This window comes from Pelobates fuscus, chromosome 6 (genome assembly GCF_036172605.1).
Source record: "Pelobates fuscus isolate aPelFus1 chromosome 6, aPelFus1.pri, whole genome shotgun sequence".
Classification (NCBI taxonomy): domain Eukaryota; kingdom Metazoa; phylum Chordata; class Amphibia; order Anura; family Pelobatidae; genus Pelobates; species Pelobates fuscus.
Window position 1 is genome coordinate 298937552 of NC_086322.1, and position 128014 is coordinate 299065565.

Below are 128014 nucleotides of genomic sequence, written 5' to 3' on the forward strand. Positions count from 1 at the left end.
TCTATTTCCCTCTTTTCAAGGAGCTCCATATTGTTGGTGTGTATAACAGAGCTCCACAGCAATAATACTCCCAGTAATGTGTCTGGGTGTATAACAGAGCTCCACAGCAATAATACTCCCAATAATGTGTCTGTGTATAACAGAGCTCCACAGCAATAATACTCCCAGTAATGTGTCTGAATGTAAAACAGAGCTCCACAGCAATAATACTCCCAATAATGTGTCTGGGTGTATAACAGAGCTCCACAGCAATAATACTCCCAGTAATGTGTCTGAGTGTATAACAGAGCTCCACAGCAATAATACTCCCAATAATGTGTCTGGGTGTATAACAGAGCTCCACAGCAATAATACTCCCAGTAATGTGTCTGAGTGTATAACAGAGCTCCACAGTAATAATACTCCCAGTAATGTGTCTGACTGTATAACAGAGCTCCACAGCAATAATACTCCCAGTAATGTGTCTGAGTGTATAACAGAGCTCCACAGTAATAATACTCCCAGTAATGTGTCTGAGTGTATAACAGAGCTCCACAGTAATAATACTCCCAGTAATGTGTCTGAGTGTATAACAGAGCTCCACAGCAATAATACTCCCAGTAATGTGTCTGAGTGTATAACAGAGCTCCACAGCAATAATACTCCCAATAATGTGTCTGACTGTATAACAGAGCCCCACAGCAATAATACTCCCAGTAATGTGTCTGAATGTAAAACAGAGCTCCACAGCAATAATACTCCCAATAATGTGTCTGAGTGTATAACAGAGCCCCACAGCAATAATACTCCCAGTAATGTGTCTGAGTGTATAACAGAGCTCCACAGTAATAATACTCCCAGTAATGTGTCTGAGTGTATAACAGAGCTCCACAGCAATAATACTCCCTGCAACGACTATAAACTACAATAAATGTGTTTAGAAATCAGTCTGTGTGAATAAGATACATTGCTCTTGTTACATTTTAATTTATAAATTATTAGCAAGTCACCTAACATTTCTCAGGACAGCCCCACTCCTGTCCACACCCCCACCCAGAACAGCCATGCCCTCACCACACCCACTCAAAACAGCCACACCCTTGGTCACACCCCACTCGAGCTCAGAACAGCCCCGCCCTGGACAGTAACACCACCAAAATGAGTGTCCCCCTTTGTACATGTGAAATGTTGGGGGTTATGTTGTCTGTAAAGAAGCATTCCTAGAAAAGGGAAATCAATGTTTCAATTAACACAGTGGTCCTTCCCTGATTAATGAAGCAATAGGCCTCCTGCAGCATATGAATTCTACATACCACCAGGCAGGACCTTCGCTTCCCTTGGTAGATAGGAGACTATAAAAACATGGTGGATCAGAAAAACCGTAACTGGATCTTTTCATTGCTCTCTTTATGAGCTAATATATCACATACAGTGTATAGGATATTAAGCATCCCCCCGCTCCCCAACATTTCATATATCCAAAGGTGGACACAGGGTTTGTCTTGGGTGGGGCGGTTTGTACTAATAATTTAAAGAACTAAAATGTAATTGAGACCAAGAACAATGTATCTTATTTACACGGACTGATTTCTAAACACGTTTATTGTAGTTTAAAGACACATTACCAGAAGTATTATTGCTGTAGAGCTCTGTTATACACTCAGACACATTACTGGGAGTATTATTGCTGTGGAGCTCTGTTATACCCTCAGACACATTACTGGGAGTATTATTGCTGTGGAGCTCTGTTATACACTCAGACACATTACTGTGAGTATTATTCCTGTGGAGCTCTGTTATACACTCAGACACATTACTGGGAGTATTGCTGTGGAGCTCTGTTATACACTCACACATTACTGGGAGTATTATTGCTGTGGAGCTCTGTTATATACTCAGACACATTACTGGGAGTATGATTGCTGTGGAGCTCTGTTATACACTCAGGCACATTACTGGGAGTATTATTGCTGTGGAGCTCTGTTATACACTCAGACACATTACTGGGAGTATTATTGCTGTGGAGCTCTGTTATACACTCAGACACATTACTGGGAGTATTATTGCTGTGGAGCTCTGTTATATACTCAGACACATTACTGGGAGTATTATTGCTGTGGAGCTCTGTTATACACTCAGTCACATTACTGGGAGTATTATTGCTGTGTAGGGCCTCTTGGGAGGTATACATTCATACACATATGTTCTTATTCACTAAGCACTAAATAGTAATGAATTGAAATCCAATGGCAAAGATTAGAAGAAAATATCTCACATTGACACACAGCTTGGCTGTTTAAGATAAACTTCACAATTTGGATTTTCATTTGCTACAATAATACGTCAATAAACTAGACTGGATGTATTTTAATAGTTGAGAGTTCAAAGTGAGTTTAAAATGTTAGGTTAAAATAACTGAATTGTAAGAGGAAAAAGCGAAGGCCCTGTATTCCTGCAACAATGTCCGCAATACTGTGCCAGGAGACTCGCCACTCTTCTACTGCATCCACCTCCCATTCTCTAATACTAATACAATCCTAAAATAAAATGAACCCACGCGCATGTCCTTGGCGCGCTCTGGCTTGTGTTCACCCATCTATTTTGTAAATTTCCTGATTATTTTGATTCCGAATGGTCCTTTAACCCCTTAAGGACACATAACATGTGTGACATGTCATGATTCCCTTTTATTCCAGACGTTTGGTCCTTAAGGGGTTAATAATTGGAGAATGTGGCTGGTATAAGATGTTCTGGGTCATCCTGAAAACGTTACTTGGCAGACATGGGGTGAGCCTGCATGCTTCTCCCGTGATCCGCCCTTGATTTCCTCTACCTGCCGAGCTCGCTACCCTTCTCCCCCACGACGCTGCGCCCTGCTCATTCCCAGCCAGCAGGCCAGTGATGTCATGTGTACAGCATGCCAGCGATCTTTGCGCCAGAATGGCAGCTGTGTCCCAGCTGGTAGGGTTAATCCCGAATCGTTAACAGCTTCACTGCAAGAGAAAAGTACAGTATCAGCGCTGGCAGGGAATATTTACAAAACGGCACGCTGACACTCACTGGGCACGGACATGTAATGGCGCGGCCTGAGAACAATGCTGCGTTAATAAAAATCCACCATCAATGCCAAGGCTGAGAGTGATAGGAATTATAGTCAGCAGCAGCCCAGGGTTATGGGGTACATTGTGGTTGATGTATAAAGAGGGTTGTGTATCTATTTACACCTTATTTTCTGCTTTTGTTGCACCTTTTGCGCTAGTCCAAACTTCTTGCAATTTAAACTTTTTTTTTTTCCCACAGGAGTAGCAGCACTGTCTATATGTGAAAACGAGGAGCAAGTCTATGCCCATTTATTCTGATATTTTAGTAATCCATAAACGGAATGTAATTGGAAAAAAAGTTCAGCAAAGTATAAAGAGGGATATTAAACCAGCATAATATTAACATTCCTGGAAAGTCAAAGTTTCCCTTTAAATCTCCGTTAATCATCTTCCTCCGTGGGTTTCTTCACCCCAGAAACATTACACCCCAAGAGATTTTACTCCGCATTGCTGCTGGATAATTATTCCAAGGATTTTACGGGAGAACGCCCTTCCTGTGACCCACCCGCGTCTTCGCTTGTTCTATTAACAAGTTCACATCCTCACCCTCGTATCGCACATCCTGGTCTCCGCGTACTTACTACAGATTATTCACTGAGCTGCACTCACATAGAAAGAGCATTGAAACAACCAAATAGAGAAAATACCGGACTTGGAGAATATTTCCCAGATTTGGCCTTAAAATTTGCAGTTCTGTCCGTTCCCCACAATTCGAGTTAGTGAATAAGCTGTCTCCAGTTACTGCCCGCACAAGTAGTGATTAAAACACCAATAATCTCAGCCACTTTAAAAGGTATAATAGTTTTTATAGCCCTGCCTGATACTCGCTAGCTACTAGCGATCTATACAATATATGTGTTTATAAGGTTTGAAAAATAAAATTTGATGTAGCAATACACACTGCTATCCTGTACCTGGGCATCTCCATCTTAGCTCTCTGTCAGTCATTGTTATAAGCTCCGCCCTTTACACCTGGCAGTCAGTATAGAGAGAGCCACCTCCATCTTAGCTCCCTGTCAATCATTGTTATAAGCTCCGCCCTTTACACCTGGCAGTCAGCATAGAGAGAGCCACCTCCATCTTAGCTCCCTGTCAGTCATTGTTATAAGCTCCGCCCTTTACACCTGGCAGTCAGCATAGAGAGAGCCACCTCCATCTTAGCTCCCTGTCAGTCATTGTTATAAGCTCCGCCCTTTACACCTGGCAGTCAGTATAGAGAGAGCCACCTCCATCTTAGCTCCCTGTCAATCATTGTTATAAGCTCCGCCCTTTACACCTGGCAGTCAGTATAGAGAGAGCCACCTCCATCTTAGCTCTCTGTCAGTCATTGTTATAAGCTCTATCCGTGGCGTCAATGGAAAACACAACATTTTAAGGTGGAAACAGCGGAATTGCTTGTTAAAATTTGCTCACGATGTTTCTAATATTCCTCCTAAAATGAGAGATTCTCATAATGGCCTGGATCCCCTAACGGTCACAGTATCACCCAGCTGATTTAAATCGCAGGAGAAGGAGATGTCTATTTCTCGTGTTTGTATCAGCTGGAGAGATGAGCTGCTGAATGGATACAGCTAATTCATTCATTTACTTTCTATAACCTGCAGGTGGGATCAGAGAGACATTAACTGCACAGAATGAAGCAGGGAATATCATTCAATTAAAGTGTTCATTTATCCCCCCCCTCTCAAGCATATTGGGTTTCCAATCTGCGGAAACCTTTATCCATCACAATACACAAGGATATTTATTAACATGTGAAATCTCAAGGATTCAAAAATTAATTTCACATTTCCGTTGAAAAAAGTATATGGCGACACTCTGTGTGTAATAATATGAGCTGCCCTCGGTATATGGCAACACACTGTGAGTGATAATGTGAGCCGCACTCGGTATATGGCGACACTCTGTGTGTGATAATATGAGCTGCCCTCGGTATATGGCAACACACTGTGAGTGATAATGTTAGCCGCACTCGGTATATGGCAACACACTGTGAGTGATAATGTTAGCCGCACTCGGTATATGGCGACACTCTGTGTGTGATAATATGAGCCGCAAAATCCAAGGCAAGGTATCCGAAGAAGGGTCAGGCAGAAATCATAATCAGACAGTCCAGAGGTCAGGGCAGGTGGCAATCGGCAAAATCCAGAGAGCAGGCAACGCCAGGAAACCAGCCAGGACAGGACACACAGGGAAACAAATGTTAGGAGTTCTGAGGCTGGCAACAAAACAACCAAGCACTGACTGGAATGGGTGCTCTGCTTATAAAGGAGTGGCTCAATCACATAACCTGGTCTCACAAACACTATGACTGCTGCAGACCGGCCTCCAGGGTGTCACGGGCGCCCTGGTACGGATGAGTACTATCGGCGAATATTAAAACTGTCTGGTGTCAGTGGAGTGTTGCTATGATGGTCCTCCTTCCACGTTTTCCCCATCTCCACACATGAACTCTGGAGCTCTCCCAGAGGGACCACCGGGTTCTTGGTCACCTCTTTTACCAAGACCTTGAACACCAATTGCTCAGTTTGGTTGGACTGCCAGCTCTGGGACGAGTACTCATTGTTCCATCACTCACAATGTTTCACATTGACATAAGGGGACACTTCACTTTTATGAGTGTGAGTGGGTGTGGCCACGGTATTGTACAACACAGGTACAACACCGGTATTGTAGTTTAAAGACTCATTACTGGGAGTGTTATTGCAACCTTCTTCAGATCTATGCCTCAACTCAGTCCTGTCTCCGACCTCTGCAGGTAGTCCCTTAGACCTCATAGTTTGGTTTTTGATCTGATATGTATTTAAAGCTGTAACAGCTTATATAGACAGGTGTGCGCCTTTCCAAGTCATGTCCAATCATTGTGTGTGTCACAGGTGGACTCAATCAACGTGTAGAAACATCTCAAACATGATCCAGAGAAATGGCATGTATCTGAGCTAAATTTAAAGTGTCATCGTAAAGGGACTGAAAACGTATGTCAAAATGATATTCAGGTTTGTTTGTTTTTTAAATAAGTTTTAAAAAAAAATCTGTTTTTGCTTTGCCGTTGTAGGATAATAAGTGCTGATTGTTGAGAAAAAAAAAAAACAATTGTAGAATAAAATGTAAAAAACTGAAGTGGTCTGAATACTTGAATTTGAATGCATTGTATGAGTAATAATATGAGCCGCACAGTACTGTGTGTATAATGCTAAATTAATATTATAATAACAGATCTCTGTCTGCGTGAGGCAGATCTTTGGTCTATGAGCAGGTCCCTGGTTTGGTATTTGGTCTATGAGCAGCTCTCTTGGCTGGTATTTGGTCTGTGAGCAGGTCCCTGGGTTGGTATTTAGTCTATGAGCAGGTCTCTGAGTTGGTATTTGGTCTATAAGCAGGTCTCTGTGCTCTGTGGTGGTATTTAATCTATGAGCAGGTCTCTTGGCTGGTATTTGGTCTGTGAGCAGGTCTCTGGTCTCTAGCCTGTGAGCAGGTCTCTGAGCTGATATTTGGTCTCTGGGCCGGTCTTTGGTTTGAGCAGATCTCTGGGCTGATATTCGGTCTATGGGCTGGTCTTTAGTCTGAGCAGGTCTCTGGGCTGGACTTTGGTCTATGGGCTCATATTTGGTCTATGAGCAGGTCTCTGGTCTACGGGTTGGTATATTGTCTATGAGTTGGTATTTGGTCCATGAGCGGGTCTTTGGTCTGAGTAGGTCTCTGGGCTGGTCTTTGGTCTGAGCAGGTCTCTGGGCTGGTCTTTGGTCTGAGCAGGTTTCTGGTCTGGTCTTTGATCTATGGGCTGGTCTTTGGTCTGAGAAAGTCTCTGCGCCGGTCTTTGGTCTGAGCAGGTTTCTGGGCTGGTCTTTGGTCTTTAGCAGGTCTTTGGTCTTTAGCAGGTCTTTGGTCTGTAGGCTGTTCCCTGGGCTGGTCTTTGGTCTTATGGCAGATATTTTAGAAGGTCTCAGGTCTATGAGCTGGTCTTTGACCAGGTTCCTGGTCTCTGGGCTGGTTTTTGGTCCGTGAGCAGGTCTCAGATCTTTGGTATGTTCTTTATGCTGGTTTTTGGTCTCAGGGCAGTTCTTTGAAAATGTCTCAGGTCCATGAGCTGGTCTTTGGTCTGTTAGCAGCTCTCTGGTCTTTGGTCTGAGCAGGTCTCTGGGCTGGTCTTTGGTCTGAGCTGGTCTCTGGGCTGGTCTTTGTTCTATGGGCTGGTCTTTGGTCTGAGATTCTCTGGGCCGGTCTTTGGTCTGAGCAGGTCTCTGGGCTGGTCTTTGGTCTGAGCTGGTCTCTGGGCTGGTCTTTGTTCTATGGGCTGGTCTTTGGTCTGAGATTCTCTGGGCCGGTCTTTGGTCTGAGCAGGTCTCTGGGCTGGTCTTTATTCTGAGAAGGTCTCTGGGCTAGTATTTTTAGTATTTGATTTCTGGTCTGGTCTTTGGCAGATCTCTTTTAGGATTACAGAATGATCCAGAACGTAGAATTGTGTAACACAGAGGACTGATAGGTAACGTATACTGGACCTTAGAATGGAAGGACAAACATACCAAAGAATAGTCAGGAATAGCCGAGGTCAAGGGAAACAGAAAGAGACACAACGATAAGGAAAAGCCAGGAGTCAGGGATTCCAGAAAACAGGGAAGTCAAAAACAATGCCAAAGTCAAATAACCAGAATTTCCAGAATCAATAATGCGCTCTCGGACAACCACAAGGGAAACCACGACAGGGCACTGAGCAGGATGAGAACTGGGCCTAAATACCCCTCCTCTAAATCTGATAGGCTGTAACCGGCCTTTGACCCCAAAGGCAGCTACCAGGTTTCCATTTGCATAATTGCTGCTCAGCATTAACCCTTCTGTGGATTTGGTTGCTGCTCGGCACAACTTTTCCTGTGTGGACAGTAAATGTCATTAACCACATTTTTATAAGTGGATGAATACGTGACAGTCTCTGGTCTGTAGGCTGTTCCCTGGGCTGGTTTTTGGTCTTATGGCAGTTCTTTTTGAAGGTCTCAGCTCTATAAGCTGGTCTTTGGTCAGGTTCCTGGTCTCTGGGCTGTTTTTTGGTCTGTGAGCAGGTCTCAGGTCTTTGGTCTGTTCCCTATGCTGTTTTTTGGTCTCAGGGCAGTTCTTTGAGAAGGTCTCAGGTCCATGAGGTCGTCTTTGGTCTGTAAGCAGCTCTCTGGTCTGAGCAGGTTTCTAGGTTGGTTTTTGGTCTATGAGCAGGTTTCTGAGCTGGTTTTTGGTCTTTGGGCTGGTTTTTGGTTGGTGAGCAGGTCTTTGGGCTGGTTTTTGGTCTATAAGCAGGTCTCTGGGCTGGTTTTTGGTCTCTGGGCTGGCTTTTGGTCTCTGGGCTGGCTTTTGGTCTCTGGGCTGGCTTTTGGTCTCTGGTCTGTAGGCTGTTTTTTGGTCTCTGGTCTGTGGGCTGGTTTATGGTCAATGAGCAGCTCTCTGGTCTGGTTTTTGGTCTATGAGCAGGTTTTTGGTCTCTGGGCTGGTTTTTGGTCACTGAACAGCTCTATGGGCTGGTTTTTGGTCTCTGGTCTGTTCTCTGGGCTGGTTTTTGGTCTATGAGCAGCTCTCATCTTTGGGCTGTGGTCTCTGGGCTGGTTTTTGGTTTCTGGGCTGGTTTTTGGTCAATGAGCTGGTCTGTGGGTTGGTTTTTGGTCAATTAGCAGGTCTTTGGGCTGTTTTTTGGTCTCTGGGCTGGTGTTTGGTCTATGAGCAGGTCTCTGGGCTGGTTTTTAGTCTGTGAGCAGGACTCTGGGCTGGTTTTTGGTCTGTGAGCAGGTCTCTGGGCTGGTTTTTGGTCTGTGAGCAGGTCTCTGGGCTGGTTTTTGGTCTGTGAGCAGGTCTCTGGGCTGGTTTTTGGTCTGTGAGCAGGTCTCTGGGCTGGTTTTTGGTCTGTGAGCAGGTCTCTGGGCTGGTTTTTGGTCTGTGAGCAGGTCTCTGGGCTGGTTTTTGGTCTGTGAGCAGGTCTCTGGGCTGGTTTTTGGTCTGTGAGCAGGTCTCTGGGCTGGTTTTTGGTATGTGAGCAGGTCTTTGGGCTGGCTTTTGGTCAATGAGCAGTTCCCTGGTCTCTGGTCTGTTCTCTGGTCTCTGGGTTGGTCTGTGGGCTGGTTTTTGGTCTATGAGCAGGTTTCTGGGCTGGTTTCTGGTCTATGAGCAGGTCTTTGGGCTGGTTTTTGGTCTATGAGCAGGTCTTTGGGCTGGTTTTTGGTCTATGAGCAGGTTTCTGGGCTGGTTTTTGGTCTATGAGCAGGTCTCTGGGATGGTTTTTGGTCTATGAGCAGGTCTCTGGGCTGGTTTTTGGTCTGTGAGCAGGTCTTTGGGCTGGCTTTTGGTCTCTGGGCTGGTTTTTGGTCAATGAGCAGTTCCCTGGTCTCTGGTCTGTTCTCTGGTCTCTGGGTTGGTCGGTGGGCTGGTTTTTGGTCTATGAGCAGGTCTCTGGGCTGGTTTTTGGTCTATGAGCAGGTCTTTGGGCTGGTTTTTGGTCTTTGAGCAGGTATCTGGGCCGGTTTTTGGTATCTGGTCTCTGGGCTGGTTTTTGGTATCTGGTCTCTGGGCTGGTTTTTGGTATCTGGTCTCTGGGCTGGTTTTTGGTATCTGGTCTCTGGGCTGGTTTTTGGTATCTGGTCTCTGGGCTGGTTTTTGGTATCTGGTCTCTGGGCTGGTTTTTGGTATCTGGTATCTGGTCTCTGGGCTGGTTTTTGGTCTGTGGGCAGTTCTCTGGTCTTTGGGATGGTTTTTGGTCTGTGAGCAGGTTTCTGGGCTGGTTTTTGGTCTGTGAGCAGGTTTCTGGGCTGGTTTTTGGTCTGTGGGCTGTGGGCTGGTTTTTGGTCAATGAGCTGGTCTCTGGGCTGTAGGCTGTTCTCTGGTCTCTGGTCTGTGGGCTGTTCTCTGGGCTGGTCCGTGGGCTGTTCTCTGGGCTGTTCCCAGGAGGATTCTCCGCCCCCCGAGCCGCTGCTGCCGCTGGAGATTCCTGTATTGTGATAGAGCGAGCGGAGCTCAGACAGAGAGCAGCCTGTACAGCGCTGTACCGGGGGAGAGACTGCCTGTACCGGGGGGAGAGTCTGGCAGAGCCAGGGATGATGAGACTGGCAGAGCCCGGTATGATGAGACTGGCAGTGCCTAGGATGGAGACACTGGCAAAGCCCGGGATGATGAGGATGTCGGTGCCCTGGAGGCTGGCATTATTGGTGTTGGTGCTCTGGCCAGGCACAGTCTGTGCCCAGGAGCTGCCCACTAATGGAGTGAATGGGTACAGCCTGCACCCTCCATACTTCAACCTGGCAGAGGGCACCAAGATCTCGGCCACTGCCACCTGCGGAGAGGGCGAGGCTGGCAAAGCCATGGAGGAACTTTACTGCAAGCTGGTGGGGGGACCAGTGTCAGGGGACCCCAGCCAGACGATCCAGGTACCCAGACTAGGGCGAGGGGAGGGGAGGGGGGGCCACAACGTATTGGTGGGCACTACCTAAATCTGGGGTCACACTAACAAAATCTGTGGTCACATTTCCTAAACCTTGGGTCAATGGAGGGTCATACTACCTAAATATGGGGTCACACTAACAAAATCTGGGGTCAATGGAGGGTCATACTACCTAAATCTGGGGTCACACTAACAAAATCTGGGGTCACACTTACTAAACCTTGGGTCAATGTAGAGTCATACTACCTAAATCTGGGGTCACACTTCCTAAACCTTGGGTCAATGGAGGGTCATACTACCTAAATCTGGGGTCACACTTTCTAAACCTTGGGTCAATGGAGGGTCATACTACCTAAATCTGGGGTCACACTTCCTAAACCTTTTGGTCACAGGATGGTTACACTACCTAAATCTTGAGTCACACTAACAAAATCTGTGGTCACACTTCCTAAACTTTGGGTCAATGGAGGGTCATACTACCTAAATCTGGGGTCACACTACTTAAACCCGGGGTCACAGGATGGTTACCCTAGCAAAATCTGGGGTCACACTACCTAAGCCAGGGGTCACTGGAGGGTCACACTGCATCAATTTTCGGTCACACTACCTAAACCTAGGGTCACTGGAGAGTCACACTACCCACATCTGGGTTCATACTAGCAAAATCTGGGGTCACACTAACACAAGCTGATGTTACACTAACAAAAATGGGGGTCGCTTTACCTAAATCCAGGGTCACTGGAGGGTCTCACTGCCTAAATCTTTGGTGACATTACTTAAAGCAGTGGTCACTGAAGGGTCACACTACCCAAACCTGGGGTCACATTATCTAAATCTGGGTTCTCTGGAGGATCACTCTACCTGAACCCAGGAACACAGGTGATGGCACTACCTAACCATGGGGTCACTGGAGGCTTCTATTAACTAAAACTGGGGTCACACTATCTGAATCAGTGGTTATTCAGGGGGGGACAAGGATTTACACTACGTAATGACGTCTCCATACCTGAACCTAGAGTTACACAACCTAATTCTGGGTTCACTGCGGGGTCCACACTACCTAAGCCTAGAGTCACTAGGAGAATTACAACATGTAAAACTGGGGTCACAGGGGGGTCACAGTACCTAATACTGGGGTGGGGGGGCATACTACCTAAACATTGGTGTTTACAAAACAACTATAAATTTGGGGTAGCCAGGCTATTTAGAATTATGGGTGTGCAGAACGTGATATTCCTGTGTGTGGTATTACATGGTTGCATTTTCTTGGATATCTTGGGGTGCATGGCTGTGATAATGGTGGCATTGGCTGGTGGTTAATGTTTTGATTTCCTACTTGAAGTATTTAGATATTACGTAGCGTGGGCATCACTATTCTGGCGCTGCATAACAGTTATATAACACAAATGGTGTACATGGGAACATGGGGGTTCTGGAAACTACCTGAGCCAACCACTAACCATATGTACCCCAATATAATCCCACTTGGTATAGTTTAGAATTGGGAGTTTTTAGTTACACGCCTGTTGTTTCTCTATTTTAGACACACAGGGCTATTCGCTAGAGAATTGTCAGGAATTCAAAGAGTATTTAACATTTTTAAAGCAAAATACTCAAATTGGAAGGATGTAAATATTCCCAGTTCTAATTTGGATTTAAATGTGATTTTCACTTTGAGTTCCAAACAATTCCTTCTATAGTGAGCATCTCTGTCAGGTTCAAGATTGCTTTAATGCAGGTGAATAGGATTTGTAACCAATTTAAGATTGCCTCATCAAGCCCTGCTTTATAATAGGTGTGTTACTTATAAAGCACCATCACTGGAGAGCGGCCGATCTAGGGATTTTAAGCACTATAAAATTCACAAAATAGGACAAATGATTAATATTGCCAAAAGAAAACAAAACCTATATATTTGAATGATTTGTTTAATTAAAAAAAAATTGTGAAAACGCTTTAATTACACTGCAAAACGTCATTCTGACGGTGGCGTAAATAATTGTCAGTCACGCTACACCCTGTCACAGGTGTATTTAGGGTTTCTATTACTCGAGTCCTTAAAGGTGATGGGGTTGTGGTAACGAGAATGATTTTAATCTCATTTTATGTCTCACTTTTACAGACTATTCATTACCAGTAGATGAGGAAGGGTGGATGGAGTCAGGTCGAGTCCTGAAAACAATCAATATACTGATAAACATTTAACATGTTCACTAGCCCTTGGACACATTTTTTTTTTATCTGTGTTGGGCAGGGAATGAAAAAAAGCTGCCCCAGGGCATGTAATCTGCTGGAGGGTGGGAATGGGTTTATCTAGAAGGGATCAAACAGAACAGAATATGAATCCTACATACTACAGGGCATCAAGCTAAGCTGGATCTGGTAACCCTGCATGCCAACCCTGAACAAAACATATCGGGAAACTTTTGGGCCAAAATAGCCAATACAGACACGATCAGCCCTAAATTCAGCCTCGTTCAGTTGACCCTTATTCAGGGTTTATGAATAAGTCAGACGTCTCCCCTATTCTGTGTGGTCAGGAGCTGTTTGAATGACAGGCGTAGTGATGGGAGGCGGTCGCCCCTGTTTGGGTTTCCCCTGCAGGCCCTGGGGTCGGAGATTTTGCTAATTACCTCTTTGAATTGTTATCTGCGCTCCCTTTGAAGTCTGAGAGGGAAGTGGGTACCTTTAAAGCTGCAGTATCTAATCATGGTGTGGGTGCGGGCATCTAATGGATATTTTGTGATGTTTTTTTAATTAGTGGGGGATCTCACCGCAGCATGCTTGAGTTACAGTATACGAGCTAGGATAATATGTAGATAACAAAAGATTACATAGGCATGCTTTCCTGGACAGAGATCACTTGTACATGAAAAGTGATGCCTTGTGATTTGGGGAGATTCCGACGCTGCGATATTTGTAAACTTTATAAATGCAATATTCAATTTCTACGTACAGTGCGTCCTTGCTGCCTATAATACTCTCATTACGTATAACTCCTCCCAGAACGCCATATAACCGCTCCCTATAACTTCTCCTAGTACTCCATGTAACAGCTCCCTATAACTCCTCCTAGTACTCCATGTAACAGCTCCCTATAACTCCTCCTAGTACTCCATGTAACAGCTCCCTATAACTCCTCCTAGTACTCCATGTAACAGCTCCCCATAACTCCTCCTAGTACTCCATGTAACAGCTCCCCATAACTCCTCCTAGTACTCCATGTAACAGCTCCCTATAACTCCTCCTAGTACCCCATGTAACAGCTCCCTATAACTCCTAGTACGCCATGTAACAGCTCCCTATAACTCCTCCTAGTACGCCATGTAATAGCTCCCTATAACTCCTCCTAGTACGCCATGTAACCGCTCCCTATAACTCCTCCTAGTACGCCATGTAACAGCTCCCTATAACTCCTCCTAGTACGCCATGTAACAGCTCCCTATAACTCCTAGTACGCCATGTAACAGCTCCCCATAACTCCTCCTAGTACGCCATGTAACAGCTCCCTATAACTCCTCCTAGTACGCCATGTAACAGCTCCCTATAACTCCTCCTAGTACCCCATGTAACAGCTCCCTATAACTCCTCCTAGTACGCCATGTAACAGCTCCCTATAACTCCTAGTACGCCATGTAACAGCTCCCTATAACTCCTCCTAGTACGCCATGTAACAGCTCCCCATAACTCCTCCTAGTACTCCATGTAACAGCTCCCCATAACTCCTCCTAGTACTCCATGTAACAGCTCCCCATAACTCCTCCTAGTACTCCATGTAACAGCTCCCCATAACTCCTCCTAGTACTCCATGTAACAGCTCCCTATAACTCCTCCTAGTACGCCATGTAACAGCTCCCTATAACTCCTCCTAGTACCCCATGTAACAGCTCCCCATAACTCCTCCTAGTACGCCATGTAACAGCTCCCTATAACTCCTCCTAGTACCCTATGTAACAGCTCCCTATAACTCCTCCTAGTACCCCATGTAACAGCTCCCTATAACTCCTCCTAGTACCCCATGTAACAGCTCCCTATAACTCCTCCTAGTACGCCATGTAACAGCTCCCCATAACTCCTCCTAGTACTCCATGTAACAGCTCCCCATAACTCCTCCTAGTACGCCATGTAACAGCTCCCTATAACTCCTCCTAGTACGCCATGTAACAGCTCCCTATAACTCCTCCTAGTACCCCATGTAACAGCTCCCTATAACTCCTAGTACGCCATGTAACAGCTCCCTATAACTCCTCCTAGTACGCCATGTAACAGCTCCCCATAACTCCTCCTAGTACTCCATGTAACAGCTCCCCATAACTCCTCCTAGTACTCCATGTAACAGCTCCCTATAACTCCTCCTAGTACGCCATGTAACAGCTCCCTATAACTCCTAGTACGCCATGTAACAGCTCCCTATAACTCCTCCTAGTACGCCATGTAACAGCTCCCTATAACTCCTAGTACGCCATGTAACAGCTCCCTATAACTCCTCCTAGTACTCCATGTAACAGCTCCCCATAACTCCTCCTAGTACTCCATGTAACAGCTCCCCATAACTCCTCCTAGTACTCCATGTAACAGCTCCCCATAACTCCTCCTAGTACTCCATGTAACAGCTCCCTATAACTCCTCCTAGTACCCCATGTAACAGCTCCCTATAACTCCTCCTAGTACCCCATGTAACAGCTCCCTATAACTCCTCCTAGTACGCCATGTAACAGCTCCCTATAACTCCTAGTACGCCATGTAACAGCTCCCTATAACTCCTCCTAGTACGCCATGTAACAGCTCCCCATAACTCCTCCTAGTACTCCATGTAACAGCTCCCCATAACTCCTCCTAGTACTCCATGTAACAGCTCCCCATAACTCCTCCTAGTACTCCATGTAACAGCTCCCTATAACTCCTCCTAGTACCCCATGTAACAGCTCCCTATAACTCCTAGTACGCCATGTAACAGCTCCCTATAACTCCTCCTAGTACGCCATGTAATAGCTCCCTATAACTCCTCCTAGTACGCCATGTAACCGCTCCCTATAACTCCTCCTAGTACGCCATGTAACAGCTCCCTATAACTCCTCCTAGTACGCCATGTAACAGCTCCCTATAACTCCTAGTACGCCATGTAACAGCTCCCTATAACTCCTCCTAGTACGCCATGTAATAGCTCCCTATAACTCCTCCTAGTACGCCATGTAACAGCTCCCCATAACTCCTCCTAGTACCCTATGTAACAGCTCCCTATAACTCCTCCTAGTACTCCATGTAACAGCTTCCTACAACTTCTCCCAGTACTCCATGTAACAGCTCCCTATAACTCCTCCCACAGCATCATGTAACAGATCCATATATCTCCACTAGTACACCTTGTGAGCCCCCCATAACTCCTCCCAGAGCGCTGTGTAGCCCTATTTCTGTATGTTGTGTTAACTGACTTTTCTGATTCTGGTTTTCTAGGGGCAATACTGTGACGTTTGCATGGCCAGCAATAGAGAAAAAGCACACCCAATTACCAACGCCATCGATGGGACAGAACGCTGGTGGCAGAGCCCCCCACTATCCCGAGGATTGGAGTTAAATGAAGTCAATGTCACTCTGGATCTCGGCCAGGTTTGTGTCCCTTTTAATTCAATTTGTACCATGCGTCCCCTGTGGTTTTATTCCGCCTGGATCCCCCATGATGTTATTTCAGGGTCTCCTCAATCATATGATGTTCTAATCAGCTGATTACTTTACCTGTCAGACATGTCTTCCTCCGGGGTTAATGGGGGTCCCTACACCTGTTTTGGGGTTCCTGTGGATTTATATTATCTCCTATTTCTGGGGTGCATTAAAGTGTCATTTTGCTGTGTTCCATGTGACATTGCGGGGAGGGAGATGTCACCTTTCACGTAGCGAGAGCCTCACCCAGGGATAATGGCGGTGACAGTCTGCCTCGGGGTAGTGTGAGTAGAAGGTTATAGTTCATGGGGTGACGGAATGAACCTTACAAAGTTTGTTACATTATACGAGGCGATAACAAGATATTTGTGGTGCAGATATCAAGCCTTCGTATAAAAGACACGAATAGGAAGGTTTTGGGGGTAACATGGAGAGAGACAGCCATTTTTGGAGGGGAGGAATGGGAACAAGCTGCTCTCAGCTTGACTAACATTGCTGACTGTTTGTCTTTGGCTGCAGTGGAGGAGGAGGAGAGACGGGCATTTAATTGTGTTTTATTGTCCGCTCAGAGCCCCCTCCCCCAACACACGTTCAGGACATTAAAAGCCAGTTAAGTTCCCAGGCTCCAACTCTGCCACTCAGGGCTGGCTCAGGCCTGGCGCTCTCCGAGAGGTGACCCGTGTGCCCGCTGTGTCGCTCGGCTGGGCATCGGCTCTCTCTGCAGACACCCACTCACAACCTGCTCCTTGATTTACTTATTCTTTATAGTTAATGTTATTTTTGTGTGCGTGACAACTGTGATTAAACCTGGATGGACATTATAAAACAATCCAAATCTGACAGCTACTGGTTTTTGTTTTCCTCATAATTTAAGAAACAGAGTTGGAGATACGTTATTCTCATTCTGTGTACTCTCCCCCCCTCACCCCCCCTAAAAAAACCAAAGGGGAGATTGCACCCCAAAACTCTTTAAAATCAGTGTTAATCTCTAAAGTGAGAATTTCAACTGAATTCAAAGTGAATTTCACGTTTAAGGTCAAAGTAGCCGTATTGAAAGCACAGTTTACTGAATGTCTAGTTTGTATAGTTTGAACTTAAATGTAAAATTCACTTTGAGTCACCGTGAATTCTCTCTTTAGTACATAAGACTGTTAGATCTCACATACTGTCTGCCAGCGACTTAAAATAACGGAAAAAACTCTCAAAACCTGCGTCTCTCGGTGCGTGTAAATGGTTTCTATAATATGTATATTCCCTTTAAATGTGTGCTATGTTAGAATATATACATAGCCCGGGGATTTTAACGCCGCCCTGTAGAATGCATTTTATTTGTGTTTCTCCACCGTGCAGTTATAACTAGACCTAACCCCTTATGGAATTTCATGTTTAAGACCAGAGTAGCCAATATAAGAGCATAGCTGATTTAGAGAATTTTACCAGTTTGACTATTTTGTCCTTAGATTGTAGATCCACTTTGAGATCTCATATTTGGGTGAATAACCCTGAGTTTCTCTGAGGCTCTGTATCGACGTGCGGGTGCGGAGCTAGTGCAAAGGACTCCAATCCGTGGACTACCTCTCCCAGAACTCTCTGCCAGCCAGTATACATGCAGGCAGACGTTATCCGGTTCTGGAGTGTTTTTGTCCTGAATTTATTTGTGCGCTTGCTCCGTTCGTATTTAGTTTTTGAAAGGATGGAAAAAGAATATATAGCCTCCTAGCTCTTTGAAAACTACAATTCCCATGATCCTTTGCAAAGCTCAAGGCTGGTAACAATCAAGGCTGGTATCAATGGAATTGTAAATCTATAAATATAAAACAAGCTTTGATCTACCATTAAAGCACTCCTGTTCGACTGGCGTCCACTGTGTGTGTTGCTGTCTCTTTAAATCCAGACTGTTTAATAATTACTCACCTGTTAATGTGATGCAGTACTCCCCTGGCAGTAAGAGGGTGTTACACCATCTAAGCACGTACTCCCACCGCTAGCCGTTACTGTACGAGTTATCTCTAGGTCATACTGACCCCAATGGGCTGGAATTCAGGGAATGCCAGCTCGCTCAGCAACTATGTATTTCTTTGTCTAACTTGTGATTTTTAGGAAAATCCCTGAATTTACACTAATTGCACTGTTTAGAAAGGCCGTGCAATGTTTGTCCTCGCAAGCCTTGTCTATGATAATAAAGCGTGTTGTGTGCGTATTGCTGGTTACAGTTAATACTGACTTTATTCAGTTTTGTACAAACCAGGACATTCCCATTTTAATCCGGACGTCTGGTGTAGCACCTGCACAGGATCCGCCGTATCTTTGTATAGACATGATTACCGTCCATAAAACCACATGGCGTGGCTCAGGCTTCATAGGAGACACTCAGATTATACTTTATAATCTATTAACCTCTCTGTGACAGTCTGAAGGAATCAACTGAGCCCTGCCTTTCCATTTCTACCTCTGTGTGTGGTGTCTGTTTTTGTGTCTGTCTCCCTATCTGTCTGTGCACTGTCTCTGCGTGTGTCTGTCTCCCTATCTCTCTGTGCAGTGTCTCTGCGTGTGTCTGTCTCCCTGTATGTTTGTGTACTGTCTCTGCGTGTGTCTGTCTCCTTGTATGTCTGTGCACTGTCTCTGCGTGTGTCTGTCTCCTTGTATGTCTGTGCACTGTCTCTGCGTGTGTCTGTCTCCCTGTCTGTTTGAGCACTGTCTCTTTGTGTGTCTGTTTCCCTATCTGTCTGTGCGCTGTCTCTCTATCAATGTTTAATTCTGTCTCTTTTTCTCTGTCTGTCTTTCTTAGTGACTGTCTCACTGTCTGTCTTCCTGTCTTTTTGCCTGTCTCTGTCTTTTGAACTCTGTCTTCTTGTGTTCTGTATCTCTGTCTGTCTACCTGTCTGTCTCTGTGTGCTGTCTGTCTTTGTCTGTCTCCCAGTCTGTGATTCTCTTTCTCTGTCCATCTGTCTCCTTGTCTGTCCAGCAGCTTGTCCTGTTTTATAATGTCTGTCTCCCTGTCTGTCCGTCAGTGTGTCCCGTGTTATAATCTGTCTGTCTCCCTGTCTGTCCGTCAGTGTGTCCCGTGTTATAATCTGTCTGTCTCCCTGTCTGTCCGTCAGTGTGTCCCGTGTTATAATCTGTCTGTCCGTCTCCCTGTCTGTCCGTCAGTGTGTCCCGTGTTATAATCTGTCTGTCCGTCTCCCTGTCTGTCCGTCAGTGTGTCCCGTGTTATAATCTGTCTGTCCGTCTCCCTGTCTGTCCGTCAGTGTGTCCCGTGTTATAATCTGTCTGTCTCCCTGTCTGTCCGTCAGTGTGTCCCGTGTTATAATCTGTCTGTCTCCCTGTCTGTCCGGCAGTGTGTCCCGTGTTATAATCTGTCTGTCTCCCTGTCTGTCCGTCAGTGTGTCCCGTGTTATAATCTGTCTGTCTCCCTGTCTGTCCGTCAGTGTGTCCCATGTTATAATCTGTCTGTCCGTCTCCCTGTCTGTCCGTCAGTGTGTCCCGTGTTATAATCTGTCTGTCTCCCTGTCTGTCCGTCAGTGTGTCCCGTGTTATAATCTGTCTGTCTCCCTGTCTGTCCGTCAGTGTGTCCCGTGTTATAATCTGTCTGTCTGTCTCCCTGTCTGTCCGGCAGTGTGTCCCGTGTTATAATCTGTCTGTCTGTCCGGCAGTGTGTCCCGCGTTATAATCTGTCTCCATGTATGTCCCGCAGTGTTTCCCGTGTTATAATCTGTCTGTCTGTCTCCCTGTCTGTCCGGCAGTGTGTCCCGTGTTATAATCTGTCTGTCTCTCTGTCTGTCCGGCAGCAAAACCCGTGTTATAATGTCTGTCTGTCCGTCAGTGTGTCCCGTGTTATAATCTGTCTGTCTCTCTGTCTGTCCGGCAGCGAATCCCGTGTTATAATCTGTCTGTCTGTCCGTCAGTGTGTCCCGTGCTATAATCCAGGTATCCTGCCGTTAGGAATACTTTGTTTGTGTCCTGGAATATGTGTGGAATTTCACTTATCCTGGGATCAGTCTGTACCTGTACCGTCTTCCTGTCCACCATTTCTTACAATAAGAGGCCTCTACCTCGCTTTCATTAACAAACCCAGCATTGTTATACTCCCCCGCATTAACCCTTTCATTGAAACTTTTCCTAAAATAACATGCAAGCTTCACAATCACATTGTTTTGTGTTGATTTAATTTGTACGAACCTATAATTAGTGAGTGTTTATAACTGCCAGCGCATGTTGTATCCTCATACATTATATTGCAGAGCACTTTGCTTTATGCTAAATCGATTGTTTGCAGAGCACTTTGCATTATGGTAAATCGATTGTTTGCAGAGCACTTTGCATTGTTATAATAGTAGGTTGCAGAGCACTTTGCATTATGTTGCAGAAGACTTTTATTATATCAGTAGGTTGCAGACCATTTTGCATTGTTAAATCAATAGGTTGCAGAGCACTTTGCATTATGTGAAACTGGGAGCCTGCAGAGCATTTTGCATTATGTTATATTGGGAGGTTGCAGAGCACTTTGCATTATGTTATATCAATAGGTTGCAGAGCATTTTGCATTATGTTATACTGGGAGGCTGCAGAGCATTTTGCATTATGTTATATTGGGAGGTTGCAGAGCACTTTGCATTATGTTATATCAATAGGTTGCAGAGCATTTTGCATTATGTTATACTGGGAGGCTGCAGAGCATTTTGCATTATGTTATATTGGGAGGTTGCAGAGCACTTTGCATTATGTTATATCAATAGGTTGCAGAGCATTTTGCATTATGTTATACTGGGAGGCTGCAGAGCATTTTGCATTATGTTATATTGGGATGTTGCAGGCACCAAGCACCGACTACATGATGTATTTACGTTACTCACTTATTTTTGTGCGACAGATCTGTTTGTGCGTTATTAATAAATTAAAATAAATATTGATGCAAGCAGAGATGTGATGATCAGGTATAATATTGTGGAATCAACTTGCCGTTGCTGTGTATACATCATGTACGCCCCGATCTCTCCTGCATACCATCACTGTGTATACAACATGTATCCCCAATCTCTCCTGTGTACCATTACTGTGTATACAACATGTACCCCCAATCTCTCCTGCATACCATCACTGTGTATACAACATGTATCCCCAATCTCTCCTGCATGCCATCACTGTGTATACAACATGTATCCCCAATCTCTCCTGCATGCCATCATTGTGTATACAACATGTATCCCCAATCTCTCCTGCATGCCATCATTGTGTATACAACATGTACCCCCAATCTCTCCTGCATACCATCACTGTGTATACAACATGTATCCCCAATCTCTCCTGCATACCATCACTGTGTATATAACATGTATCCCCAATCTCTCCTGCGTACCATCACTGTGTACACAACATGTATCCCCAATCTCTCCTGCATGCCATCACTGTGTATATAACATGTATCCCCAATCTCTCCTGCGTACCATCACTGTGTACACAACATGTATCCCCAATCTCTCCTGCATGCCATCACTGTGTATACAACATGTACCCCCAATCTCTCCTGCGTACCATCGCTGTGTATACATTTTTTTTTTGTAAATCTCTTTTTTATTGAGGCATAAAAACTTGTGGGTACAGAATGTAAGAAGGGAGACGATAAAGTTTCATACAGGTCGGGAGTAATACAATGCAGTGCATATCATCTCTAAAGAATGGCTAGCCTCATTTTATGTTACGAATACGTAGTAAGGTTACGTCAGGCGGTTATTCAGTTGCAGATTATTTAAATACAGGCTAGGACTAGGCTATGGCGTAAGAGTATGATTAAATAAAATGAAATGAAATAATAAGGCTGGTTGCTTAGAACTGCTAGGTCATCCATACTAGTGTAGGTATGGTGTGGTAGCTCGTTGTGTGGGATAACAGAAGTTGGTTACTCTATAAGGCTAGGTACAAAGTAATGCCTAGATACGATATGTTGTGAGAGTTTAGGCTATCAAGCATTATATAATAGACGACATTGCTGAAACTAGCCTATATTGCCTAATAACATCGCTTTTCACTCTAAACATGGGTGACTTGGGGTATAACAAAACATTACTTAGGGTCAACGGCAGGGTAGGTGGAGAAAGGACAGAATTGACAGTTACACCATAACATGCAGAGCAATTGCCCCAATTTTACAATTAAGGTGTTTTAGTAGGCAAGCGGGGTGTAGTAAAATAGACCCATTACAAGCCTAAAAGCATACCATCTAACTTGTATTGAGTGGATATTAGGTTATTCTAGCAGTTTAGCATGTTAGTTACTTGTGGGAAAACATCATACAGGAGTGTTTCTGCTGGTAGCTGTCAGGATATTTGGCTCAAGTCCTAGGTGCGTGTCGTTAAGTTTGTAGGGCAACAGCTAGCGAGTCCGTTACCATCCCTTGGTCTCGGTTCTTTGCTGGGATGCAGATCTGCCCCAGTTCGCCGCGGTCCCGATGTCGCGATGATACTGCTTCCATGAGCCGCCCATCTTCGGCCCAAGGCTTTAGTAGGTGCTCGTGTCTGTTTGCCATTGATCCCATCAACAGGATCGTGGGCCCAAGGTTCTGCCGGATCTCGGATCGGTTTTCTCCCTGGGGGTATGGCTGGCTATGGAGGGGTTCCTCCTGTTGAGCACCCAGCTCAGATGAATGATGAGCGGTCTCCTCTGCAGCGCCATCCACGTGGGCGATGTGTGTTAGGATAATGGCGCCGTGTGTCCGGTGTATCTCCGGACTTGGGTGTTGCTTGTTAGTATGCATCTTTTGTTGCTTGTTGCCCTGCGCATTGAGCCAGCAGGTGTCTGCGGTTTGCTTTGGTCTCTACAGTTCGGGTCTTACACGCTTGGCCTCCGCCATCTTAGCCTCAGGCCGCGGCCTGCATGCTGGTTTGGCAATGCCTCCGGGTGTGGCTGTGGGGCATGGACCGGGATCAGCCCCCCGGTCCAGAGGGGGGGGGGATCAGGACCGGGTCCGCCAAGGTTCCATACGCTTGTCGGGCCCCGTTGGGCAGGATAGTGGAGCGGCGGCCGTCCACTCCACTCACCGCCAGGTGGGCGCTGTGTATAAATTGTGTACATCTTGGCTCTCCTGCATACCATCGCTGTGTATACATTGTGTACATCTTGGCTCTCCTGCATACCATCGCTGTGTATACAGTGTGTACATCTTGGCTCTCCTGCATACCATCGCTGTGTATACAATGTGTACATCTTGGCTCTCCTGCATACCATCGCTGTGTATACAGTGTGTACATCTTAGCTCTCCTGCGTACCATCGCTGTGTATACATTGTGTACATCTTAGCTCTCCTTTGTACCATGGCTGTGTATACATTGTGTACATCTTGGCTCTCCTGTGTACCATCTTAGCTCTCCTGCGTACCATCGCTGTGTATAAATTGTGTACATCTTAGCTCTCCTGCGTACCATCGCTGTGTATACATTGTGTACATCTTAGCTCTCCTTTGTACCATCACTGTGTATACATTTCGTACATCTTAGCTCTCCTGTGTACCATCACTGTGTATACAACACATACACCCAGATCTCTCCAGTGTACCATGTGTGCAGCCAGTTTGTGTTAATCTCTCCCTAACGCTTTGCACGGTGCAGACTCCAGGATGTACCTTGCTCTGTGATGTGAGTCCGCAAGTTAATGGGGCTTCTCTCCTGTCTCCTGCCTTGTGACAAGCCAGATGTAACTCACAGGATGTACTCACACAAAGCTGCCATCGCTAACCCCTGTCTGCGTGCAGCTACAGGCTCGGACTCGCCTGACTTCCATTAACTGACATCATTCATTGAACGGCTATAATCCCGTGTCAGGAGAGAGATGTTCTCCCCTGTATGATGGATGGGTCACGGACACTGAGTTTGGGGAAATAATAAGCCATTCTGTTTGGTTATATCAGCTAAAAGTTAAAAGAATTTAAGGGTGAAGTCATCGATACCTGTAAAAGGATACGTCAGCATGTGCGCGCATTGCGCTGTTCTATCACTGAGATAAATGTTAAGCGGTTTTACAGGTGAGTGGATGGATTCTGACTACCCCTGTGTGCCACGTAATATACAGTAATTCATAACATTCATTATACAGCTCTGAATAATTACAATTATTAATAAAGCGTTTTACAAACTAAATTCGACAAACAGATACTGTCTAAAACATTCTGGAGGACGCTGCGTCTGCGAGTTTAGAAAACGCCAGTAATGATTGTTAAACATGAGTTGTGATTTTTTTTAATGACAGTTGGTAGGTCTTTCGTCGCCACAAATATAGCTCAGTAACATATCGAGTGCCAGAACTATCTATCGTGATCTGAACCCGCGGGGACCAGGAAGACAGTGGGTGAAATTCTTACCAGCCACTAATGTGACCCTTGGAATCAGCATTACATTTGGCGTTACAGAGAGCAGAGCGCTGCCATCCAATTGGTCTGCATGAATTCCTGTGAAGTGCATCTTTAACCTAGCGTGGGGGTGACATGTTAATTAGTATATAAACTATCTTCCTTTAAAAGTTGTGTTTTTTGTTTATGCTTATAATTGTGCAAACAATGACTGAATCAGACAGCTCCGGGTTTATATGAAAATCACAGATTGTGTAGGACAATCCACCACTTTCCTAAAACTTAAATGTGCGCTAATATGGTAAAAGTGCAACAATACGGAAAACGTGCCCTAATATAGCGCTAAATTGTGTGACCGTGATGCGCAGGGAGAACGCTGGAGTTGATTTGTGCAGTGTGTGGGGTCCCTGGACAGAGTGTGGATGGCTGGTGGCAGGCAATTAGAGCAGGTGGGGGTGTAAGTGGTTTGGGAGACCCCCTGCTGATCAGATTTAAAGTCCAGGCCCCCTTTATGAGTGCCATGTTTTGCTGTTTATTACCTTTCCCTTGTTAAACCTTTCAACAGACACATTTAACAAGCTGCAAGCTTCCTGGGGCCATCCGGAAGGCCCTAATTTATGTGTTGCTGGCCCATGGTTAGTCCCAAGAAGGGACATCATGGCTGCAGTGTGCTCTGCTCTGTGTCACACTGTCAGCCAAGCCAGGGACGTGGCCCTGAGGACACCATGTCACCCAGACGCAGAGCAGGGATCGCTGATGGCGATTTAGCAGATTTATCAGGCGCCTCATGGGAGCTGCTGGGCCTGGGAATCCTTCATTTACCAGCGTTCTCCCTTCTGTTTAGATTCATTTTACTGAGTAACAGAGTCCAAATTCCTGCGGATTGATAATTAAAATGGGGGGGCGGGGGGGGGGGAGGGGAGTGAATGGGGGGGGGCGCAGGGCGGATGTCAGATCAAATGATGGTTGACTGACAGGTCGAAACGCCTTAAACCTTCTTCTTACAGTTTACATGAATTGTACAGCAGTGTTTACCCCTCTGGCAAGGAAAGGATTAATAATCTCAGCTGGAGGGGGGGGTCTTTTCCTGTCCTCAACTACCCCCAGCCGCGCATGTTTACTAATCAGATGCTAAATTCTTGTGATCTTTCGTATGAAAACGAGTTGCTGTAAATATACTTTATTTTAAACTTTCCTATGAGTATAAATAGCAATCAATAAATACTAAATATAATAAATACTATTACAGTTTGCTATATAGCACCAGCATATGTAGTTTTTTTTTTTCACAAAGATCACCCCTCTGATTCCTATAGTTCCAACATGTTCCTTAGTGTTGTACAAGCAGGGGTTAAGCATAACTGGACTTTACCCTCCCAGGCCAGCGATACTAAAACTACTGTAAAATGGTTTAATATGTGAAAACGAGCGAAATCTCAATGTATCCCTCCTGGTAAAATATTTTATAAAAGAATAATGTATGTTTTATGGTTGTTATAGGAATCACGTGCCCTGGAGTTTGTGTTTTAATGAAACAAACACAGTTTAATAATCTGTTTCCCCCCGGATACGAGATTTCGGCGTCTGGGAATGAGCCTGGATGGGTGGGTGGAATTCACGGATGGTCGGTGGGGAGGAGGTTTCATAGATAGCAATTATCCACCAAACTATGGATTGGCTTTTCGTATTACAAAGAAACTCCACAAGAAAGCTGAGCGCTTGGCTTTCATGTGCAGCCGCCATCGTCTGCGATTTCTCGCCCCTTCAGAGGCCTTTGCTAGGTGTACAATACATTGATGCCACTGAACGCCTCGTTACGCTCCGGGAAACTGGGACATTAACCCTTATCGCCCCTGAGCCAGCGACTAGTCCCAGTGGAGTCCACGGGCTGAGCGCTGCGTTACTGGTGATGAAGGGGTGCCCAGCAGGTGTAGGCGTGGAGGGATTCAGAGCTGGGTAATTAAACTGCGGTGCTATTGTGCTGCAGGGGATTTGCTTTCTGCTCAATCTGCCGAGGAATGATCCTCGCTGGGGCCTCCTTCACCACGAAGTGACCAGCGCAGCCCGTCTGACCCATATCTGGCCCTGGAATTAAACATGATTTGTTTTTAGGGTTAAGGAAGGGGGAGACCCCAGATTTCATTTTACGGACCATGTGAATCTACCTACCTTTCTCTGGAGTTTTTATTGTTGTCCTAAAATAGATGTACTGTGTTTGTCAGTATTCCAACTACTGTCAGTATTCCCTCCTACATCATTCTGTCCATGTGCCCACCTACCTGCCCACCGTGGTATTATATCCCCATTAGTGCGTCTCCGCTTAGGGTGAACTTCCCCGGCGCAGGTTATGGTTTGGTTTCCCTGTTACTGAGATCTCCTTTTTGGGGTAATAATCAGTCTGTTAGCTGAATATGGGCCTCACACCTGCGTTTTGGGAGATAAGAGTCCGTTTAATGGGAGGGAGGGACGGTACGAAAACGTATTGCATTCTTTCTTTCTTTGGAAACATGGACCTTAAAGTATTCAAACTCCCCCTTTCCTCCCCAGCAGCACCTGGCACACACAGCTCCCCTTGCCTTTCATCTGTCTATTCCTGCTTCTCTTCCCTAACTCCTACACCCGTCACCCATAGCTTCCCTCGCCCATGTCTGTATGTTGATGCCCATATCCTCTGGGCATACGTCACCCATAGCTCCCCTCACCCCTGTCTGTCTGTTAATGCCCCATATCCTCTGGGCATACGTCACCCATAGCTCCCCTTACCCCTGTCTGTCTGTTAATGCCCCATATCCTCTGGGCATACGTCACCCATAGCTCCCCTTACCCCTGTCTGTCTGTTAATGCCCCATATCCTCTGGGCATACGTCACCCATAGCTCCCCTTACCCCTGTCTGTCTGTTAATGCCCCATATCCTCTGGGCATACGTCACCCATAGCTCCCCTTACCCCTGTCTGTCTGTTAATGCCCCATATCCTCTGGGCATACGTCACCCATAGCTCCCCTTACCCCTGTCTGTCTGTTAATGCCCCATATCCTCTGGGCATACGTCACCCATAGCTCCCCTTACCTCTGTCTGTCTGTTAATGCCCCATATCCTCTGGGCATACGTCACCCATAGCTCCCCTTACCCCTGTCTGTCTGTTAATGCCCCATATCCTCTGGGCATACGTCACCCATAGCTCCCCTTACCCCTGTCTGTATGTTAATGCCCCATATCCTCTGGGCATACGTCACCCATAGCTCCCCTTGCCTCTGTCTGTCTGTTAATGCCCTATATCCTCTGGGCATACGTCACCCATAGCTCCCCTTACCTCTGTCTGTCTGTTAATGCCCCATATCCTCTGGGCATACGTCACCCATAGCTCCCCTTACCCCTGTCTGTCTGTTACCCGTATCTCCTACACCTGTTACACACAGCACCCCTCACTGGTGGCTTTCATCTTTCTCAGTCTGTGTCCAGACATTGTAATCAGCCACTTTCATCTCCTCACGTTACCTTGTGGTAGAAAACAAATCGTTCTTTTGTGGAAAGCAAATACTTCAAAACCGAGTGTGAGGCCCCCCATCACCCATTCCAGGAACCAGTTTTACAGCTCCCTACCCATGGGTTATATATATATATATATATATGGAGGTTAAAGGGTTAATAAGAAGGTACTCAACCTCAGTGAGACAGTAACCCTTTATGGCAAGGAAAGGGTTAATGCATTCCTGGTTCATTTTGTGAATAGGTGCCTCCTTGCACCAGCTTTGTGGGGGGAGGGAGGGGGTATTGACTCCTGTGTAGGAGGTTATTTAGAAGGTCAGGAATCTGAATGAGATCTGACTGGCACTCCTCCAAAAATGCTTTTAATGAATTATTTCAAGTTAAGAAATGTTTTTTTTTTCTTTCTTTAAGTTCTGTCTTCTTAACCTCTCACCCGCCCATCCCCAGTGTGAGTTAAACAAGACGGTGTAGATATTATTTGTGGTAATTACCGTGAAAGAGAGGGCAGATATTTTCCTTTTCTCTCCATCGTTAATATTATTAGACAGAACCGATTTCCGCACCACTGGATCGATGAGCTAGCAATCTAATTTAATGGCTGATTTTCAAGCCAGAATTGACGGTTTAGAGATTGCTCTGTAATACAAAATACGGCGTGTAGTGCGGATTGTTTGTGACCCATTAAGAGATGTTAGAAGGTCCAGGACGGACTCCCAGACAATATAAATATCAGGATTCTATATAGGGGTATCCTGTTTGGGCTCTCACCGGCAGCCCCAAACATTGCCCAAGACATAATAATCCCATAGTTTGCCTTTCATTCTGTGTTGGGAGTTCTGTCTCTGACGCCATCTGCCAGCACCTTGTACTCATTGCTGTGCCTACACATTCGGGAGTTCTCTCGACGAGGAAACCCTTGGTTGAGTAGATGTTACCTTAATCTGGGCGTTTAGGCTGATCTTCTGCAAGGATGCTACAAATGTCAGTTATTTTGAGCTTGGAAAAGTTTTTTTTCCATTTGGCTGGGAGGAATGGTTCTGGAGTTTAGTTTCCAATATTCTCCGTCTCCGTCACCCTTAATCTAATCAGCCCCCTTTATCAGGAACGTGGGGTGGGGACTGCAGGCTCTTTCATAGGAGAGCTGCTGATAAATCTCATGGCCTACAGAACAACCAGTTTGTTATACTTTTTAAATCTCTGAATAAATGTGGCTGGAGCGATTTCTTAGCTTAATGAATTGCCCCAAGGTGTTTATGTGTCTCTCTCAAAGGGAAGGGTTAATAGATTGCCCCTGGGGTGTTTATATGTCTCTCTCTGGAAGGGAAGGGTTAATAGATTGCCCCTGGAGTGTTTATATGTCTCTCTGGAAGGGAAGGGTTAATAGATTGCCCCTGGAGTGTTTATGTCTCTCTGGAAGGGAAGGGTTAATAGATTGCCCCTGGAGTGTTTATATGTCTCTCTGGAAGGGAAGGGTTAATAGATTGCCCCTGGAGTGTTTATATGTTTCTCTCTGAAAGGGAAGGGTTAATAGATTGCACCTGGAGTGTTTATGTCTCTCTGGAAGGGAAGGGTTAATAGATTGCCCCTGGAGTGTTTATATGTCTCTCTGGAAGGGAAGGGTTAATAGATTGCCCCTGGAGTGTTTATATGTTTCTCTCTGAAAGGGAAGGGTTAATAGATTGCACCTGGAGTGTTTTTTATGACTATCTGGAAGGGTTAATAGATTGCCCCTGGGGTGTTTATATGTCTAACTGGAAGGGAAGGGTTAATAGATTGCCCCTGGGGTGTTTATATGTCTCTCTCTGGAAGGGAAGGGTTAATAGATTGCCCCCGGGGTGTTTATATGTCTCTCTCTGGAAGGGAAGGGTTAATAGATTGCCCCCGGGGTGTTTATATGTCTCTCTGGAAGGGAAGGGTTAATAGATTGCCTCTGGGGTGTTTATATGTCTCTCTGAAAGGGAAGGGTTAATATCCCCTGGGTGCATTATGTCTCTCTGGAAGGGAAGGGTTAATTAATATCCCCTGGGTGCATTATATAGCTCTCTGGAAGGGAAGGGTTAATTAATATCCCCATGTGCCTTATATAGCTCTCTGGAAGGGAAGGGTTAATGATCATTTTTGCTTTTAACAAGTCAAACAATTGAGAGGTGGAGGGGGCCATGCTAGCCCTGGGATCTATTTATCAGCATGGAGAGAGGTGGGGGGAGGCAGGGGCTGACTTCACATTCCTCAGACACTTACAGGCCTGCTAATTAACAAAATAAAATGTCCTAATCCTCCAATTCCCCTGATATTACTTCCTGCCAGGAGTGCTGGGTGCATGGAACAGCCTCTCTGCAGAGGTGAACACTGGGATCTCAGCACTATGTAAAACGCATTTATAGAGTCGATTTTTAGCCATAGATCTGGTGCTGTTTAAATGTGACATGACCAAATGACGCAATCCGTCAGCAAATTCATTAACTGCGGGATTAATCTCTAAACCCAGAGAAAGTTTAACCCAGTTTGATTACTTTGGCCTGTAATCTGCAAATTCTCCACAATTCCCTGTTCAGTAAATATACTAAGGATTCGATAATGTATGGAGGGAGTATATTGCCGATATCTGGGTGTAAATTGGGCAAAAGTCGCTGTTAAGTGTATAAACCTGGTAAAGTAACAGGAAGCCGGTCGGTTTAATAAATTACACTAAAATCCGAAATGTCTAAAACAAGAATGAGGAGATTTTCCTAGTTCTGCATTTTAATGAGTGGTTTAAAGGGATTCCTTTGAGGGAGCTGTAAAACGGAGGAATTGTTCTGTGTGGAGATAATGGCAGAGAGGTTGGTATACTCCGTACTGCCATTTAAAGGTGCCCTGCTCCTGTCACCGTGCCAGTTTAAGCATGGCGGCCATTGGATGGGGCCCCTATAGAGGGATAACTTTGGTCTATATTCCGGGACCGTCCCCCGTCTTTGAGCGAGGATGGCAGATCTAAAAGTCTATTTATTCCCCCAATCTGCCCTCTCAGCTTAGTGAATTGGTAAATACCACCCCACTAAGCCTTTCTTTATGGTCACCATGGAGACCAACCCTCCATTGACTTTAGTGCTGCCCAGACAGTAACAGCCGATGACAGAGTCACAGTGTGCGGCTGCCGCCACCTGCCTGTCCTTAACCCTGTCCTTACTGTTTGATTTTACTAATTACAAATGCAATAAGTACAACTGCATCCCAGCCATGGGTAAAAGCATCTGCTCACATTATCACTAATATGTCACCAACACAATCCAAGGCGCTGTACAATTAACAGGCTTAACAGGTCCAAGTCACAAGATCCCCCTGCCAAGAAATGGAGGAATTTGTGCATCTTGACAAATAAATGTGCAGATTGGGGGCTTACAGTCTAGAAGGAGGTTTGGATCCAAGAGCTTACAGTCTAGAAGGAGGTTTGGATCCAAGAGCTTACAGTCTAGAAGGAGGTTTGGATCAAGGAGCTTACAGTCTGGGGGGAGGTTTGGATCCAGGAGCTTACAGTCTAGAAGGAGGTTTGGATCCAGGAGCTTACAGTCTGGGGAGGGGGTTTGGATCCAGGAGCTTACAGTCGAGGGGGAGGTTTGGGTCCAGGAGCTTACAGTCTAGGGGGAGGTTTGGGTCCAGGAGCTTGTAGTATGAGAGGGGAAGCTTTGGATCCAGCAGCTTACCTTGGAGGGGAGGGGGGATGTTGGATCCAGGAGCTTACAGTCTGGGGGGGGGGGGGGGGTCTGTATCTAGGAGCGTACGGTCTGGGGGGAGACTGTACTGTTCTCTCCAGATGATGCTGCTGAGTATTTGATGTGGTTAGTAATGAGCTATAATTAACGCACTATGACTCGTATGCAGCCTGTCTAGCTTTGTACATAAACCCACCCGGAAAATGACAGGGTTAATACAAGAGGTGCCAGACATGTCTGGTGGAATGGGGTGTTTGGATGGTGTTATCTCCTGTCCAGCTGTGTGAAAAAACCCTAATGAAGACACAAAGCAGAAACGTGTGTCAGGAGATTAAAGTGCAGGGAACCCAGAATCAAAATAATTCCGCTCACAGAACAATATAATAGCTCGCCCTCGGAACCACTCCTGTCAATCAAAGCATGTTTATTTATTGGCATTTATATAGCTCCAACCTATTCCGCAGCGCTACACAGTTTTATAAAAGGGGTACATTTAATGATAAATGAGATAATTACAAAATGTTACAGGATCAATAGGGGGATAAGGACCATGGCATCCTTAAAGGGGCAGCTCTCTGTCACGATGTTCTCTGCAAAATCTGATCGTTATTAACTCTTGTGTTTCCAGTGCGCTGCTCTCGGAGCATTACCATGCAAAACCGCCAGCCGCGTCACAAGCTCCGAGACTCCATTTAAGACAATTTGTTTCAGGCAGACAGATTCTATGTGGATTCCAGGAATCGGTGAACGCTGCCCACAGGACGGGAAATTGCTGCCCACAGAGCTTACAATCTAGGCAGCGAAAAACAAATAATTGCAGTGCTGATTGCTCACACAACTTTAACACCTTCTGTACCAGAGCCGTGTGGGAGGTACGGGGTTAATTACTGCTGCTGTTTTCTGTTGACTCAAGACGTGTTAAATCCACTCCCTTTCCTTCCCTCTCAGCCTAAAAATGTCACCTTCTAAGAAATAAAACGTCATTAATCCCAGCCTGGTTCCCATTGGAAGCACACAGTCTAATTAATTTCCAAAGGCAGCATCATTCATGTACATGCCAACAGCAGGTTTTACCTCTGGGCATTGGGGAAAGTCACATCCATAGTTTGTCCTGAAAGAGTCGGTGTAAGCACCATAACCACAACAGCTTATTGTAATATTTACAGGTCATTGTCCTTATTATGGTGATTTGTGTCTGGTTTAAGTCAAACTGTTTAATAATATATATTATTATTATTATTTTATTATTTATATAGCGCCATCAGATTCCCTAGCGCTGTACAATGGGTGTGTATAAATATATATATATACCGTTGATAATGGTGTCAAATCGGATCCTGGTGCAGTATTAGAAGCTGGTGCAGGTTAAAGGGTCCTATCACCTCCTGTCCCCATGACCCAAACCTGTCACAGTTAAAATATGCTTTGTTGTTCCATTTTGCTGCGCCGCTGAATGTGTTGGCGCCTTTAAGTAATAATTATAATCAATTAGATTTCTTTATAGAGATATAGTGTAGGGAATTACTTTTATGGTACTGCCATGATTTCTAGGAAACTGGTGTTTTATTAGAAGCAAGAACATAAAAAAAAAAATAATCTTATAATTTGTTACATCCCCCCTCTCAAAATATTGTAAAGCGCTACGGAATCTGTTGGCGCTATATAAATGGCAATAATAATAATAATAATAATCTGGCTAATACAGAGTGGGTTCAGCTCCTCGTGGATGGCCCAGTAATTGTTAAACTGAAAGTTTCATGGAGTCCGGATGACTGCGTGGAATCTGCGTCCTCGCTGGAGAACGCCGTCTGCTCGCGGATTAAGAAAGAGGGAGAAAATGAAATGGAAGCTTGCCGAGTTGTCATAAAATTCCAATTCATTTCAACTTTATTTACTTTTCTTCCAACTTACTCCGAGCAAATAGTCGTTTCTTTAGATAAAAAGGCTGAAAGGCTCCTTGTGTAAACCACGGAGAAGGATGGAGGCGCAGTGTGGCGGCCGCTCCCTGTCTGACCTTGTCCTACCTGCTTCAACGCTTACATGGTCTCTTTGATCCATACCTTATCTTTCTTTCATATCATAAAACGCACACAACTCTCTGCTCGCCACATGCCATTCTGGACTAACATTAGCCATTAAATTGTAAGCTCAAATACAAAAAGAGAAGTCCTGCGCTTAGTCCCATTACTGCTGGGCCAGCAGCAAGGACTACAATACACATCAGCCCCAATATATAGTAAAAACCAAAGAAAAGAAAATGTTACCTGCGCTTTCTCCTTAATCCCTATGTATATTTAGACAAATGGAGGTCATTTAGTCGCTCCAATGGCCATTGGAGGGAATGCCCGCCTGCCAACGTCAAGGCAGACCCCCCTAAGCGGGTCCTAACACTGACCCTTCAGCCTGCTTCCTTGAGCTTCTGGCAAAGATATCTCCACTGAGACAGAGAGGGGTATTTTTTATATACACCCCTATACTTATTAACCCTTAATAGGGAACACATGGGATGGGCAGCAGCATTGTAACCAGGCTGTGTGATACAAAGTAAATACAAATACAAAAAGAGAAGTCCTGCGCTTAAGCAGCAAGGACTACAATACACATCAGCCCTTTGAGCAAGGCCTTGTCTCTCTCTGCTCACTTTTACATGTTTGTAATTTCTTTCTTTTACTTTTTTAGTTTGTATTCCTATTGTACAGCGCTTCATGATATGTTGGTGCTATAAAAATTTAGCAGTCGGCACCACCCTTTCTGGACCAGAACCCTTCAGTGTCCGCCCATGTCGGATAAAGAACATCCTGTACAAAGTGCTGTATTACCTACACCTCTCCCTGTGTCGCTGTTAGCGGTGTGTTTGGGGTTAATTTAATATGTAATATATAAATAGAGATTGTCGTGGCAATGCCCGCAGTTTGTGCCCAGTCTGAGCTTTGTGACAGTAACAGGCGGCCAGTGTCTAATCCTACCACCAGCGAGGGGACACGGAGAACAGAGTGACACAAGGAGGGGGAGGGAAAGGGGGGAGGGGGTAAACAATGCCAGGCTTGGCACCACCAGCAGGGGGAGGTGGGCACAACACACACACAGTGTGAAGACATGGCGAGGGAACGAGCGAAAAACACAACTTATTAACCTTCGCAGTGCTGGAGGAGTGAGGATTTTTTTGGCATGCACAGCCTTTTTGGAATCCAAATTTTTTGGAAACCCAAATTGTTTAACCCCTTAAGGACCAAACTTCTGGAATAAAAGGGAATCATGACATGTCACAGATGTCATGTGTTCTTAAGGGGTTAAGGCCGTTTCTCTAACATGCAATAAACAATTTTTTTCTATAATTTTATTTTCCCCGAGCAGTAAATATTTAAAAAAAAATACATAAATGACGTACTGGTATCTGGTTATTCAGCTGTTAATGGACTAAAAATCTTATCACTGACAGCCGGCATAGAGCTCACTCTGCATGATGGGAGTTATAATAAAATAACGTCCACAGAGCCGAGGTGGAAGGTTTTAATATAGTTTGTATGTTCACCCCTCCACTTGCGCCTGGCTGAGGTCTCATTTTTTAATGTAGATATGATTTAGTAGTGCTTTAGGGACGGGATTAATCCTTTTAGTGTCCCGCTGGCTGGTATCTATAGATTGTAAGCCTGTTTGTTCAGGACTGCCTGCACCTTTCATCCTTTAGTTCACTGTGCCTTATTGTCCGTTGAACTTGTTTGAAATGTCTGTAAGCACAATGCACTGCGCCACAGACTATCTTGTTGCTCTCTATAATAAATATCTCTTGACCGCCTCTACTGCGTGGCCACTCTTTGCATCCAGCACTCCGGTTGCGACACTGTAGGGCTTATTCGCTAAACAGAATTTTAGTGGAAAACGGAATGTAACTAATGTGGCTATAATAGTCAATCTGTGACTGTCCGAGCGGAGGAATTTTTTAAGTTCTGATCTTTCCATCAGAATGTTTACTGACTTACAGTTTTTACAATTCCCTGCTTAGTGAATAAAGGCCAGTGTTCTCCCAGTGGGAATTTGTGAAGAAAAGGTCATTGCGGTGGCATTTTCCTCCGTGAAATGATGACGCGGCGCTGTCTGGCTTGTGCCGGCACTCGGCAGGGTGGGCACAGTCTGCCGAATCCAGCTGATTCATGCTCTCAGCTCCAGCCTATATTGTACTGCTCCACACTATATGTGGGCACTTAATAAACCAACTTACCTCTTGGGAAACCTCCTCTAATTCTGCTTAATGGAGATCCAGCCGGACCTCATACAAAAGTCATTTTCTTTTTCCCCTAAGACAAGAATTAAACATGAAATCTTAGTATTTGCAATTTATATAGCGGTAACATATTCTGCAGTGCTGTACAATAAAGGGAATAAAGACAAACCGTAAACACGTACTGATGCAAATGGAACAGAAGACCCTGACCCGTGAGCTTACAATCTAGCTAATACAGTACTTCGCAAGATAACTGGAGAGCTTACAGTCCAAATGTAATCCAGGGATTTGATAGGTAAAGGTACAGGGATTAGCTAAAATAGCCAGATTAAAACAACTTTCCAAATATTGCCTAAAATCTGAAATTCCTCCGGCAGTTCACCGCGATTGTTCGATTAATTAATACGGTATTGTCTGTTCTCTTCTGTGGCACTCAAAGGGTTAATTTAGTAAGGATTTTGCTAGCTTTGCAGGTGTTAGGTAGGCACCGATTCTTTGTGTCGGGTGCAGATTGTACTTCGAGTTACCGGCACCGATTCTTTGTGTCAGGCACAGATTGTACTCCAGGTTATCGGCACGGATTCTTTGTGTCGGCGCAGATTGTAAGCGAGTTACCGGCACCGATTCTTTGTGTCGGGGGCAGATTGTACTGCAAGTTACCGGCACCGATTCTTTGTGTCGGGGGCAGATTGTACTGCAAGTTAACGGCACCGATTCTTTGTGTCAGGCGCAGATTGTACTCCAGGTTACCGGCAACGATTCTTTGTGTCAGGCGCAGATTGTACTCCAGGTTACCGGCACCGATTCTTTGTGTCAGGCACAGATTGTACTCCAGGTTATCGGCACGGATTCTTTGTGTCGGGTGCAGATTGTACTGCAAGTTACCGGCACCGATTCTTTGTGTCAGGCGCAGATTGTACTCCAGGTTACCGGCAACGATTCTTTGTGTCAGGCGCAGATTGTACTCCAGGTTACCGGCACCGATTCTTTGTGTCGGTTACAGATTGTACTGTGGGTAACCGCCACCGATTCCAGCACCGATTCTTTGTGTCGGGTGCAGATTGTACTCCAGGTTACCGGCACCTATTCTTTGTGTTGGGTGCAGATTGTACTCCAGGTTACCGGCACGGATTCTTTGTGTCGAATGCAGATTGTACTGTGGGTAACCGGCACCGATTCTTTGTGTCAGGCGCAGATTGTACTGCGTTTTACCGGCACGGATTCTTTGTGTTGGGTGCAGATTGTACTGCGTTTTACCGGCACGGATTCTTTGTGTTGGGTGCAGATTGTACGGCGTGTTACCGGCACGGATTCTTTGTGTCGGGTGGCATTAACCATCGAACCTTACAATAATTTGTGAATTTAGCCGACAGTTTAAAGCACAATCTGGAAAATGTGTCTGTTTGAAAAGTGGAAAGTTTTATGATCTCATGGGAACACCATGCCGGCTCAGTAACTGACACTAGTTTATTACCTTAGTTTACACTATTTCAGGGAAGACACAAGGATTGTAATAGTTTGCATTCCATGGGGGGGGGGACCTGCTCCCAACATGATTAATGGTTTAACAAAGATGAATGAACAAAAACAGCCCACCCTTTCATTGCCAGAGGGCAGGTGATTAATCATGACAACTCTACCGCATGGAATGCACAGTGCAGAGTATCCCAGTACCAGGCACAGTTTTATATACACAGTACCACTATGTGCAGAGTATCCCAGTACCAGGCTGCAACGGATCGACGGGCACCCCGACTGGGTACCTCCGTTGAAGGATGCTCCTAGCGCTTCCTGAGGACTCCAAGCACTGCAGCAGACACCACAACCACCGAACCGGAGAAGCATATGAATGCTCTCAAGCATATGAATGCTGTAAACAGCTGAACAGGAAAAGCATACAATCAGCTTACACTCCTGGCAATCAGCATATAATCCAATTCCCCCAATAACGAGACGACACTTCGTTTTGAGGTCAAGCAGAACTGACTGTACTGGCACATACAGCCTCTTTTATTCACAATCTACACACATAGTACTGCCCACAGGGTTTTACAGAACAACCAATAACACACGTACATTACAGAAAACCACTGTAACCACTTCGACCACTTCGGCTGCATCCGAAGTGCCAATTTAAAGCTGCAGAACTGCTCCAATACAATTTAAAGGGGCAGCAAGTCTTTTAAAATCCAATCTGCTAAAATAGTCTTTAACATGCAATATCTTCCAGGGGCCATAGTCTTAAAGGGACATTGTTCCCAAAAGTCACAGTATGTCCCCAGATGGTTCTTAACCCCTTAAGGACCAAACTTCTGGAATAAAAGGTAATCATGACATGTCACACATGCCATGTGTCCTTAAGGGGTTAAAGGGCCAGCAGCAGCATAATAAAATACAATATGCCCAAATCTGTTAAAGGGCCCAACCTCCCAGGGACCATAATCACATGGCAAGAGGCTGGCAAGCAGTCCTCTCCAGGCACAAGTGGCGGGGCTGGTTCCGCCACACTGGCACAGTTTTATATACACAGTACCAGGCACAATGTGTACAGTGCAGAGTATCCCAGTACCAGGCACACTTTGTACAGTTCAGAGTATCCCAGTACCAGGCACACTGTGTACAGTGCAGAGTATCCCAGTACCAAGCACACTGTGTACAGTGCAGAGTATACCAGTACCAAGCACACTGTGTACAGTGCAGAGTATCCCAGTACCAGGCACACTTTGTACAGTTCAGAGTATCCCAGTACCAAGCACACTGTGTACAGTGCAGAGTATCCCAGTACCAAGCACACTGTGTACAGTGCAGAGTATCCCAGTACCAAGCACACTGTGTACAGTGCAGAGTATCCCAGTACCAGGCACACTGTGTACAGTGCAGAGTATCCCAGTACCAAGCACACTGTGTACAGTGCAGAGTATACCAGTACCAAGCACACTGTGTACAGTGCAGAGTATCCCAGTACCAAGCACACTGTGTACGGTGCAGAGTATACCAGTCCCTAACGGTTTGTGCCCAGATATTTACCTTGACTGCACCGGTGACAACGCCAGGCCTTCTGGGTAATATCTACCCTGAAGGTGGAGGGGTCTGTGTCATCATTCGATTTCTCCCCCTCTCCCCCCCAATCCTGGGGCTGTGCCTCCCAAACTGCTTTTCTCCCGCTCAGCTGCCCATTTATGGATTTTAATGTAACGGGTGCAGTTAGTGCACTGCCATACAGGCCCCGCTGGGACTTTCCCTAAATAGCTCTGGCTTATTTTACAAAACGTTCCCTAGAATCCGGCGTTGGATGAACTGGCGTGCAGTGACCGCAAAAAACTTGGGAAAGAAATTCGCTTTCTGGAAGAATTAACCCTTTTGGTGCCCAGGCTACCTACAAGAAAATCACTATGTAATCATTAATTAACTAGTTCATTACTGAACCACTACCTGTAATAAATAAACGCTTTGTGCGGTGTAATATGTTTACGTGCGGGTGCTGTGTGAACATGTTCGTGAAATAAAACCTGCCCTAACGTATCACGAGAGACCTGGAGGTTAACATCCAAACATGACATCTCTGTGATTTAATAAATCCAGCAGCCTGTACCTCTCCCGGGGCCAGGCAGAGGATCCGTGGCAAGTTGATGGATGGGATCATGACTTGTGTACATGACGAGCAGATCAGTCACCACCTGTAAATTATACTCCTACAATAGGAAACGCCATCTGTCCGATATAAAGCATTGTACTGCACCGCTGCACGTGTCAGAGCTTTAGAATATTCATGCAAGTCACGCAATCTTATGATCACCAAATATTATCGCGTTTTGTTACGTGGGGGTGAATCTTATATTAATGCCTTGGGGGTGCGTATTTGTGCCATTGCTAGATTAATCCTTGCTCTGAGAGATGGCACACAGGACACGTTGGATGATATTTGTGGCTCGCGCCAGATCTGCGTGTTTGTAAGTTCCGCTAAATGATAGATTGAGAAACCTTGTGTTAATATATTTGCAGTTAATAGGAATCCCAACCAGTAAAGCGTTAATAACATTTCCTTTCTATGTAAATGGGCAATTTACTGATCAGAGATAAAGTGTGACTATAATGGGTTAATATTTGTATCGTTGATTCCTTAACCCTTCTCCTGCCAGTCATTAGTGGCCGATAATGTGTTAATATTAATCTTTTGCTCCTCTTGTTCTCTGCAGGTGTTCCATGTTGCCTATGTGTGGATCAAGTTTGCCAACTCTCCCCGTCCGGATTTGTGGGTGCTCGAGAGGTCGACGGATTATGGGGCTACCTACCAACCCTGGCAGTACTTCGCCTGTAAGTGATGCTGTGATTACTTATTGCGTTCCTCTAAAAGAGTCTCCTGCGGGGCCCTAGCTCGCTAATACAGAACGTGGGGATTAATTTAGGGGTGTATTTGCTAAATCGTGAACTGCAAACTTCAGGTGAAATCAGACGAGCTGGAAAAAGTAGGACTTTGAAAAGTTTGACATTTTTAGCCCAAAATGTCCCAGTCCCCCTACAGTGCCCAGTTTATAAATAAGGCCCCAAATCCTCTCCTGCTCTGTATATACCCGCTGCCAATGATTAAACATTGTCCGGGACTCTCCTATCACTGACATAAAGTTGGCGGTCTGATTTAAGAAATTAATTTGGGCTAATTAAGTGCTTAGTGAATAACTGTCCATGTGCGTAAAGTGAATGCGCTGAGATCCTTTAATCTAATCATAACCTGGTTGCTAAAACCAAACTCAACAGTACAATAACAACCGCACCATGAACCCTGAAATTCCTACACCCCCAATCTCTCTCCATCTATATAAAGGGCGAGCTACAAACTTATAGAACATCTAACTAAGACAAACTTTGACATGTTTTATAATCCGATGGCTCCACAGTCATGCGATTATTCTAGAACCTTGTAATAAATATAATCATACGGCCCAGTAGGGGGCGCAGTAAACATCTGACCCGAGGTCATGGAGTACTCCCTCCTTCACAAGATAAAAAGTCCAAATCCCTTATCAAACTCTGCCTTCAACTCAAACGATTCGTCATCCCCTCTGCGTTCCAATACTTCATTTCTCAAAATAGAAAACAAATTTAATGAATGCGCAGCAGCGGAACACTGACCACGTTTTATATTATTGTTCATTTCTAAGATTAAATATTTTTACTTGTCCTCGGACAGGGCATTTGGTTGTTGTGGGTATCTGATGGGTAAGGTTGACAGTCTTGGAAGAGCGAGCCGTGTTTAATCTATTTAAGTTCAGATAAAATGACGCAAGTGATGTAGGGTACTAACATGCCATTTCTATTCTCGGCAATTATATCTAAGGAAATCCCTTATCTCTGAGACTGACCAGGAAACGTTCATTGTGCTTTGTTTCCGTTCTCGTACCGTACAGGTCGCCGAGACAAAACATTGACGAGCTTCAATGATACTTTAAATAAAATGTCAGATTTTTTTTTCAATTTAAGCTTCTCTTGAATTTCAAAAACAAAATATTAAACTTTGATAAACGTTTTATTGGATTTACAAGTATCATGGGTAGAAAGTAAATCAGTAAACTGATTGCGTCACATGATTACAGATTGAATTAAGAAGACCCGGACAAAATAATAATGTGGCAAAACTTGGCGTGGCGAATTATTTCTGCCGGGATTCACAGTGGTTATAGTAATGTGTGACGATCCGGATTCGTAATCTGAGCGTATCTTGATACGGAATGGGTCTCAGTTGGGGTCTCGGTTGATCAGTCTGTTAAGCTTTATATTCTCATTATTAACGCATTGTACGCTGTTTGCCTGCGCTTTTCTGATGCTAATTCCTATTGTGGGACTCTGCGCAGCTCGCCATGTTTCTGGGATAAACCTTGCACATCCTGGTCCTTGATAAAGTAATTCTGTGCAGTGTTTATCTCCACTTTCTAATCCCTTGGGAAGAGCCGAGGGGAGTTTTTGAAAGAGAGGACATAAGTGGTCGCCTGTCAATTATTTGTCCAACGCTGGGACAAGCAAAGTGCGTGCTTAGCGAAAATCCACATGTCTGAGAAGCAGTTCCTGCTACATCTAATCATTAATCACCGTAACAGATGTTTCTGGGGATTCTAATAAAGTGCTACTGTTTGTGTGGATAAAAAGTCCTTATAGTGGAGCTGTGAGCTTAACATTTTACTAGTTTCTATGACGACTGCCCCATCTATGGGCAAGAAACCGGAACATTCCATCGGTTTCTATGGTGATTGTTCCGCTTGTAGAACTTTCCCCCGGAATCTCCCTTCACGGTGTTATGTGCTCTTCAGTTGTGTGAATAAATAAAATATTAAAAAGCTCTCGTTTATCTCTGAGTGTAATTTTCTGCTCCAGCTTCTAAGAGAGATTGTCTGGAGTTTTTTGGTTTGCGCTCCATGGATCGTATCACAAAGGATGACGACGTCATTTGTACGACTGAGTATTCGCGCATTGTGCCTTTGGAAAATGGCGAGGTAAGCCTCATATCTCCGCTGCATCCTTTGTTTTTCTAATCGAAACTTACCGTGAGCGGATTTGATGTGTAAATTACTCTAATTCCAGATCGTGGTCTCGTTGGTGATAGGTCGTCCAGGAGCGATGAATTTCACCCACTCCCCTGTGCTTAGAAATTTCACCAAAGCTACCCACATCCGCCTGCGGTTTCTGAGAACCAACACCTTGCTTGGGCATCTAATGGGCAAAACACTCAGAGACCCGACTGTTACCCGTAGGGTGAGCATTAATGCAGAACTGTAAGCGTCTGGAAACGCGCAGAATCTGACGCTGATTTAATTTCCTGTGCGCCTGTAAAGTACTGCAATCCGGGTTTAATCTGAGCTTTTTCTCTCCTTCCTAGTATTATTACAGCCTGAAGGATATCAGCATCGGGGGGCGCTGTGTGTGTAACGGCCATGCTGAAGTGTGCAACGCCAAGGATCCAGTCAACCCATACAGGTAAAAATATAGAATGATCATTTACCCACCATTTCCTGGCCTCGACGCCATGTTTACACCCCGGGAATGCTGCACAAGTTGGGGCAGAGGCTGAAGGCGATACTGCACGCTTTCCCAAAACCGTGATTCTCTTACTTTAGTGTAAATATAGCGTCCGCTTATACTGTAATGATCAAACAGATATTACCAGGGACAAGGCTGGCGGTCAGGGCGGGATTAACCCTTGACCCCGACTGAAGATCTATGGGTCTCTGTGTGTTTCCCTCTCTGACATTTTCTATAAACACCTGCAGTGTTTGGGGTCTGACAGGGAGCAGGGGGATTAGTTTGTTACCCTTCACTGAGCGAGGAAAATCTCCTATTCACAAACACCGTGACGGAATGCTCTGCTCGCTGCAGACACAATCTGCTAGAAGCAGAGTGACAAGAGGGGGGCTGCTAGAAGCAGAGTGACAAGAGGGGGGCTGCTAGAAGCAGAGTGACAAGAGGGGGTCTGCTAGGGTCACAAACGCAGCCGCAGATTGTGTCTTGTGATCGTAAATAAACAATATAAAGTGAGGGGAAATGATTATTATTATTATTTGCTCGATATTCGGAGGGGAGAGCAGTATGTGCCTCAATAATACATTTATTTCCACTCACAGACTGTTAATATCCTGTGGTCAGTGGTGGTACGTGTGATATAAATACGTGGACAGACCATTTACATTTCTGGCTATTTATATCTGTGTATCCTGCAATTCAGTAAAATCTCCTCCATGAAATGACAAGAGGGGGGCTGCTAGAAGCAGAGTGACAAGAGGGGGGCTGCTAGAAGCAGAGTGACAAGAGGGGGGCTGCTAGAAGCAGAGTGACAAGAGGGGGGCTGCTAGAAGCAGAGTGACAAGAGGGGGGCTGCTAGAAGCAGAGTGACAAGAGGGGGTCTGCTAGGGTCACAAACGCAGCCGCAGATTGTGTCTTGTGATCGTAAATAAACAATATAAAGTGAGGGGAAATGATTATTATTATTATTTGCTCGATATTCGGAGGGGAGAGCAGTATGTGCCTCAATAATACATTTATTTCCACTCACAGACTGTTAATATCCTGTGGTCAGTGGTGGTACGTGTGATATAAATACGTGGACAGACCATTTACATTTCTGGCTATTTATATCTGTGTATCCTGCAATTCAGTAAAATCTCCTCCATGAAATGACCGTAAAGTTGCAGCGGGTTATTCGCCTGCATTTCCTGTGAGATTGCCAGTGGCGCAGGTTGACAGTTTTAGTACATGGATCGCAGAGCGTAGCGGTGATATCATCGCGGCTTAGAATGAGGTTAATACCAATGACGGTTTAGGGCTTGGCTCCTCCGCTAAGCTGGCTGTCAGTGTTGGGAGCTGGATTCCAGTAATATCTGGGGAGAGGGCTGCAGATCACAGACGTGTAATAAGGGGTATAAATGATCTTTTCATTTAGTATATAATGAACAGAGACTCCCACTAACTCACTGCCCGCGAATTTGGCGCTGGATTCTCTGCCGTGAAATTATTTTATTATCTGTTACTAAAAATGTATTCTTCCTCACAGGCTGTACTGCGTCTGTCAGCACAACACGTGTGGTGGGTCATGTGATCGCTGCTGCCCTGGATACCAACAGTTACCGTGGAAACCTGCGACCATGGATAGCGCCAATGTGTGTGAACGTAAGTGTTGTGCTGCACGTAATAGATTCTCCTACGCATTACCTGGGGCTGAGCAACACAGGGGGTAAGGATGGGACACAGTGGACAAAACCAGGCTCAGGGACGCAGTGGGCTGAGTTGAGGGACGCAGCGGGCAAGGCAGGGTGAGATATGTAGTGGGCGAGGCTGGGTGAGGTATGTAGTGGGCGAGGCTGGGTGAGGGAGCTGTGTACTGAGATGAAGGACGCGCTGGGCTGGGGGATGCAGTGGGTGAGGCTGGGCTCAGGGAGGCTAAGCGACACAATGGGCAAGGCTGGACTGGGGGAGACAGCGGACAAGTATTGGTTGAGGGACGAGAGGGGGCTGATGCAGAGGGACGAGGGGTAAGGGCTGTTGGATGCAGAGGGACAAGGGGTAAGGGCTGTTGGATGCAGAGAGAAAGGAGGGGAGCTGCTAGAAGCAGAGTGACAAGAGGGGGGCTGCTAGAAGCAGAGTGACAAGAGGGGGGCTGCTAGAAGCAGAGTGACAAGAGGGGGGCTGCTAGAAGCAGAGTGACAAGAGGGGGGCTGCTAGAAGCAGAGTGACAAGAGGGGGGCTGCTAGAAGCAGAGTGACAAGAGGGGGGCTGCTAGAAGCAGAGTGACAAGAGGGGGGCTGCTAGAAGCAGAGTGACAAGAGGGGGGCTGCTAGAAGCAGAGTGACAAGAGGGGGGCTGCTAGAAGCAGAGTGACAAGAGGGGGGCTGCTAGAAGCAGAGTGACAAGAGGGGGGCTGCTAGAAGCAGAGTGACAAGAGGGGGGCTGCTAGAAGCAGAGTGACAAGAGGGGGGCTGCTAGAAGCAGAGTGACAAGAGGGGGTCTGCTAGAAGCAGAGTGACAAGAGGGGAGCTGCTAGAAGCAGAGTGACAAGAGGGGGGCTGCTAGAAGCAGAGTGACAAGAGGGGGGCTGCTAGAAGCAGAGTGACAAGAGGGGAGCTGCTAGAAGCAGAGTGACAAGAGGGGGGCTGCTAGAAGCAGAGTGACAAGAGGGGGGCTGCTAGAAGCAGAGTGACAAGAGGGGGGCTGCTAGAAGCAGAGTGACAAGAGGGGGGCTGCTAGAAGCAGAGTGACAAGAGGGGGGCTGCTAGAAGCAGAGTGACAAGAGGGGGGCTGCTAGAAGCAGAGTGACAAGAGGGGGGCTGCTAGAAGCAGAGTGACAAGAGGGGAGCTGATAAATGCATAGGGTAGAGGGGTAAGGGCTGCTAGAAGCAGAGTGACAAGAGGGGGGCTGCTAGAAGCAGAGTGACAAGAGGGGAGCTGATAAATGCAGAGGGACGCGGGCTAAGGGCTGTTAGATGCAGAGGGACGAGAGGGGGGCCGAGAGCCACTGAGGGGGGGGGGGGGGGGCGCAGTCACATGCCGTTTGATTTAGAATTTGCTCTGGTTGAAATTTGCACATCTGTTCCACATGCAGCAGCTGCCCCTACTGAACCATAAAGAAGCATTTGACGGTATATTACAGTTACAGACACCCCCCCCCCCACACCTCATTTCTTTTTCCCAAACATTCTTTACCCAAAGGATTTATTCACATTTCTCACATTGCTTTGTATTGTATATCTCTGGCATGAAAACCTTTAATATGACAGCATGTAACGTGTGTGTTTGTATGTATATCATATGTCTCGTGTATGTGGGTACTACAGCTGGTGTATTGACCTCCATGGATTGTAAGCTCTGTGACCCGTGTAACAGCATTAATGAGGAATCGCCCTGCGTCTGTGGCTGATGGTTACTGCCTTATTACTGTCATGGAGACCAGTTTCATGTAAAATAGTCGTGTCTCACATAATGGAACGGGGGCAGGGAAACCATTTTGGACCATATTTTACGAATGTCTGTAATATTAATCTCTGTGACTGCATAGTTCCTCAGGAGCTTGTTCTGAGATTGTGTCTGAGTTTATGAATCATGGGATATTTGAGTTGATTTGCATAAAATGCCTGTATGTTGCTTTGCAGATGGCGACTGTGATGTCAGAGTGTAGATTTAGAAACCGGAATATGTAAAAACCGAGCCATTGATAACGTGAGCTGGATAATATTTATAGTAAATAAAATGATGGCCTCTCCGATAAAACTGAGGGGGGGGCATGATGACGTGTCTTCACACAACATGTGTGTTTTTGCAGCATGTAACTGTAACGGACACGCACACGACTGTTACTACGATCCTGATGTGGATCTCCGCAGAGCCAGCATGAACCACCAGGGAGAGTACGCAGGAGGAGGAGTTTGCATTGACTGCAAGGTAAGCGTGAATGCGAGGGTCCAGGGCAAGGGGCAGAGAAGGAACAATTCCCAGATTCTGGCATCCCGATAGTTTAATACTCACAGAATAGAGGTATCACAGTATCAGGGTAACGGATTGTTTAGGATGAATTCCGTGTCAGACATTCCCGTGACATCACGTGGCCGAATACACCCACGTGATTGTATAACGCACTTTATAAACGCCTTATTCATTTTATTAGTATTCATGCTGTAGTGCTGGTAGTTCTGGCAGGGATACGGTTAATAGTATACATTCAGTGTGATCTATTGAAGGAAAATTCCATAAATTCTCGTTATGTTTTGTAGCATAATACTGACGGCGTGAACTGTGAGCGATGCCGCTTAACCTACTACAAATCACCCGACCATCCAATCGACTCACCGTACATCTGCCAGAGTAAGTATTAACCCCCTCTCATCATACCCCCAGCCAGAGTATGTAATAACCCTCTCCCTCCCATCAAACCCCCAGCCAGGGTAAGTATTAACCCCTCTCTCATATCCTACTCCCAGCCAGAATAATAATTAACCCCCTCCAATCATACCCCCAGCCAGAGTATGTATTAACCCCATCCCTCCTATCAAACCCCCAGCCAGAGTAAGTATTAACCCCCCCGTCTCATCATACCCCCAGCCAGAGTATGTATTAACCCCATCCCTCCTATCAAACCCCCAGCCAGAGTAAGTATTAACCCCCCCGTCTCATCATACCCCCAGCCAGAGTATGTATTAACCCCATCCCTCCCATCAAACCCCCAGCCAGAGTAAGTATTAACCCCCCCCGTCTCATCATACCCCCAGACAGAGTATGTATTAACCCCATCCCTCCCATCAAACCCCCAGACAGAGTAAGTATTAACCCCCTCCATCCCATCAAACCCCCAGACAGAGTAAGTATTAACCCCCTCCATCCCATCAAACCCCCAGACAGAGTAAGTATTAACCCCCTCCCTCCCATCAAACCTCCAGCCTGAGTAAGTATTAACCACATGTGACGCACTATTGACATGTCCTGTGTTGTCCTCAGAGTGCGCTTGTGATTCAGAATACATGGATGGAACGTGTGAGGACTTGACGGGAAGGTGTTACTGTAAACCAAACTATACCGGCAAGGACTGCGGGCAGTGCGCTGAAGGGTTCGCCAACTTCCCAGAATGCTATGGTAAGACCGCTCTCATAACAAATTACTGGGGTAATCGCAAAACCTCATTAATCTTCTGTTTTGGAGCCTGAAATACAGCCCTCTAGATCTTAACTGGGACCATTTCTAGTAGAACCTTCTGTCTTCTATACAATATTTTTGTAGTCTACTCAGCATGTAGTTCCAGATATTGGACTGTAGAGGGAGACTTCATGCTGTGACATTGATTTTATTCTATTCTCTCCCAGCTATCACAGGTCCCCCAGGCGATAAGACCGGAGAGCAGATACTACCCGTAGGAGAAATCATCAGTAAGTGCGGCATTATTATCATTTTATTGATGTTTAAACAGACAAACTATTTATACTCTAAAATAATGCTAATTCTAAATTTTCCATAGCGCAGTGCATGATGGGACTGCGTGGTGGTGACGGCCTGTATCTCACATAGTTTGTAGATTAGGAAGTGGGACGGGTCTCACGTTATTACGAATACAGTCCATTCTAACTGCTTAGATCCCGATGTCCTACTCTGCACAGTCAGATGACTATAGTGCTTGTCACATGACTCTACCGCACTCTGTCACATGACTCTATGTGTGATAATGTCTCTTTGTCTCTCAGACTGTGACTGCCATGTTGCCGGGACCGTTGGAAACGCCTGCCGCAAAGACCCCGTGCTGGGCGCTTGTGTCTGCAAACAAAATTTCCAGGGAGACGCGTGCGATGACTGTGCTCCTCACTTCTTTGGTCCCAACTGCCAAGGTGGGTGTGGGAGAGACACGTGTTGTGTTAATTCAGAACCAGAGCACTTGCAAAAATTTACCTTCTCGTAGCGCATCATGACGAATCCGACAAGACTGCACAGCCTCTGCTCCATGTCTCTTTCACATCTTTTCCCTGACTTATTGCTTTGTGGTCTGTGCTCCCCGAGAGAGTCCCACTGCAGTCTGTGCTCCCGAGAGTGTCTCACTGTAGTCTGTGCTCCCTGAGAATGTCCCACCGCAGTCTGTGCCCCCTGAGAATGTCCCACCGCAGTCTGTGCTCCCTGAGAATGTCCCACCGCAGTCTGTGCTCCCTGAGAATGTCCCACCACAGTCTGTGCTCCCTGAGAATGTCCCACCGCAGTCTGTGCTCCCTGAGAATGTCCCACCGCAGTCTGTGCCCCCGAGAATGTCCCACCACAGTCTGTGCTCCCTGAGAATGTCCCACCGCAGTCTGTGCTCCCTGATAATGTCCCACCGCAGTTTGTGCTCCCTGAGAATGTCCCACCGCAGTCTGTGCTCCCTGATAATGTCCCACCGCAGTCTGTGCTCCCTGAGAATGTCCCACCGCAGTCTGTGCTCCCTGAGAATGTCCCACCGCAGTCTGTGCTCCCTGATAATGTCCCACCGCAGTTTGTGCTCCCTGATAATGTCCCACCGCAGTTTGTGCTCCCTGAGAATGTCCCACCGCAGTCTGTGCTCCCTGAGAATGTCCCACCGCAGTCTGTGCTCCCTGATAATGTCCCACCGCAGTCTGTGCTCCCTGATAATGTCCCACCGCAGTTTGTGCTCCCTAAGAATGTCCCACCGCAGTCTGTGCCCCCTGAGAATGTCCCACCACAGTCTGTGCTCCCTGAGAATGTTCCATCGCAGTCTGTGCTCCCTGAGAATGTCCCACCGCAGTCTGTGCTCCCTGATAATGTCCCACCGCAGTCTGTGCCCCTGAGAATGTCCCACCGCAGTCTGTGCCCCTGAGAATGTCCCACCGCAGTTTTTTTCTTGTTTCCTTTGCCATTTTCACCTCCTGCCGCTGGTGTTTTCATGTATCATTCTGTGTCACGCAGAGTGTTCGTGCTCCGGACCTGGTGTGTACGACGGGAGCTGTGACAAGGACACCGGGCATTGTGTGTGCCGAGACGGATTTATAGGATTCTATTGTGATCAGTGTTCTTCCGGCTTCTTCAATTATCCCCTCTGCCAACGTGAGTAATTTATTCCGAAATATACTGAACTCTCTCTGTATTCTACCTGGATTTCCAGTCTGTGCCCCACCGCAGCTTTATTCAAATTGTACGAGGTATCGCAAAACAGTAAAAAACAAAACAAAATAAAGAGCTCCCTGTTGACCCGGAGAATCATTTTCAACATTTTATTTTGGTCTGAACTGTGCATGGAATTAGTGAACAGAAAGCTACATACATGTAGTTAAAGGGGCACGGTCAAGTCCTAAGATATTTAATATTATGTTTTCTTATCTCTTTATTTATCGAATATATATACTGTATATATTTGTGAGTTTTGAAAATACAATTAAATGTAGAAATCCACTCGCTTTTTTTTTTACTTCTGTCCTGGACCTGAGTGCCTTCTCTCAGTTATTATTAGCTCCGCCCTTTGCGGCTGTCTGTCAGCATAGAGAGAGGACGGGACACAATGTTTCTTTTCATCTGCTCCAATGCCCTGCCTGTGCGTGCCAGGTCTTAACTGGATTGTGATTTCTCAATGGCTAAATATTTCACACGTGAAAAAGGTTAACACAAGTTAGAGGTGATTTTATGTGGTTTTTTTTCGATGGTGTAAATTGCAGAAAATTGACACTTTCCCTTTGGTGTCGGTGAGAGGTCTGGGGAAGCCAGTGTTTGGGACAAGTGGCTTTCCTTGTTTACAAAGAGCAGATTTTAGGGTATTGTCCTCCAGTCTATCTGTACGTTTTGTGAATCTCACAGTGTGTGTCTCTGTTTCTGCAGTGTGCCCGTGCAGCTCCGTGGGCACTCAACCCAACGGCTGTGATGACTATGGACGCTGCTTGTGTAAGCCTGAATATGGAGGACCCCGATGTGACAAGTGCGAGTTAGGATATCACTCGTACCCTCATTGCCATGGTACGCTGGCTCCACCTAGTGCAAGCGAAGGAGAATAGCAAGATGGTCAAATTTAGCCCCAAATAACTGGTTTAACCCCTTAAGGACCAAACTTCTGGAATAAAAGGGAATCATGACATGTCACACATGTCATGTGTCCTTAAGGGGTTAAAAAAATTATCCAACTCCATTCTAATCACAGTTCGGCTATTTTTGCTTGAATCTTGCATTTGAGATTTTAGTTAACTCCATTTTGAAATTTAGTGAATAGCTTTTTAAATATTATTTTTTTTTAATAATTTTGGCAAATATCTGATTTGGAAAAATTCTCCCTCTTAGCTGCGCATCGTCATTCAGTAAAGTTAGAAACAAAGTGAATTTCAAGTTTATAGTCGAACTGGATATTTCTCTGTCCGCTCTTTGTGGTTTGGCTACTCTGGCCTTAAATTTGAATTCTCTTTAAATTCTCACTTTAGTTAGCAGCCTGTGAATATTTACTGAATAAACATTGCAGGGTCCTTCTCTAAACCGTGAAATGTCTGGCTTCACCGGGAAATCGTCCCATGGTTTCAGCGTAGCTGCTTGGGCCTAAATGTTGCAGTTCAGATTTCCTCTCGCTGTAATTCATTGTTTAATGAGTAAAACAAGCTGAGTTGGTGAATGTTTCCAGTTTGGCTGTATTTTTCCTGTATTTATAAAATAGCCGTGCCTGCGTGAATATCGATATTCTGTATATTTCTATCTGGTTCTAGAGGGAAGAGATCTCTGTAACAGACCCAGAAGGGCGAGGGGGTATTTTAGTTTTAACCCTTTGCATGTTCTCCATGGTTACCTAATTAATGTAACGGAGGCCGTGGGTGAAAATCACACTGTGGAGAATTTCTCTGCATTTTGGTTCCGTCTGTTTTGATGTAAACGGATGGTAATGATGTTGATTTTCTGTACATTTGTCTTTCTAACATTTTTTGATCTTTTGTTAATATGTATTTTTCCTACAGGTTGTTCCTGTGACCCGCGTGGCTCCGAGGATAATATCTGCACCCAGACAGGTCATTGTCAGTGTCGCCCCAACTATTCGGGACAGACGTGCAACCAATGTGCACCCGGATTTTACGGCTTCCCAGACTGCGCTGGTGAGTGATCACACATTACTAGTAACTGCCGTTCCCTTATCGTGATCTATCCATCGTTTTACTCATAATGTCACTCATAGTCCCATCGCAGGGAGTTCTGCTAAAAAAAAACAAGATTGTGTTCAAACAAAACAAGCAACATTTTGATCTGGTATCGAACGTAATTTTTTTCTTCCAGTCATTTGTGATGATTACATTTGAGTTTTCAGCTTTAACGTGGAAAGTGAGATCTCTTAAATAATTTGATTTTCATTTCCCCCCTTACATGATCATTAATTGCACACATCTAGGTTGCTGCTGGTGTTTGATAAGTTTAGTCCCTGTTGCTGTGGTTCATTGTTAAACGCAGCCATAAAGCGCTCCTGCCCCTCTCATTCTCTGTTTGATGTATCTCTCGCTGACAATGTCTAGGTTTGAGTGATCTTGTTTTCTGTTGGCAGCTTGTCAGTGTTCCCCAGAGGGGTCCCTGCACAGTATGTGTGACCCCCAGAGTGGGCAGTGCAGGTGCCGCCATGGAGTTGGGGGTCTGCGATGTGATGTGTGCGTCCCAGGAATGTACGGCTTCCCAAACTGTGAAGGTAAAGCTGTGACAGACGATGTACCCAATATACAACATGTAACAGAACCCCTCTTCTCATTAAAACTGTGGGGGGGGTGGGGGAGGGGTAGCCGGCTACTAAATTGCCCCCAATGTTGCTGATCTCAGTTTCTAATGATCTTTATTGCAGTGGGACCATGTAACCCATCCGGATCTTCCTCGGTTAGCGTGAACCCTCCAGAGGTGAGTTTACATTATTAACACACAACCAGCCTGCATTGACCTTAGAGCAACTTAGTCATTTCAAGTAAAAAAAATCAATAAAAAAAAAAATCACTTCCAGCCTTATTGTTACGGCTGCCGATCCAAAAGAAGGTTAAAAAAAAAAAAAAAAAAAAAGAATTAAATCTGATGTCTCCTTTATTATCAATCTCCAAAGAAAATAACGTATTCCTCATTATACGACACACATCATTTGTAAAACTGTCCTCGTCTTCTGACGGCACAACCTCCCGAGACGGAGCATATTCATTTTTTATACTTATTGTAAAAAGAAAAAAAAAAGAAAAATTCTGCAAATCCTTTTACTGACCAGCACGGGCCCTGTATATATTTGTGTAATTTTATATCCTCTAATAAACCCCATTTCTAGTGTAACACGTTTATTCAGTTACCGTATCTGCTGGGATGATGTTCTGTGCCCTCACTACTCTTTGTGCACGGTACTGGAAAAAATAATCGTGGTGCCTAGCATTCCACAGCAATGCAGATAAGGGGTTAATGTGAGGAGAGAGGGGTAACCGGAGATAGTGCTGTGGTTGCAGTAGTGCAGTAATGACAGTCGGGTGAAGACATGGGAAGCATGATCAAGCAGTGTAGGGTCTCACAGATTCCACAGCTGCTTTCCCTGCAGCGAGCAGAAGGAATTCACTTACACGGTGACATCAAGTGACAGGTGTCATCGTTGAGCGCTGGAGATCAGAGAGAGGGGATGAGATCATGTATTCTGGCGGTGAAAGAGTTACACGATCTGGTCCTTTAAAGGGGCATAGGGCAGAGCGTGGTCAGGCAGTGGGAGGAGAGCAGCCACCTGGGAAGATTTGGTGGCAGACGCCCCTCATATCCTATTGAAATGCTTTTCTGTTCGTCCCCTCTCCTGGGGCAGTTATGCTGGAATCATGGCTGGTGTTTCAAATCGTCATTCTGCTGTCTGCCATTCCCCAGGGATCCTGTGAGTGCCGGGAACACGTCGAAGGGACAGCCTGCGATAAGTGTAAACCCCTATACTGGAACCTGGTCCCCGAAAACCCACAGGGGTGCACAAGTAAGGAATGCCAACTGCTTATCTGCCAAACTGTGCCCGAGAAAAGGGCCCACTCTAATTCATCAAGACCTCTTCTCTGTCTCTTGCAGAATGCCACTGCGGCTTCGAGGGCACCATAAGTGGAGTGGGCGAATGCCAACAAGTAAGATTATCCTGGTATAGGAGGGATTGGTAGCCGCTAGTGAAATAATCCGATATTTAGGAGGAAATTGTTATTTTAATATAAAATGGAAACTGATTGTTCTGATTTAAAAATAAAATAAGGATGTTATCAGAAGTTCTCTAATTAATGCATGTTTATTAGTAAATAATTGTATAGTTAGAATGAAATGTGAAATGAAATCTAATTGGAAAGAACAGATACTGGTACACAGTGTTAACAGAGAAAAATACTTGTTTTTTTTGTATTAATGAATTGGCTATTTAATCCTAAATTTCACAATGCTATTTTCAATTTCCTAAAATTCACTGTTTAGTGAACTTGATTATAAATAAAAGAAACCCTTCTGCATTAAACTCCCATCGCTGTGTGGGCTATAATATCATTAATTAACTAATCATTACTCATATTAAAAACCTCAATGTTTAGTAAACTTGGTTCTTAGTTTTATTATCTGCCCATAGAGTGCAAGCTCCCTTGCCCACATCCAGATAAACCTGCTGAGTGCGTCCTTCTCACTCAGTGTAATAAATCTTTGAGCAGATCACTCGGTGTGCGTTCAGCCCAAAGCAATCAAACTGTAATCACAGAGAGCCATGTTTTAATCCATTATCTAGCACTTGAAACATGGCTGACTCCCATCACTGACAGGCAGCAGCACGACCAGTAATATTTAGCTATAATATTTTAATATCCTTCGATGATGGCAGCACAGCTTTTGCTTCATGTCCCCAGTCAGTGGCATTTGCAGTAGTTTTTCGGATATCGCCAGCCTGGCACAGTTCGTCACGGAGTTGCATGCTCTGTGCTTGGTGATGTTTACATGTTTTATAACAGTAAATAGATAATAAGGGCTAATAATAGGAGCAGCGTTAATGGCAAGCTGCGTCCATATTGTGTCCGACTGAGATTACATCTTGGAAGGGACCCTGTAATCAATATACGATGGTTTGTAACCCTAGCGGATGGGTCAGAGAGTCTTGGGGAGGATGGAAGCGAAGGTTATCTGGGGATATGGAGATTATATTATCATGTAGAACTGAAGGGGGAGGGAGACATTAACTAATCCCGTTATTTCGATGTTATAGGCGTTAAACGAGCTCTATTTGCAATATATAACCGCCCTCGGACTGGCGTAATGCTGATCTCTGCTTGTTTCACAGGCCTCCGGACACTGCTTCTGTAAGCCCAACATATGCAGCCGGTCCTGCAGCAGCTGCAAGGATGGATTCTACAACCTGGAACCCAACAGCTACTTTGGGTGTCAGGGTGAGTGCCAGCTCTTTGGGTTCCCAGTAAGACGCGCTCTCCAGTTCATGGCGGTGTATTGTCATCCAGAAAGTGAAAACAGTATCAGTATCCCTACACTGGATATTGGGGCTCTCTGTCCCCCGGATTCCCCACGTTGGATGTTAGGGCTCACTGTCCCCCTGACTCCCTACTCTGGATGTTGGGGCTCTCTGTCCCCCGGATTCCCCACGTTGGATGTTAGGGCTCACTGTCCCCCTGACTCCCTACACTGGATATTGGGGCTCTCTGTCCCCCGGATTCCCCACGTTGGATGTTGGGGCTCTCTTTCCTCCTGATTCTCCAATGCTGGATGTTGGGGCTCACTGTCCCCCCGATTCCCTACTCTGGATGTTGGGGCTCTCTGTCCTCCTGATTCTCCAATGCTGGATGTTGGGGCTCACTGTCCCCCTGATTCCCTACATTGGATGTTGGGTCTCTCTGTCCATCTGATTTCCTACACTGGATGTTGGAGCTCACTGTGTCCCCGATTCCCTATGCTGGATGTTGGGGCTTTCCTTCCCCCTTACTCCCTATGTTGGATGTTGGCACTCACTGACCCCCTGATTTCCTACGTTAGATGTTGTGTCTCTCTGTCCCCCCCAATTCCCTACATTGGATGTTGGGGCTTTCTGTCACTCTGACTCACTACGCTGGATGTTGGGGCTCACTGTACCCCTAATTCCCTATATTAGATGTTGGGGCTCTCTGTCCCCCTGACTCCCTACGTTGGATGTTGGGGCTCCCTGTCCCTCTGTTTCCCTACACTGGATGTTGGGGCTCACTGTGTCCCTGATTCCCTATGCTGGATGCTGGGGCTCACTGCCCCCCTTACTCCCTTTGTTGGATTTTGGGGCTCTCTGTCCCCGGATTCTCTACATTGGATGTTGGGGCTTTCTGTCCCTCTGAATCTCTATGCTGGATGTTGGGGCTCTCTGTCCCTCTGAGTTCATGCTGTGGTATTGATACTGGTGAAGGATGGGAAGTGCTTTGTGCAGAGTGTGGGGTACATTCCTTTCTAATTGGATAGCTGGAGAATCTCTTTAATTCCCTGTTAGGAGCGCAGTTGCGTTCCTCTGCCTGGCAGTGCTAAGCTCTCTATTAATATCCTGTCCTGCCTTCCTGAGTTACACTTTATTGAGCAGGTGTTTGTCATCGGCAGGGTGCCAGTGTGACATCGGAGGATCCATCGGCTTGGCGTGCCACGAAGAGAGCGGCGAATGCCAGTGCCGGGAAAACGTTGAAGGATCGCAGTGTAACCGGTGAGTCGTGTTTTCACCTCAAAAAGAGCGGTGTGAACGCCTGGCCCGGAGAGCTAGCACTCAGATCATACAGAATGTTATGCCAGGCTGAGCCATGACACATTCTAACTTGTGTTGAGTCATTTAACTACAATCAATAAGCAAAATCCTCATGGAGAGACAAAACTACTATTAAACAATCAATACTGGCTAGGTGCAAACCATACAAGCACTCCTTAAAGTGCTTAAACACTATAAGCACTATATAATATAGAATGCACACTATAACACTGATATTAAATAGAAACTTGTAATAAGTATGCAAAAAAAGAATATTATTGCATATTGTACAAATCGGAAACAGTACAAGGCAAATTGCACACAAAAAATATATATAACTAAACCTTACAAGCCTCAAGCCAGAGACACAGAGAATCAAGGGTACCCTTGATAAAGGCAGCCAGTTGGTGCTGAAACGTTGGGGTAGTTGGTGACTTGTGTCTCTGCCTTGAGGCGTGTACGGTTTGGTTATATATATTTTTGTGTGCAATTTGCCTTGTACTGTTACTCTTTTCCGATTTGTACAATATGTAATAATAATCTTTTTTTGCATACGTATTACAAGTTTATATTTAATATCAGTGAGTGTTATAGTGTGCATTCTATATTATATAGTGATTTAACTACAATCAGTTATGTTAAAAAATATCTGTTTAAACATTCATCTGTATGACATCTTCAGTTACTTCATTACACTGTGTTATAAGTTACATTTCTTTTACGGTTATTTAATTGCAATATTACAGTGTTACCAGTTACCAGGGTGCATTATGGGATAATCTAAACCCTTGACTGTTTCCCGAGTCCTGCACCAGTCATAAACTGTGTTAGAAGATTTAAAAAGTCAGAAAAAAGCATCCAAACGGGAAAAAGGGACTACGTGGAATATTCTTTAATTTTAGAAAACAAATCCCTTATTATGTGCGGTACTTAAATTTGTGTTTTATATTATTAATATTTTTTTTATTATATCACTTCCTGCCCCCTTATAGGCCATCTAAAGGCTTTTACTTTCCCGACCTTCACCACTTGAAGTACGAGGTGGAGGATGGCGTGTCCGCGGATGGCAGACCTGTTCGCTTTGGTTATAACCCCTTGGAGTTTGAGCATTTCAGCTGGCGAGGCTACGCACAAATGTCTCCCGTCCAGGTACTGCGTAACATCAGCAGCCACGCAGGGTTAATCAATAGACACTCCATATTGGACAGAATGTAAAATTTATAACATTATCCAGGCTATGTCTGGAGTGGAGTTCTACTCGTTGGTGTAAATTTCGCCATTCTGTTGTCAATTTGCTGATAGAGTAATTCTGTCAGGCTGTTCGCTGCGTCGCGGTACGGATCAGAAATAGCTGTTTCTTACGTGTGTGGCAATTAGCGTACAGCAATTTCCCCCGCACTCAGTCAGTATTTATATATATATTTATATATATATGTGCCGTCATGCAGTAAATATAGCAATGTCCTGCGCCACGAGCCTCTGCCACCATATCCACCTCTGAGTGGGACAGAAGGTGGCGCATGTGCTGTGCATTATGCAGAGCGTTATACAGCTATACTTAAATATTTACCCAGGGCTGATTTTTATCCCCCATCCTGTAACGCCACATTAAAGATGGTTGCCTCTTTGGGGTCTAGGAAAGGCACCAAAAATAACTTATTATTATTCGTTGTATTCATTGTAACATAATATACACAGAGGCTGCAATACATAGAGTTGTTTATTTTCAATACTAAGAAAAAATTATTATAGTTTTTTTTTTTTCCAATTTATATTTTTTGAGTATAAAGCAAAGTGTACAGATAACACATGGAATCTGATAAATGCAATATAAGTGTCCGTTCATAACCAGTCGATGAAGAGACACATACCATCAAGGAGTTAGTCAGCCTGCCATTGTAAAATGATTACAGTTTTCCTTTAAATCCAACCCGTGCATTTCATGACATAAAGGGATCTGTGGCTTGCGTTGTCCCTGGTCGTTAAGGGGTTAAAGCTGGCTACATGTTCAGTAAAGAACAGATTAATATATGCATTGGCCCCAGCGTTACTGTGTATTTCCCGTTTCTTTAAAAAACTACACCAGTGTAAGTTAACTCTTTGAGTGCTGGCATACATGTCTTTATACTACGATCATACAGTCTGTCTGTCTCTCGCAGCCCAAGGTTGTGCTAACCATCAATGTCACCTCTCCGGACCTCTTCCGAGTGGTTTTCCGATATGTGAATCGTGGGTCGGACAGCGTGAGCGGGACAGTGACATTCTGGGAGGACAGGAGATCAAATGCTTGTGCCAACTGTAAGTATAGTGTCTGTCCGCCCTGCGTTTTATCCGTGGTACATTCCAGCAGTCGGGCATGGAGCCTCAGTAAGCTGTGGAATGTCTCATTAGAGCTCGCTGAGAGGGGAGGAGGAGGAGGAGACGCAGGCTTAATGCTGACTAATGGACTTGTCTCTTTCATCGCTTCTCGTGAAACATTATTCCCAGAATTTAATAACAAGCCTGCACTATTTCACTCCTACAAAGTGTCCCGGGAGGCTCCAGGGGTCCTATCTCTGCCCGAGGACCCCGTATTCATTTCTTCCCGTAGTTATATCATCTATAATTTTTTTTTTTGGCCAGAGAGCTCTTAATAAACCAATGCTCAAAATTACGCCCCAGCCATAAAATAAAATGCGTCGGTGAATTGTAGAGTTGTGTGTTTATATATATGTTAACCCCTTTCATGAAGTGCTAGGTCCCTTATCAAGCAATGAGCTTTCTCTTGCCATGAAGGGGTCAACCTCCTGAGTTCCTTTTACTTTCTCTTCCATGGCGCTGAGAATTCACCATCACTGTGGCCGGAACCGGGATCTCCTGTTATAATATGTTATGATTCTGCTTAATACTGGGTTATTTCCTATTGTTTTCCCTTTGCAGGCTCTGAACAGTCCAAGCAGATAACCTTCCCACCAAGTACCGACCCCGCATTTGTGACCATCCCGCAGGGCAGTTTTGGGTCACCGTTTGTCCTGAATCCCAACACGTGGTCAGTGGAGATAGAGGTGGAAGATGTTCTGCTGGTGGGTTACTTATTGTTTGATTATACAATGTGTCCGTGTGGCTGTCAGTCTCTGTTCTCACTGCCACGTCTCTTCTAGGATTATCTGGTTCTCCTGCCCAGCGCATATTACGAAGCCCCCATCCTGCAGGTGAAAGTCACAGAGCCGTGCAGCTACTTACTGTCTGCAGACCAGACCACCAACAAGTAAGCGATCCCAACGCTCCGCGTACACTAGAACACTATATAGCGCCTCATAATGTCTTACTGTTGCCCAGAGTAGTTAGAGGGAGTCAGGGATCAGCTCACTGTCACTCTGTCTTTTCCAGCTGCCTTCTCTACAAATACCTGTCGCTCGATGGATTTACATCTGCACAAGGAAGTGATGGGATATGCCGCCTCGATAATAATCTGCCCAGACCGTGCCAAGCTGAGCGCATCACTCCCCGGCACCCACCCATGGTGATGTGTTATGGAAACGATGTAAGTATGCACATCAGAGATTCCTGAGACACTAACTGCTTGCTTGGGATATACTGAGACACTAACTGCTTGCTTGGGATATACTGAGACACTAACTGCTTGCTTGGGATATACTGAGACACTAATTGCTAGCTTGGGATATACTGAGACACTAACTGCTACCTTGGGATATACTGAGACACTTACTGCTAACTCGGGCTATACTGGGACACTTACTGCTAACTCGGGCTATACTGGAACACTAACTGCTAGCTCGGGCTATACTGAGACACTAACTGCTAGCTTCGGCTATACTGAGACACTAACTGCTAGCTCGGGCTATACTGAGACACTAACTGCTAGCTCGGGCTATACTGAGACACTAACTGCTAGCTCGGGCTATACTGAGACACTAACTGCTAGCTCGGGCTATACTGAGACACTAACTGCTAGCTCGGGCTATACTGAGACACTAACTGCTAGCTCGAGATATACTGAGACACTAACTGCTAGCTTGGGATATACTGAGACACTAACGACTAGATTGGGATATACTGAGACACTAACTGTCAGCTCGGGATATACTGAGACACTAACTGCCAGCTTGGGATATACTGAGACACTAACTGCCAGCTTGGGATATACTGAGACACTAACTGCCAGCTCGGGATATACTGAGACACTAACTGCTAGCTTGACTCCCGACTTCCAGGTTGATGTCCAGTTCCGTCTCTTGGTTCCTCACCCGGGCCGGTATGTGGTTGTGGTGGAATATGCCAACGAGGAGGAAGTACAGCCCACCAGTGTCACGTTGAATTCACCTCCGCACCACCCCCAGCAGGGAACCATCAAATTCTATCCGTGTAAATTCAGGTCAGTAACCCTGCGTTCAAACCACACTCAAATGCTAAATGCTAAACTCTGCTAGCAGGACCTGTCTTTTAGTAAAATTTATAGGTGGAAATAAAACTTCATTCCTTTTCACAGTTTCCTGTGTCGTGGGGTCGTCCTCGATGCACAGCACAGAGTGGCCAGCTTTGATATCAGCACAGAAGCCATTATTCGCTTTACGGCAGATCAGACGCGGTTCCATTTAGTGAGTGCGCTTTTTTTTTAAACCAGCCTGCTTTAGCGCTGTGATTTCACATGTTACTAATGTACCTGTTTTGTGTTTTCCAACAGGCGAAGATTTACTTGATCCCAAGTGAGCAGTTTACCATGGAGTATATTCAGCCACGTGTTCACTGTATAGCCGTCCACGGATCATTTTCTCCCAGCAGGTAACGTGTTTGAATTTTTAGAGATTAAAGCCTCTCATTTCGCCTGTGGTTCCTTATTCTGTGTTTACTGATCTGCAGTGGGTCCTGCGTTCCTTCACGCTTCCAGAAGCCATCTCAGTCTGTGGTTCTAAGAGAGGGAAAGGTGGGATCGGTCCCAGACAACGTTCCTCTGTCCCACGGATTCCTGACGCCACACACAGATGGTCACCAAGTTCCCACCCACCCAGACCCCCTGCCACCAACTGCTATAGATGCCACAAAGCTAATTCACCTACATAGCCCACAGGTGTGTAACTAAAAATAACATGTTACACAAATAAGAATCCTGTTTATTAATCTATTTTGCCCTATTCTGTGTATAATTTGTAGATTTGATCCTTACGGTTCTCTGTTGTTTCTTTTCTATATCTGTCGCTCTGGGTAGACCGTTGTGGGGTACAACGGGCGCGTTCAATCCCCAGGACGTTACGCTTTCGTAGTACATTATTACCAGCCTTCCCAGCCAACCTTCACCATCGAGGTGCTCGTTCATGGGGGCCGTGTCTGGCAAGGTAAGAATACCGTATTGCTTGATCAGTCAGAGCACTCGTATCTGTATACAGTAATTAGAGGATCACCTAACAGATGCCGTGGCTAGAAAATATATCACTCCGTACCATGTAGCTTGCGGGTCTGAGGGTTCTGTGTGCTGGGAGATCGTTGGGTCATAGTTTCGGTCTTTGTATATTGTGGAATAAATTGATGAGACGGCATCCCAGATCAATACAGAAAGTAGAATAGCAGTCGCTATGATGCTTATACCAGGCGATCTTGTCTTTACATCTGGTAAAAGCTGTGCCGCGCGTGAGAAATTCAAGGTTTTTATTGAAAATAATGAGAAACTGCCCTAGGAAGGTGATAGATTTTGAAATCTACAACCCAAATCGCGACTATTTGTATCGATTTGGCCCTTATATTGCACACAGCATAGATTTATATTTTGTTGTATTGGCTGACTTCTCACCAGGAAGACATTATCACCAGGAGGATAACAAGTCCACATTTCCCTTATTTAAGGTTCTGCCAATGCCACATACTGCCCTCACGGTTACGGCTGCCGGAGTTTGGTTGTCTCTGAAAACCACCTTGTTCTAGATGTGACGGATAACGACCTGACGGTGACTGTGCGTGTCCCTGGCGGGAAGATAATCTGGCTGGTAAGTGAAAACGACGCATTTTGTGCCGTGACCAATGGTGACAATATGGGACTTATCTGATTGTGTCTTTAACTTGCTGCTTGTTTGGCTAGGAATACATTCTGGTGATCCCCGAAGACAGTTACAGCTCCAGCTATCTTGTAGAAGAACCGTTGGACAAATCGTATAACTTTATCAGTCAGTGCGGAGCCAACAGCTTCCAGAGCAAGTAAGGGCTTTATAAACGTGGCATGAAATGGGTGTAACATCACTGAGGATGTAACCAATTACACTGCAAATAATTTGTACAAATAGAATCATAAATAAGGCACGCTTACAGGAAGTCATTGGGCAGTAATTTCATTAAAACATAATATATCCTATCTTTATTGTGCCAGTGCCGACTGGTAAACTGCATTTCCCATAAGCCTTTTCCTGCCTCATTCCCATTGTTTTTGGCTGGTTGAGGTTTGCGGGAGTTGCGGTCAGCATGTTGCCGCCTTTTGATCACATGACTGATACTGCTTGTTTACGCTGCACACTGCGATACAGCCATAACGGCAGGTGTCTTGTCTGCTGCCTGTGTAGGTGACTCGCCATTTCTCCTGCATTTCTGATTGGACTCTGCGCTCTTTGACATGTCTGACTTCTCTTCCCAGCCCGGCCCCATTCAAGTTCTGCCGAGACGCTGCTGTCTCCCTGTCGCTTTTTTACAATAATGGTGCCCAGCCGTGTAACTGCCACGAAGCTGGTGCTGTGGGCGCGTCCTGTGAGCCGTACGGAGGGCAGTGCACCTGTCACCCACATGTAATTGGAAGAGATTGTTCCCGCTGTGCCGTGGGATACTGGGCTTTCCCAAACTGCAGACGTGAGTGTCAAAACGAACACTGGCAACGGGAATTAAATAATCTAAAATTAAAATCCGAGAGCAAAAGGAATCCGTTATATGAATCAAATGTGTTATTATTACATTATTAATAGTTTATTATTATTAGAGCCGGCTTTGCGATGCACATTTTACGTATTTATTTTATTATTTGTGAACACACTCTGTGTGTCACTGCTTGTTCTTGTATTTGCCACTAGGTGGTGCAGTGTGCCTCTTTGACGTTGTATTGTGGTATACAGTGTGCTAAATAACCAACCTTTATTTCCTGTGCAGCTGAATTAGATGTGTAGAAAAATCAAGTATTTTCCATTCTACCGTTAAAATCTGCTATTTTCTGCATTTTTGTTTGATGTGAACACATTATTGAGATTCTGTGGATTTATTGTTGAATATGTGCGAACATCCCCCTCCCTCCCTCTCTCCCAGCCTGTGAATGCGGCTCTCGCCTTTGTGATGAGGTGACCGGTCAGTGTATCTGCCCCCCTCGCACCGTGAAGCCGGAGTGCACAGTTTGCCAGCCACAGACATTCGGTTGCCACGCACTGATTGGCTGTGAGAATTGCGACTGCTCCAGAACCGGACTGCAGAACATGACAGAGCTAGGATGTGATATCCACACCGGACAGTGCACGTGAGTGACAGCTTAGAGAGGGAGAGTTGTGAGTGACGGTTTAGAGATGGAGAGCAGTGAGTGACAGGTTAGTGAAGGAGAGCCGTGAGTGACTGCTTAGAGAAGGAGAGCCGTGTGTGACATCTTAGAGAGGGAGAGCCATGAGTGACAGCTTAGAGAGGGAGAGCCATGAGTGACAGCTTAGAGAGAGAGAGCCATGAGTGACAGCTTAGAGAGGGAGAGCCATGAGTGATGGCTTAGAGAAGGAGAACCGTGAGTAAGGGCTTAGAATGAGAGAGCCATGAGTGATGGCTTAGAGAAGGAGAACCGTAAGTGAGGGCTTAGAATGAGAGGGCCGTGAGTGACAGCTTAGAAAGGGAGAATGATGAGTGACAGGTTAAAGAAGGAGTGCCGTGAGTGACAGGTTAAAGAAGGAGAGCCGTGAGTGACAGGTTAGAGAGGGAGAACCATGAGTGATGGCATAGAGAGGAAGAGCTGCGAGTGGATTTATAAAGTTATCATTTACTGAGCTGATGAAGTCTCTCCTGAATGTATAGGGGAGCGGTTTCTGCGCAGAATTGATCGATGTCTACAGACTTACTATTAATTAATATTATGTTAATTATGATCAGTTCGTTTATAACGTGTCACTCTCTTTTCTGTAGGTGTAAGCCAAACATCATGGGCAGAAGGTGTGATAAATGTGCCCCTGGCTACTTTGGTTACCCCAACTGCAGGCCGTGTGAATGTAACCGGGCAGGTACAGAGCCCAGCATCTGTGACCCCGTGTCTGGCCAGTGTCATTGCAAGGTGAGAGCCATGTCACGTATCCCCTGAGAACTCCAGCAAAACGTGGCAAGGACGGCATCCTCTGCCAATAACGGTCCTGCCATGTATTTTCTGTCATCGTTCCTCTCCCCCACGCACTGAGCTTTCTCTAGTAATTACTGGACAGTTTATAGAGTTCTCACAGTTTATGTTAATTGAAGGGAACTTTCTTTAATGAATGTGTGGTAAAAAATGTCATGCTTCGTATCATAAAAACTTTACATTGACATTAAGAATGGGTGCTTCATTATGGGGGTTTTATCTTGCTGAACATCATATGACATCGGTTCCTCTATCAAACAAAACACAGACTGGTCAATAGGGCTTTGCAGTTCATTGATCTGTACAGTCACTGTTTAGTGGATAAACCCATAGAAAGGAAGACAAGTGAGTTGGATCATTAAGTTAAGCTGGTTTGAGCAGTATTGGTGATTAGGTCAGTTTTTGGGAGGTTGGGAGATGTCAGAGACCCACGACACACATTAACCTCTACCTGTCCAGACTGATTGTTTACTTCATGCCTCCCTCTAGGAAAATGTGGAGGGGCTGAGCTGTGAGCGATGCCGCCTGGGCACCTTCTACCTGGACGCTGACAATCCCAAGGGCTGCACCAGATGTTTCTGTTTTGGAGCCACTGATCGGTGCCACACAGGGTCCAAATATCGTGCAGAGGTTGGTACGATGTCCTGAAAGTGACCATTATCTCTATATAAACCTGCGGGCAGTGTCCCAGTTTAACTCTTTACCCTTCACAGATCAGCGACATGACCGGCTGGGTACTGGTAGGGGGAGATCGGCAGGAAGTGGAGACCTCCATACAGCCAAATGAGGGGCTTGTTACAGCCGATCTGTCAGATATTCCAGATGTTTACCAAGAATTCTATTGGCTTGCGCCACGCAGCTACCTCGGAGATCGGGTTAGTGTTTGCCCAGACAGTGTGGGATTGATCATACTTTTTTCTACTTGGGTCCTGATAATATTTTCTACCTGTAATGCTGTAGCAGTTGGGGTGATTAAAACCTAAGTAATCGGGCACTGTACACGTCCAGTGCTGTAAGGTACGTAGTGCAAAACTACAAGTCCCAGACAAGCAGACGGACCTGTATCCCCATACTCCCCCTCCGTGTGCAGTATTTACACTCTAGCTTAGCATTCTGGGTAGGTGCGTGCAAATGATGTCCACGAGTGTTAGGGTAATTGTGTTTACTTTATACCTGTGGTGTGTAGCTGTGTGCAACTGATATAACACTTTGTATACTTCTTAGAGGAAGATTTACTAGAAATGTATGAATTAAATTTTTATGTTTATTCCATATTATATGTATCTGAGGTGGCCCATTCCTTTACTTAACAGAGTGGTTTGATCTATGCATCTAGAGTGGGCTGAGCTTCCATTTATCTGGAGTGAACTGAGCTTCCATTTATCTGGAGTGGGCTGAGCTGCCATTTATCTAGAGTGGGCTGAGCTGCCATTTATCTGGAGTGGGCTGAGCTGCCATTTATCTGGAGTGGGCTGAGCTTCCATTTATCTGGAGTGGGCTGAGCTGCCATTTATCTAGAGTGGGCTGAGCTGCCATTTATCTAGAGTGGGCTGAGCTGCCATTTATCTAGAGTGGGCTGAGCTGCCATTTATCTAGAGTGGGCTGAGCTGCCATTTATCTAGAGTGGGCTGAGCTGCCATTTATCTAGAGTGAGCTGAGCTTTCATTTATCTGGAGTGGGCTGAGCTTTCATTTATCTGGAGTGGGCTGAGCTTTCATTTATCTGGAGTGGGCTGATCTTTCATTTATCTAGAGTGGGCTGAGCTTTCATTTATCTAGAGTGGGCCGAGCTTCCATTTATCTAGAGTGGGCCGAGCTTCCATTTATCTAGAGTGGACCGAGCTTCCATTTATCTAGAGTGGGCCGAGCTTTCATTTATCTAGAGTGGGCTGAGCTTTCATTTATCTGGAGTGGGTTGAGCTTTCATTTATCTGGAGTGGGTTGAGCTTTCATTTATTTTGAGTGGGCTCAGCTTCCATTTATCTAGAGTGGTCTGAGCTTCCATTTATCTAGAGTGGGCTGAGATTCCATTTATCTAGAGTGGGCTGAGCTTCCATTTATCTGGAGTGGGCTGAGCTGCCATTTATCTAGAGTGGGCTGAGATTCTGTTTGGCTTTGTAGTTGCCCTGATTGAGATGTTCACAGTACTAAAAGCTGCAGGATTGGGTAAAACACTGTAAAGTTGTAAATATTGATATTCTCTGTGCAGGTTTCTTCTTATGGTGGATCTCTGCGATATGAGCTCCACTCGGAGGCCCTGAGAGGAGATCCTCTTTATATACCAGTGGAACGACGGGCAGATGTCATCTTGAAGGTATGGCGCTGTTTTGGCACTACTGGGCAAGGCTTGCATTGTGTGCACAGTGTTCATAATTGGGATTCACAGTGAAAGCCGAGATACGACTCAGATATTGGTCTTATTTTGCAGGGAAATCAGATGAGCATTGCCTACCTGGAGACCAGGTACCCCGCACCGGGTGAAAGCCACCAGAGACAAATTTATTTGCTTGAGGTAAGTGGGGCATGAGGGTACTGAGGGGGAGTGGACGGAATGTGGGGAGGTTTAGTGTGGTTTGATGATCAGGTTCTGTAACACATTGCTGACTGATTGCTTGCAGGGTAACTTCATCCACACTCAGACCCATAACCCGGTTTCTCGAGAGGATCTCATGATGGTTCTGACTAATTTGGAGCAGCTGCAGGTCCGCGCTCTGAACTCTCAATCATCATCTTCCGTATCTCTGCGCAGAGTCATCCTGGAGATCGGACAAGAGACAAAAGGCGATAACCAAGCCAAGAACGTAGAGCTGTGTCTGTGCCCCGCCAACTACCGTGGGGACTCCTGCCAGGTACTGCCAGCCGTGCATGCCCTGATTCCCAAATACCCGTTTCTCCCACAAACCATGCCATGTTCAGGCATTGGCTCCTTGGTTATCCATGACAAAGCAAGCTATTGTTTATAGCATTTCATTTGTGGAAAAGATTAGACAAGGATATTATCGTTAGATAATGTAAATAGAGTAATAAAGTGTTTGACAAACTAAAAACAGAGGCAAAACTTAAATTTATTGTGACTGAACCGATGGGATGTTTTCCATTGTGTGCATTTCAGTATATTCTGTGTGTCTGATCGTAATGTAGCTTGTTACTGTTTTCTTTGATGTTTGACCTGTTGATTCCTCTTCTAATCTTTTATCAATCTGCTTGTCACCTCTTTGTCTTGAAGGAGTGCGCTCCTGGCTTCTACAGGGACACCAAGGGTCTCTTCTTGGGTAAATGTGTGCCCTGTAACTGCAGCGGGCATTCTGACCAGTGTTTGGCAGGATCAGGCGCCTGCGTGGTGAGTTGGTGTCATGGTTAGTTGGTCAGGGTTGGTTGTTTGGGAACGTTGCAGTCCGATCATAATATGTTTCTTTATTCTCCATAGACATGCCAACACAATACGGAGGGCAAGTATTGCGAGCGTTGTAAGGACGGCTTTGTGGCTAACAGGACATTGGACGGCTCCTTGCAGTGCGTCTCCTGCCCGTGTCCCCTCAGTGTGCCCTCCAACAAGTGAGTAAATATTAGAAGAATGAAACACACTAAGTTTACTCTCATTAACATATCTGCTAAATGACGTTCTAACAAAGAATGCGTTTCCATGTCTGTCTTCAGGCAGTTGCTAAATTATTCCCCTATATTTGGTTGAAGTGTGGTTACGTCGAACTTTCCACAGACCATTAATTCTGGAAATTATTCAGTAAATCGGGAATTATGGAGAATTGATGAGGCAAATGTACAACAAAATAGCAAAACTGTAAAAATCTCCAGCTGGTCTGTTTTAGGCTAAACATTTACAATTCCCTGGATTTTCCACCTCGGTGAATAATCTTTTCTTTGTTTTTATTAGTCCTAGTCGAGACACCCTTAGAGAGGCCATTTGCAGTGCTCTTTCGCTCACATGATAGTGTTAACAGTCTCTGTAATAACGTATTGCCCAGATTCCGGGGATTGTGGGTAAAACATTCTATTTCTCTTGCAGTTTCGCCATCGGTTGCGTTCAGCGGGGTCCCTCCACTCAGTGTCTGTGCAAACCGGGTTACGCTGGAGCCAACTGCGAGCGGTGAGTGTCACTGGGGCATTTTATTAGAATTTCAGTTTTTGATGGGAATTTGTTTCTGTTTTCTGTTGGTCCCAGTCGAGACACCCTTGCGGTGGCCATTTGCAGACCTCTTTCGCTTTCATATAACTTTCTCTAGTTTAGTGAGTTCAGCTTGTTATCTGGTCCTGAATCTTTACATCCCAGCCTCGGAAAGGATTTAATTCCACTAACTATCTTTTTTTTTTTTCTTTGTTGATAGATGTGCGCCTGGGTACTATGGAAATCCTATGGTAATCGGAAGTTTCTGCCGCCCATGTAATTGTAACGGGAACACCGATTCCAACATGTTGTTCAGCGACTGTGACCCTCTGTCGGGCATGTGCTCGGGCTGTATGTTCAATACCGCGGGGCCGCACTGTGAGATCTGCGCTCCTGGCTTCTATGGAGACGCAGTCAGCGCCAAAAACTGCACCAGTAAGATGCTATAAACTTTCCTGATCCTTTCTATTAGTACAAGAACCTTTAATGGCCGCCTGGCCTGGCTGCGGTGTGTGTGTGCATTCAATAAGAGTACTATTACAATAATGCTCTGTATTGTTTTGTGCAGCGATTGTTCTGTAATTGTGTTGTTTATTTTCAGGGTGTGATTGCTCTGTATGTGGGACGGAGTCATGTGACCAAAGGACAGGAAGATGTTTGTGTAAAGCCGGAGTGACGGGTTCACAGTGTGATCGATGCAAGGTAATGTCATTAAAAACCTGCTTCTTTTATATCTATAAATCTTCCAATAATTCCTAGAGTGCTTTGCAGTTGTGTTCAATAATGATAGATTGTGTTATAATGTAGCACCCTGTTCCTGAGAGCTTACAATCTAGAGGGAGAGTGACATTTCTGTATATCTGTTTACACAGGACGGTTTCTCCGGCTTTAACGGGTGCAGTGGTTGCCAGCAATGTAGCTGTGGCTCCGGATCAGCAGGTACCGGCTGCGACCCTCACAGTGGGCAATGTCGGTGTCTCCCTGGTGTTACCGGCCCGCGATGCCAGCAGTGCACCCCTGGCTATTGGAACTTTGGTCCTACAGGATGCACCAGTAAGTAAATAATATATTTCATCATTCCTCAGAGACACACCGTGGGGTCTGTGTGAGATCTATAGGATTATTAAGTCTAGGGTCACGTCTGTCCGCCCAACACAGCTTTTGGTCCACTCAGCAGCTCCATTTACATTTAAACCTGCCTGTCCCGAAGAGGGATGCATTGTGCTGCATGCCCAGTATAGAAGAGGTTAAGTGCATCATCACAGCAAGCCAATGACATGATACCTGTAACGTTCATTCTGCAGAGTGCAGCTGTAAAGGGGGCTCCTGTGACCCCCGGACCGGAGAGTGTCAGTGCAGCGATGATCTGATGGGGAAACAATGCGACACTTGCAGTCGACCGTATGAGATTCCCGTTACCTATGGAACAGAAACATTGAAATGCGAGCGTGAGTAACCTCTCCCGGGAGACCCCCAGCACAGAGCTGTTAGATAATTCTTTAAGATATCCCATCAGATTGCAATGAATCCTGCCTGTTTCAGTGTAATTTGCAAGCTCTGTGCTTGTGACCTCATTAACGGATGATTAACTGTCTCCGCAGCATGTGACAGTTGCGTTGTAACATTGTTGGAGGATTTACAGAGAATGGCGGATTTCCTTCCCAGCATCCGAGATCAGCTCACCAATCTGACTGCAAGCTCCATCGCCTGGACTCGCCTTAGCGGCATCAACAGCTCCATCGCCAACCTCACGGTATGTGTGAGAATCCCTCCGCTGTGCATCACGCATTGTACAGCCATTTGTGAATACTGTGATTTGAACTCGGCCGAGATGTAAAATGCTGCCCAGACACGGTATTCATAGAAACAGCCTTGAGTTTCTGATCGTCCACTCACAGGGTATTAATAAAGAATCGCTGGTAATAAATATAGCAATAAATTGATTTAATCCGCAAGCCTTTATTCTGGCACGTACCGTGATAACGACATTTCAACCTCATTCACAGGTCTTCCTCTGGACTCTATAATGTGTAAATAAAGTACAGCTCATTTCTAACAGATCTTTCAGTTCTGTTTGTCACACGGAGGGTTGGAGTTTACACGCAGAGCTGGTCATTAAACATTAAAGGAGCGTGCATTTAATGGTGTTTTCCCTGTGTTTGTTTGCAGGAGCTATGGCTTCAGTATCAGGGCTCGGTAAATGGAATTAAAGACAAAGCCGATGACTTGGAAGATGACAGCATAAGTCTGGCTCAGGATCTCGATGCTCTGCAAGAAAAGGCGAGTGCTGCGTTTTCCCATTTTCATTGTAGGTGGCGATGCATGTTGCTCGGACACATCTTATTTCTGTGATATTATCTTCTGTTTATAGATGAATCTGACCAAAAAAAATGCTTTTGGCATACAAAAGGCAACTAAAGCTACGAGCCAGAGAGCCAAAGAACTGTCCAGCAGAGTGCAGTCTCTGTACAATACGTCTCTTGGTAAGAATCCTCTCCGTTTCATTATTCCGCTAAAGTTTGTTAGATTTGTTTTTATGAAGCTGATCACAGGTTTGATTTCGATGTCAATATTTACATTCAGTAAAAGGCAGAAATAAACCATGAAAGCTGATTAACCACACTCTGAGTTGGAATTTATGATGTAATATTTGGGTTGGTTGGGGCTGAATGGGTCACAGAGACAATAGCGAATGTTGGATTTAATGGTGGCTTCTGTCAGGTGCTCCCATGTAACGCTCAGAATCTCGCTGCACATTGCCCGTCTTACTAACCGCTGCCATCGACCCACACTCAGGTCTGATTGATCAGCTCAGGCGAATTGGACAGTCGAACAGCACCAACGTCGCATCGACAGACGAGTTCAGACAAATTACGACGGATATCGATCGGATGCTAAAAGCGATGAGGATCAGAGATTTTAAACCCTCTGCAGACCTGGCAACACAGGAGCTGGAAGAGGCCAAAAAATGTGGGTATTGCTGGAGATATCCCCATTCTACGTAAATATGTATTTATACCAGAGCAGAGCCCGGCGTGTTGACGCTGGCTTCATTGATTCTCCATTAGAGAGTGAATTTGTATCAACAGAGCTAACGTCATTCATTTAATATGATCCAAATAGACATTCATAAAAGATTTGATCAATTAAAAATATATTTTTGTTCAGTGATAGTAAATCATGTTGGGATTTTTGTTTAAATCCCACACTGAATAATAGTGACATTTGGATTACCCAAGACGATGTAATATTAGGGTTTGCTACGCCTCGAATTGTGAAGAATAGACAAGAAAATGGCAAATTATATGAAAAGAATAGCTGGGTATTCTAGTTAATATTTTCTAGTTCAGCAATTTTGGGCAAAGTCCCCTCTCAACACTCCACAATTTGCCAATTAGTGAATAATCCTTCCCTGAAGTCCATTAGGTGGGCGAGATATCAGACTGTCCAAATCCATTGACTGAGAAACGTGCTTTAGATAATCATTACGAGTGGCCGCCCCCATTCTAACGTGCTTTAGATAATCATTACGAGTGGCCGCCCCCATTCTAACGTGCTTTAGATAATTATTACTAATTGCCGCCCCCATTCTAACGTGCTTTTGTCACCTGTCACTGGTCAGTGCTGGATCGGGTCAAGGCAGAGCTGGTCACCGGGTTCCAGAACGTCCAGAACTTGTTGAGTGAGACCAGGAGACGGCTGGACACGTACAACTCGGAGGTGATGGATCTAAGGGACGCAATGAATGAGGCTGTAAATAAAACGCGTCAGGCAGAAGATCTCAATAGCCTTAACCAGAATAATGTGGAGGAGAACAACGTAAGTAAATAGTGCTGATTGATGGGACTGTAGAATATTACATTTGCCAAATATGTGTGGGCAGTCATTAAACTACTGGATACTGATGGGACACTCTGGACCCCTAAAGCAGGTTAACTTGCTGAAATGCTATGTGTGAAGAATGTGTCCTCTTTTATTCATTTGACAAAAAGTGCAAATTTCAAAAGAAATTGACACTTTTATGAAAGAACCTTGTTACACCCCCTAGCTGTCAATCAGACACCCAGTCCTGTTACTTCCTGGTTTGTTTAGCTCAGTTGAGATAAACTCAAGAGGCAGCAATTGCTCAGAGCACCTGCCTTGCAAAGACTTCTCACTGAGCTGTATTGGGAAATCTGTGATTGGACAGACACAGAAAGTCTGGGCGGGGTAAGAAAGGGAGGGCTTGCAAAAGCTGCAGACAAGAGATCTTGTAAGCAGTATTTTAGTTATGTCTCTTAAACAGTGATATATATTTTTTTTATTTATATTGGTAGAGAGTGTCTTAATGAGATCATGTATAATATTAAATATGCAATATATTCATGAGCAGTCATTAACCTATGATATGGCGATTAGCCTGTATAATGATGCTATAAATGTGTGCACAGTCACTAAGTGACCCCAGTTAAGATAAAGCCCCTTCCTAAAATGTCTCTACCATCGTCCGTTTATTTTACACAGATAAAAGTAAATGACCTGCGGAGTCAGCACGAGGAGATGGTGGCGGCTCTGAAAATGGCTGAGGATGCTCTTGTTCAGGTCTCTGACCTCCTGCAGATGATTGAAAGCCTGAAAGAGGTTTGTCTGGATATTCTATTCAGCCTGGACGGGTGCATTAGGGGGGTCGTGTGCATATCTCAGACTGCTTTCTGTCCGCTAGGAGTACGAGAAGCTTGCGGCAGGACTGGATGGAGCACGAGGTCCGCTCATGGACAAGGTGAAGAAGTTCTCTCCAGCCAGCGGAAAAATCCCAATCGTGGAGAAAGCAGAGATGCACGCAAAGCAACTGTGGCAGCTTTCAAAGAACCTGTTCAGGTGCAGAGACCACATGTGCCATAGAGCAGTACACTATAGGGAGACTCCAGTTCTTAGAAGTCACAATCCGGCTAATTAGTGAAACCGCAATGACTTATTTGACACCCATTCCCCTCCATCCATTACAGAGAGGAACACAATGCATGCGTGTAACGTGAATATTAATGTTTATTGCTGACATTTTTTATTTTAGTGCCATTGGAGACTCTGATCAGGACGTCTACATCCAGAAAGCTATAAATGCCTCAAATGCTTATTCTAACATTATTGAATCCGTGCGGGAAGCTGAGAAGGCGGCAAAGGATGCCAACCGGGCAGCGGGGGATGCAGTGAAGGTGCCAGCCTCTCTTTTATTTAGTGCCATTTATTTGCCCTGTCCTTGCCAGTCGCATGCTGCAAAAACAGAGGCTATATTGTATAACTGGTAGATTAGCGGGTATCTGTGGTCGTAAACATGTTGTGCCCTCTGCCCTGTAACGCCCTGTAAGGCTGTGAATATTTCCAGCAGCACTTGGCATGGGGCGATTCATTCACAGTTGGGGGCAAACTCACCTCGTCCAGTCCATGATGAATGCATTGTACCGATTCCTTTGCAGAGCATTGTCTCCGAGGATCTGGGGAAAAAGGGCAGAGATTTACTGAAAAAGAGTGTCCAGCTGGAGGAATCTGCAAAATCAGCAGAAATCGAATTAAAAGGAGGTGAGAGATGGCTCCATGAGACGGGAGGGTTCAATCTTCACGTTGTTGGAGAATGATTGGCAATGATTGGCAATCTGCATGGAATTCCTAGCAAATCCTTCAAGACCATGGTTTATACCCACACACTGTCTGTACGTGTGGTCTCAGGGGGTAATGGTGTGAACGGTGATTTTAAGCCGGTGTCACTCCTGATACCCATATCCTGCAGCTGCTCTAAGAAAAGAATATTAAGGTTTTCATCGACTGAACCCTCATCCAGATTTTTTTTTTTTCCAGATATTGAGCGAAAGCTGCAGGAGGCCAGGAGGAATTTACAGGACAGACGGAGAAAGAAAGAAAGCCTTCAGTCTGAGCTCAAATCTGTCCTGGACAAACTTCGCATGACCCCAGGTAAGTGTCCGTCCTGGCAGGTGAAGCTTGGCTCCCGCTTCTGCCATTATTGAATGTAAGGTGCTGTGCATTGTATCACGCACGCAATATGCAGTGCCCGTCCTGTAGATTTCATTTCTGATTCTTCTCCTTTGATGCAGATAATGTCACAGAAGACCTCACAAGTGCCAAGTTAAAGGCTGCAGAGGCAAACAGCACTGCGGCGCGGGTAGAGGCCACATTGACTGATATAAAGAAGGACCTGGAGCAATGGAAGAATAAATACGGCAACTTGCAGAATGAGGACGTCAACAAAGCTGTGGAGGAAGCAAAAACATCAGGTGGGTTACGTGGAGGGTACCAGAGGATGAGAGCCTGTACTGAGTCATAGGGAGCGGGTACTGAATCATAGGGAGCGGGTACTGAATCATAGGGAGCGGGTACTGAATCATAGGGAGCGGGTACTGAATCATAGGGAGCGGGTACTGAATCATAGGGAGCGGGTACTGAATCATAGGGAGCGGGTACTGAGTCATAGGGAGCGGGTACTGAGTCATAGGGAGCGGGTACTGAGTCATAGGGAGCGGGTACTGAGTCATAGGGAGCGGTTACTGAGTCATAGGGAGCGGTTACTGAGTCATAGGGAGCGGTTACTGAGTCATAGGGAGCGGTTACTGAGTCATAGGGAGCGGGTACTGAGTCATAGGGAGCGGGTACTGAGTCATAGGGAGCGGGTACTGAGTCATAGGGAGCGGGTACTGAGTCATAGGGAGCGGGTACTGAGTCATAGGGAGCGGGTACTGAGTCATAGGGAGCGGGTACTGAGTCATAGGGAGCGGGTACTGAGTCATAGGGAGCGGGTACTGAGTCATAGGGAGCGGGTACTGAGTCATAGGGAGCGGGTACTGAATCATAGGGAGAGGGTACTGAGTCATAGGGAGCGGGTACTGAATCATAAGGAGGTCATAGGGAGTGGGTACTGGATCATAGGGAGTGGGTACTGAATCATAGGGAGCGGGTACTGAGTCATAGGGAGCGGGTTCTGAGTCATAGGGAGCGGGTTCTGAGTCATAGGGAGCGGGTACTGAGTCATAGGGAGCGGGTACTGAGTCATTAGGGAGCGGGTACTGAGTCATTAGGGAGCGGGTACTGAGTCATTAGGGAGCGGGTACTGAGTCATAGGGAGCGGGTACTGAGTCATTAGGGAGCGGGTACTGAGTCATTAGGGAGCGGGTACTGAGTCATTAGGGAGCGGGTACTGAGTCATTAGGGAGCGGGTACTGAGTCATTAGGGAGCGGGTACTGAGTCATTAGGGAGCGGGTACTGAGTCATAGGGAGAGGGTACTGAGTCATAGGGAGAGGGTACTGAGTCATAGGGAGAGGGTACTGAATCATAGGGAGCGGGTACTGGATCATAGGGAGCGGGTACTGAGTCATTAGGGAGCGGGTACTGAGTCATTAGGGAGCGGGTACTGAGTCATTAGGGAGCGGGTACTGAGTCATTAGGGAGCGGGTACTGAATTGTGTAGAGTGGGTTCTGAATCGTAGAGAAAACGGGTACTGAATCATAGGGCGGGAGATGAATCATAGGGCAGGTACTACATTATTAGTATTATCCACGATAGTGACATCTCGGCTATTTTCGAGTCGCTCTAATTCACTGTTTAGTGAATAAACGCCTTAAGATTAGTGGCACCGAAGGGCCTTTCCGATTTCTGTGTGGCTTCTCCTTTGTTCTATTGGGCTTTCATATCATGTGACCCTGTCTGATTCCCCTCAGCCAAACTCCAGCTGGGTTTCATTCTGTGAATTTGTTCTCACTCAGACATTTTACACGTTTTATTGAATTCTTTCCGAAACGTTGATATTCATTTTATTACATTGACATGACACTGGTAGAAACTAATCACTGCACGTCTTCATTTTTTCAAAGTCTCTAATTTGGAGAATACTATTCCTCTTCTTCTGGATAAACTGAATAATCTGGAAAACCGTCAGGGGCAGAATGGCAGCGTATCGGACAGTATCGAACGTATCCGACAGTTAATCTCCCAGGCCAGAGACGCTGCGAGCAAGGTGAGCAGAGAGGACTATATCCACAGATGGAGATTAAATTACCTCCGTTATTATAGATTTCATTTTGTTAATTCCCCGTCTACCTGCTGAGAGCCTTATTTTTAGGTACGTTTCCTTGTTACTATGTAGACATTCTCAGTATTTAACACCAGCCATTCTTTTTTCCATTACCAGGTGAAGGTCCCGGTGAAGTTTAATGGGAACTCTGGGGTGCAGCTTCGGCCCCCATCCAACATGGCGGATCTCTCTGCATACACCTCTCTAAAATTACACATCCAGAACTCCGAGCCACAAAACAAAAAGAAACGACAGGTCAACACGGATCAGGGACGCTTCGTTCTATACCTCGGGCACGAGGATGTAAGTATATAAGAATACCGAAATCTTATATAACAGGCAGAAGGCGCCTTCTGATATTGAAACCAAAATACCATAGCAATCTCCCAAACTAAAGGAATCAGAATACTCCCTGTATAGAGTATCACCCCCAAATACCCCCTGTATAGAGTATCACCCCCAAATACCCCCTGTATAGAGTATCACCCCCAAATACCCCCTGTATAGAGTATTACCCCCAAATACCCCCTGTATAGAGTATTACCCCCCAAATACCCCCTGTATAGAGTATCACCCCCAAATACCCCCTGTATAGAGTATCACCCCCAAATACCCCCTGTATAGAGTATCACCCCCAAATACCCCCTGTATAGAGTATCACCCCCAAATACCCCCTGTATAGAGTATCACCCCCAAATACCCCCTGTATAGAGTATTACCCCCCAAATACCCCCTGTATAGAGTATCACCCCCAAATACCCCCTGTATAGAGTATCACCCCCAAATACCCCCTGTATAGAGTATCACCCCCAAATACCCCCTGTATAGAGTATCACCCCCAAATACCCCCTGTATAGAGTATTACCCCCCAAATACCCCCTGTATAGAGTATCACCCCCCAAATACCCCCTGTATAGAGTATCACCCCCAAATACCCCCTGTATAGAGTATTACCCCCAAATACCCCCTGTATAGAGTATCACCCCCCAAATACCCCCTGTATAGAGTATCACCCCCCAAATACCCCCTGTATAGAGTATTACCCCCAAATACCCCCTGTATAGAGTATTACCCCCAAATACCCCCTGTATAGAATATCACCCCCAAATACTCCCTGTATAGAGTATCACCCCCCAAATACCCCCTGTATAGAGTATCACCCCCAAATACCCCCTATATAGAGTATCACCCCCAAATACCCCCTGTATAGAGTATCACCCCCCAAATACCCCCTGTATAGAGTATCACCCCCAAATACCCCCTGTATAGAGTATCACCCCCAAATACTCCCTGTATAGAGTATCACCCCCCAAATACCCCCTGTATAGAGTATCACCCCCAAATACCCCCTATATAGAGTATCACCCCCAAATACTCCCTGTATAGAGTATCACCCCCCAAATACCCCCTGTATAGAGTATCACCCCCAAATACCCCCTGTATAGAGTATCACCCCCAAATACCCCCTGTATAGAGTATCACCCCGAAATACCCCCTGTATAGAGTATCACCCCCAAATACCCCCTGTATAGAGTATCACCCCCAAATACTCCCTGTATAGAGTATCACCCCCAAATACCCCCTGTATAGAATATCACCCCCAAATACTCCCTGTATAGAGTATCACCCCCCAAATACCCCCTGTATAGAGTATCACCCCCAAATACCCCCTGTATAGAGTATCACCCCGAAATACCCCCTGTATAGAGTATCACCCCCAAATACCCCCTGTATAGAGTATCACCCCCAAATATCCCCTGTATAGAGTATTACCCCCAAATACCCCCTGTATAGAGTATCACCCCCCAAATACCCCCTGTATAGAGTATTACCCCCAAATACCCCCTGTATAGAGTATTACCCCCAAATACCCCCTGTATAGAATATCACCCCCAAATACCCCCTGTATAGAGTATCACCCCCAAATACCCCCTATATAGAGTATCACCCCCAAATACTCCCTGTATAGAGTATCACCCCCCAAATACCCCCTGTATAGAGTATCACCCCCAAATACCCCCTATATAGAGTATCACCCCGAAATACCCCCTGTATAGAGTATCACCCCCAAATACCCCCTGTATAGAGTATCACCCCCAAATACCCCCTGTATAGAGTATTACCCCCAAATACCCCCTGTATAGAGTATCACCCCCCAAATACCCCCTGTATAGAGTATTACCCCCAAATACCCCCTGTATAGAGTATTACCCCCAAATACCCCCTGTATAGAATATCACCCCCAAATACCCCCTGTATAGAGTATCACCCCCAAATACCCCCTATATAGAGTATCACCCCCAAATACTCCCTGTATAGAGTATCACCCCCCAAATACCCCCTGTATAGAGTATCACCCCCAAATACCCCCTATATAGAGTATCACCCCCAAATACTCCCTGTATAGAGTATCACCCCCCAAATACCCCCTGTATAGAGTATCACCCCCAAATACCCCCTGTATAGAGTATCACCCCCAAATACCCCCTGTATAGAGTATCACCCCCAAATACCCCCTGTATAGAGTATCACCCCGAAATACCCCCTGTATAGAGTATCACCCCCAAATACCCCCTGTATAGAGTATCACCCCCAAATACTCCCTGTATAGAGTATCACCCCCCAAATACCCCCTGTATAGAGTATCACCCCCAAATACCCCCTATATAGAGTATCACCCCCAAATACTCCCTGTATAGAGTATCACCCCCCAAATACCCCCTGTATAGAGTATCACCCCCAAATACCCCCTGTATAGAGTATCACCCCCAAATACCCCCTGTATAGAGTATCACCCCGAAATACCCCCTGTATAGAGTATCACCCCCAAATACCCCCTGTATAGAGTATCACCCCCAAATACTCCCTGTATAGAGTATCACCCCCAAATACCCCCTGTATAGAATATCACCCCCAAATACTCCCTGTATAGAGTATCACCCCCCAAATACCCCCTGTATAGAGTATCACCCCCAAATACCCCCTGTATAGAGTATCACCCCGAAATACCCCCTGTATAGAGTATCACCCCCAAATACCCCCTGTATAGAGTATCACCCCCAAATATCCCCTGTATAGAGTATTACCCCCAAATACCCCCTGTATAGAGTATCACCCCCCAAATACCCCCTGTATAGAGTATTACCCCCAAATACCCCCTGTATAGAGTATTACCCCCAAATACCCCCTGTATAGAATATCACCCCCAAATACCCCCTGTATAGAGTATCACCCCCAAATACCCCCTATATAGAGTATCACCCCCAAATACTCCCTGTATAGAGTATCACCCCCCAAATACCCCCTGTATAGAGTATCACCCCCAAATACCCCCTATATAGAGTATCACCCCGAAATACCCCCTGTATAGAGTATCACCCCCAAATACCCCCTGTATAGAGTATCACCCCCAAATACCCCCTGTATAGAGTATTACCCCCAAATACCCCCTGTATAGAGTATCACCCCCCAAATACCCCCTGTATAGAGTATTACCCCCAAATACCCCCTGTATAGAGTATTACCCCCAAATACCCCCTGTATAGAATATCACCCCCAAATACCCCCTGTATAGAGTATCACCCCCAAATACCCCCTATATAGAGTATCACCCCCAAATACTCCCTGTATAGAGTATCACCCCCCAAATACCCCCTGTATAGAGTATCACCCCCAAATACCCCCTATATAGAGTATCACCCCCAAATACTCCCTGTATAGAGTATCACCCCCCAAATACCCCCTGTATAGAGTATCACCCCCAAATACCCCCTGTATAGAGTATCACCCCCAAATACCCCCTGTATAGAGTATCACCCCCAAATACCCCCTGTATAGAGTATCACCCCGAAATACCCCCTGTATAGAGTATCACCCCCAAATACCCCCTGTATAGAGTATCACCCCCAAATACTCCCTGTATAGAGTATCACCCCCAAATACCCCCTGTATAGAATATCACCCCCAAATACTCCCCGTATAGAGTATCACCCCCCAAATACCCCCTGTATAGAGTATCACCCCCAAATACCCCCTGTATAGAGTATCACCCCGAAATACCCCCTGTATAGAGTATCACCCCCAAATACCCCCTGTATAGAGTATCACCCCCAAATACCCCCTGTATAGAGTATCACCCCCAAATACCCCCTGTATAGAGTATCACCCCCAAATACCCCCTGTATAGAGTATCACCCCCAAATACCCCCTGTATAGAGTATCACCCCCAAATACTCCCTGTATAGAGTATCACCCCCAAATACCCCCTGTATAGAGTATCACCCCCAAATACTCCCTGTATAGAGTATCACCCCCAAATACCCCCTGTATAGAGTATCACCCCCAAATACTCCCTGTATAGAGTATCACCCCCAAATACCCCCTGTATAGAGTATCACCCCGAAATACCCCCTGTATAGAGTATCACCCCCAAATACTCCCTGTATAGAGTATCACCCCCAAATACTCCCTGTATAGAGTATCACCCCCAAATACCCCCTGTATAGAGTATCACCCCCAAATACCCCCTGTATAGAGTATCACCCCCAAATACCCCCTGTATAGAGTATCACCCCCAAATACCCCCTGTATAGAGTATTACCCCCAAATACCCCCTGTATAGAGTATCACCCCCAAATACCCCCTGTATAGAGTATCACCCCGAAATACCCTCTGTATAGAGTATCACCCCCAAATACCCCCTGTATAGAGTATCACCCCCAAATACTCCCTGTATAGAGTATCACCCCCAAATACCCCCTGTATAGAATATCACCCCAAATACTCCCTGTATAGAGTATCACCCCCCAAATACCCCCTGTATAGAGTATCACCCCCAAATACCCCCTGTATAGAGTATCACCCCGAAATACCCCCTGTATAGAGTATCACCCCCAAATACCCCCTGTATAGAGTATCACCCCCAAATACCCCCTGTATAGAGTATCACCCCCAAATACCCCCTGTATAGAGTATCACCCCCAAATACCCCCTGTATAGAGTATCACCCCCAAATACCCCCTGTATAGAGTATCACCCCCAAATACTCCCTGTATAGAGTATCACCCCCAAATACCCCCTGTATAGAATATCACCCCCAAATACTCCCTGTATAGAGTATCACCCCCCAAATACCCCCTGTATAGAGTATCACCCCCAAATACCCCCTGTATAGAGTATCACCCCGAAATACCCCCTGTATAGAGTATCACCCCCAAATACCCCCTGTATAGAGTATCACCCCCAAATACCCCCTGTATAGAGTATCACCCCCAAATACCCCCTGTATAGAGTATCACCCCCAAATACCCCCTGTATAGTGTATCACCCCCAAATACCCCCTGTATAGAGTATCACCCCCAAATACTCCCTGTATAGAGTATCACCCCCAAATACCCCCTGTATAGAGTATCACCCCCAAATACCCCCTGTATAGAGTATCACCCCCAAATACTCCCTGTATAGAGTATCACCCCCAAATACCCCCTGTATAGAGTATCACCCCCAAATACTCCCTGTATAGAGTATCACCCCCAAATACCCCCTGTATAGAGTATCACCCCGAAATACCCCCTGTATAGAGTATCACCCCCAAATACTCCCTGTATAGAGTATCACCCCCAAATACTCCCTGTATAGAGTATCACCCCCAAATACCCCTGTATAGAGTATCACCCCCAAATACTCCCTGTATAGAGTATCACCCCCAAATACCCCCTGTATAGAGTATTACCCCCCAAATACCCCCTGTATAGAGTATTACCCCCCAAATACCCCCTGTATAGAGTATTACCCCCCAAATACCCCCTGTATAGAGTATTACCCCCAAATACTCCCTGTATAGAGTATCACCCCCAAATACCCCCTGTATAGAGTATTACCCCACAAATACCCCCTGTATAGAGTATTACCCCCCAAATACCCCCTGTATAGAGTATTACCCCCCAAATACCCCCTGTATAGAGTATCACCCCCAAATACTCCCTGTATAGAGTATCACCCCCAAATACCCCCTGTATAGAGTATCACCCCCAATACCCCCTGTATAGAGTATCACCCCCCAAATACCCCCTGTATAGAGTATTACCCCCAAATACCCCCTGTATAGAATATCACCCCCAAATACCCCCTGTATAGAGTATCACCCCCAAATACCCCCTATATAGAGTATCACCCCCAAATACCCCCTGTATAGAGTATCACCCCGAAATACCCTCTGTATAGAGTATCACCCCCCAAATACCCCCTGTATAGAGTATCACCCCGAAATACCCCCTGTATAGAGTATCACCCCGAAATACCCCCTGTATAGAGTATCACCCCGAAATACCCCCTGTATAGAGTATCACCCCCAAATACCCCCTGTATAGAATATCACCCCCAAATACCCCCTGTATAGAGTATCACCCCCAAATACCCCCTGTATAGAGTATCACCCCCAAATACCCCCTGTATAGAGTATCACCCCCAAATACTCCCTGTATAGAGTATCACCCCCAAATACTCCCTGTATAGAGTATCACCCCCCAAATACCCCCTGTATAGAGTATCACCCCCCAAATACCCCCTGTATAGAATATCACCCCCAAATACCCCCTGTATATAGTATCACCCCCCAAATACCCCCTGTATAGAGTATCACCCCCCAAATACCCCCTGTATAGAGTATCACCCCCAAATACCCCCTGTATAGAGTATCACCCCCCAAATACCCCCTGTATAGAGTATTACCCCCAAATACCCCCTGTATAGAATATCACCCCAAAATACCCCCTGTATAGAGTATTACCCCCAAATACCCCCTGTATAGAGTATCACCCCCCAAATACCCCCTGTATAGAGTATTACCCCCAAATACCCCCTGTATAGAATATCACCCCAAAATACCCCCTGTATAGAGTATTACCCCCAAATACCCCCTGTATAGAGTATCACCCCCCAAATACCCCCTGTATAGAGTATCACCCCCCAAATACCCCCTGTATAGAGTATTACCCCCAAATACCCCCTGTATAGAATATCACCCCCAAATACCCCCTGTATAGAGTATCACCCCCAAATACCCCCTGTATAGAGTATCACCTCCAAATACCCCCTGTATAGAGTATCACCCCCAAATACTCCCTGTATAGAGTATCACCCCCCAAATACCCCCTGTATAGAGTATCACCCCCAAATACCCCCTATATAGAGTATCACCCCCAAATACCCCCTGTATAGAGTATCACCTCCAAATACCCCCTGTATAGAGTATCACCCCCAAATACCCCCTGTATAGAGTATCACCCCCAAATACTCCCTGTATAGAGTATCACCCCCCAAATACCCCCTGTATAGAGTATCACCCCCAAATACCCCCTGTATAGAGTATCACCCCCAAATACTCCCTGTATAGAGTATCACCCCCAAATACCCCCTGTATAGAGTATCACCCCCAAATACTCCCTGTATAGAGTATCACCCCCCAAATACCCCCTGTATAGAGTATCACCCCCAAATACCCCCTATATAGAGTATCACCCCCAAATACCCCCTGTATAGAGTATCACCCCCAAATACCCCCTATATAGAGTATAACCCCCAAATATCACCTGTATAGAGTATTACCCCCAAATACCCCCTGGGAAAAACTGAATGCCTCCTGTATTACCCCATAATACCCGGAGTATAGAGTATTATCACAAAATAGGTAAAACGGAATACCTCTTGTATTACCCCTAAATACCCCGAGTATATAGAGTATTAATCCAAAATAAGGAATACTAAATACTTTGAGCTAGGCAACGTTTGGAACTCCAGATCCTGTGGACTACATCTCTCCTGATTGATGCTTTGCCAGCATTATTACTGCAATATCTGGAGTGCCAAAAGCTGTCTACCCCTGATATAGAGTATAACCCCAAAATAAGGAAAACTACAGCAAATAGTTAAATAGTTACCCCGGTATAGAATACCCCATCCTTGTAGAATATTACTCTCCATGCAGTCAGAATCCGGTCCTGGTTGCCCCTAACCTTTCCTGTTGTTATTGCTCCTCAGGGTTTGGGGGATTATCTTGGAATGGTCCTGAAAGGGAACAGACTGAACTTTGTTTACAAACTGGCAGAGGAGCAGCCCACCTACCTGACCACCAGCGAGGACATCACGGAGCAGTTTGTCACGGTCACTATAGAGAGGTAACGTCCCGTCCCACCGGGTTTCATTCATCAAAATCAGTTGGAACCTGTAACGGACCGTTTCACTTACAAGAGGATAAAACCCAGTTTAGGCGATAATCCCCTTTCCAGATGCACAGGCAGCTACTGCAAACACCATTCTCCCGACTGGAACCACACGAACACTGGAACAGCTGAACAAGAAAAGCAGACATCGGCTTACACTCTTGGCAGTCAGCATACAATCCCATTCCCCCAAAGACCGAGACGACACATCGCTTTGAGGGTTAAGCAAGAACTCTAGACTGGGACACCCAGTCTGGCTTTTATTTCCAACTCACACATACAGGCCACACCCAGGGGGAGGCATAAAAGAACCAATGACATAGATGTTACCTCCCACACATCCCCTCCCCTTAGTGTGACACATAATCCCATTATGCATACAGAGTAAAATATACTTTTACACAACTTTCATAACTTTAAAACCATGCATCACATTCACATAAAAATACATATCCACAATCAATCCATTCAGGGGAACAACATATTAAAAAATGGCATGAATCCGACCAGGGGTTTAAAAGTTACTAAAAGTATATTTTGGGCCTTGGCTTGCAGCATGGCACAATCTGGCTCAAACAGAAGTAAAACATCCCCCACAATGCATCCCGGCTTCCTCCCTTCTGCCCTGGAGATAATTGGAGAAGTAATCCAATTATCTAGGACTAGAGTCAGACTCCATTAACCACATGGTTGCAAAAAGACAGTAAAAGACATAAAATTACATACTGATACATTTAACACATAAAACACACATTTCTACATATCCCCAGTTTAACTGAACACATAAATACCTACATAATATTTAAGACAGTATTACTGTGATATGTTACAAAGTCTTAAAGGGACATTAGTCCCAAAAGTCCCAATATGTCCATCGCTGATTTTAAAGGGCCAGTTGCAGCAATATAAATTATTACATGCCCAAATATAGTGTTTATAGAGCAATATGTTCATGGGCCGTAGTCACAGGGCAGGAGGCTAGCAGCCAGGCCTCTCCAGTTCACAGTGGCGAAGCTGGTTTCGCCACAGAACCTAAAACCAGATTGACAAATCCAAGTGTTTCATGGCAGGTGGAGTAATAAAACAAACTCTGTGTTCATTAAAACGCAATGCGTTATCAAAATACCAGGAAAACAGACAAACAACTTCATTAAACTAATGAACTGATATTGTATCACGTGTAAACATTAGTAACTCTGTGCAGACGGTGTTTGTGTAGACGTGACGGTGACTTTGATCTCCTAGTAGTGTTAGACGTGAGGTGACGCAGAGCGTCGGACATATTCTCTGTGATGTTGTGTTCGCCAGCTTTGTTATGCTAATACGGTTTCAGCTTCTCACGGTGTCTTTTGATCTCCATCCCCCAGGATGCTGCAGTACGGTCAGATGTCCACCGTCGTTTTCTCCAGCCAGGCCCTGCATGAGAAGAAAGGAGAAAGCACTGCAAGTGGAGACCAGGGTCTGCTCAACCTGGACCCCGGCCGCGTGGTGTTCTACGTGGGCGGGTATCCTGATGGATTTGTGGTACGTGATCAAAGAAAACCCAGCGCAAGTTTGGCTGCTTCACATTTCACGTTGTAACTTCCACTGGAAATTAATTTTACCAACATTATATCCACTGCCATCCCTTACTAAGTAATATAACAGATTGGTCATTTGTTTATTATCGAGTCTTAAAACAGTTACGTAAAAACACAGCCCGCAATTTATATAAAACAATAAGATAAAATGTGCTCAATGCAAATTGCACAGTGTAGAATTACAGAACTTTGTTCATGGAGAGAACGATGAAAACCGTGTATTACCCATAATCCCTGGCTGCAGGGGGAGCTCTGTATACTGTGTGATTATGGGGTAAGGCGGGTTATTACCCAGAATCCATGGCTGCAGGGGGAGCTCTGTATACTGTGTGATTATGGGGTAAGGCGGGTTATTACCCAGAATCCCTGGCTGCAGGGGGCGCTCTGTATACTGTGTGATTGTGGAGTAAGGCGGGTTATAACCCAGAATCCCTGGCTGCAGAGGGAGCTCTGTATACTGTGTGATTATGGAGTAAGGCGGGTTATTACTCAGAATCCTTGGCTGCAAAGTATTATGGAAAACAGAGGTAGGTGTGATAAGGCATGTATTGCCTAGTTGTTGGTGGCAGTCATTCAGTGTCTGTTTAATGATCTGTTTTATTTTGTGCATATTTATTGATTGATTGATTTTTGGATCACTTTTATAAGCTAATTATCTTTCCTTTTTCAGCCCCCAGACCCCCTGAATTATCCAAAGTATCGCGGCTGCATTGAGATGGACAGCCTCAACGAGAAACCCATCAGTCTGTATGATTTTGAGAGAACCTTCTATCTGGACACTCTCCAGGACAAACCATGTGGCAGGTAGGATCCTTATTGTCTATCCAGGGCTAGGCCGGCAAAGCATCATGGGAGATGTACTCCACAACATCTAGAGTGCCGAAGGTTGCCTCCCCATGTTCTGTGGCCTTCTTGGCATTCGCAATAGTCTTAGAGCTAAGCGATTGCCATGTCCAAGAGTTTTAATGTTGATATATTAATATGTTGATATTAATGATTATATTCTGCATTTTAATCAATATTTTGTAACTCTGTAGTGAGCTTTTAGTAGCTCTGGGTCCAGTGAATAAAAAACCCTGGATTGACCAGCGTTTGTTGCTCCACCAACTACAGAGCTCTGTACAGGACTAGAACATGGTGTGCATGCTAAAGGTGGTGGATTTGGCTACATTTCCTCACATTGTTTACCTGACGTTTCTTCCCAGATCTAAATCCACAAATGATCCGTGGCTCACTGATGGTTCTTACTTTGATGGTACGGGTTATGCAGAGATTAAACTGGACCAGCTGCCCGGCTCTACCAAGAGGTTTGAGATGGACGTCCGCCTCGTCTCCTACAACGGGATTCTGTTCTTCCTCGATGCAGAGGTACGGAGTCCATACACGTTGATCCGTGTGACTGCAGGCTACACAAACAGAATGATTGCTTTAAACATTGGAAATGTTCCTCATTTAATGCTCTTTCACTGAAATCATGACTATTTTAGGAACATTAAATTGCCTTGTTTTAATCACCGATGGAGTTTTTAAAGGACTGATTTTTCTGAATATGAATTGATTTCACACCCTTCTCATCTTGTTGTGGCTTCCTGTCTGTTTCTTGTGGATTATTAATTTTTACTTGTATAACATTCAGGAATCTTAAAGGAACACTAAAGGCACCATGACCACTTCATCTGATCGAAGTGGCCTGGGTGCAGTGTCCCAGTCCTTTAACCATGTCATTGTAATTATTGCAATTATTGAGAAACTTCAATTATTACCTTGCAGGGTTAACTCGGCCACTAGAGGCACTTCCAGGTGGTTAGGCGGCTCTTGGTCGCTTATCTGACACTGGATGTCCTCACGAGGACGAGGGGGGTATTGTAGGTCACTATAGTGCTAGGAAACAACTTTAAAGGGAGCCCATTGTCCTGGAATTAACAGTAACTTCTTTAGGACTATAGGTTCCCTTCTGTTCACCCCAGTTTGTAATCAGGAGTGTTTGATCCCATTCGGTTCTGTAAGAGGAAGCGCACCTAGTCTCTAGAGGTGGATGTAACCCAGCAATGAAAACATGATGTAAAAATGGGGTGCGGATGGAATTGAAGTTAAGATTTTGGATCCAGCACCCCAGGAGGTTGTGAGCTCTTGTAGAAACGGTGGTCTCTGTCTGATTTCTAGGATCAGTTCCTGTGTCTAGCGGTTGAAGAAGGAAAACTAATCCTATATTACAATGTTGGAGAGGGGCTCCAGAAGCCCGAGTCGGTAGATCCCTCCAACGCTCCAATCAGCACGTCCACCCCTAAATCGGTAAGGCAGCTTTATTCCCACATTCTGACAGTCGCAGAGACTTGCGTGATGTGGCTAATGTTACCCTCCTGGTGTCTATGCAGGTCCATGTCATTCTGGTGATGACTGGCAATAAGAAAAGGATTTTTGTGCGTCTAGAAAGGATCAATGTGTTTATAGTGGAATATGAAAGCGGAAAACTGGAGACGGCTCAGTACTTTTACCTCGGCGGACTGTTACCAAGCAAGTTCCCGGAGAGGTAAGAGGAACGCCTGCCGGAAACTCACTGTCACTGCTTTCTGTAAACAGTAGTTTTTCCAAATGTCTTCATATATTCACATTATATGCTCTTTTTCAGCCTTAAGGACATCTTTCCTGGCGGAGGCTCCATAAGGGGCTGCATGAAAGGTCTCAAAGCTTTGGGGAAATACATGGATCTGAAACGAATGAATACTACAGGTGTAAGCTATGGCTGCACCTCGGACCTGCTGGTAAGTAACATCTCAAGGTCCAACCTTCCCAGACATGGTGTAGCCCATCCAAGGGTTCACTGGTTCTATTTATTTTTCTCTAACAGATTGCAAGGTCCGTTCAGTTCTTTGGACACGGATTCCTCAGTATGTCTTTGAAGAACGTGCCCACCCTTCAGGATGACTTCTCTGTAGGGTTTGGCTTCCAGACCAGTCAGATTAATGGCTTAATGTACAGCCACGCCACTGAGGTACTGACCAGTTACTGCTCTGTAATGTCATCTCGTGAGCTTAGCAAGTGTGTTTGTTCTGTGATGTTTGTGATGTTCTCAATTCGCACTCATGTTAATCCCCCAACGGGTTACATTATATCCCAGGTGTCCTCGGTGATCGCCAGTTTGGGGGCTGGTTGGCGGTAATATATGACAATGCTAACGACTATGTTTGGTATTTTGGCTTTGTGTCTGCAGGGTGGTTCCTGCCAAATATCCCTCCAGGATGGCCTTGTGAATGTCAGAATGCTAAGTGCAGAGCTGGCGTCCAAAGCTGCGTATGCTGATGGAGTAGGCCATTATCTCACCCTCTACAGCAACAAGGATGAGTGAGTGTCAGTGGGAGGCTGTGACTTGCAGGATATATCTTATTCGTGTTAATCAGACACTGCAGGAATTGTCCATGCCAGCCTTTCTATAAACCGTATTGTTATTCTCCAGGGTGCGATTTTACATGGATGACCAGCTACAGGAGACACGTAGATTGTCCTCTGCCAGCAGTGCAGCTCCACAGGAGGCAGCCTCTAGCACAGTCCTGTTAGGAGGATCACCGGAGATGAGTCAGCAAGCAAACCTAAGTGGCTGCATGAGAAATATCTTTGTAAAGAGGTGAGAGACATGTAGGGTGAGCTTCATTCATCTCTGCACCTTCACTGCCCTCCCTATTCACCCCCCATCTCTCTGTAACATCCCTGCCCTTCGCATTCACCCCCCATCTCTCTGTACCATCCCTACCCTCCCTATTCACCCCCCATCTCTCTGTACCATTCCTACCCTCCCTATTAACTCCCCATCTCTCTGTACAACCCCTGCCCTCCGCATTCACCCCAATCTCTCTGTACCATCCCTGCCCTCCCCATTCACCCATCTCTCTGTACCATCCCTGCCCTCCCCATTCACCCCCATATCTCGGTACCATCCCTACCCTCCCTATTCACCCCCCATCTCTCTGTACCACCCCTGCCCTCCACATTCACCCCCCATCTCTCTGTACCACCCCTGCCCTCCGCATTCACCCCCATCTCTCTGTACCACCCCTGCCCTCCGCATTCACCCCCATCTCTCTGTACCATCCCCGCCCTCCACATTCACCCCCATCTCTCTGTACCATCCCTGCCCTCAGCATTCACCCCCATCTCTCTGTACCATCCCTGCCCTCAGCATTCACCCCCATCTCTCTGTACCATCCCTTTCCTCAGCATTCACCCCCATCTCTCTGTACCATCCCTGCCCTCTGCATTCACCCCCATCTCTCTGTACCATCCCTGCCCTCCACATTCACCCCATCACTCTGTACCATCCCTGCCCTCCGAATTCACACCCCATCTCTCTGTACCACCCCTGCCCTCTGCATTCACCCCATCTCTCTGTACCACCCCTGCCCTCCGCATTCACCCCCATCTCTCTGTACCATCCCTGCCCTCCACATTCACCCCCATCTCACTGTACCATCCCTGCCCTCCGCATTCACCCCCATCTCTCCATAACATCACTGTCCCCCCCCCCCTCCATGGCATTGCCTCTTTTCATGGCTCCATGTTTACCCTCTTACCATCTCCTCTCTGTATATCTCAGGAAATCAGGGCCGCAGACGGTGCTTGATCTGTTACAGAACCAGCAGAGTGTGAATGTCACCATGAGCTGTCAGGACCAGTCCGAGGATCGGCCGCTGGAGATTCGGGCTTTACTGAAGAAAGATAAGCTGAAGGTAAGCTGGTGATGCTTGAACGGACCTGGCATACGGAGGGATTACGTGTTACTGGGCCTGGTGTCTGGGAATCCTTCCTGACAGATTGTGTTATAATTAACATAGAGCGACAGACTATGTACCGGGCTGAGAGAGAGAGGGTTAACCCTTAAACCATAATTAGACTGAAAAGGGGGAAACTTGGTCAGATTAACATGTTTAACTTGTTTACTGTGTTATCAAAAATGACTAATAAAGAAAATGCAATAATCAAGAAAGTTTTAATCTAACAGACTGGGAATTCCTTTTTTTATGCACATTATGTATTCCTTAAACAAAGTGCTTTAAATAACTGAAATCCAGATATAAACCGCTTTAATATGCGTATTCCTCCTATATATCGGTCCAGATAAAGGGCGATGGGAGAGATAGACTGTGTTTTTGCAGAGAACAGATTCATGTTAAAATGTATCAATAAAACAATCTTGTAGAATTAAACCGGACAGCAGAGATGGTTAATAAAGAAATTTGATTTTAATTGATTTGTGATATGAAAAGCATCTCACTGACAGCTGGTAGTTTGGCTAATGCCCTGATCTCCTGTATTTTTAGGCTCGGCAGAGAAAGTTGGCGATGCCCGATCAGAGACACTCGGATTTATCCTGTGTTCAGCCCAAAAGTGTTATGGGAGCATTGAGATTTGGGGGATCCCCCTTCAGCCACTTAGAATTCCGAGATCTTCCTGCTTTTGTACAGGAACGGTGAGTGAGCTGTGAGCTTTCTTCAGTCCCAACACCCGGTCCTTATCTTCAACATGGAAGCTGCCATTTCTATACAGGAACCACAGTCCATACAGTACATAGCTTATTATCTGTGTTTAGAGTGTGATCTCCGCGGGTGACTCTCTGACGTAGGTGTCTGGAGCACATTCTGGCTATACGATGATATTATTTGTATCTCAAACTAGGAAACCATTATCTGAATGTAGACTATTTAAAAAATGGTTCCAATTAAAGGACAGACATTATTATTTATATTTTACAAAAATATAAAGAGGACACAGCCTTTAATTTCAGTATAATGGTGTCCGTAAACGGGAAAAATGTCCCTTCACAACCACGTACAATGTAACCACAGAAACACACATATTAAAATCAAAATACACGTTAAACAGAAAGAAATCGCAGTTATCTTATCTAGCCGTTACCACCTTTAGGTTTCACTTCTCACTTGAGGTCCGACTGAACGCTTCCCACGGCGTAATATTTCATGCTAACAGCAAACAAGATCGTTCATCCGTGACACTTGGCGTCTCCAACGGCCGATTCGTACTCCAGGTGGACATCGGAGGTAAAAAGCTCCATGTGACCAGTAAAGACAAATACCATGATGGGATGTGGCACACGGTAAGTGATATCTGTACTAACCTCCCCCACAGTATGATCTGAATTTTCTGAGCTTTTCCCGTGGCCTCGCAGTCACTTTTCTAAGTTCACGTTTAATATAACTTGTTACAGTGCTGTGCATGCAGAGTGTACATTAGGGGCTGGCTTCTACAGTAACCACATTCTGTTTCTCAGGTTTTCTTCGGGAGAGAGAAGAATAAGTTGCGTCTAGTCGTGGATGGACTCAAAAGTAAGAGCAGAACGCTGCCCCCCAGAACCACACTGACGCTGACTCTCCCAGTCTACATCGGAGGAGTGCCTGTGCACAAAGTCCGACACAACGCGGTGAGTGAACTAATGGAAGGTTATTAAAGGGACACTCCAGGCTCCCACACGTTAGGTGCACTGTGTAGGTTAGGTTACAGTTAGTTATACTGGGTGGGTTTATATTATTAAAGAGACACTCCAGGCTCCCACACACGTTAGGTGCACTGTGTAGGTTAGGTTACAGTTAGTTATACTGGGTGGGTTTATATTATTAAAGGGACACTCCAGGCTTCCACACACGTTAGATGCACTGTGTAGGTTATGTTACAGTTAGTTATACTGGGTGGGTTTATATTATTAAAGGAACACTCCAGGCTCCCACACACGTTAGATGCACTGTGTAGGTCAGGTTACAGTTAGTTATACTGGGTGGGTTTATATTATTAAAGGGACACTCCAGGCTTCCACACACGTTAGATGCACTGTGTAGGTTATGTTACAGTTAGTTATACTGGATGGGTTTATATTATTAAAGGGACACTCCAGGCTCCCACACATGTAAGGTGCACTATGTAGCTTAGGTTACAGTTAGTTATACTGGGTGGGTTTATATTATTAAAGGGACACTCCAGGCTCCCACACACGTTAGATGCACTGTGTAGGTCAGGTTACAGTTAGTTATACTGGGTGGGTTTATATTATTAAAGGGACACTCCAGGCTTCCACACACGTTAGATGCACTGTGTAGGTTATGTTACAGTTAGTTATACTGGATGGGTTTATATTATTAAAGGGACACTCCAGGCTCCCACACATGTAAGGTGCACTATGTAGCTTAGGTTACAGTTAGTTATACTGGGTGGGTTTATATTATTAAAGGGACACTCCAGGCTCCCACACATGTTAGGTGCACTGTGTAGGTTAGGTTACAGTTAGTTATACTGGGTGGGTTTATATTATTAAAGGGACACTCCAGGCTCCCACACACGTTAGATGCACTGTGTAGGTTAGGTTACAGTTAGTTATACTGGGTGGGTTTATATTATTAAAGGGACACTCCAGGCTCCCACACACGTTCGGTGCACTGTGTAGGTTAGGTTGGAGTTAGTTTTACTGGGTGGGTTTATATTATTAAAGGGACACTCCAGGCTCCCACACACGTTAGATGCACTGTGTAGGTCAGGTTACAGTTAGTTATACTGGGTGGGTTTATATTATTAAAGGGACACTCCAGGCTCCCACACACGTTAGATGCACTGTGTAGGTTAGGTTACAGTTAGTTATACTGGGTGGGTTTATATTATTAAAGGGACACTCCAGGCTCCCACATACGTTAGATGCACTGTGTAGGTTGTTACAGTTAGTTATACTGGGTGGGTTTATATTATTAACCCCTTAATGACCAAACTTCTGGAATAAAAGGGAATCATGACATGTCACACATGTCATGTGTCCTTAAGGGGTTAAAGGGACACTCCAGGCTCCCACACACGTTAGATGCACTGTGTAGGTTAGGTTACAGTTAGTTATACTGGGTGGGTTTATATTATTAAAGGGACACTCCAGGCACCCACACACGTTAGATGCACTGTGTAGGTTGTTACAGTTAGTTATACTGGGTGGGTTTATATTATTAAAGGGACACTCCAGGCTCCCACACACGTTAGATGCACTGTGTAGGTTGTTACAGTTAGTTATACTGGGTGGGTTTATATTATTAAAGGGACACTCCAGGCTCCCACACACGTTAGATGCACTATGTAGGTTAGGTTACAGTTAGTTATACTGGGTGGGTTTATATTATTGAGAAAATGTTGTTGAATTACTTTATATTCTCTTCCGTGGTAAAACGATGCTTCGTACATTGCATCAGCCGTGACAACCAACCAGTTTCTCTCTCTGTTATTCAGGAAGCCTCATTGAAAAGCTTCAGTGGATGCCTGAGGAATCTTAAGATGGACGGACGACCTTTGAACTCTCCGGACAATGTCGTGGGTGTTACACCTTGCTACGAGGGCGCCACAGAGAAAGGATTGTTCCTCTCTAATGGGGGATTCGTAACATTAGGTAAGATAACGTTTGTTGTTTTAGAACACAGAGAATATTAAGCCATTCGCACGGATCCTCCTAGTTATCTGATGGTTTGTTGTTGTTTTTTTCTCCCACTTTTCAGAGAATCTCGTTAATTTGGGGCAGGATCTGGAGGTAAAGTTGGAGATTCGGCCAATGCGTCCGTCTGGACTTATATTCCACATCCAGACCCTAGACGGTCACTATCTGACACTAGCTATGTCTCATGGAAAGGTATTGGCAGTTCTTTGTCTCTGTGATGGTCACACAATGCGGTTTGCCCTTGGGTCTCTTATTGTCTCTTCTTTCCTCTGTCTCAAGGTTACTGTAGCTGTGAATGTTGGCGCAGGGGAATACTCCACGTCGGTGGGTGTAGAGCAGAGCCTGTGTGATGGGCACTGGCATACCATAGCAGGTTAGTACTGGGACAGTAAAACATCCTTTATAAATAAATCCATTTTTCGCTGATACGCTAAACACCGTGAAGAGAAAACCAAACGGCAACATTTACATCAAAATAACTGATTTGGAGACATTCTCGTGCTCTGCTACAGTCAGTTATTCATGAAAGTGAGAATTGTTAGGAATTCAAAGTAAATTTGAAACTTTAAGACAAAATAAGAAAACGGAGGATATAGCCAAGAACGTTTGGTTTGGGTAGATTGGCCTAAATTTCTTAAATGTCTACGATTCTCCCTTTAGTAAATAACCCTGGCCGTTTCGGTTCATTTTTAGTGAATTAACCATTTTGCATTTAATTGCAGGCTGAGATCCGTTCGGTTCTAATATATTTGTGGGTTCGCAGATCCAGTCAGTTTTGTTGTCTTTTTGGATTTGCAGCTAAATACGTTTTATTTCTCTCCAGTTACTAAAGGAAGCAATGTTATCCAGCTGGACGTGGATACTGACGGGAATCACACTGTGGGAGCGAGTTCCTTTCATCAGAATAAAAATAAAGGAACGCTTTATGTGGGCGCCATGCCAGGTTAGTTTGCAGACTGGGCGAGAGCTGCAATGTCTCCCCCTTGGGGTAAAAGGGAGGGCAAGCTTTACAGAGGGTGACTGGCTGTTCTGGTGGGGCATGGAGTATTACGGTGGGTCACAGGAGGTTATGACAGGTCGTGGAGTGTTATGTTACGTTGGGTCACAGGAGGTTATGACAGGTCGTGGGGTGTTATGTTCCGGTGGGTCACAGAAGGTTATGACAGGTCGTGGAGTGTTATGTTCCGGTGGGTCACAGGAGGTTATGACAGGTCGTGGAGTGTTATGTTACGGTGGGTCACAGAAGGTTATGACATGTCGTGGGGTGTTATGTTACGGTGGGTCACAGGAGGTTATGACAGGTCGTGGGGTGTTATGTTCCGGTGGGTCACAAAAGGTTATGACAGGTTGTGGGGTGTTATGTTCTGGTGGGTCAAAGAAGGTTATGACAGGTCGTGGGGTGTTATGTTACGTTGGATCACAGGAGGTTATGACAGGTCGTGGGGTGTTATGTTACGTTGGATCACAGGAGGTTATGACAGGTCGTGGAGTGTTATGTTCCGTTGGATCACAGGAGGTTATGACAGGTCGTGGGGTGTTATGTTCCGGTGGGTCACAAAAGGTTATGACAGGTTGTGGGGTGTTATGTTACGTTGGATCACAGGAGGTTATGACAGGTCGTGGGGTGTTATGTTACATTGGAGCACAGGAGGTTATGACAGGTCGTGGAGTGTTATGTTACGTTGGGTCACAGGAGGTTATGACAGGTCGTGGGGTGTTATGTTACGTTGGGTCACAGGAGGTTATGACAGGTTGTGGGGTGTTATGTTACGGTGGGTCAAAGAAGGTTATGACAGGTCGTGGGGTGTTATGTTACGGTGGGTCACAGGAGGTTATGACATGTCGTGAGGTGTTATGTTCCGGTGGGTCACAGGAGGTTATGACAGGTCGTGGAGTGTTATGTTACGTTGGGTCACAGGAGGTTATGACATGTCGTGGGGTGTTATGTTACGGTGGGTCACAGAAGGTTATGACAGGTTGTGGGGTGTTATGTTACGGTGGGTCAAAGAAGGTTATGACAGGTCGTGGGGTGTTATGTTACGGTGGGTCACAGGAGGTTATGACATGTCGTGAGGTGTTATGTTCCGGTGGGTCACAGGAGGTTATGACAGGTCGTGGGGTGTTATGTTCTGGTGGGTCAAAGAAGGTTATGACAGGTCGTGGGGTGTTATGTTACGTTGGATCACAGGAGGTTATGACAGGTCGTGGGGTGTTATGTTACATTGGAGCACAGGAGGTTATGACATGTCGTGGGGTGTTATGTTACGGTGGGTCACAGAAGGTTATGACAGGTTGTGGGGTGTTATGTTACGGTGGGTCAAAGAAGGTTATGACAGGTCGTGGAGTGTTATGTTACGTTGGGTCACAGAAGGTTATGACAGGTCGTGAGGTGTTATGTTCCGGTGGGTCACAGGAGGTTATGACAGGTCGTGGGGTGTTATGTTCTGGTGGGTCAAAGAAGGTTATGACAGGTCGTGGGGTGTTATGTTACGTTGGATCACAGGAGGTTATGACAGGTCGTGGGGTGTTATGTTACATTGGAGCACAGGAGGTTATGACAGGTCGTGGAGTGTTATGTTACGTTGGGTCACAGGAGGTTATGACAGGTCGTGGGGTGTTATGTTACGTTGGGTCACAGGAGGTTATGACATGTCGTGGGGTGTTATGTTACGGTGGGTCACAGAAGGTTATGACAGGTTGTGGGGTGTTATGTTACGGTGGGTCAAAGAAGGTTATGACAGGTCGTGGGGTGTTATGTTACGGTGGGTCACAGGAGGTTATGACATGTCGTGGGGTGTTATGTTACGGTGGGTCAAAGAAGGTTATGACAGGTCGTGGGGTGTTATGTTACGTTGGGTCACAGGAGGTTATGACAGTCGTGGGGTGTTATGTTCCGGTGGGTCACAGAAGGTTATGACATGTCGTGGGGTGTTATGTTACGGTGGGTCACAGGAGGTTATGACAGGTCGTGGGGTGTTATGTTACGGTGGGTCACAGAAGGTTATGACATGTCGTGGGGTGTTATGTTACGTTGGATCACAGGAGGTTATGACAGGTCGTGGAGTATTATGTTACGTTGGGTCACAGGAGGTTATGACAGGTCGTGGGGTGTTATGTTACGTTGGATCACAGGAGGTTATGACAGGTTGTGGGGTGTTATGTTCCGGTGGGTCACAGGAGGTTATGACAGGTTGTGGGGTGTTATGTTCCGGTGGGTCACAGGGGGTTATGACAGGTCGTGGGGTGTTATGTTACGTTGGGTCACAGAAGGTTATGACAGGTCGTGGGGTGTTATGTTCCGGTGGGTCACAGGAGGTTATGACAGGTTGTGGGGTGTTATGTTCCGGTGGGTCACAGGGGGTTATGACAGGTCGTGGGGTGTTATGTTCCGTTGGGTCACAGGAGGTTATGACAGGTCGTGGGGTGTTATGTTCCGTTGGGTCACAGGAGGTTATGACAGGTCGTGGGGTGTTATGTTACGTTGGGTCACAGGAGGTTATGACAGGTCGTGGGGTGTTAGGTTCCGGTGGGTCACAGGAGGTTATGACAGGTCGTGAGGTGTTATGTTACGTTGGGTCACAGGAGGTTATGACAGGTCGTGGGGTGTTATGTTACGTTAGAGCTCAGCCTGCCAGGTTTGACATTGCCCGGTCGTTTCCCAGGTTAGTAAATATAACCTTGTCTCTATTAGTACTGATCTTCTTAAAATATTTTTATATCTGTCAAGCAGTTAATGGACAAACCTTCCTGACCGCACACCCTCTGCATAAATAGCTGCCCAGTATTTCTTGGGGACAGGGAGCAGGGCTAGGAATGGAGGCTGCTGAATTGGATCTGACCCCTTTTTGTTCCTCTAACCACAGATAATCTGCGTCTGGCCCAGTCTGTGGCGTCTTCGCGTGAACATTACCACGGCTGCGTGAGGAATATTGTCATTAACAGAACTGCCATCGATGCCTCGGACTCTGGAATATTCATAGGTTCTGCGGGAACCAATGTCTGCCCAGTTCTCTGAGGGAACTTGGCAGGAAACTGAACTACCAGCATCGGGTGAGGAATTGGGGGAACATCCTGACCCCTCTGCTTCTCCAGAATTATGGGTCATTTAATGTAACCCTTTCACGCTGCACGCTTGGCCTCACGACTGTAAACACCAAGTACTTTGATTCCCCTGAAGCCTGGTTTTATAACAAATACACTACTGAATTTGTAAGGGCACAGCCACTGGAGGAATGTATATTGAGATATTACTGAAAACCCTTTAATGGTGCTTTATCTGCAGATGTTTGCCAGAGACCCTCGTAGCTCTGGCTATGAAATGGTTAACTGCTGCTTTTTGGTTTACTGTACCAGCCTGGGATGACCTGTGTTGGAGGTAATGAATAAGTTAATTAACCCTTCTAGTCTTGTAATATATTTTGTGCCATGGGCTTTGCCAGCTGGGGGCATAACATAAATGGAATAATTATATAAACCGCTAATTGAACGGTCCTCATGCCTGCCTTCATTTAATGCTGTCAGTCTGTCATAGCTGATATAGTATAGACCTCGCCCCAAAGCAAATTTAAACTGTTTCAGTGAAACACAGCAATATTTTAAAATATTAAATCTTTAAACCTATATAAAGCCTCAATTCTATAAAGCTACTTGAGCGGTGTGTGTAAAATATATATATAATTTATATTATTAAAGGGACACTCCAGGCTTCCACACACGTTAGATGCACTGTGTAGGTTAGGTTACAGTTAGTTATACTGGGTGGGTTTATATTATTAAAGGGACACTCCAGGCTCCCACACACGTTAGGGTCACTGTGTAGGTTAGGTACAGTTAGTTATACTGGGTGGGTTTATATTATTAAAGGGACACTCCAGGCTCCCACACACGTTAGATGCACTGTGTAGGTTAGGTACAGTTAGTTATACTGGATGGGTTTATATTATTAAAGGGACACTCCAGGCCCCCACACACGTTAGGTGCACTGTGTAGGTTAGGTTACAGTTAGTTATACTGGGTGGGTTTATATTATTAAAGGGACACTCCAGGCTCCCACACACGTTAGGGTCACTGTGTAGGTTAGGTACAGTTAGTTATACTGGGTGGGTTTATATTATTAAAGGGACACTCCAGGCTCCCACACACGTTAGATGCACTGTGTAGGTTAGGTACAGTTAGTTATACTGGGTGGGTTTATATTATTAAAGGGACACTCCAGGCTCCCACACACGTTAGGTGCACTGTGTAGGTTAGGTTACAGTTAGTTATACTGGGTGGGTTTATATTATTAAAGGGACACTCCAGGCTCCCACACACGTTAGGTTACAGTTAGATATATATATTTCTCTCTCTTCACAAACCTCACACATGACACAGCGATCTGTTAGCTCAGTGGGGGTTTATTAACCGATTCACAATGCAGTTTCTCTAGCTGTGTTTTGCAGGGTTTAACACATTGAGTTTTACACTGGTAAGTTGATACCATTTTGTACCAATTTAAAGATTTGTCTTTATATTGATTCCTGTTCCATTGAATTAGTTTGACGTGCCAGGTGCATATTGCTAACAGGAACAGATTTGGCACTCATGGGGTTAATTTGGCATTTGTATTTATTTTTTATATTGTGTCTTACAGTAAACACACAGCCTGTGAAAGGAAGGGGGTGCCAGTCTACTATCCCCCAGCTTGTGGAAGAGAATCATTGGTGATATCTACTCTTCCACTAGGGGGCACAGTTTTGGCACCTAAAATAGTATTTCACTGAACACTCCACACACCATAACCACTAAAATTGGCTGTTGTGTCCAGGCAGCTTTAAGACTTTAAACTGTTTTCAGAGTGGTTCCGTTTCTTCTGACAGAGAGACGGAAATTACTTTAGTTCTCCTTAGCTAAGCCATACAGTGCATTGCTAGCTCAGTGACATCAGCAATCACCTTACCCAAAGCCGTGCAGTGCTAGCTCAGTGACATCAGCAATCTATCCGCTCTCCGCACAATCACCTTACCCAAAGCCGTGCAGTGCTAGCTCAGTGACATCAGCAGCAATCTATCCGCTCTCTGCACAATCACCTTACCCAAAGCCGTGCAGTGCTAGCTCAGTGACATCAGCAATCTATCCGCTCTCCGCACAATCACCTTACCCAAAGCTGTGCAGTGCTAGCTCAGTGACTGAACATCAGCAATCTATCTGCGCTCAGCCCTGCGAACTCGCCTTAGCTAAGAGACCGCTTCCGCTGAAGCAGTGAAGGAGGTTCTGTGTCATCCAGCAGACCCTAGGGCAGGGATAGGCACCCTTCGGCACTCCAGATGCTGTGGACTACATTCCACATAATGCTCTTACACTCATGCTGGCAAAGGATCATGGGAGGTGTAGTCCAAAACATTGGGAGTGCCGAAGGTTGCCTATGCCTGCCCTAGGGCATTCCTAGTTCCAAAGCAATGCAATGTAGTGGGGTTTTTTTTCTCTCTACAAAAGGCAGTTGATTGAATTCAGACAGGAGTCATAAGCGAAATCTGCCAAAATAGTCACAACACAAATCTTCTCTGCCACATAAAGGGGCACCTCATCACAGCATTCAAACCGCTACAGAAGGCTTTGCCACAGTTTCAGCAAGTTTAAATGTAATAGCCTAATCACATGGTGTTATACACTAAACAGTGAGTGGACAGTGCTGTTACCTGGATCTTTAAATCCCACATCGCAAGAAGCAGAGAGGCTCCCCTGGTGCTACTGGTCTCCCTTCATAAGAAGTGCCTCATGCTATATAGAATATTTACAGACCGACTCCTGTTAGAACGGGGACCCAAATCCCTGATTAACCACTTTGTCCAAATAGTGGGTGAAAGCACTTTCTGGACAATGTACCTGTGAAGAGAACAGAAAATGTTTTCCTGGCTATGTTACAAGGCAGCATCTCGTATGGATATCTCCTCCCTAGCTTGAGAAAAAGGAAATTATTACACAATTATAAGGTGATATAAACACCTCCTCTCTGAGCTCCCAAGTCTGTATCTAAATAAACCCAAAAGGCAGGGAGTGTGGCGCTGACAGGTAACAGAGCCAGGAAAAGATTACGATAAGTATGTCACCAACTGTTTATTTTTCTGGCTAAACATGGCAGCATTAGTTATGGGTACTACCCAAGCACCAAAGAAGGGAGGGAAAGAAACAGGCACCTTGTATAATGCAAAAGAACATAAACTTTAATATTCACGTGAAGCCACAGAGGCCAGAACCCTTCTCCCAACCCTGGCGTTATGAGACGTGAGATCACGTTTAGATTGTTTGATAAATGTGAGGACCAAATGGCTGCTATCCTTAATTCCTCAGACACCTCCACCCTAAAAGCCCAGGAAACTGCCAATCCTCTTATAGAAACGGTGGCTCATCGTGCATGCGCGAGAGCTCTGGGGCCTTCTACATAGTTGCAGCACCCATTTTGGGAATCGCTGCAATCCCGAAATTGGATGGAAGAATGCTGCAATATCAATGATAACGGAGGATTCCCCGATGGAAAATAAAAAAAATCTAAATATGCTTATATTACAAATACACCAGTGCACGAGCCCTTTATCCAAAGATGACATCTGGAAACATCCCCTTTTAGGGCTCCTGCGGAAATCTAATCCTACGGATTATTTTTTAGCCATCAGGGAAAACCAAAACAAATGGGCCTGGAATTAGAAAAAGTTCAAAGACTGCCTCCAGAATCTCTGACGATCTCACGATCTAAGAAGGAACTGCTCAGAACCAAGAATAGCTTCCCAGACTCCCCTAACCGATTTGATAAATAAAAAGACCGGGCAGCTCAAAGGAGGTTTATATTAGCCGTTAATAGTTTTAATCATTCCGGTTTCTCAACCTGGGGAGGATCTACCAATAAGTGACGCTGCCATTTTTAGCCAGGAAATGTATTTTATTGGCGCAGGTGTGGCGATACATCTTAATTATTTGTTTTAAAGAATGTATTTAATTCTATTCCAGTCACTGTCTTCCCCTGTGCACTGACACATTTCATGTGTGTTTATATGCATGAGTAGAGATATTTATATATAGGCATCAGCCCTTGGAAATGTTTTAGAGGCAATAATTTGATTTTTAACTTGATACCATATGGTCAGGTAAACCTGTATCAATTTGATTCTTTTGTTTGTAAATTAAAACCCTAATTGCTTCTCTCAAACCTAGTGTCCAGAGGGAGATAGTAAATGAATGGGTACAGATGTCTCTAAAATAAAAACCTTTTTTTTTGTCATGCTGTGTCAGTACTTCCTGCAAATAGATATTTAACAGAACACACAAGTCCTGCTGAAGCTACTGAGAGCGGTGCTTTGTTACTCCGGACAAGGAGAACGAATGGTTTGCTACCCGGCTAATAAGAGAATCTCGGAATTCACGCAGAGGGTACTTCAAATGGAAGATCAAAATAGCTGAACCGGAAAGATTCTCTTAAGTCCGCTATACTTCCAGTTTGCCAACTCTGGCCCTAAATTCTGTCCCTTTAGTAAATAGAACCTGAGAGAATGTGAGAATGGAATCTGCCACTGAATTACATTTATTAACATTGCAAAAATAAAACAAAAACCATGACAGAGGCTTGGCAATACGGGACAAGGTGGGATTTAATCTAAGCTCATGTCTTCTTCCTCCTCTTTCTTTTCCTTCGAGTCGCGCTCTTTCTGGGAAGAACTGCTCTGCATGGCTTTTGCAAAAGCTTCAATATCTGAAATGAACAGAACAGGACTTTATAGTGAGAGGAAAACAAAACAAACCAAACCGGATCTAAAGTGCTGGAATCAGATAGAGATCAGGCAGTGCTTTGCTGGGTGTCTCCTAATCTGTCAGCAATGCCTTTACACTCACACATCCGTGCTGCCGTTTGATGGGAGAGGAATTTAAAACTTGCTGATAATTATTACTACAACGATTTAAATTTAGCCTTAAATCAGACGGCCAACAGAAATAATGTGACCTCCACATATTCTAACATGAAACCACCACACATGCAACTAAAGATCCATCATAAACTAAATGAACGGGTTTAATAACGAGACGAGATATCAGCAGAAATCTACGACAGATTATCTGCTCACAGTCTCACATCCAAAACTAGTATTAGCATTTTACTGGAAATACATTCGGCTTTATGGTGATAAGACAAAATAAGCCACGCTCGCAGATTCCTTATTAACAGGTCAACATACCTCCTTTATTGGCTGCATCGACTGCCTCCGCTGGTAGCCCAAACTGGCTCATCAATGGTCCCAGCTGGCCAGAAGCTAGCGCAGCGCTGAACATACTCAGGGCCTGTGTTCGGTGGGGAGAGAGGGATCAGGCATTGATACATTATTCGTCTGTAGTAGCTCTCCATTGGCTGACTGAGCAATGGCATATTGAAAGGTTTAAAGGAAATGCCATGTTTCACATTATAGGGGACATCAGGATTCATTAAACACATTTGACTATCCATGCACACAGGAGCAGAGCTGTGACCTCACACAGATCACACAAAGTCCCTTGGCTAAACCACATCTTCCCCCTAATCCCCTCATTAAATAACAGCCACAAACTGCATTCCCTCTGCCATGTGAGGATAACTGACCATCGTAAATTGACAGTTACTCAAGCAGAAACGCACCATGAATTCAAAGCAAGTTTTACAATTTAGGATAAAAATGGCTGAATTGAAAACCAGACTTTCCTATTTCAGCCTGTTTGTTGAATTGCTGACATGTTCATATGGTTGGTATCCAATACTATCCCGTCCTCCCCATCGGCTTCAGTTTTAGATCCTAGTTGCCATCAAGTAGCGCACAAACAGTACCAGCTTAGGCTGTTTTCTCGGTAATAGGCGAGTCTTCTGATACATTTCAGGTTTATCTCCCAGAGGCTGAAATAGTCCCAAATGTGCTCTGTACCCCTGAGTTCTGCGATCAGTCAGTATCTCTAACCTGTGATTGGAAGATGTAGTAATCTAAATCCCCCAAAATACACTGCCAGAGCCCTGCTTTAGCTACAAACATGATACCATGCACTCCAAGACCACTTACCTGCTGGAACTGAGGGGATGTGAGTGTGTTCTGAATCTCTTCTGCAGTCTGTGGCAGAGACTCCCCAGATGGCAGGTATGGCATCAATCTCTCCTGAACCTCAGCGTTAGCCAGAATAGGAGCCATGATTTCAGGAGTGAGCACAGTGGCCAAATCCACTAGGAATAAAGAGAGAGAAGGTCACACATGGCTTCCAAACTGTGCTGCTTACAGACAAGGGCTTTCACTAAGGTGAGGATGGTCCAAGTCAGGACAATTTCTCACTGCTACCAGCTTAGATATCTTAGCTTTAAATGTGAAATAAAAAAAAAAATCGAATTCTAGTGACTAACCATAAGAGCCTTTTTCTTGAAGTGAAACGAAGGGATGAAAGGAAAACAAAATACATTCCTTTAATATTTATACAGGGACCTGCCCCGAGGAACCCACTGCAAAGGGAGCATTTTTTTTACTGAATGAGAATTGCCAAGCTAATTTTAAGTGAATAACTGTTTCTATGTCCTGGATTATTTGCAGCTGCTGTACAAAGGGACAATATCACTGGCAAAACCGTGCCCAAATCATACCCTTAATCTTCAATATGTGTTTGTTGTAGGTGTTGCCCTCACGGAGTTACTAATGAAGGAGGAGCTCAGTAAGGGAGCGTTACAAAGCATTGTACTGGTTAGTTATCGTGGAGAGAAAATCCCTCACAGATCAGTTGCCTGCACAGGTCATACACGTACCTCTTTGCCCACCTTCCCCGGTGGCCGGCACATTCATTGTAGCCAAGATATTCTGAAGGTCACTCAGCTGGATGGGTTGCGTGGGGCTTGCTGCTGCGCTGGCCCCGTTGCCAGAGCTCACTGCTGGGCTAGGGGTAGCAGCAGGAACGACAGCCGGAGTGACTGGTGCTGCTGTGGCGGTCCGTGTGGAAGAGGTGGTGCTGGACGGAGTGACCGCTGCTGACTGGCTGCGAGAGCTGCTGGATATAAAGGGAAAAACAAAAACATAGGATTATCTGGTGCACTGAAAGGCCTGCTTGGAGTAAACAGAACAATATGGAATTTCAAGTCAGGATGAGAGGACGCAGCAGAATCGGAAAACCCTTTAATATGGACAAATACATTTATTATTGCTTATATTACAAATACAGCAATGCACAAGTCCTTCATCCAAATGAGACACCCTTTAGGGCTCCTGTCGAAATCTAATCACCCCCCCCCCCCCCCCCCCTCAAAAAAACAAAACACAGGTGCTCTTCCCAGGAACCCCTCTCCCTTGTGACGTGAATTTCCTATGACCAGTTCCATTTATCCATGAGAAGTGAGACCATAATCATCTGTCCTCAAATAACTAACTAATTAAACCCCTTTATTGTAGTATGTAAACCCACTCATTCCAATAAACCTCAGCTACAGTCAGTGCTTAGCCTTTAGCCTGAATTCTGCAATTCAGGGGTTTAGTGAATACAACACTTTATTAAAATAGAACTATATCAATTCACAGACAAACAAATATACAGTCTACCACAAAATAATTAATCAGATAAGATTGGACAGAAAGAATTGATACTTTACCAATAAATGTGATATTCTCCTCCTTTCCAGTTGGCATGGTGCAATGTCAACAAATGGAAATATTTGCAGAAAACCTTAAAGACATATGTGTCTTTAAGATGTTGGAAGGAAGACTTGGAGAGCTCCCAATCTCTCTATAACTAAAAGGCCAGCAAGTGCTCTTGGATAGAGGTGTGTACATGTGCTTTCAGTGTCCTCATCCCTTAACATTTTACACATAAAAGGGAGTTTATTCACTACAGACAAGGGAATTCCAAATCTCAAGACAAAACAGCCAAGCTGGAAAGCTGCGTGGCAGAAATGGTTTAATTTGGGATTTTTGCCTTTACCTTCAATACTTCTTGGTTTAGTGCATAAACCCAACATTTTGATGTCCACACTTGTGTGTACGTGCATGCCAATCCATGAAACAAAGATGGAATGGTAATTCTAAACACATACTTCTTTCCAACCACAAGATGGCAGTGCTCAATCATTAACTGGGGTTCAAACTAGTAATAGTCTGATCAATAACCAATATCTATTTATAACATCATATAGAACTGGGGGTTGGCGGCAGTGGGAAAATGTGTATATCTGGATGCAGTGTCCTGATGTAAAGCTGCAGGATATGCTTGGGATTTATTGCCAAACAGCAGCATCTACAATGAACTGCTTTTATAACGGGTAAAACAACTCCTGTCACACTGTATATCATGTATATGTAATAAAACAAGAATGAGAATTACTGCATTTACCTACATAACCACCATACCCCTCCCTGCTGTACCGCTCCTTAGATCAGAAACTCCACAATAGATTTTCATTCCCTATAAATCTCTCCATCATATTACAGCTCTCTCACTGCCCCGCCAGAATGTTTTCATACACTGCAGCGTGCACGTCATCCTGCTTCAATCACCATCTGTTGTTGCCACCTTGCCAATGTGTTTACCCCTTTGATCAGACTACAGAATTTATTTTCACCCCCTTATCTCCCAGGGTGTGCTGTGGGGCCGGACCAGCTATCTCACTACGCAAACCGGTGGCTTCACTAGCATCAAATGGGCAGGTCTGCAGCCAGGCCACCTGCATTTTCTAGGGGATGTGACAGTAGGGCATGTATATTTAAGAGTGGTTGCTGCTCCCTTTTTGTCCCATATTAGACTGCTGTGGTCATTGGCCTTCTCACAAATCTTGATAAAACATACAGGTTATCCTTACTTATTTACTCATCAACAGTAAGGCCTTATATCAAACCAAGTTTTATGTTTTACAGAAAAAGAATTGAACACCAATTTAACATAAATGAAACAAATAATATGAATGACAAACTGACAGTTTCATCAGACAGTACTCACCTAGAGGATGAGCTGCTTGTTGTGGGGCCCCCACTCCCCAGTAAACTGGCCAATCCAGGTCCAGTCAGGGCTCCCAGGCCTCCTGTGAGACACAAGACAGATTATCCCACAGCTTCCAAACTGGAAGTCTCATACTACTCAAAACCAGTCTGTCTTGGCACAGGAAGGCTGAGGGTCATGGGAGTTGTAACTACAGAGCTACTTGTTTACATAAACACACAAGGTTTATATACAAAGAACACCTTAATTGAATGACACTAGTTTATAGTAAATGTTTTTTAAGGCAGCAATCCCAGTACAGGATGATGGATCTATGGGCTGTTTCAGCCAATGGTAAAATATACTTTACCTAGTCCCCCAAGGCCTGTGGGTCCAATCAGCTGCATCAGTTGGTTGTGGCTCATGTTTCCCAGGAGGCTCTGCAATCCACCTTCTCCTACAAACCACAAAATACAGATAGAAAATAAGCTGGGCATAAACAGAGCATGGCAGTGCCCACACCATAGCACCTGCTATACAAAGTGGCATACTGAATGCTTGCCATGAATACAAGATAGATCAGCGGTGCCCAAGAGGTAGATACCCAGAAGTTGTGAGAAGTACAACTCCCATGAAGCTTTGCATGCCTTTAGAATGACAAAGCATCATGGAAGCTGTAGTTTAAAAACATCTGGGGAACTACCCTCTTGGGAACCTCTGAGATAGACAATTGGTGATAATATCTGCTGACAAATGTCAGGCACTCACCTCCGAGAGCAGAAAGCTCATGACCTCCACTGCCACTTCCCCCTAGAGCACCGGGCATCGGAGGGTTATTCAGGTACTCATTTACCTTGCGGCAATTCTCCTCATCCTTATCGGTCTTTGGTTCCTGTGTACAGAAAACAAGGGAAAACCATTTTAACTTCCTCCTTAAACACGGACACTAGGGATAGAAGTTATGGGAGTTCAGATTCTTTGAGGCAAATACCTCCTAACCCACGTCTCAGTTCTAGTACTGATGCTGCACACTAACAGACCAATATTAGTGCCACTAAAACAATGCCTGGCATTTTATACTTGTGGTTTTAATGTTTAATGCATGTGCGAGGGGAAAAAAAAAGTCAGTACCCAGACAAGGCAACCAACTGGCAAACCCCACTCATTAAGTTAATTAACGTCAACAGAGAATTTGACTAAACGGTGGCAAACAGACTTAACTTCTTGCAATGAAACCTTCTGAGAAATGACCCCGCACCAAGCAGGAATCATAAAATAATTCCATCTAACTGACCTGCATCCAGAAAAACAGTCTCTTGGATCCAGCCTTGAATTTCAACACAAACACGCGTCCAGTGGTGCACTGTGTCACTCTCTTAAACTCGCAGTCATCTGGGAATATGATCAGGTCCTGCAAGAGAAGGCGGCAAAGCTTTATAAAATGTCGATACGGGAGCTCGATAAGTGAAACAGAGAACAGATATTGGCTGCACAGAATGAGGACAAGTATAATACAATGTGAGCTCACAGGCTGTGCACAGTAAGAAGCTTTTAAAAACACCTTTCTCCATTTACAGCTCAAGACTCAGAAACAAGCATAACAGCAGTTTAATTGGTCGGGTTGAAAGACATTTTAAAGCCTTTTTTACGACAGAAAGTGACTTTTGACTGCAAGTCTCAAGCTGGAGTCCCTTGCCCAATAGAACAATTCTAGCAGTACGTGACTTACATCATCCACGTTTCCAGAAGTTCTGTCTTTCCAGCAGAAGTGAATAAGGGAGTCATCCGTTTGCTGAATGTAGACAAGGCCCTTCCGTTTGTCCGGTGTCACAGTGCTACCCTTTAAGGACATCTTACCAGCTCGGAATTCCACCAAGTACTTGCTGGTAGACCCCCTGGAGCCTGGTACAAGGCTGGGGAATAGCGCTCCAGATGACATTCTACGGGGAGGGGGGAGAATAATAATAAAAAGTTAGATGAAATACAAATAGAGCAAGAATAAAACAAACTTAGATGGAGGGCCTTAAATTCACAGGGATTATCATTGATAAAAGATAAATCTGTTCGCAATCAGAACGGCGGCTCCCAAGTCTAATTAAGCGGTGGTCATTAACCGGGATCGGCTAATTTCGTACCACATTAAGCAAGCTGAAAATCTTTTTTCCAATTTCGTAAATAATCTCTCAAGTTTACATTGTGATACCAGTCCAGTATTTAGACAGTTCCACATTCTGATCCACTGGCGATACTGACGAAGGACCACCAGCACCTTCAGGACTGGGAGTCACCAGCTCAGAAAAAGCTTCACCAATTGGTGAGACATGTTTGATTCTACCATAATTAAAGTAATAATACACTTTGCCTGAATACAGGTTTGGCAGGATGGAGTGAATACCTACAATATCAAATCGAGATGAGATAAACGTGCAGTTCAAATATATCCAGGCGGCAGCCAGCTAATCTATGTATAGACTTATATAGTGCAATAATAAAACAAACTGTGCAAGGTAACAGAATGAAAGTCTAACATGGTCCCATCACGGTGATGCCAATACACTGCAGCAAACCGGGAAATCATCATCTTGTGTATTGGCACCCTGGCAACATACCTTTCCTAAAACTAAAAACTTATCTTGGAGGGAATATAATCCTGAATGAATCATTTCTGCTTGTGACTGAAGAAACAATGTCACATAGTACCAGGCTGTGCCGCTCTCCGAGACATGGCTCATTTCACAAAGAAGGGGTGTCAGACGGAGCAGAATAGTTTTGTGATCGCAGAATGAGTTTAGTAAAATTATTACCGGTAATAAGAATGTACCAAGACACAGGCAACCTCATTGCAACGCTGACTGTGTCCACTACTACTGCTAGCAATGTGTGGTTGTGTCCTGGGGCTGGACCTCTCACTAATGCCTGGAAAGACCACATTGGCTCCTAAATTCTAAAAAAAACATTTCTCTCTTTATCCATGAAACCTTAAAAGGTACACTATATAGTCACCAGAACAACTACAGCTTAATGTCGTTGTTATGTTGTCTATAGCCTGTCAAGCCTAACCGCTAATCAATATGAAGCACGATCCAGGGAATTACAGCAAGCTAATCAATGATTATTATTGATAAAGGGAGAAGCATTACCTTTGTAAAGGGTGTTCTTTAGCGTCTGCTTTTCAAAGTATAGAGCTGCAACACAAAACAGAGGATTATTATTACTGTGGTAGAAAGAACGAGGGTGAATAAAATTACCAGCATGTCGCCAACGTGTGAAACGCACAGTACTGCGCCATATACCATTACCTGATAATCAGAAAATATTTATTAAATCAAATTCTAAACAATATAATATAGTCCCAACCTTCTCCATTATACAGCGCGGAGCTTAACATTCTCTAGATTAATAATCACAATATATTAATTAGAGGGAGCAATTCATGTACAGCGCTACACAATCTGATGGCGCTATATAAATAATAAATTATGGGGAACTAATTAATGTATTAAGCAATGAATCTGTCTCTGGGGGTAAAATACAGAATATAAAACATTAAAGGGACACTATAGTCACCTGAACAACTTTAGCTTAATGAAGCAGTTTTGGTGTATAGAACATGTCCCTGCAGCCTCACTGCTCAATCCTCTGCCATTTAGGAGTTAAATCCCTTTGTTTATGAACCCTAGTCACACCTCCCTGCATGTGACTTGCACAGCCTTCCATAAACACTTCCTGTAAAGAGAGCCCTATTTAGGCTTTCTTTATCGCAAGTTCTGTTTAATTAAGATCTTCTTATCCCCTGCTATGTTAATAGCTTACTAGACCCTGCAAGAGCCTCCTGTATGTGATTAAAGTTCAATTTAGCGATTGAGATACAATTATTTAAGGTAAATTACATCTGTTTAAAAGTGAAACCAGTTTTTTTTCATAGCCAGGGGAGGTGTAGCTAGGGCTGCATAAACATAAACAAAGTGATTTAACTCCTAAATGACAGTGAATTGAGCAGTGAAATTGCAGGAGAATGATCTATACACTAAAACTGCTTTATTTAGCTAAAGTAATTTAGTTGACTAAAGTGTTCCTTTAACAGTGATAGATCTCCAATGGAAAACATTCAATGGGGGTGGGGGGCTGTGGTTTGGCTCCCGGGGCCCCTGGTTTTAGCTCTGGCCCCCTAACTGCAGTCTCTGGCTATGGCCTCCTTGTTGTAAATCCTGGTTTGGCTCCTCTGGCTGGGGTCCCTGGTTATAGCTGGGTTCCCTGGTTATAGCTGGGTTCCCTGGTTATAGCTGGGGCCCCTGGTTATAGCTGGGGCCCCTGGTTATAGCTGGGGCCCCTGGTTATAGCTCTGGCCCCCTAACTGCAGTCTCTGGCTATGGCCTCCTTGTTGTAAATCCTGGTTTGGCTCCCATGGCTGGGGTCCCTGGTTATGGCTGGGGTCCCTGGTTATGGCTGGGGTCCCTGGTTATGGCTGGGGTCCCTGGTTATGGCTGGGGTCCCTGGTTATGGCTGGGGTCCCTGGTTATGGCTGGGGTCCCTGGTTATGGCTGGGGTCCCTGGTTATGGCTGGGGTCCCTGGTTATGGCTGGGGTCCCTGGTTATGGCTGGGGTCCCTGGTTATGGCTGGGGTCCCTGGTTATGGCTGGGGTCCCTGGTTATGGCTGGGGTCCCTGGTTATGGCTGGGGTCCCTGGTTATGGCTGGGGTCCCTGGTTATGGCTGGGGTCCCTGGTTATGGCTGGGGTCCCTGGTTATGGCTGGGGTCCCTGGTTATGGCTGGGGTCCCTGGTTATGGCTGGGGTCCCTGGTTATGGCTGGGGTCCCTGGTTATGGCTGGGGTCCCTGGTTATGGCTGGGGTCCCTGGTTATGGCTGGGGTCCCTGGTTATGGCTGGGGTCCCTGGTTATGGCTGGGGTCCCTGGTTATGGCTGGGGTCCCTGGTTATGGCTGGGGTCCCTGGTTATGGCTGGGGTCCCTGGTTATGGCTGGGGTCCCTGGTTATGGCTGGGGTCCCTGGTTATGGCTGGGGTCCCTGGTTATGGCTGGGGTCCCTGGTTATGGCTGGGGTCCCTGGTTATGGCTGGGGTCCCTGGTTATGGCTGGGGTCCCTGGTTATGGCTGGGGTCCCTGGTTATGGCTGGGGTCCCTGGTTATGGCTGGGGTCCCTGGTTATGGCTGGGGTCCCTGGTTATGGCTGGGGTCCCTGGTTATGGCTGGGGTCCCTGGTTATGGCTGGGGTCCCTGGTTATGGCTGGGGCCCCTGGTTATGGCTGGGGCCCCTGGTTATGGCTGGGGCCCCTGGTTATAGCTGGGGCCCCTGGTTATAGCTGGGGCCCCTGGTTATAGCTGGGGCCCCTGGTTATAGTTGGGGCCCCTGGTTATAGCTCTGGCCCCCTAACTGCAGTCTCTGGCTATGGCCTCATTGTTGTAAATCCTGGTTTGGCTCCCATGGCTGGGGTCCCTGGTTATGGCTGGGGTCCCTGGTTATAGCTGGGGTCCCTGGTTATAGCTGGGGTCCCTGGTTATAGCTGGGGCCCCTGGTTATAGCTGGGGCCCCTGGTTATAGCTGGGGCCCCTGGTTATAGCTGGGGCCCCTGGTTATAGCTGGGGCCCCTGGTTATAGCTGGGGCCCCCTAACTGCAGTCTCTGGCTATGGCCTCCTTGTTGTAAATCCTGGTTTGGCTCCCATGGCTGGGGTCCCTGGTTATGGCTGGGGTCCCTGGTTATAGCTGGGGTCCCTGGTTATAGCTGGGGTCCCTGGTTATAGCTGGGGCCCCTGGTTATAGCTGGGGCCCCTGGTTATAGCTGGGGCCCCTGGTTATAGCTGGGGCCCCTGGTTATAGCTGGGGCCCCTGGTTATAGCTGGGGCCCCTGGTTATAGCTGGGGCCCCTGGTTATAGCTGGGGCCCCTGGTTATAGCTGGGGCCCCTGGTTATAGCTGGGGCCCCTGGTTATAGCTGGGGCCCCTGGTTATAGCTGGGGCCCCCTAACTGCAGTCTCTGGCTATGGCCTCCTTGTTGTAAATCCTGGTTTGGCTCCTCTGGCTGGGGTCCCTGGTTATGGCTGAGGTCCCTGGTTATAGCTGGGGCCCCTGGTTATGGCTGGGGTCCCTGGTTATGGCTGGGGTCCCTGGTTATGGCTGGGGTCCCTGGTTATGGCTGGGGCCCCTGGTTATAGCTGGGGCCCCTGGTTATAGCTGGGGCCCCTGGTTATAGCTGGGGTCCCTGGTTTGCGCTTCTGGCAGGGGGTCTAGCTGTGGCCCCTGGCTGGGATGTGGCCCCTGGTTTTAGCTGGGATCCCTGGTTCTGGCTCCTGGCAGGGGGGTTGGCTCCCCGGGGCCCCTGGCTGTTGTTTGGGGCCCCGGAGTGGCCCCTGGTTACCTGCCTCGCTCCGGTCTCCGCTCTCACTCAGGATGCTCTCACTGCCAGGCCGCAACGACTGCCCCCGCCCTGCGCTGTGATTGGTTCCCGGAGGGGAACCCGGCACCTGATTGGCGGATACACCTGTCAATCATCAGAGACTGAGCGAGTTAGACTGCAACTGTCAGGTTACTGTGAGAGCGCAGCACAGGCTGCTGTGTCACTATGGGGGAGGGGCTGGGGGTAAACAGAGAGAGAGAGGGGGGGAAGGGCTGGGGGTAAACAGAGAGGGGGTAGGCGTCTGGGGGTAAACAGAGAGAGAGAGAGAGGGGGCTGGGGGTAAACAGAGAGGGGGGCGAGGGGCTGGGGGTAAACAGAGAGGGGGAGGGTCTGGGGCTAAACAGAGAGAGGGGGGAGGGGCTGGGGGTAAACAGAGAGAGAGGGGGGGCTGGGGGTAAACAGAGAGGGGGAGGGGCTGGGGACAAACAGAGAGAGAGGGGGGTCTGGGGGTAAACAGAGAGAGGGGGGGACTGGGGGTAAACAGAGAAAGAGGGGGCTGGGGGTAAACAGAGAGAGAGAGAGAGAGAGGGGGCTGGGGGTAAACAGAGAGGGGGGCGAGGGGCTGGGGGTAAACAGAGAGGGGGAGGGTCTGGGGCTAAACAGAGAGAGGGGGGAGGGGCTGGGGGTAAACAGAGAGAGGGGGGGCTGGGGGTAAACAGAGAGGGGGAGGGGCTGGGGACAAACAGATAGAGAGGGGGGTCTGGGGGTAAACAGAGAGAGAGAGGGGGGGACTGGGGGTAAACAGAGAAAGAGGGGGCTGGGGCTAAACAGAGAGAGGGGGGAGGGGCTGGGGGTAAACAGAGAGAGAGGGGGGGCTGGGGGTAAACAGAGAGGGGGAGGGGCTGGGGACAAACAGAGAGAGAGGGGGGTCTGGGGGTAAACAGAGAGAGAGGGGGGGGACTGGGGGTAAACAGAGAAAGAGGGGGCTGGGGGTAAACAGAGAGAGAGAGGGGGGCTGGGGGTAAACAGAGAGAGGAGGGCTGGAGGTAAACAGAGAGAGAGAGGGAGGGGCTGGGGGTAAGAGAGAGAGGGGGCTAGTGGCTGGGGGTAAACAGAGAGGGGGAGGGGCTAGGGTAAATAGAGAAAGGGGCTGGGGGTAAACAGAGAGAGAGGGGTAAATAGAGAGAGGGGGTAAATAGAGAGAGAGGGGGGTCTGGGGGTAAACAGAGAGAGAGAGGGGGGACTGGGGGTAAACAGAGAAAGAGGGGCTGGGGGTAAACAGAGAGAGAGAGGGGGGACTGGGGGTAAACAGAGAGAGAGGAGGGCTGGAGGTAAACAGAGAGAGAGAGGGAGGGGCTGGGGGTAAGAGAGAGAGGGGGCTAGTGGCTGGGGGTAAACAGAGAGGGGGAGGGGCTAGGGTAAATAGAGAAAGGGGCTGGGGGTAAACAGAGAGAGGGGTAAAGAGAGAGAGGGGGTAAATATATATATAGAGAGGGAGGGGGTAAATAAGAGAATGGGGGGAAATAGAGAGAGGGAGGGGGGTAAATATATATAGAGAGAGGGGGTAAATAGAGAGAGAGGAGGGGTAAATAGAGAGAAAGAGGGGGGTAAATACATACAGAGAGGGGTAAATAGAGAGGGGGGTAAATATATATAGAGAGAGGGAGTAAATAGAGAGAGAGGGGTAAATAGAGAGAGAGAGAGGGTAAATAGAGAGAGAAAGAGGGTAAATAGATAGAGGGGGTAAACGGAGAGAGGGGGTAAATAGAGAGAGAGGGGGTAAACAGAGAGAGAGGTAAATAAAGAGAGAGGGGTAAACAGAGAGAGTGGGTAAATAAAGAGAGAGGGGGTAAATAAAGAGAGAGGGGTAAATAAAGAGAGAGGGGTAAATAAAGAGAGAGGGGGTAAATAGAGAGAGGGGTAAATATAGAATGAGAGAGGGGTAAATAGAGAGAGAGAGGGGTAAACAGATAAAGAGAGAGGGGTAAACAGATAAAGAGAGAGGGGTAAATAGAGCGGGGCAGAGAGAGATGGAGGTAAACATACACAAAGAGAGAGAGTGGGGGGTAGAGGGGGGGCAGAGAGAGAGGAGGTAAACAGACAGAGAGAGGGGGCAAACAGACAGAAAGAGGATAAACAGAGAGAGAGGAACTGGCATACAGGCAGGGATGCAGAGTACCGGTAGATATATATTATTTATTGTTCCAGCACTACAAGAGAATGGTTTTTGCACATACAGTAGACACACATTTACAATATAGACCTGTATGTATTATATTGTGAACATTACGCCAGCTTTAGTGGTTATAATCTTTTTATAATGATAGGAGGCGAGTAGGGAACGGAGGGGAAATACCAGTCTGATGTCATTATTAAAATTAACATTATAGTCCACTAAATCTGGTGTAATCTCATTTTTCTTCAACCTATTGTTCCTGTAAGTTTTCTTGTAACTGTCCTATTTATAGTTTAATCCCCCTTCTAATAACATTCTAAAGCGCTACGGAATCTGTTGGCGCTATATAAATGGCGATAATAATAATACTACAGGAGGCTCCATATTTTTCATTATTAACGCTGAGAAAGAAAGGCAAAGCAAGAGTGAGAAGGGCATAAAATGCAAAGCCTCCTGTCACGTAGTAAAATTAACCTATAACGCGCAAATCCCATATTCTTGGGCACAGAAACTCAAAAAATCATGTTTCCAAAACTATCCCAGAGTTCACCGCGTGACATGCAAATGAGCACAGACAGACCTTATGTTTCGGACTACTCAGATTTGGACACGGTTTTAAAAACGTCTTTTAAAAAAATATATATATATCACGCTCTATGATCTAGAAGAATCAGTGACCAGAAACCAGCCATGGAAACCATTTTGACCTTGTGGGCCTTATCATGTCGCTCAATGGGGTCTATCTGAGAACATACAGCTAGATAGTGATAGAGACTGATCTGTGTACAAGAATGCTGTGATGCTAGAATACGGACATCCATGATACAACCTTATATCACCTTCAGCTGATGGCAGCAGAAGGTGTATAACTCTTGATCCACATGTCTCTATCCCAGGTCAATAGGGAACGCCCACTCAACCCACCTGTAAAATGTATCCGGGAGAATAGAGGGACTGTCTCCATGTGTCACCATCTACTTAATGACATGGTTTCTAGATGACATCTGCCATGGGTTACAGCTGACCTCATTCAAAAACACCAGTTTAGAGTGGTCAACGTTCAAGCGTACCAGCCCCGTGAACAATCACTGTACCTACAGACAATGGCGGCACTTATTTAGGGGCGGCTCCTCCCACTTTCTGAGTGAGACCTGGCAGCGATCCTGCTCTGCTGTCCAGGTCTCCTGCGTGCGATGCAGCGAGTGAGGGGGAAGAGGTAGGTCCAGAGGGTGGGAAGGGAGTCCTGCGGAGTGAGGAGGAAGAACAGCTTGGCAGAGACACCAGGTATGCTCTAACCTGCACAGCGCTCTCTCTATGCACCATGACAGTCCATCTCTCTCCCTGCACAGCCCCAGCCCCTCACAGACCGTCTCCCTCCCCTGCACCCTGATAGGCCCTCTCCTGCACCCTAATAGTCCATCTCCCTCCTGGCACCCCCCCTCTCTGCACCCTGACAGTCCATCTCTCTCCCCTCACAGACCCCCTCCCTCCCCTGCACCCTGATAGCCCATCTCCTGCACCCTAATAGTCCACCTCCCTCCTGCACCCCCCTCTCTGCACCCTGACAGTCCATCTCTCTCCCTGCACAGCCCTCTCCCTTCACAGGCCCTCTCTCTCCCCTGCACCCTAACAGTCCATTTCCCTCCCGCCACCCCCTCTCTGCTCCCTGACAGTCCATCTCTCCCCCCTCACAGACCCCCTCCCTCCCCTGCACCCTGATAGCCCCTTCCCTGCACAGTGCCCTCCTATCTGCACCCTGACAGTCCTTCTCCCTCCCTGCACAGCGCCCACTATCTGCACCCTGACAGTCCATCTCTCTCCCTGCACAGCGCCACCTATCTGCACCCTGACAGTCCATCTTCCTCCCTGCACAGCACCCACTATCTGCACCCTGACAGTCCATCTCTCTCCCTGCACAGTGCCCCCTATCTGCACCCTGACAGTCCATCTCTCTCCCTGCACAGCGCCACCTATCTGCACCCTGACAGTCCATCTTCCTCCCTGCACAGCACCCACTATCTGCACCCTGACAGTCCATCTCTCTCCCTGCACAGTGCCCCCTATCTGCACCCTGACAGTCCATCTCTCTCCCTGCACAGAGCCACCTATCTGCACCCTGACAGTCCATTTCCGCCCCTGCACCGCCTTACTCTCTGCACCCTGACAGTCCATCTCCCTCCCTGCACAGCGCCCCACCCCCTGCATCCTGATAGCCCCACTCCTGCACCCTGCCAGTCCTTCTCTCTCCCTGCACAGCCCCCCTCCCCTGCACCTTCACACATCCTCCCCTACACCGTTACAGAGCCCTTCTCCCTTCACAGTGTCACGTATTCATCCGCACATAAAAATGTTATTGATGGATTTACTGTCCTGACAGGAAAAGTTGTGCCGCTTGACAATCATTCACCCAGATGCCTGGTACACGCCCATTCTGGGGTCAAAAGTCGGTTACGGACAATCAGATCCACAGGAGGGGTATTTAAACCCAAATCTCCTCTTGCTCATTGCCCTGTTGTGGTTTCATTCCTATGGTTATCTGAGACTGCGCTCCTGGTCTTGATTTTCTGGTATTTGACTTTGGCTTTGTTTTGACTTCCCTGATATCTGGTATTCTTGACTTTCGGCTTTCCCTCTTTGTGTCTGATTCTATGTCCCTGACCTCAGCAAGTATTTTGACTATTCTTGGAGACGTTAAGTCTGGCCATTCTAACATCTGGTTATATATTATCCTTAGTCCTAGGTGTGACACAGTACTGCGTGCTGGATCAACTTGTAATCCTGACACACAGATCCTCCCTCCCTGCACAGTCCCCCTAACTTCACAGACCCTCACCCTCACTGCACAGTCCCCTCCCTTTGCAGACTCTCTCCATCCCTGCACAGTTCATCCCTCCCTTCACAGATCCCCTTCTCCCTGCACCCTCACAGACCCCCTCCCTCCCTGCACTCACAGATCCTCTCTTCAATAAGTGCCAATACAGTTGTCAGCTTCACCAATAATTCTACATTGCCACTTTATTGGTGAAGCTGACAATTGTATTGGAACTTATTCAATTAAAAAATATAGTTTGAGATGAAAAGATTTAGTATTTGGGTCGAGATAAGGGCGGCAATCTCAGGGACAGCCCCGAGCGGCAAAAGCTCTAGCTACGCCACTGTGTCTGCCCTATAAATGTTTGCAATGACATCCAAACTGGCATGGAACAAGGAGACCTAACTGGAGCTATTTTCCTTGATTTTCCCAAGGCTATTGATACAGTAGACCATGGCATTCCACTGCACAAACTAAAAAACTCAGGTATTGGTGATCGTCTTCTAACCTGGTTTCAGTCGTATGTATCAGATCAAACGCAATATGTGTCCATTTTTGACAGTGTCATCCTCTCCCAGTCACGTATGTGTTCTCCAAGGCTCCATACTCGGCCCCATACTATTCACATTATTCATAACGTCTGCAAAGCCTCAACTATACACATGTATGCAGACGACACCGTAATCTACGCTAACCCAAACTACCGCAGCTTGAGGCTGTGCTCCAAGACTAGTTCGCTGAGGTAGAAAAGTGGATTGCAGATAAACTGTTCCTAAACACTGACTAATGTCACAATGGTCTTTGGAACAGTACCTAAATTACACAAATTAAAAAAAAAAAAAAACAGCTATGCATGAAAACAAAATTAAATAGTATAGTTCACAGACTTCCGTTCACGCTTTCAAATATCTAGGCATGTTGCTAGACCCCAGTCTATCTTTTGGCCTCCACAAAAACAAAACCTCTCATCAAATCTTTATCTAAACTGAGGTGCCCTGTCCAGAAACCAATCCTGCCTAAGCCCCCTGGTAAGGAAACAGATTGTGCAATAAATGCTAATGCCGGTCATTGATTATGGGGAAGTAGTATATGCACCTGCACTGCAAATCCACCTTAATAAACTCAATACATTGTATAACTCGTTCTGCCGATTTGTGCTACCCACCATTGTGACATGCTAAAAGAACTAAACTGGCTGTCGCTGGAATCCGGGCGCACCCTTCATCTTTCCAGCCTTGTGTTTAAGAGCTTTTCTGGGAAGCTCCCACCCTACCTGAGCAGAATGCTCTCCCCAGCTGTTCCCACCTCCTATAACCTCTGATCCAGTATCAGCACTTTAATGATAATGAGGATCGATCTACTTTATTTTTGTAATGCAGAATACTGGAGCACCTCAGGGAATTACCCCACGGACACAATTAAATCTTCTTCCACACTAAAATTCTTTAAGAAACCCCGGTTAACATATCTCAGTACAGAATGCACCCGTGATCATGGTTGATTATATTTCTTACTTATTCTGTGTATTTTAATATTACTTTGTATTTTTAAGATTATATTGTACCCTATTGTAACAATGAAGTGTTCGTGGGTCCGGAACAGACTTGAAAACAATGTATCCTGCCTGGTAAATTATTTGATATATAAATAAATAACAGGGCTAATTAATTAGACAGTTATGGACACAAAAATACTGAAATATTCCACAGAATGTTGGATCATTGTCTCTTAGTTCCCCTCCTGACTGTCACCCATGAGAATTCTTTTTGACCGTTTTAGAGAAATCACAGAGTATAAATATTCTATATAAATGTATATAAGCTAAAAGATACACACATACCTTTGAATTTGCGACAATAGTCCTAAAAGAGAAAATTGCAGCACCGTATGATGGAACTTTGTGGAGTTTTATTTAAAGGAAAAAGCAAGTTGTAGTGAATTGAAAATTGAATATTAAAATGTAGATCAAAATAGCAGATTTAAGAAAAATTCTCAGAACTCATCCTAGTTGTAGTTTGGATATTTTCGCCTATTTTGCAATTCATTTTCTACTTCACTGCAATTGCGTGTTTAGCGAATAAATGTGTAGTGTTTGTCAAGGCAGAGTCTCTGAAGCCAAATAAGTGTTTTCTCGCAGTTAAAGGTCTGATCATTACACGAAATGGCAATATACTGGTCTGATTCAATACCCTGCCCTTTGTAAAAAGCATGTTTGGTTTTAGTGCAAGTAATTTGAATGTTGATGCGTTTAGTTCTGTGTGGGATGCCATATTGATTTAAGACACTGAATAGAAGTTTGTTTACTTATTCATTCTTTAACTTGGCGAGCGGTGCTAGCAGGAAAAGACAACGGGGGACTATGCGGCAACAAAGAGCAACTATCACTGGAATTTACACCGCTAATTAAAAACATTGAAACCCACTCATTTCTTGTGTTAAAGGGACACGCCACGCATCAAAACAACTTAATCTAAATTAAGTTATGGTGCCTTGAGGCACTCAAACCTCAAGAGGTGAAACTGCTCTCAAACGGTTTAACCCCTAAGTTGCCTCCAGCGGAAATGTCCAATCTTCACCTGGCGACATTCACATTTTCAGATTAAGAAAGAGCAGTGCCGCTGGGCAGGGGTGCTGCTGATTGGCTTGGAAAGTGGAATAGTCAGTTCTAGAACAATTTACCTACGATCTGCTTCCCGCCTTTCCTATATCAGACAGAGAGCCGGAAGCTCTCTGAAGCTAATCCCTGCAATGCCAGGCTTATCTCAGAGAGTTATTGGATGTAGGAGTTTCCACTCTCTGGTAGTGATGTACCGAACTGTTCGCCGGCGAATAGTTCCCGGCGAACATAGCATATTCGCGTCCTCCACCGCGGGCGAACACATGCGGTGTTCGGTCCGCCCCCTATTCGTCATCATTGAGTAAACTTTGACCCTGTACCTCACAGTCAGCAGACACATTACAGCCAATCAGCAGCACACCCTCCCTAGCAGACCCTCCCACCTACTGGACAGCATCCATTTTAGATTAATTCGGAAGCTGCAACCATTTTTTTTGTGCATATGAATGTTACAAGCAGATACTCCCCCCAGACACTCACTCCAGACACCCTGTGTTACTGCAGATACTCCCTCCAGACACTGACACAGAGCAGAATAGGGACTGTTCCCCCTACATAGGGTCACTTGGCAGATATGGATTGACACCTATCCTAAGGATCCCTGATAAACACTGACACGGAGCCCTCCATGGGTGAAGATGGATTCATTTTTTTTTGCGCTCGGGTTTTTTATTTTATTTTTAAGTTCGACGGGTATGATAGCTTTTTATTTGGCCCTTTTTGGGGCTGAAAAATGAAGATTTTAGAAAAAAAGAAGACGTATAGACGTATAGTAAGTTGAATTTTACTTTACAGGGTAGTAATTTTATTCCCCCCTCACTATTTTTTAGGGTGAGGGGGGTAGGTAGGGGCTTTTTTATTTGGTTGTGTGACTAGGGGCTTGGGGACACACACTGCATACACACTATACACACACTGCACACACTATACACACACTGCATACACACTGTACACACTATACACACACTGCATACACACTACACACTCTATACACACACTGCACACACTATACACACACACTGTACAGACTATACACACACTGCATAAACATACATTTAAAAACAATTGCAGCTGTTTTTTACATTTCAAAGTTGGGGATGGGGGTGCCAAATAAAGGATCCGCCCCGGGTGCCAAATGCTCCAGGTACGCCCCTGTATAGAAAAAGAAAAAGGCTTCTTCTATTTATGTGAAAGCACCAGCTGAGCAATTTATAACATATAAAGACGCAAAGAAAGAGAGAGCAATGGTTAGAACGACAATCATGTTTAATAAACCCCCTCCGTTGTAGTACAGATGCAATATATATCCGCTGACCCCATGTCGTGATGAATCTGAACAATAGCAAGCCTATCATCCCCCTCTATAAAAACACTCAATATAGAAATTCATTAGCTTTATACACTTTAAATATTGCTTTAATATACAGTGGATCCAGCTCTCTGTTATGCATATATAATTCATAATTACCAACATATCTATATGAATACATGTATAATTCATTCATTTACATTTCTTACCCAGATTTTGCACACATGACACTATAAGGCAGATTGTGAGGTTTCCAGCAGGGGGCAGTGTGCTACATTACATAACCAGTACATAAATATTAAGACAGACAATACATTATGAGGACAGGTACAAGATACACATGATATTGGGGTGCATCAGGAGTGCAATGTACACCTATATTGCTGCACAGTTACAAAGAGAATGGCGGAACTGTGCAATCCCAAACTGCTAGCTGTCTCTCATAGATTAACCTTGCCCACAGCTCTGTTCGAAACATTTAAATAATAAATTATACGGATGGATTGTGTCCACCACTCTCATCGTACTTTCTCCCAAACATTTCCAGACCCAGAAACAGGTTTTTCACAATTGATTTTTATTAAATCTCACCCTAACCCAAACTCAAAGGTCAAGGGTAGAGATTACCCAACTGGGACCTGGAAAAAAATAAACAAGTTTAGACCAACTAGACTTCACAGTGTGATACATTTATATATAGAGAATCTCAAAAATATGAATGCTCTGGCAATATATCTTCTTTAAAAATAAAAAAATGATATAAGTCTTGTTTCTATACCTTAACAGGATTTTTGAGCATTGTATTTTTATATAGGAGTGAATAAACTGGTATAAAAAATAAAGAGATTTATAAATAAAACATTTAGTATTCCATAATAGCTTGTTGAAACGCTGCATTGTGTCTTGACCCAAAAACCATGTAAAGAGGTGGATGAATGTTACTGAAATGCAAAACTCAAAATCAGAAGACTTTTCGGGGGGGAGTGGGTGTGCAAATGAAGATACTCTTTAGTACCCAAATTAAGAAAGATTAAATAAGCTATTATTCACTTACCCGATTCCAGCACCAATGTCCATCGCCACTCAATGCTTTCCTACAAGTTTTATCTTGATGCTGGATGTCCTAATGCAGAGAGTGAGGTTTTCTAGTGGCATTTCACAGAGTCAAACTCTTTGAAACTCCAAGAAGCGCCTCTAGTGGCTGCCTGGTAGACCGCCACTAGAGGCAGTCTTAGTACTGCTATGTAAAACGCTGCCGTTTCTCTAAAAATGCAATGTTTTACATTGCAGGACTAAGGGAGACAGGGACACTGCACCAAGACCACTTCAATGAGCTGAAACGGTCTGGAGGCCTGTCATGTCCCTTTAAGATTTGCTGTCCGTTACCATGTGAGGGGACTGAGAAAAGATGACTCGAACGATTGTAAAACAAAGGTCAATCTGATCTTCAAGTTTTTCCCACCTTACAATTGGTCATAATGGCACTGCCAGACCCAGAGCGTTTTTCTTGACTGTAACTGTAGGGTAGTTTATGAAAAGCTCTCCAATATGTGAGATTTCATGCGCTGTGATGGAGGTAAATTCATTGCCCTTCAGGGTCCAGGAGACGACGGGAGATCGGTTAATCTGATTTCTGTAAAAGTAGGATGATTGTAGAAAACAGACTCATTAAATGCCCTTCCCTAATCATTCTTATTGTGTTTATAGAATTCTGTGTATCTTGCCTTGGGTACTGGGTACGGTCTGTCCACAGTGTGTTCGTCTCAGGTACCAGCCCTCCAGAGGGTGTGTGTCTTGCCGTGGGTACATTCCTTCCAGAGTGCATGTGTGTGTGTCTTGCCTTGGGTACCGTCCCTTCAAAATGTGTGTGTGTGTCTTCCCTTGGGTACCGTTTCCCCAGAGTTTGGACACATACTACTTGAGTAACTGGGCTGCAAATTGTATTATTTGTTTTTAATTCTGCTGGTTTTAGAGGACTTAAATGTCATAAAATAAAGCAGGCCATAGTTTATAAACCACTGTAGAGGAATTATTACAGATTAAGCCAGGTTTCCATGGCAATAAATTAAGATTGGGTCAATCTTCTCAGCTTATAAAAGCTGTGCTTTTGGATGGTGAATTTGTCCCTCTCCACGCTATCTGCTCAATACATGGCTGGTGCTCTGCTGCTGGTAAAACAAACAGAGTTTAATGAAAGCTGCAACCTTAAATAACACAATAATGCTTAAAGCCAGGGGATTGTTCTTGCTATCAAAAGATCAAATCCTTAAAAATAAAACCCCATGAGGTGAGATTCCTGCTGCCTGTGTGTTGCTAAATGATTAGTCTGTCTCACTGCTATTAAAATCACTTTGATTTGGTTTGCTTATATAATTTAATTTAGTAAAATCAAGAAATGCAAACACACCAATCGTTCAGCAGCCACGCAGATATATAGACAAAGTGTGCGTCGGCTGGGATTTGGGTTATTAAATACGTCCATTCCCGAGACACGAGCCCTGTGTGCGCCCCCCACAGGTTTAGTGCAATATTATTCACTAAAATGTCAACTGTTCGGAATTCAAAGTAAATCTCAAATTTCAGGTCACAATAATTAAACTGAAAGCACCGATAACTTGGGAAATATTTCCAGTTGTTATAATATTTGAAACCTTAGTGTGATCAGCATTGTGTGTCTGGCTAGTTCATGGCTTGAATTAGTAAAGGATGGTTAAGCTAGTCAGCGCTTTACCAGTCAACAGTCTGCTTTGGCTATATCCTGCATATCAATTATAATGCAATTTATCTAGTGGATTATAGACAATGGAAGTATTGCTAATTACCAAACTATTCCCCATTCCGTGAAGATTGACTGAGAGTAAAGGAAGTTGGCAGACCGCTTTCTCATAGTTTTAACTGATCAGTCAACCGGTTTTACAATGAGTACACCTGAAAACCATCACCCCTTTCACAAAATTACAAACAACAAAATGCTCAGGGTAAAATCAAACTAAGAAAAATAAATAAAATATCTTTCTTTCCAAAGCCAGGTACAGGGCCTGTTCACTGTGGCAGTCTTCAATCAATCAAGTATGGTGTCTATACACAACTTCCTATAGACAGAATCTGGTAATAAAACACATATCTATGCAGGAGGCAAGTCCGACCAAGCTGTGAGCTCTGTAATGTATGCTTGAGGGAGGCCAGCCTATCTGTGAGCTCTGTAATGTATGTAGGGGGAGGCCCGACCTAGCTGTGAGCTCTGTAATGTACGTTCGAGGGAGGCCAGCCTAGCTGTGAGCTCTAATGTATGTACGGGGAGGCCCGACCTAGCTGTGAGCTCTGTAATGTATGTTCGAGGGAGGCCAGCCTAGCTGTGAGCTCTGTAATGTATGTACGAGGAAGACCCGGTCTAGCTATGAGCTCAGTAATATATGTACGGGGAGGCCCAGCCTAGCTGTGAGCTCTGTAATGTATGTACGAGGAAGACCCGGTCTAGCTATGAGCTCAGTAATATATGTACGGGGAGGCCCAGCCTAGCTGTGAGCTCTGTAATGTATGCACAAGGAAGGCCCGGCCTAGCTGTGAGCTCTGTAATGTATGTTCGAGGGAGGCCAGCCTAGCTGTGAGCTCAGTAATATATGTACAGGGAGGCCCAACCAAGCTGTGAGCTCTGTAATGTATGTATGGGGAGGCCTGGCCTAGCTGTGAGCTCTGTAATGTATGTACGGGGAGGCCTGGCCTACCTGTGAGCTCTAATGTATGTACGAGGAAGGCCCGGTCTAGCTGTGAGCTCAGTAATATACGTACGGGGAGGTCCGGCCTAGCTGTGACCTCTGTAATGTATGTACGAGTTAGGCCTGGCCTACCTGTGAGCTCTGTAATGTATGTACGGGGGAGGTACGGCCTAGCTGTGAACTCTGTAATGTATGCTTGAGGGAGGCCAGCCTATCTGTGAGCTCTGTAATGTATGTAGGGGGAGGCCCGACCTAGCTGTGAGCTCTGTAATGTACGTTCAAGGGAGGCCAGCCTAGCTGTGAGCTCTGTAATGTATGTACGGGGAGGCCTGGCCTAGCTGTGAGCTCTAATGTATGTACGAGGAAGACACGGTCTAGCTATGAGCTCAGTAATATACGTACGGGGAGGCCCAGCCTAGCTGTGAGCTCTGTAATGTATGTACAAGGAAGGCCTGGCCTAGCTGTGAGCTCTGTAATGTATGTTCGAGGGAGGCCAGCCTAGCTGTGAGCTCAGTAATATATGTACAGGGAGGCCCAACCAAGCTGTGAGCTCTGTAATGTATGTACAGGTAGGCCCAACCTAGCTGTGAGCTCTGTAATGTATGTACGGGGAGGCCTGGCCTAGCTGTGAGCTCTGTAATGTATGTACGGGGAGGCCTGGCCTACCTGTGAGCTCTAATGTATGTACGAGGAAGGCCCGGTCTAGCTGTGAGCTCAGTAATATACATACGGGGAGGTCCGGCCTAGCTGTGAACTCTGTAATGTATGTACGAGTTAGGCC

At 45.6% G+C, this 128014-nt stretch overlaps 2 protein-coding genes and 1 long non-coding RNA gene across 5 annotated transcripts; 1 reads left to right on the plus strand and 2 right to left on the minus strand.

Annotated features, from left to right (window-relative positions):
- Positions 1–10062: 10062 nt before the first annotated feature.
- On the plus strand, positions 10063–102786 carry LAMA5 (laminin subunit alpha 5). The gene is made up of 81 exons (XM_063459596.1): positions 10063–10474; positions 15943–16095; positions 40083–40200; positions 42253–42371; positions 42460–42630; positions 42755–42852; positions 44423–44538; positions 46685–46803; positions 47133–47223; positions 47854–47988; positions 48216–48278; positions 48591–48731; positions 49795–49932; positions 50698–50832; positions 51810–51944; positions 52385–52522; positions 52673–52725; positions 53707–53806; positions 53896–53948; positions 55130–55235; positions 56416–56515; positions 57547–57703; positions 58714–58852; positions 59474–59616; positions 59695–59801; positions 59924–60077; positions 60769–60929; positions 61044–61152; positions 61239–61336; positions 61415–61622; positions 61761–61887; positions 62393–62532; positions 62625–62740; positions 63171–63379; positions 63827–64031; positions 64676–64820; positions 65370–65510; positions 65594–65755; positions 67089–67193; positions 67308–67391; positions 67498–67728; positions 68106–68219; positions 68307–68434; positions 68904–68984; positions 69223–69437; positions 69604–69704; positions 69875–70055; positions 70307–70450; positions 70604–70755; positions 71172–71282; positions 71374–71485; positions 71799–71972; positions 72625–72821; positions 73506–73622; positions 73705–73859; positions 74053–74194; positions 74456–74558; positions 74835–74948; positions 75089–75268; positions 76862–77004; positions 77179–77364; positions 85099–85235; positions 86648–86804; positions 87531–87664; positions 88066–88228; positions 89024–89152; positions 89236–89390; positions 89490–89622; positions 89709–89852; positions 90072–90202; positions 90315–90482; positions 91449–91581; positions 92173–92321; positions 92777–92966; positions 93141–93290; positions 95123–95279; positions 95386–95516; positions 95604–95697; positions 96148–96267; positions 99188–100062; positions 100643–102786. Exons 1-80 carry the CDS (start codon positions 10145–10147, stop codon positions 99337–99339), a joined length of 11130 nt encoding a protein of 3709 aa, XP_063315666.1. The 5' UTR covers positions 10063–10144; the 3' UTR covers positions 99340–100062; positions 100643–102786.
- Positions 102787–103862: 1076 nt separating this feature from the next.
- On the minus strand, positions 103863–114779 carry ADRM1 (ADRM1 26S proteasome ubiquitin receptor). Of its 3 annotated transcripts, none has more exons than XM_063459597.1 (11): positions 114625–114779; positions 111392–111436; positions 109981–110191; positions 109546–109662; positions 109020–109143; positions 108622–108708; positions 108273–108354; positions 106099–106337; positions 105374–105531; positions 104528–104630; positions 103863–104046 (listed from the first exon to the last, which is right to left on the minus strand). In XM_063459597.1, exons 3-11 carry the CDS (start codon positions 110188–110190, stop codon positions 103946–103948), a joined length of 1221 nt encoding a protein of 406 aa, XP_063315667.1. In that variant the 5' UTR covers position 110191; positions 111392–111436; positions 114625–114779; the 3' UTR covers positions 103863–103945. The 3 variants fall into 3 exon arrangements, with proteins under 3 accessions (XP_063315667.1, XP_063315669.1, XP_063315668.1); XM_063459599.1 differs by having other exon boundaries at positions 106099–106334; positions 114625–114777; XM_063459598.1 differs by having other exon boundaries at positions 114629–114665.
- An 8677-nt stretch (positions 114780–123456) lies between these two features.
- Positions 123457–126865, minus strand: LOC134615154 (uncharacterized). The gene is made up of 2 exons (XR_010091288.1): positions 126746–126865; positions 123457–126704 (listed from the first exon to the last, which is right to left on the minus strand). It is a non-coding gene; the product is annotated as an uncharacterized LOC134615154 (long non-coding RNA).
- Positions 126866–128014: the final 1149 nt, after the last annotated feature.

Coding starts and splice junctions, on each gene's coding strand:
- ADRM1 (XM_063459597.1), bottom strand. CDS start 110,190: ATGTCATCTGGAGCGCTATTCCCCAGCCTTGTACCAGGCTCCAGGGGG. Junction 109,144..109,545: donor GACTGTTTTTCTGGATGCAG/GTCAGTTAGATG, acceptor TTCTGTACACAG/GAACCAAAGACCGATAAGGA. Junction 105,532..106,098: donor CGGGGAAGGTGGGCAAAGAG/GTACGTGTATGA, acceptor CTTTATTCCTAG/TGGATTTGGCCACTGTGCTC.
- LAMA5 (XM_063459596.1), top strand. CDS start 10,145: ATGATGAGACTGGCAGAGCCCGGTATGATGAGACTGGCAGTGCCTAGG. Junction 42,372..42,459: donor TGCCTTTGGAAAATGGCGAG/GTAAGCCTCATA, acceptor CTCTAATTCCAG/ATCGTGGTCTCGTTGGTGAT. Junction 89,853..90,071: donor TGTACAGCCACGCCACTGAG/GTACTGACCAGT, acceptor TTGTGTCTGCAG/GGTGGTTCCTGCCAAATATC.